This window comes from Orcinus orca, chromosome 18, assembly GCF_937001465.1.
Source record: "Orcinus orca chromosome 18, mOrcOrc1.1, whole genome shotgun sequence".
NCBI classification, from domain to species: Eukaryota; Metazoa; Chordata; class Mammalia; order Artiodactyla; family Delphinidae; genus Orcinus; species Orcinus orca.
In genome coordinates this window covers 25,536,666-25,680,844 of record NC_064576.1, presented here as the reverse complement: position 1 = coordinate 25,680,844, position 144,179 = coordinate 25,536,666, and the positions used below count along the sequence as shown (strand labels likewise).

Here is a 144,179-nt window from a genome sequence, read left to right as displayed (position 1 = left end):
AATCTAGACCTTTTAGGTGTGCATTAAATGAGGGCAAGAGGGTTTGGTTTTTTACTTTAGAATTCTAATTGCATTCATTTGTAATCCAGTAAAGGAAGTAAACAGCATGCTAGTAACATTCATCAATGAGAATAGGGTAAAAAGTGATTTCAATAGAGTCTGGCTACGTGAGCCTAATCAAATGAGGCCAACAGTGTTCATACTCTCTCCCATTCTCTCACTAATAACAGATCATTCATGAAAAACTTTATAATCATTTTATTAGCCATTCCCATCAGAGGTCTAGTAACTTTAATTTCAGGGTCTTTGACTGTGGAAGAAATGGAAGTATAAAAATATAAAGGGGGCACTAGTGGTCTGAATGTGGTCCATGCAGTTAGCATAGCCCCCTTTTCCTACTGGAGGACATCCAAAAGCAACAAGGGGAATGGGAAACAAAAATACAAACTTCATTTTCTGCAAAAGTAAGAGACAGCTCAAATCTCCAGAGCCCAAAATAGGTGTAAGGGCTGCCAAAAGCAGTGGAGACCGAGCAGGGCAGAGCAGGGGCCGTGTGGGAGGAAACCGAGAGAAAATGCCACAGAGTGAAGTCCCTGGCAGCAGGCAAGGGGTCAGCTTCTGCAGATATCAGAAAGAAGCAAAATGACAACCCTCAGATGTGGTGGGTGCAGTCTAGTTGTTAAAACTAGACTGCTCTTTGCAACACAGAATTGGGGTGCACCGGCTGGCAGAAGAAGCAATGTCAGACCTGCGTTGATTCTGAGACACAGAAAAGGGAGGTCTAAATAAAGAATCACTCATAAAACTGCCATATGTATAGGGAAGCAGTTTGTCTTGTGACAACCAGGTTCAAGATAGTCTTTGCACTGTCTCGCACATGCCTATATCCATGGACTGGTGAGAAGCAGTAGCTACATGAACCAATGCACAAAATGCCACAGCCTGGAACTGGATCCTCCTCCACATCTGAAACTCCTGCAGTAGTTGGTCCAGAAAAATGCACCTTTTTCAGTTATGATTACAAAAGCAAAAACAAAAATGAGATACTACAAGAAGAAAGAAAGAAGGAAAAAAAGAAAGAAAGAAGAAAGAAAGAAAGAAGAAAGAAAGAAAGAAAGAAAGAAAAAGAAAGAAAGAAAGAAAAATAAATAAATAACCAAGAATACTCATTTGGGGGCTTCCCTGGTGGCGCAGTGGTTGAGAGTCCGCCTGCCGATGCAGGGGACACAGGTTCGTGCCCCAGTCCGGGAAGATCCCACATGCCGTGGAGCGGCTGGGCCCGTGAGCCGTGGCCGCTGAGCCTGCGCGTCCAGAGCCTGTGCTCCGCAACGGGAGAGGCCACAACAGTGAGAGGCCTGCGTACCGCAAAAAAAAAAAAAAAAAAAAAAAGAGAATACTCATCTGGGAGGCAGCATAGCATAGTCATTAACACAGTGGAGTCTGGAAACAGACTGCATATTTACCAATACAAATCTCTGGAGTAAGTTAATTCATACCTTAGTGCCTCATTTTCCTCAGTTTGTAAAACAGAGTTTAAGTTAATACATACTGCACGGGGTTATTGTGATGATTAAATGAACTAACATTTATAAAATGCTTAGAAGAGTAATGATGACAGAATAAGTTGAATATAGATGTTAATTTTTAAAAAATGATACTATGAAATACATGTAAATTTACCTTGATTTAAAAAAATAATTTAATGGTGTAATTGCCACTCTGAAGCAAGACCACAAAGCAGAAATACAAAAATTAAGGGAAATAATGTTGAAATATGAGGAAGAAATAAAAAATGAGCTGGTATTGCTCAGGAAAAGGACAGGTAAAAAAAAACTCAAAAATAAAGGCAACATTAGACAGATTACCAGGGAAAATAGTGCCAAAAATACAGTAGACATACAAAGTGTAGAAATGATTAAAGTGACAAAATAAGATTAAAATGAGCAAAAACATTAAAAAGAAATGCAGTGTAGACACTGGAGTCCTTTAATCAAAGCATAAAACTAAAACAACACAACAGAATAAACATATCAAAATTTAATTTCTGAAATAAAAAGTGATTTGAATCTAACATAAGAAAACATGCAGTATATGCCAGGGAAAATTTACTTAGTGTTGTCAACAGTGAGACATATTCTCATATATTAATAAATTTTTAATATAAAGCCTTCCCTGGATAACAGGCAAACAAATAAGATTACTTACAAAGGGGAAAAATATAAGGCTGAGTACAGACTTCTCCACAATACCTAATTCAGTATCATAAGAGTAAGCCTAAGAAAAAATCTTTAAGGAAAAAAAGTTCAACATAAGGATTCTATACCCAGCTACATTGCTATTTATGTATGAAGCTAACAAATTGTTTTTCTCATACAATAACTCAGACAATATTATAGATCTGGTAGAATCTCCAGAAGACCAAAGAGGACTATGAAAAAAGAACTGATGGTGATAGTAAGAATTGACTATATTTACCTGTACAGCTAAGAATAAAACAAATGTAGACATTAGGGTGGGATGGAAGAGGGGTAAATTGTGTGTGTGTGTGTGTGTGTGTGTGTGCGTGTGTGTGTGTGTTGTATGACTAGTAAAAATACGGAGAGAAAGAGGGAAAGAAAGCAGACGGTGGAGAATGCTAATTTCTCATCTGTATCAATCAGGATTAAAAGAATATTATTTAAAGCTAACAAACCAAGTAACAACAGTATAATCCTATTAATAAAGAAAGGCAAACACTAAGAAAATACATGTAATGGATTAAAATTGAGTGGTGGAAGAGAAAGGGAGGAAGAGGAGGAAGATAAAATATATTATTTTCCTCACCATCTATAGTAGGAAAGTAATTAATATTGTCTACTGAAATAAAGGTCTAAGGGTATAATATATAGTAATAAATATAAAGTTAGCTACTGCAAAAAAATGTATAATGGCTAAAAATATGTGAGAAAATTATATACCCCAGAAAAGCAGGGAAAAGACAAAAACTCAAGTTTAAACAATTTTTAAAGCTGATAAAACAGAGAATATGGCATAAAATTATGCCAAATCAAATCCAAACACATTTCTATGGCATAAAGTAACATTAAAGTTTTTTCAAGGCTTTACTGTTGGATCATAAAACAAAACTCAAGAGATACACCTAAAAGGAAAACGTTTCCAGAAATGTTGAAAACAAACAAAATACAAATGTTGAGTAAATGAAATAAGTACAACGACGTTTGTAAGGAATTGAAGATGAATAAGATGCATTCTCAGGGTACCTGCCCTGGGGGTAAATTATAGAGAAAGGGAAGGGAATGATGATCAACAGTGAGGACAGTAGCTATCTCTGAGGAAGGAGAGGAGGTGAGGGCTGAGATGTCTCAAAAAACTGGCTTGTTCTGAATTATAATGTAAAAAGTATAATCATTTTGGAAGGAATTTTTTTCTCTGTAGAAAATTCTCTTTTCTAAATACAGACTTAGACTACAACATACTTTAAAAAATTAGTGTTTATCTTGGCAGAATGGGTGTGTGTATGTGGGGTGTGTGTGTGTGTGTGTGTGTGTGTGTGTGTGTGCGTGTGTGTAGTGTTCTCATTAAACTATTCCCTGCAAGAGGTTAGGGGCACAGACTCAGAAGATTATAAAAGTCAATATGGAGGGACTTCCCCCCGGTGGTCCAGTGGTTAAGAATCCACCTACCAATGCAGGGGACATGGGTTTGATCCCTGGTTGGGGAACTAAGATCCCACATGCCATGGGGCAACTAAGCCCACGCACCACAACTACTGAGCTTGCATGCCGCAATGAAGAACCCGCAAGCTGCAACGAAAGATCCCACGTGCCTCAACAAAGAACCCGTGTGCTGCAACTAAGACCCGAAGCAGCCAAAAAATAAAAATAAATAAATATATATTTTTTAAAAGTCAATATGGAGATGGTGTCTTCAACTCAAGCAGACACCTCTGGAGTTGAGATCCCAGTCCTAACTGAAAACCAGCCTGGATTGGACGTTTAATGCCCCATGTACAACATTACTGAAAACTAAATAAGCCAGACTTTTAAAAAATCATACACTCAGATTTTATATATATATATGTGTATATATACATATATACACATATATATTTATATATTTATATTTATATTTTATGAGCTAAAGTTCAGGTCCTGAAGGTGAATGTAGTTCCAGATTTAGGAAATTGGGCTAATAGGACCGGTGCAGTGGATATTCTCACTCCTGACAAAATGGATATCATCTTTGAGGGAAACATATTTTAAGTTTCTTGCCTATGATGGCAAATATGTAAAAATGTTATTTTATATGCAAATTATGTCATCTCTTCTTTTGAACTTAAAAAGATATTTACCGTTTTTATTAACAGAAGACAATGTTTGCCCCACTAAATAAATGGACACTTAAAAATATCAGTTGGAAGACTAGTCAAAATTTTAGCTTGCCAGGGGTCCTGCCTGGCTTCACTGAGCTTTGGAAGGCGTAAAGTTTTCCAGCCTGAAAGAAATTAAAATGTCCTCTGCCAATCATCCTGGAAAGACTGAATTCCTGAGGGGGAGGGGAACCCCTAAGAGTATGTGTTATTCTGGTGTGAGAGGAAAAACTTCCTCCCCTCTCCCATCGCTCTCAGGGAGCGGGCTTCTTGGCTACAGAGCCAGGTTCCTCAGGCAGTAAGCTGACCCTTCCACACAGTGGGAGATGGAGAAGAACACCAGAAGTACCTCTCTGGGGGCTGAGGATTGTGGATTCTAACAGCAACTGAAGCTGATATCAGTTTTAGGGTCCCTTTCAGTTTCTCATGCCTTTCATGGTCTTGTTAATATTATAGGAATGCCTCAGCTCTGCTACAGTGAATTCTGGAAGGACCCTCTGCCCATGCTTGGGGAATATGGTCCAGGCAAAAAGAGCAGGGACGTGAGGGACACTCAGTCTCAAGACAGTGAGATGTTACCTTCCAAAGAAGAGCCGTGGTCCTTCCATGTGGAGAGGAACAGAGCTGCCATTTGAAGCCAGGCAATAGGACTCCAAAGGCCTTCGTTTTCATCTCCATTCTCTGCTGCCTCTAAAATTGGCAATGGTTGGATTTCCTACAGTCAAATGGAAAGTCAGCCATACTAAGGAAATCTGATCAGTCAAGGGAAGTGTGACATTATAGGCATGTGTGAGAGGCCAATAGAAGAAAATGTGTCTCAGAGAAATGAAGTAACTGGCCCAGCATTGGGAGAATCTGAGGCTGGTCTGTTGGACTTCAGTGTCCAGGCTCTTAATGACTGTGATACATAATACCACCTCTGCCTCACTCACAGGCTTGTTGTAAAAATTGCTCAGACATGAGCAATTTTTCAAAAGCACTTGAATAACTATAAAATGGGATGAAGATATATAAGTTTATATTATATAGCTATGGCATACTTGGCTTCGCTGTAGAGAAAGACAAGACACCTTAATCAAAATAGGTACAAGCCAGTCAGAAGGCAATTAAGTTTCTCCTCTTCCTGTCTTCTCGAGGATAGAAACAATTTCAGTCCAAAACCACTCCTCGAAAGTCAGCAAATACATTCAAAGTCCGTGCTTTTGCTGGTCCCTGCCTGAACTGCTCTATGCCCCAAGCCTCCTGGTTTCTCAAAATCATATTCACCTTATGAAACCTACTTCAGATATCACTTCCCCTGGGAATCTTTTCTCAGCCAACCACCCCCCACACACACACACACACCAGATACTTAATGGCCTTGCCAGCAGTTGATCACATTCATACCTCTAACTTCATGTAACGTGATGTGCCTTCTCCCCCCTCCGCTGGCCTGTGCTGTCCTTTCAGCACAGCCACAAGCCTTTTATTCTTCACTGAACAGCGAGGCTAGAACAATGCTTAAAAACCTATTAGGCATTTAATAATGATTGGACATTATTGGTAGAACAATGACTTTGCCTGAACGATTGGAGCCTATGTCGTTCCCTGAAGGTTATTCAGATGGAAGAAACCATACACTGATCCTCTAAATTTTAAGATATAATAGCTAGTATTATACTGAGACTGAGATGGCCAAGCATGTGTTGTTTCTGTTTCATTCAGGTTTCTAATTTCATTTTTGTTCATGTCAACAATTATAAACCATAGAATGACAGATGTTTGCTTTTGTTGGGAGGGAGGGTTGAGTAAATTGTTGACAAATCAGAGGCTAGAATATGAGATAAGAGAAGGCAGGTAGAAGTAGAAGAATATTTCAGGCAGGATGTCAGTACTATGAGTTGGAGGAGGGCGAAAGTCAGGTAAGGGTGCCCTGGAGCAGGTCAGTGTTCCGGAAGTGATGTGCAGTGGTACCGGGCAGAAGGCCTGGCTGTGCAGTCAGTGATAAGGGCTCTCTTCTGTCTTGTCTTGCATTGTGCTGCCACTGATAAAGGGTAGGCTGATGTTAAATACAGATCTAATCCAATCACCACTGAAGACAGATTTACCAGAAGACAGATTAGAGTTTACAGGATATTTAAGAGACCAGTAATATGGTTTCTCAAGAAAAATACCATGAAATAGTTTAAAAGAAAAATTGAATATGCAGAATAATTCCAGGAATCGTGGAAGCTGAATGAAAGATGCCAAAAACTGAAATACATCATTTATCAGACTCCATTCTTTGATCTTTAAACCCCAAATTCTACATTCACTGAGATATTCCAGGAATATTTTAACCACAAATTCAAAATGTTTTGTCAATATTTTCCCATGATATTTCATAAAGGACCTTTTCGGGAAGGAGCAAGATTTGTAGTCATTCTCATTTTACAGTTGTGGAAATACCGAGTGCACAGTCACAAGGAGCTGGCCTGGGTCTCCGGGATCCACCAGTTTGGGTTGTATTTAGTTTAATTGTAACTGGCCAGTCTGAGAAGTTTCTGTCAAAGAGATACACTTTCTTTCCAGGCAGTATGCTGACTTTTCATAGGATCAGGATGAGGTCTGATGAACATACAGACTTGCATATAGAGTGTGGAGAACTTGTGATTAAAATAATTCTCTGAACTCTCTGTTACTTGTAACAGAAAAGACAGATGATAAGACCAAAAAAAAAAAAATCTAACCATCCTTGATGACCATGCCAAAGCCCTGTCACATTCCCTCAATCATTTATGGTCCTTCTTCCTTTTTTCTCCATAGCATTTCATTTTAATGGGTTTATGGCAACTTACTTAAACCTTTACATTTCTTTATATTATAGTCATTGTAATTCTTGCCTAAATAGAGTACATGCTTGCTGATGAATTTACTTATCTCTGTGCACCATGTGTTGCTTAATAGAATTTTTTTTTACATAGAAACTCCAAATATATTTTAATTATATCATGGAATAAGCATTAAAGGATTTGATCCATCAACCATAAAACAGTTCCCAATTATGTTAATTCATAACAATTATTTCCTTAAAGAGTTGAAAAATGAAAATATTCCATAACTAATTCTCTTTATTAATTTATTTATTCATTCAGCAGATTTGATTTGCCATTTATAGTGTACCGGCAGTGGAGATACAGTAGAGTACAAGGAATAAAATGTCCCTGCACTCCTAGCACATAAAGGGAAGGGAAAATAAACAAGTAAGTAAATAAGATAAATTCATATAATGATAAATGCTATGAAGATAAAAATATAACAGGATAATATCATTGAAGGTGATTAGGTGAGTGGCTACTTTAGATGAATTGATGAGGAAAGGCTTCCGTAATGAAGTGGCATTTGAGCTGAGATCTGAATGTGAGAGAGCCTTGCAAACATGGGTGAGAGAGTGCTGTATGCATAAGGATTAGCAACTGTAAAGGTCCTGAGGTAGAAAATGTTCGAAGTACAGAAAGAAAGTCAATGAGGATTGAGGTCATTGTGCTCAGAGAAGTGTAATGTAAAATGATGTTGAAGACAGAAGTACAACTGAAATCATGAAAGGTTTATAGGCCACGATTAAATTAGGTTTTCTAGTTGTAACAGAAACCATATGCTTTCTGCAAGACTTGAGTGCTATGCTCTATAGCATCTGGGTGGGTCCTGGTGACCAGTTCTCACAAGTGGCATGCGGACAGACATGCTGTGTGTCACTTCCAGGCCAAAGTAGTAAAAAAGCGTGCCTTCTCCACCCTCTGTCTTCCCTCTCATGCTGGAAATAAAGGACTCTGAAGCCCTAAGCATGTCAGATCTACAAGATGAAATTAGCCCAAAAGAAAGCTTCTCATCAACCAGGAACACAGGTGCTAGACATTTACATGAGCAAAAAATAAACGTCTTGCTTTAAACCATCAAAATCGTTGCATTTATTTGCTATAACAAATCACATAACCCAACTAATAGAGACATGACGTGACTTACATTTCTAAACAACGACTCTGGTACCATGGGCATAATAGAACATAGGGCTCAAGTATAGAAGCTGGGCGGCCAGCAAGGAGGTTGTTGAAGGTGTCTTGATAAGCAGTGATGCACACTGGTTTCCGGAGTAGACATGAAGATGGAGTGAAGTGGGCCAATTCAAGAGGTACATTTTGAAATTAGACCCGTCAGAAGCTACTGAAGGGAAAGAAGGAAAGTAAGGAGTGCTGGGTCAGCAGTATAATGTTTTACTTTTGCTTTATTTCTCAAAAGAGGACTACAATTTTCATTTATTTTTTACTGGTGTGACAGGGAACAGTTATGCCCTGAAAAGGTCTTACAAAACAGGGGTCCCCAACCCCTGGGCCATGGACTGGTAAAGGTCCATGGCCTATTAGGAACCGGGCAGTATAGCAGATGAGTAGCCGGCTAGCAGGCAAAGCTTCATCTGTATTTACAGTCACTCCCCATTGTTCGCATTACCTCCTGAGCTCTGCCTCCTGTCAGATCAGCGGCGGCATTAGTTTCTCATAGGTGTGCAAACCCTACAGTGAACTGCGTGCGAGGGATCTAGGCTGCGAGCTCCTTAGGAGAATCTAATGCCTGATGATCTGGGGTGGAGCTGAGGCAGTGATGCTAGCGCTGGGGAGCGGCTGCAAATACAGATTATCATTAGCAGAGAGGTTTGACTGCACAGAGACCATGATAAATCAATTGTTTGCAGACTCATATCAAAACCCTAACAGTGAGTGGCAAGTGAAAACAAACTCAGGGCTCCCACTGATTCTGCATTATGGTGAGTTGTATAATTATTTCACTATATAGTACAATGTAATAATAATAGAAATAAAGTGCACAATAAATGTAATGTGCTTGAATCATCCCAAAGCCATCACCCCCCCAACCCAGTCCGTGGAAAAATTGGCTTCCACAAAACCAGTCCCTGGTGCCAAAAAGGTTGGGGGCTGCTGCTATAAAACACTTCCTTATTTGTTTGATTCATATTTACTAATCTTGGATGATTTATTGATAATGAAATTGAAATTAATTTGAAAATTGTTAACATAATGTAATCTTTGCAATAATGACTTGTGCCTTGCCCTGAAGAAAGTACAATAGAAATTAGCCTCCTTTGGTTTGGAGAATATACTTCTGTTTGTGTATCCTAAATTTATATTTATTTTCTTCAGTAACCCCATTATATAGCTGTCTCATTTTGAGCCCATTATTAATGCAATTTCCCAAATCTTTTTTTTCCATTGAACTACTTAAGAATAGTTCATCTGGAAGTAAGAGAAATCCAACTACAAGTTTATTTGTTTGTGTTTCTTTTCCTTAAATGGTTAGAAATCCCAAGGTAGTCAATCCAGGATTGTTTTAAAAAGCAAAGCCTTGTCTAATTCAAATTTATGGATCAGTGTTTTAGTTAAGTGTGCGCCCATTTATTAGATTGATAACTTGAAAGTCCTAGGTAGGAAATGCAAAATCTAATAGTATTTTAGCCATTGTGAGAGGAGGGATATGAATTTTCAATAGGGAATTGGAAACAAAAACAGCATCATAAATGGTTCTGGGGCAAGAAAAAAATTACCGAAAAGAAAGGGGGGGAAATGACATATGCTAGTCTAGTCTATTTCTTCTTATCAGGAAAATAACATTTCCTGGAAGCTCCTCCCAGAAGTATTCCTGTCATATCTCATGTCCCAAAATGTATCTTATGGTCAATTTTAATTGCAGGGAAGTCTGAGGAGGTAATGAATTTTAATTGAGTACATGATCATCTTGAACAAAAATGACTATTTTTTAAGGAAAAAGGAGAATGTATTAGTTAGGGTACAGTCTAAGGTGCTATAATGTAACGCTCTTGAACTATAGTGGGGATTTTGGGGGTTTTTTTTTGCGGTATGCGGGCCTCTTACTGTTGTAGTCTCTCCCGTTGCGGAGCACAGGCTCCGGACACGCAGCCTCGGCGGCCATGGCTCACAGGCCCAGCCGCTCCGTGGGATGTGGGATCTTCCCAGACTGAGGCACGAACCCGTGTACCCTGCATCGGCAGGCGGACTCTCAACCACTGCGCCACCAGGGAAGCCCAAGCTATAGTGGTTTAACAGTCTAGAGTTAAGGGCTATTCTAAGGCTGGTCGATATGTCTGCTGTCTTCTATAAGCCCTCACCTGAAGACCTGAGATTGCATTCTAGCTGCACTATTTCCCAGGCACCCAGAAAGGGAGAAGAGCCTAGAGGAGCACACATTTATTTTAAGGGTAAATCCATGAAGGGTACCCATCCATTCTATTACCAAATTAGTGGCTAATACCAAGTCAGATGACCATTTGTAGCTGCAAGGGAGGCTGGAAATGTAGTGGTTAGCTTGGCATTCATGTGTCATGAAAGTGTATTCATTTGTAAGAAGGAGAAAATGGGGATTGGGCAGGGCTGGGGAAGGTGCCGCAGGAAGTTTTACCAGAGAAAGGACTGAAAGGTACGTTGAAACCAGATATCAGGAATTTATTTCTTTAAACAGTGCAAAGCTATGAAAATATTGTAAATAAGAGAACAGCATAATCTGAAACATGTTTTGGAAGATTACCCTGACAGCGGTGCAAGCGTTTGCTCCTTTGCGGAGCTGAAGTTGAGCAGGGTTCGTAACACTGCAAGAGTCCACATTGGAGGGGATGAGGGCTTCACTTGGGAGGAAGAGGGCAGATGTGGGAGAAGCATGTAGCCACTCATTGTATCTGAGAACAAGGGAGAGGATGGAGTGAATCAGATGAGCTAATCTCTGTGACGGGGGGTTTGGTGCTGAAATTAACTGGAAGGTGGAAACACAGAAAGAAGAACATGTGTGAGGAAAAATGACAAGTTTTGTTTTGAACTTAAGTTTGAGGTCTCTTTCAGCGAGGGAGGTGCAGTCACTATGGCATATGACGAATAAAAATGAGCATTTTGTGCTCTGCATCAGTTTGTACTACAGATATTCTCATATTGTTCTGGGAAACTCTCCCAACTCAACATTTGGCTGCAGTCATTGTAAGCCCTTGAGAGTCGTTCAGGAAATTCCATGCACGTATGACTCTGCTTTGAAAGTGCACACCTAGGAAAAGACAGGACGAGTTATGATGCACTTTGTAGAGTCAGAAATATGCTATGCTATGCTAACAATAGGCCTGAAGAAATCTGGAGTCCTCTAGGGACTTGCTGTAGGAAACCCCATATGTGAGGCTAGATTTCAGGGGCCATACAGATGTAAGGGCTGATGTGAAACTTGTACCCAGCAGTACAGGATAGAATAAGAGGCAGCTAAAAAGAGAAAGAAAGAGAGGCGGGCGGGGAAGGGAGAGAGACTGAGAAGAAGGAAGCAAGGAGGGAGGGAGGGAGGGAAGGAGGGAGGGAGGGAGGGAAGGAGGGAGGGAGGGAGAAACCAAGAAAGAAGAATCAAAAAAGCCAACTGAGTCTCTAGGAACAGTGGATAGTTCTGTAATAATACGGCATCAAATGTCATTAAGTTAAAGATTCACAAATCATCAATAATTCCATCATAAGATGCCAGCCATTTGAGACTCTCTAAAGGCAGGGCCACTTAACTCATACATAAAAGCACACCACAGTGGATGACTAACACTAGGGAAAACACATCTTCACTCCCATGTCTTCATACACCGTTTCTGACCACATCCCTCCTTACATGCCCTGATCTATCTTTTGGCCTCCCCTTTTCCCCTATTCCTTTCCAAAGTAACCATTTCTTGACTTCCGTTTCAGCTCATCCAGGTCTGCTTTTGTCTGGTTTGCTGCATTTGGAGGACCTTGCTGAAACTGACCAGTGGCTGTGCTCTGAAACTGGTCTCTTAAAAAGTGCTCCCAAGGGCACCTGAGGAGTGGTCCTGCCAGCCCAGGCAGTGCTGTCTTCCCACTTGTGCTTCAGTGCCAAGATGGAGACAGGTAGCACTGTGTACTTGGATGCCTGTGCACTTCAATTTTTAAGTTGTCACCTCTAAGTTTGGAAATAATTTTGTCAGTAAAATATTAGAGTCATATCATGTGGTTAGATTCATCACCAATAAGTCTGTGGGAGCATCCTTGGTCTATCTTATTCAACACATGTTTTAATAAACAGAGATCCAGGAATGGCATTGGGCAATGAGATTGCATTTATGAACAGACACAGCAGCTGCCCTCAAAGAGACCGTAATGCAGTAAGACAATAAAAACATCTATTACAATATACGATGTTAATTTCTATGATAGGAATTTGCACAGAGAGGTTTTCTCACCTCGTTGAACATATCTATCTATATCTATATCCAGATCTATAGCTATATCTATATCTCTATCCCTAGAGTCTCACTTACCCAGGTATCCAACAGTAGAGCCAATTAAAAATTCAGTCACCAATAAATTAGCTATATTAGTTATAATTGATTATAAAAACTTGATAAAGGAAAAAAGTCCAAATATGCCACTTTCCATTAATTATATTTATATTGGACATATGTATTTGCTAATAAAACATACATCATACTGCAGCAATGACTAAAACAGCAGTTTTCAAAGTTTATCCAGGAAACTCTCTGGGCAGGGGCGGGAATCTCTCAATATGTTTCAGGAGGTTTGCAGGGTCAAAACTATTTTCATAATTATAGTAAGACTTTTTTTATGTTTTCACTATCCTTCTCTCATTAACATTGAGAGAGGTTTCCCAGAGGCTACATGAGATGGGATAGTTCAGCAGACTGAATGCAGAAACACATACAAGACACTGACTATTAGCTTGACATTAAAGAGATTTTTCAAAAATGTAAAACAATACCACTACATTTTCTCACTGCATTTTTGCTTTAGAAAATATGATTATTTTCCTGGAAATTCATTATTGATTTGAATAGGTAATATATTTATTTTTTAATGAATTAACAAATGAATACTTTAAATTTTTTTCTCAGCTTCCATTTCTAATGGGTTAAATATTGGTAGCTATAACTCTAACATCAAAAGTGATTTGGGGCGCTCAATAATTTTTAAGCGTGTAAAGGGCCCCTAGGAACAAATAGTTTGAGAAAGGCTGCCCCAGAGCGGCTCTCAGAATCGTGAGGAAGTACTCTGCTTTTCTAACAAAGATGAGAGCCAGGAATTTGGGAATAGGAAATAAAAATACATACCAGAGAATTGCACATAACATTGTTGAGCAAGGAAAGCATTGTTTTCACATGAGGGAAGGAGAGAGACTGAAATTATACATTTCGAGGAAATCTGGAAGAGCTTCAAGGAGGAGGTGAGAACCAGGTTTCATTTGACCCTCGGAAAATCAATATATATTTCAGTTCATATCTACTTCCTGGGGAGCAAGAGTGCAACTTAACTTAAGAAGATGCCAAAATATAAAGTTAGAAACAAATGGATATTCCTTTAAGCTCAGTAGTCAAAGGGCAAATAGGATGTCAGTGCTGACCCAGAAGGCAAGGCCTCAGGGAGATGCTTTTTGATCTGAACAATAACTCTATTGTAATTAACACAATCCCTGCATATATTCTTTTCTCAATTTATGGGCACAGACTCCCTGAAGTCAAAGGGACTTCAGGGCATGCGTCAAGGGAGTATCATAGCCTGGAGTGTGAACATATATTAATCAAAACCTATTTTTCACGAAGGACTCTGCCATTTAAAAAAATACTGTATCTCTTTACAATTTTATATTTCAAATTAAAAGCTTCATTCTCACATGTCTATAATAAGTGTTGCAAATTCTTTTGAAACGAAGCTCTGGATTGACAGCATTCATAGAAATGCTACATGCTTCATCCCCATATCTGTTCTCAAGAAATCAATAAACAGAAACTGCTCTTACATGAGACAGACACTTCCTATAAAAGTCAAAATTATTTTAACATCTAAATAATTATAGTTTATATTAAATGCCATCTTGCAGTTCAAATAGCACTTTAAGTCCAGGAAGAACTTGTACATGAATATTCATAGCAAGTATTTTTACAATAGCAAACAGGAAATGATCTAAATGTCCATCAACAGGTGAATAGATAAAATGTACAATCATACAATGGAATACTACTCAGCAATAAAAAGAAAGGAATCACGTTACAAAACAATAAATGAATCTCAGAATTGTCACACTGCTGCATGAAAGGAGCCAGATGCAAATAGTACGGGCCATATGATTTCATTTCCCTAAATTACTAGAAAATACAAACTAATCTGTAGTCACAAGAAAGCAGATTGGTGGTTTCAGGGCAGGGTAGGGAATAGGGAAGGAGAAGCAGAAGGAGGATGGATTGCAAAGGGATAAGGGGGCTCTTTCAGAGTGATGAAAACATTGTATAATTTGATCGTGGCAATGATTTCACAGGTGTATATGTTGTCAAAACTGGTCAAACTGCACACCTTAAATGGATCCAGTTTATTGGACATAAATTGTACCTCAGTAAAGTTAATTTTTTAAATGCACTGCAACAAAAATAACCCCATTGGATCATCTCCATAATCCTGTGACATAGTGGAGAAAATTGTGATCTTATTTTGTGAATGAGGAGACTGGAGATCAAGAGATGCATTGACTTGCCGTGGCTAGTAACTCTGGGGGCTTGAGGAAGGCAGATGTGAAGAGTAGTAACTTTCAAACTTTTTCCTGTGACTTTTTGTTATTTTTGTCAAGTACAATATCACGCAGACCCCCACCGTATAAAACAGGAACCACTGGGATGCTGTGATTGGAATGGAGATGGGTGTGAGTGTGGGTTGGAGTGGGGAGGGGTGCGTGGCAGATACCTTCACAGGATCCTAGGACTTGGACCGCTTGAAAACCCTGAAGTGATGACACAAACATGGATGCTGAATCCAGAAGACCTTGCTTCGGACTTCTCTGTCATTTACTAGCTCGAAAGTCTATGTTTGCACATGAAGTTGAATATAGTCACAGAATCAGTCACCTAGAATTTTTCAGTGCTTATGCTATTTACTTACTTAATGTTTCCTAAACTTCATTTGTTGTATTTTAGCTTCCTGTTAATTTACTTCTTAACAATGTAACAATATCTAGGTGTCTCTCAAGAGTGCTAGGGGTGAAGATGTCATGCAATAACGTTCCATGAAACTACTTACTTAGGAGAATTCATGAACGCTTGGCCAATGGTGTTATATTAATGGCAGTAGGGAAATCACTAAGCAAAAACCCGAACCTTAACTTTGACTCCTATCTCTCCCACATCTAGTCAGTCACCCACTGATTCTCACTTGAGTAGTTCAACTTCTATTTATTTTCTTGGTCGCCACCATAATTCAGAACAACCAACATCCTTCTCCTTTATGATAGCAAAGGTCCAGCTTCAATCCCCATCCAATCTACTCCACACACTGCAGCCAAAATATTCGTTCCAAAGTGCAATCAACTCCTGCCATTCCTCTGTATAAAGTCCTCTAGTGGATCCCCATTTCCTTTGGGAAAATGTCTAAGTTCCCTCTTAGGGTTTACAAGGTCCTAATGAACTGGATTCTCCTTATCTCTCAGCAACATTTTTTACGACACGCAACCCTAAGCTCTACCCTTCAGCTGAATGAAACTTTTCCAGTTTCGCAAGCACGTGACTTCTGGGTTTTCACACATACTCCTCCTGTCTCTCCCAGCATTCTCTTGCTCCCTCCTATTCATCAGACACCCATTCCTGCCTCATCTTAACTCTCACTTCTTTTGGAAGCCTTACCTCACATCCTCCATCTTAGTCAGGCGATGAAGCCAAATTCTTGGTCATCTGGGGCCAAGTTCTCCTTTCAGCAATGTTTTTTTTACAGTATTACAATGAACTATTTGTGTACAGATTATCTCCCTCAGAGTGTAAACTCCTGGGCACACTTACATCTCGCTTTTTCACCCTTTTCTTTCCAGTTTCCTGCATAGTCCCTGGCACAGAGTAAGCACTCAATAAACATTTCTTGAATGAACTGACTGAATAAGCCATCCTAACAAATGGCCAAAGCAGATGGCTCTAGACTGCTGGATGGCAGCAGATTAAGGTAACATATTTGCTGCATGGCTTTCTTCCAGCACCATGGAAACAGAAAGTTAGTGTGGGTTCATGACTCAACATCTCTTCTGACTGAATATTACACGACATGGCTGATCCAGTTCCAAACCAAAAGTTTTAATCTCTGTGAGAAGAATGTATCGTTTTCCCCGATATTATTCTTTCCTGGGCAAGAAGGGTTTTCTAGCATTTTAATCCATAAAGCACTTCCATGATTAAATTTAGATTTGCTGTGCAATGAGACTAATGCACTAAGGTGGAAGAGGAAAAATACTGGTAAGTTTTAAACATGTTGGGATAATTGGGCCCAACGTGCGTAAATTGCTTTCAGATGAAAGGCTCTAAGCAATTGTTAAATTATAAACATTGGGAAAAAAAAAGTCCTCTGCATCCAATCTAGAGAAGAAAAGGTTTCCATTTGTACAGCAAATTAGAATCAGGTATTTCTGTAGGTCAGCAATTTCTGTTTTTTAAGGCCAGGGAAGCTCTTCTGGCGTTTGCTGCGTGTGATTCAGAGATGGAAGGGCTTTGGTGACTGCGGAAGCCATTTTCGCCTCGCACTTGTCCACAGCAATTACATTGGAAAGGGTCCTAGACTTGTGGGGTGTGGGATGTGGGATAAATTTGGAGAAAGACCACAATATGTAAACAAAACCTGCCAGTTTTCCAAAATACCCAACCACAAGACTTCACATTTTGGCAGCTGAGAAAGAGTCAAATGTGCTTTATTCTGACAACAAATTTTATTCTCAGCAGGGAGAATTATGAATCCCAGTTAAAGCAAGCAACTACCAATAACCAAAGTTAAAGAAATTTTAAAATATAGCCTATGTAGTGAAACGTAGCAAGCACATGTTCTGAGACAATGTTAATCAAGAAACTGATGGCAATAATAGAATCTTTGAAGTGTGTGTTTTCAAAATCCTTTAGATTAAGAAATCCTACAGAAGGAGAATTATTTTTGAAGATAGATCGTTAGCATTAAACTGCTTAGTTTATGTTGATAAAATCTTCTAACTTGCAGCGTCGTCAACTGAAGAATAGTGTTTGAGTCTTGGATAAGATTTTATGACTATTTTTATGTTTACAAAGTCCTAAACGGGTTATATTTTTTATATCATTGTCACATGACTTTAACTAGCTCACTCTTTTAAGGCAATCAGAGAGTCCAAAATAGATAATCCACGTCAAAACATTGTTGTATTTCCCCAGAATTTTAATATTTCTGTTGGTTCTGAGAAAACAACTAGTTTGAATCCCAAATGGTTTTAAATTTAAACCATATCCATTGTCAACTAGCATGTAAACAGGGCCAAGGGAGCTGTCCTTCTTCCCTGACTTCTGGGAGGAAAAGACCTGCAGGCTTTCTCCCCTAGCCAGAGGTCTCCAGAGCTGGGTCTTATCAAGTCTGGAGATCCAAGGAAAGGTAAACAGCTTAGCTGCCTTTAGGAATGCTGATAGCATCGCTTTGATCAGTTTCCAGCTGGCAAACAGGATAAGCATGGACTAAAGGTCCACAGTACCTTTGCTAAAGTCTGAGGTTCAGAAGTGGGGATGAGGTGGGCATGATAAACCCCATGAAACAAGCAGAGGGTGGGAGCAGTTCCAGTTACTGTCTCAGAAGGCAGTTAGAAGCTACCGATGAGGACCAAGTAGTAGAGATTTATTAAAATCCTGGAGTGATTAGAAGTAAAATGCCTTTTTTAAAAGGCATATTTATTCATCTATTCTTCCATTCATCTAAGAATTATGTGCTGAGTATTTACTATCTGCCCTTGTCTGCAATTAACTCTGCGGGGCACTGGGGATGCGACAGTCAATGAGAATGACACACTTTACCTTCATGAAACTTCCAGTCCAGCAGGTGTGTAAATGTGCATGTGTGTGTGTGTGTGTGTGTGTGTGTGTGTGTGTCTAGATATAGAGATAGGGAGATATACAACTCAGAATTCACCCTTTTGAGCAGGAAATCCTAGAGAGTTGTCGAGGGAAGAGTGCACCTCGCTTCCCACTTTCCCACTGTAGAAGTTAATAGGAAGCCGTCATTCCTTTCCCATCTCCCAGCAGCCAGGACCGGACATGCTCTCTCCTAGGAATTTCAGCTTTGAGGGCACATGACAATGGCTCAGAACAACTAGAAATTCTTCAAGAATGTAGTGCCAACAGAGTTCTGAGTCCAGCGGTGTAGCAGCAGGCTCAGTGGTGAGGTTCTAAACAGCCAGCTTGGTGTGATCCGGCTCACCTTTCAGCTGCCCAGACTTGGGCTCCCTGCCAATTTTCCTTCCCTGAGTTTTCAGTAATCTCGTCAACCTCTCTCCTATATCTTTTAGTGCCCAGTTGAACAGAGTTAGTGTCTGATGGTTGCCACCAAGAATAGATACTTGCAAGAGAGGAAACATTAAATAGTGTTGGCATTACTCATTAATTGCAAACACAATAAGTGTTATGAAGGAAAGGCGTATTTGTTTTTTGGGGGTTTTTTTTGGATAGCAATCAAAGAAGATATTTGAGAAGCCTGGGACCCTTACCACTTCTGGCCTAGAGGAAAAAGTACTCCAAAGAACCAACAGAATGCTAGAAGTTACTGAAGGAGGGGAAATCCCTCGACCCGAGGCACAGGAAGAAAGAGCTGCACTGGGATCCAACATTGGTCTAGGAAAACGAACAGCAGAAAGACCTCCGTAGGGTTTTGACATTCTGATTAGGGTAACCTTTGCTATTCATAAACAGCAATTCAAGAAGAGCCTCAGAGGGGCTTCCCTGGTGGCGCAGTGGTTGAGAGTCCGCCTGCCGATGCAGGGGACACGGGTTCATGCCCCGGTCCGGGAAGATCCCACATGCCGCGGAGCGGCTGGGCCCGTGAGCCATGGCCACTGACCCTGCACGTCCAGAGCCTGTGCTCCGCAATGGGAGAGGCCACAACAGTGAGAGGCTCGCATATCGCAACCAAAAAAGAAAAAGGAAAAGAAAAAAGCCTCAGAAAAGATTTGTAATCCTCCCTGCACTTCATACAATCCCTATATCCAAGTACTGACAGCGTTATGTCTCCTCCATTCACACCACAAGGGCCCAAGGCCCCGTCATCTCCACCCTTGACTGGTGTCCCAGGTTCTAGTGTTTCACCCTTCAGATCTTCTTTTTTAACATCCAGGTGATCACTCTAAAATGCTATGTGATTATGTTGATTCTCTTTCTTAGAATCCTTCTGGACCACTCCATCAGCCCATCACCTAAGGGATGAACTGCATGCTCTTTAAAAGCCCCCTCTAATGTGGCTATGTCCCCAGGCTCTTGCCTCTCACCACCTGCAACTTTGCCTTTTAGCAACATTGCACTGCGTGTAATTCTCCAAACATACCTGGTGGTTCCATTCCTTTGTGCCTTTGCTTATCTACTGGATTTTCTGGGCCTGAAATACCCTTTTCCCCATCCCTTACTCCTCTGCCTGCCCCTAATTAATTCTAATTCATGCTTAATGAATGAGCTCAGATGTTATCTTTTTCTTCAGAAACTTTCCTGGAACCCCTTGGTTGGATGAAGAGCTGCTGTAGCGACTTGTATACATCTCTATCACAACACGTATCGTGTTTTATTGACATTATCTTTTTATGTCTTGGTTTTACCCATTGTCTTAGCTTAGGCTGCTTTGACAAATTACCATAGACTGGGTGACTTAAAAAACAGAAATTTATTTCTCACAGTTCTGGAGGCTGGGAAGTCCAATGTCAAGGTGCCAGCCAATTAGGTTCCTGATGAAAGCTCTCTCTCTGGTTTGCAGATGGCCATCTTCTCCTTATATCCTCACATGTCAGAGGTAGACCATCTTTCTCATGCTGTTCTTGTAAGGGCACTAATCCCATTCATGAGGGCTTTACATCATGACCTAATTATTACCCAAAGGCCCCATCTCCAACATATGAATTTGGGAATGACACAAACATTCGGTCCGTAACACCCAAAAAGTTTTGTGTCTGATTTATTTTCATATTCCCAATACCTAGAATAGCTCCAGCCAAAAATTAGGCTCTTAAAGTAATATGTTGTACTAATTTATGTATATAATGTTCTCAGTAACATCAGTTACTAAGTTCTAACCTCTGGCTTTACTGAGGACCCTGACTTATTTAACATGAATTTTTAATGTTTCTCCAGGAACTGTCTCTTCTACCTTTCTCTTTGATAATTTTAAAAATCAATAGGATCTTCCTAGAAAAGTTAAAAGACAGGGTCGATGGAGAATATAGCAAGGCAAGAAAAAGAAATATGAGGGAGTAATGTTGCTGCAAAAAAAGATGAGTCACAGATGGAGACATTTGCAAAATGAAGAGCAGGAAATGAGAAGGCTTAATTATGGTGCATGATTCAACCACAGATTAGGCTGCTGTATCTTACTTCCAGTTTCCTTTACTTCTATTTAAACTGTATAAATCTGACTTCCTGAAGTAATCTATTTCTAGTAACATATATTCGGCCCAGACATGTATAATTCCTGTCATGGGCCACATCAACCTGTGAAAGACAAAAACCAGATTCCTAACAATGCTTGGCATGGGAGCCCGTCTTAATTCCCTGGGCCGCTCAGGAAATATGCATGATTCTCTGCTAGAGGAACGTGTCCCCAGCCAGCCTCAAGGTCCCAAGTGTATCAGCCTTTTTCCTCTCTGCACAAACTTCACCAGTAGTCCTTGATCTTTAACTGAGGATGAAGAAGGGTCAAAATGCTGAGAGCAGAAGTTTCGGGTGATAGATAATCCTTATTAACCCTCAATTCTGTCACTTCCCAGTTTGTATGCCCTTGAGTTCATTAACTTCTCCAAGCTCAGTTTCCTCATCTCAGAGATAGGGACATAATGGCTTCTAACTTACAGGATTTTGGTGACAAGTAAATACTAATGTGTTTGTGCTGCGCTTAGCACTGTGCCAGGAATGTGGTGAGTGGATCCAGTAGATGATACATGCTTAAATTCCTTCCAGCTGAAAGGAATCCATTTGGGCCCATTATGACTCATTAGGTCATGTAACGTGACCCCAGATACCAATCGCCTCCTTCAGTGTCACCTCTGCTGTGTCTTCCAGGTAACCAGATGTGCCTTAATGTTCTTCCTGGAGCCGAGGACTCTCAGTCTCTGTCCAGCAGCATCACTGCCTCTCTGCAGCACTGGGACAGTCCTGGAAAGTCCTTCTCTAAAGCATGCTGGACTCATGGTTACACTTTCAGCCTTTAAGAGTTTGGCTACATCTATGCACGCTGCCACGTGGCTCAAATGTAGAAGCAAGTGCTTAGCTGGTGAGTAAGACTGACTGATTATTCATCCTCTATATCTTAATTAGTATGTGTGAAGTTAGGGATTCTAGAACATCTCAAAATGTTTCCTTTACCGATGTCAAGGGTGTACCATATATGTGTAAGGAACGGCACCAAGGAACGGAGGAGAGCTTAAACAAACTTTATTTGGGAACGCTTCCGGGCGAGGTTCACTGGTCCGAGAGAAAGGGACCAGAGAAGCCGTGCCCGGGTGAGGGTTTGGGCTGAATTTATACGGGAAGAAGGGAAAGGGGTGTGGTGAATCCGGGAGGGCGCAGGGTATTCCTTATTTGGTGGTCTTTTCGGGTATCGTGGCAATATCTGGTGCCGGTCGCATCAGTCTTGGGACCGTTAATCCCGCCCCTCGAAAGGCGGGAAGGCTGGGCCGGGTGGAAAGTCCCCAGGTCAGTTCCTGGAACTGGGTGGTCCAGAAAGTCTCCAGGTCAGTTTCTGGAACTGGGTGGTCGGGAAAGTTTCGGTCTGATGCAACCTGTGAGTCTGATTGTGTTCCCCTGCCTCGGGCCAGTTGGCCTTACAATATGTAGATCCCAGGTCTCCAGGAAAAGCTCTGTGCATCAACTAGAGACAGATATGTCTTAACTGAATGCAGCTTGTAGGGTCCTATGTGAGATTTCCTCGAATGGGTTGTAGACCCACCCTTTGAGGCACAGCTCAAATGTCACCTCTTCTGTGAAGTCCTCTCTGATTTTTCTCAAATAGTGTTTGCTGTTTCTCCTTCTGTGCCTCCATAGCATTGTATGTATAACCTATTATAAGATTTATCACTTTAGACTTGGTCTCCTTGACTAGCCATAGTTACTTGACAACAGAGATTCTCTCTTTGTCTTTGTGTCCCTACTACTTACCTATTACAGTCTGGCATGCAGTTATCTCTCAATCATTTTTTCCCATAAGAATGTGTCAGTGAAAGCAGTACTCATTCTGTGCTGGCAGCTTTCCAAATCATATACCTATGGGTTTGGGTTATACCTGCTGATTCCACTGCTCTGAAGGTGGGTAGACTGCTCTGCCCCTGTTTTTGCTGTGGAGTGCTTCCCTGGGCTCCTCTACTACCCTACCGGAGATTCCATCTAGTCTATTTAATACTCCTTGGATTCACATCTCCCAAGGTCTTCTTTCCTCTGGCAAAGTTTGCCCTGAGTTGTGACCTCTCCATGCCTCTTATGTTTGGTAGATCCCACAGAAATCTAGCCAACAGCCAAGCAGATCTACCAAGACCGCCAGAGCAGGATTTATTACAGAGAAGTTCTCAGAGCTGGGAGCAATAGTAGATGGGCCCTTCTCCCACTGCCTGCTGCACCCTGGAGCATTACACGGGAACTCCAGAGGTCTGGGTGTCAGTCTCCGGGAGAGGAACCTCAGACCTTTGAACTGAGTGACTGGGAAATACCAGCTCCTCCTCTGGCAGTCATGGACTGAGATACACCAGCAATATGGTGGGTGGAATCTCAGCTCGGGCCCTGGCTCATCAGCCAAGCGCTCAACGGTTACGGAAGCAAACGTTTTGGGGTCCAAGCTGTGTGGCTGTAATATGGCTGGCTGGTTGCATGGCTTGTACATCTGCAGTCACGTCTGAGGTAGCACCAGCCCCTCTCCTGGCATAATCCATGGGATTGAGGTCACAGATTACATGATGTGCTGGATGGGTAACATTTGTCACCCCTTCAGCCCTCTATCAAGATCCATGGCCTGAATCACTCAGCTATAGCTGCTTTCATGTGGCTTTCCAGGAGGTAAGCCTGTAGGCAATTAGTACTGGATAAATTAAATTCTGATTTTTCAACGGACTTAATCCTTATGTGGTCCTAACTCATTAGCATCTACAGGGCCTAAGTAAGATTAATGGATCAACTTCAACCAGATTGAATTACTTCTTAGAGAGAAAGTCAGTAACTCCTCTCTCTAAAATAAAAGTGGTCATTAAACCCATGAGGGCAGGAGCTCCATCTAACACCCTAATGTATCCCTAGTGCCTGCACAACTGCTTTTGTTGAGTGCATAAAAGAATGAGTTTTGGGGCTTCCCTGGTGGCGCACTGGTTGAGAGTCCGCCTGCGAATGCAGGGGACACGGGTTCGTGCCCCGGCCCGGGAAGATCCCACATGCCACTGAGCGGCTGGGCCCGTGAGCCATGGCCTCTGAGCCTGCGCGTCCGGAGCCTGTGCTGCGCAACGGGAGAGGCCACAACAGTGACAGGCCCGCGTACCGCAAAAAAAAAAAAAAAAAAAAAAAGAATGAGTTTTCAGTTATGGGAATTAGACCTCATTCCTGTTTAACATCAAAGGAGATTCAAATGTGTTTATTATTTTCTGAAAGTGTGTGATCCGAACATAATAATAATAAAAGCTAGTTTTTAAAAGGGTCATCCTTTTCATAACATACCTCTCTATTTACCCTGCTGTCACACAATACCCTAATACCTACTTTCGATAAGTTCCTTTAGGAAAAAAAATGGTCGTAGGTTTGGTGAGAATTTAAGAAAGGAAAGGAGTAAGAAGACCCTGCTTCACCCCAAAATTTATCTCCAAACCCCGAAGGGCTTTTTTAAGTACAGGAGCCTATAAGGGCCACTTTTCAGATGACCCAACCTAGCAACGGCATTTCTTTTAAAAGCTGCACATTAGAATTATGTAGAAATCCCATTTAAAAAGAGACAGAGAGATTTAGACACTACTCCTAAAGAGTCTGATTTAATTGGTCTAGCAATGCTACCCAAAGCCAGTCTGTGGACTGATTTTGATTGTTGTTTGTTTGTACAATAAGGTAAATACAGAAGTCAGGACTAAGTGTTCAGAAATGTTTATAGCAAGTTCCCAGGGTAATTTATATCTGTTGAATCTAATAATAAACACATTGAGGATTGTATTTTCTATGTCTTATTTTTCGTGTTTCTTCATTTTTCTAGTAATGAAATTCAATTGCTTTATGTTTGAAACAATGCAATCCATAATGGAGTAGATGTTAAAAATACCAAAATACACTGGCCCTTTACCTCAGTTTGCTCTTTTTCTCCCTTTGTGCCTGTGTGTGTATCACTCTCTCTCTTTCACGCAAACACACACACACATGCACACACACGCACACACACACACAATAGGAGGAGCAACTGTGGGGACGCTAGGGGACAAGACTGAATTTTCAAAGGTGGTTGGTAACTCTGGCTCTGTCCCTGACTCCCAATAAAAGCAAAAAGGAATAATTATCCTGCCTATGACTAAACAAGTTACCTGATTATTTTCCGAGGGAAATTTGCCTCTAGTAATGGAAAAGACTGCACAGTTAAGTACCATCTCCCTATGGCACTCTTCCCAGTAGGATTATCTATTGCTTTTTAATAGTCAGCTCAATCCAGCAGCTCTTTGACCTCACAGAAGCATGAAGGACACTTTATTCTAACTTCTCCCAGCTCTAACCCTGATGTCAGATGTCCCAGATTTATAGGACATCAGAGAAAAGGAGAAGCAGGTAGGAGAGAAGGTAGGAGGGAAAAAAGAAAGAAGAAAGAAAAAAAAGAAAAAGAGAGAAGAAAAGAAAGCAAGGAAGGAGAGAAAAAAAGAAGAGGACGGAAGGGCTGAAGACAGTCGTCTCACAGAAACTGTCCCAAAGCATTAATTTAATGTTATAAGCTTTTTATTTCATGGCAGGCGAAAGTTGCATCAATCTGTATACAGCATTTTTAGGGTTTATATGTTCCCTTGCTCTGCATTTGATTTCTAGCAATGTTACCAGTTATACCCCAATATGGTGCTGCGATATTGTGATTTATACAAAAAATATATATTTGGTCATTCAGATGACCTAAATATATTTCATATATATTTGGTTTTGTCTACGATTCCTGGCTCACAGCTCCCAAAACTCTTGGAATCGTCAAGACGTTGAGACTAATAAAGGTGTCTTTTGTTATATTAATGAGGTGACTTTTGGCCTGCACCAAGAATGGGGGCTGGTTGTCAGTGGAGCCAGCCCTGTGATTAGAGAATTGGAGTTCTCAGTCTTACCCCCTGACCTTGGGAAAGGGAGAGGGACTGGAGATTGAGTTCAATAGCCAATGGCCAATAATTTGATCAATGGTGCCTATGTAATGAAGCCTCCCTAAAAAAACAGAGGGACTGGGTTCAGAGAGCTTTTGGGTTGGTGAACATGTGGAGATTTGGGGAGGGTGGTACCTGGAAAGGATATGGAAGCTCTGTACCCCTTCCCACGTACCTAGCCCATCTCTCTCACCTGGCTATTCCTGAGTTATATCCTCTTATAACAGACCAGTGATCTAGTACGTAACATGTTTTCTGGGTTCTGTGAGCCACTCTAGCAAATTAATCCAACCCAAGAAAGGAGGGGGTGGTGGGAACTTGGTTTATAGCTGGTTGGTCAGGAGTACAAGTAACAACCTGGACTTGTGATTGGGGTCTGAAGGCCAAGGAGGGGGTCATTGGGGCCCCAGTGTATGGCCAGTGGATGAGAAACACAGGTGACAATCTGGGCTTTGACTGGTATCTGAAGTGGGGAGGAGGTCCAATCTTGTAGAACAGAACTCTTACCTTGTGGAATCTGACACCTTCTCTGGATAGATCGGGCCAGAATTGGGTTGGATTGCAGGACACCCAGCAACTGTCCAGAGCATTGTTTGTCGGTCTGTGTCGGGGGGGCCACACACATATGTTGAAAGGATTAGAGGAAAGTTCATGGAACTGGGAACCAAAAGCCTTGAGCTGCAGTCTCACTTCTGCCATTAACGAGCTGGGTGGGAATGCTGCCAAGTCTTGTGAACTCTAGTTTCTTTATCAAAAGGTTAAAGAGTGTGACTTGACTCTTTCTAAGTTTTATGCTAGAATTGTACTTTGTTAAAAGCTTTCACTTGCTTATATTTTTTCTTAATTTACTTCTTTAAAAAGATTAAAACCTAATATTTACCTTTTGCCTTTGGGTATTTAGGATGAGGCAGAAGTGAGGAGATTCTTTTGTTGTTTGTTTTGTTTTCTGCACATGATTTTGGCTCTGGGCTCATAAATATATTGCATCTCAAATCCTACTTCTAGTGCACATATGAGAATATGGGTGTAAAGCAGCTAGCCAGTGAATAGTCTGCAGTAAGTGGGAGCGGTATTTATTACTTCAATAATTAAAATATGTATTCATCTAAGAAATATGGGTTTATAAATGAAAACCGTATATTAGATGTCTATTTTCCACATTTACTTTATTCTTTATTCCATTCAGTAACTGCAAGGCTGAATGATGGTAGAGATTGTAGTCGTTTGGAAGGTCCCTCTGTGGTTAGAGTTTTCAAGGGTTGCTTGTGGAAAAGAATATTTTCACAGTGATTTTCCCATTAATCTTTTTAAATTGTTCAAATACTAAATATTATTCCCATTTACTGTCTGATCAACCACACATTAGCACTCTGTCCACTGTTCAAAAAGAAACCAGTCCGTTAGCTGTCTTAAAAGCATTTGGGAGTAGAAAAAGCTTTTCTTTCCTGAGGAAAAAAAATCCTCCAAAGACAAAAGCACAATCTTTACAGTGTTATAATGAAGAATGTTTCTCTTTTTCTGGTTTCTAATACCATTCTCCAATAAAAGGAACCAGGACTCATTAGAAAATTGGTTCCGGGGCTGGGATAGGAAATAAACAAGATGAGCCCAGAGTATCTTGTGGTACCAGAAAGGAAGGAAGTACTCAAACAATGAAAATTAAGGACATTTCAAAGAACACAGAAGCCAACTTGGAAGGGCTCCCAATGGCCAAAACTATAACAATGAGAGCAACAAAAGACATAACATTAGATAACCCACCCAAAGTATATAGACTAGCATATATATAATCCATTTAAATAAATAAATGGGGCAGAAAAGATACATTTTTCTTACAGAAGGATTCCAGGAAAATATATGTAGATATTCCCTCCTCCAGGAGATGGAGTTTAATTTTCTTCCATCTCCACTCCCACCCTACCCTCAAGTGTTGGCTGCCTTTAATGACTCGCTAATTGAATAGAATATAGAAAGGGAAAAATAATAACTTTGCAATGGAGAAACCTGGCAAACGCTGCCTAACCAAGTGATCAAGGTTATCATCAGCAGTGATATGGCACTTTGATGTCATACATTCTCTGATAAAATGTTATGAGAAGGGTATTTCACTTCCATGATATTCTTCTCAAAACCTATAACCACAGTCTAACTATGACAAAACAACAGACAAACAAACCTTGAACATTCTACAAAACACCTACCCAGTACTGCTCAAAAATGTCAAGGTCATTAAAAACAAGGAAAGTCTGAGCAACTGTCACAGCCAAGAGGAGCCTGAGGAGACATGAGGACTAAATGTAATGTATCCTGGATGAGATCCTAAAATAGTCAAAAGGACATTAGGGAAAAACAAGTGAAATCAAATCAAGTGTGGAGTTTAGTTAATAGTTACATATGAATATTGGGTCCTTAATTGTAATAAATGTGCCACAGTAATGTAAGACGATAACAATGGAGACCTTCAAGATGGCAGAGGAGTAAGAAGTGGAGATCACCTTCCTCCCCACAAATACATCAAAACTACATCTACATGTGGAACAACTCCTACAGAACACCTACTGAATGCTGGCAGAAGACCTCAGACTTACCAAAAGCAAGAAAATCCCCACATACATGGCTGTGTGGCTGACAGGGTCTTGGTACTCCAACCGGGTGTCAAGCCTGAGCTTCTAACATACAACAGCCGAGTTCAGGACATTGCTCCACCAGAGACCTCCTATCCCCACATAATATCGAACAGTGAAAGCTCTCCAAGAGATCTCCATCGCAATGCTGAGACACAGCTCCACTCAATGATCAGCAAGCTACAGTGCTGGACACCCTATGCCAAACAACTAGCAAGACAGGAAAACGACCCTACCCATTAGCAGAGATGCTGCCTAAAACCATAATAAGTTCATAGACACCCCAAAACACAACACCGGACGTGATCCTGCCCACCAGAAAGACAAGATCGAGACTTATCTACCAGAACACAGGCACCAGTCCCCTCCACCAGGAAACCTACATAACCCACTGAATCAACCTTACCCACTGGGGGCAGACACCAAAAACAACAGGAACTACAAACCAGCAGCCTGGAAAAGGAGACCTCAAACACAGTAAGTTAAGCAAAATGAGATGAAAGAGAAATACACAGCAAATGAAGCAGCAAGGTAAAAACCCAACAGACCAAACAAATGAAGAGGAAATAGGCAGTCTACCTGAAAAAGAATTCAGAGGAATGATACTAAAGAGGATCCAAAATCTTGGAAATAGAAGAGAGATAATACAAGAAAAGTTTAACAAGGACCTAGAAGAACTAAAGAGCAAACAAACAATGATAAACAACACAATAAATGAAATTTAAAATCCTCTAGAAGGAATCAATAGCAGAATAACTGAGGCAGAAAAACAGATAAGTGACCTGAAAGATAAAATAGTGGAAATAACTACTACAGAGCAGAATAAAGAAAAAAGAATGAAAAGAATTGTAGATGGTCTCAGAGACTTCTGGGACAATATTAAACCCACCAATATTCGAATTATAGGGGTTCCAGAAGAAGAAGAGAAAAAAAAGGGACTGAGAAAGTATTTGAAGAGATTATAGTTGAAAACTTCCCTAATAAGGGAAAGGAAATAAGCAATCAAGTCCAGGAAGTGCAGAGAGTCCCATACAGGATAAATCCAAGAAGAAACATGCCAAGACACATATTAATCAAACTATCAAAAAGTAAATACAAATATTACAAGCAGCAAGGGAAAAGCAACAAATAACATACAAGGGAATCCCCATAAGGATAACAGCTGATCTTTCAGCAGAAACTCTGTAAACCAGAAGGATGTGGCAGGACATATTTAAAGTGATGGAAGGGAAACACCTAAAACCAAGATTACTCTACCCAGCAAGGATTTCATTCAGATTCAATGGAGAAATTAAAACCTTTACAGAAAAGCAAAAGCTAAGAGAATTCAGCACCACCAAACCAGCTTTACAACAAATGCTAACGGAAATTCTCTAGGCAGGAAACACAAGAGTAGGAAAAGACCTACAATAACAAACCCAAAACAATTAAGAAAATGGTAATAGGAACTTACATATCGATAATTACCTTACATGTAAATGGATTAAATGCTCCAACCAAAAGACATAGACTGGCTGAATGGATATAAAAACAAGATCCAGATATATGCTGTCTACAAGAGACCCACTTCAGACCTACAGATACATACAGACTGAAAATGAGGAGATGGAAAAAGATATTCCAGGCAAATAAAAATCAAAAGAAAGCTGGAATAGCAATTCTCATAACAGACAAAATAGACTTTAAAGTAAAGACTATTACAAGAGACAAAGAAGGACACTACATAATGATCAAGGGATCAATCCAAGAAGAAGATATAACAATTGTAAACATTTATGCACCCAACATAGGAGCACCTCAATACATAAGGCAAATACTAACAGCCATAAAAGGGGAAATCGACAGTAACACAATCATAATAGGGGACTTTAACACCCCACTTTCACCAATGGACAGATCATCCAAAATGAAAACAAATAAGGAAACCCAACCATTAAGTGATACATTAAACAAGATGGACTTAATTGATATTTACAGGACATTCCATCCCAAAACAACAGAATACACTTTCTTCTCAAGTGCTCATGGAACATTCTCCAGGATAGATCATATCTTGGGTCACAAATCAAGCCTTGGTAAATTTAAGAAAATTGAAATCATATCAAGTATCTTTTCTGACCACAACGCTATGAGACTAGATATCAATTACAGGAAAACATCTGTAAAAAATACAAGCATGTGGAGACTAAAAAATACACTGCTTAATAACCAAGAGATCACTGAAGAAACCAAAGAGGAAATAAAAAAATACCTAGAAACAAATGACAATGAAAACACGATGACCCAAAACTTATGGATGCAGCCAAAGCAGTTCTAAGTGGGAAGTATATAGCAATACAATCCTACCTCAAGAAAAAAGAAACATCTCAAATAAACAACCTAACCTTACACCTAAAGCAATTAGAGAAAGAAGAACAAAAAAACCTCAAAATTAGCAAAGGAAAGAAATCATAAAGATCAGATCAGAAATAAATGAAAAAGAAATGAAGGAAATGATAGCAAAGATCAATAAAACTAAAAGCTGGTTCTTTGAGAAGATAAACAAAATTGATAAACCATTAGCCAGACTCATCAAGAAAAGAAGGGAGAAGACTCAAATCAATAGAATTAGAAATGAAAAAGGAGAAGTAATAACTGACACTGCAGAAATACAAAGGATCAGGAGAGATTACTACAAGCAACTCTATGCCAATAAAGAAGAAATGGACAAATTCTTAGAAATGCACAACCTGCCCAGAATGAATCAGGAAGAAAGAGAAAATATGAACGGACCAATCACAAGCACTGAAATTGAAACTGTGATTAAAAATCTTCCAACAAACAAAAGCCCAGGACCAGATGGCTTCACAGGCGAATTCTATCAAATGTTTAGAGAAGAGCTAACACCTATCCTTCTCAAACTCTTCCAAAATATAGCAGAGGGAGGAACACTCCCTAAATCATTCTACGAGCCCACCATCACCCTGATACCAAAACCAGACAAAGATGTCACAAAGAAAGAAAACTACAGGGCAATGTCACTGATGAACATAGATGCAAAAATCCTAAACAAACTACTAGCAAACAGAATCCAACAGCACGTTAAAAGGATCGTACACCATGATCAAGTGGGGTTTATCTCAAGAATGCAAGGATTCTTCAATATATGCAAATCAATCAATGTGATATACCATAGTAACAAATTGAAGGAGAAAAACCATATGATCATCTCAATAGATGCAGAGAAAGCTTTCAACAAAATTCACCACCCATTTATGAAAAAAACCCTCCAGAAAGTAGGCATAGAGGGAACTTTCCTCAACATAATCAAGGCCATATATGACAAGCCCACAGCCAACATCATCCTCAATGGTGAAAAACTGAAACCATTTCCACTAAGATCAGGAACAAGACAAGGTTGCCCACTCTCACCACTATTATTCAACATAGTTTTGGAAGTTTTAGCCACAGCAATCAGAGAAGAAAAAGAAATAAAAGGAATCCAAATTGGAAAAGGAGATGTAAATATGTCACTGTTTGCAGATGACATGTTACTATACATAGAGAATCCTAAAGATGCTACCAGAAAACTAGTAGAGCTAATCAATGAATTTGGTAAAGTAGCAGGATACAAAATTAATGCACAGAAATCTCTTGCATTCCTATACACTAATGATGAAAAATCTGAAAGTGAAATTAAGAAAACACTCCCATTTACCACTGCAACAAAAAGAATAAAATATCTAGGAATAAACTTACCTAATGAGACAAAAGACCTGTATGCAGAAAATTATAAGACACTGAAGAAAGAAATTAAAGATGATACAAATAGATGGAGAGATATACCATGTTCTTGGATTGGAAGAATCAACATTGTGAAAATCACTATACTACCCAAAGCAATTTACAGCTTCAGTGCAATCCCTATCAAACTACCACTGGCATTTTTCACAGAACAAGAACAAAAACTTTCACAATTTGTATGGAAACACAAAAGACCCCAAATAACCAAAGCAATCTTGAAAAAGAAAAACAGAGCTGGAGGAATCAGGCTCCCTGACTTCAGACTACACTACAAAGCTACAGTAACCAAGACAGTATGGTACTGGCACAAAAACAGAAATATAGATCAATGGAACAGGATACAAAGCCCAGAGATAAACCCACACACATATGGTCACCTTATCTTTGATAAAGGAGGCAACAATATACAATGGAGAAAAGACAGCCTCTTCAATAAGTGGTGCTGGGAAAACTGGACAGCTACATGTAAAAGATTGAAATTAGAATACTCCCTAACACCATACACAAAAATAAACTCAAAATGGATTAAAGACTTAAATGTAAGGCCAGACTCTATCAAACTCTTAGAGGAAAACATATTCAGAACACTCTATGACATAAATCACAGCAAGATCCTTTTTGACCCACCTCCTAGAGAAATGGAAACAAACAAACAAAAATAAACAAATGGGACTTGATGAAACTTAAAAGCTTTTGCACAGCAAAGGAAGCCATAAACAAGACGAAAAGACAACCCTCAGAATGTGAGAAAATATTTGTAAATGAAGCAACTGACAAAGGATTAATCTCCAAAATTTACAAGCAGCTCATGCAGCTCAATGTCAAAAAAACAAACAACCCAATCCAAAAATGGGCAGAAGACCTAAATAGACATTTCTCCAAAGAAGATATACAGATTGCCAACTAACACATGAAAGAATGCTCAACATCATTAATCATTAGGGAATTGCAAATCAAAACTACAATGAGATACCATCTCACACTGGTCAGAATGGCCATCATCAAAAAATCTACAAACAATAAATGCTGGAGAGGGTGTGGAGAAAAGGGAACCCTCTTGCACTGTTGGTGGGAATGTAAATTGATACAGCCACTATGGAGAACAGTATGGAGGTTCCTTAAAAAACTAAAAATAGAACTACCATATGACCCAGAAATCCCACTACTGGGCATATACCCTGGGAAAACCATAATTCAAAAAGAGTCATGTACCACAATGTTCATTGCAGCTCTATTTACAATAACCAGGATATGGAAGCAACCTAAGTGTCCATCGACAGATGAATGGATAAAGAAGATGTGGCACATATATGCAATGGAATATTATTCAGCCATACAAGGAAACGAAATTGAGTTATTTGTAGTGAGGTGGATAGACCTAGAGTCTGTCATACAGAGTGAAGTAAGTCAGAAAGAGAAAAACAAATACCGTATGCTAACACATATATGTGGAATCTAAAAAAAAAAAAATGGTTCTGAAGAACGTAGGGACAGGACAGGAATAAAGACACAGTCGTAGAGAATGGACTTGAGGACACAGGGAGGGGGAAGGGTAAGCTGGGACGAAGTGAGAGTGGCATGGACATAAATACACTACCAAATGTAAAATAGATAGCTAGTGGAAAGCAGCTGCATAGCACAGGGAGATCAGCTCGGTGCTTTGTGACCACCTAGAGGGGTGGTATAGGGAGGGTGGGAGGGAGATGCAAGAGGGAGGAGATATGGGGATATATGTATACATATAGCTGATTCACTTTGTTATACAGCAGAAACTAACACACCATTGTAAAGCAATTATACTCCAATTAAGATGTTAAAAAAAAAAGATGATAACAGGGGAAACTTAGTGAAGGATATACGGGCATTGCCTTTTTAACATTTCTGTAGATCTAAAACTATTGTAAAGTAGAGTATATTTACATGTTTCTCAAAAAGTGAATGCTCCTTGATAGTTTTTTTTTTAAAGATTTTTTTTTGATGTAGACCATTTTTAAAGTCTTTATTGAGTTTGTTACAATATTGCTTCTGTTTTGGTTTTTTGGCCGCAAAGCATGTGGGATCTTAGCTCCCCAACCAGGGATCGAACCCGCACCCCCTGTATTGGAAGGTGAAGTCTTAACCACTGGACCTCCAGGGAAGTCCCTCCTTGATAGTTTATGTAGAGGTGTTTACAACCATTTGACTGAAAGCAGACGAGAACACAGCACCTAAAACAGGGCCTGGCCAACACTATGCAGTCGACAATCTCTGTTGAATAAATTTCATGGCTGTAAAATACTTATAGATCATATAGGCTATTTATTAGCAATTAAAAAGAGTTTTGAAAAAATCTTTAAATTTCAAGGTTGTGGGAGAAGTTACTCTAAAGGAGGGAAAACAATGTTTTCATTTACTTAAAATTTCCAAAAGATATTCAAACCAGAGACAATTTTTTAAAAGTTGCAGAGGAGGTGGCCTATGTAATCAATCAGTGAGCGGCCCAGCCAAACAGCAACATCGCTGTGCAGGAAAAGGGAGAGGGTCTGATTAAAGGTCTCACATGTTTCTTATGTGAACTTTAAAAATTGATACCATTTCCCCTTCTGCATTTTGTTTGTTGCTGTGATCTCTCTCTCTATATATTTTTTTCTTCATTTTCTTTTTCTGTGACCTTTCTCACATTTCATTTTTCTTCTTTCTTACTCCTTTGATTATCTTCTTTCTTTTCTCCCTTAACCTGGCAGCCCCAGGCTGATGATTGATTCACTTTAATGTGAACAGCTCAGCCCCTTTCTCCTGTTCTTGGCACCTGGCTTCCTGCTTTTCCATTACTTCCATTTTGTTTTAGGGACCCTTACATGCACTTATAAACTACCCTGTGATTCATTCTTCCTTCTGTCATCTACATCTGAAAACAGACACATCTCATCAGGTTTGTTAATTTACAAATCTGGAAAACACTGTTGACTTAGGTAGCAGAACTTATTTTCCCACGAATGTAATGACGTAACACCAGTGTTGTCCTCATTTAGAATATACTCAAAGCAGAATTATGTAGGAAAAAAATACTCAGCCAAACATTTTTATTCTTTGCTTTGAAATATATTTTTCAAACCTTCATCAATTTCGATATCATTTTTATTGCCCAAGGAATCAGAAAACTTGATTTCTGGTCTCCTACCTGGGGGACTCGACAAGTCATTTAATCCTTCAAGTCTCCATGTGTCTAGCTGTAAAATGGAAATAATCTATAACACTTTACATAACCAGAGAGACAGCCAAACCCAGTCATGGCTAGATGACCCTTCCAGATATAAAATCTATGATTCTAAGTTTGAATCAGTATTTGAGGGGCAACTTCTATGCACACTTCACTTTGCAAAGCAGTGAAATTGGAGATGTCATTGAGAGTAGTAGAGTCTGAGAGAAGGATTTGACAGGCAGGGAGTGGTAACCAGGAGAAAGGAGAGAGATGCCCTGGGTTTTACCTGTGCTTTCCTCTCTAAGATCAAGCACACCAATAACATGCTAGTTCAAGTAGGGATGAGGCTGACCTGCCAGTTACTCTATAGACAAATGTAATCATTACCCTCTGAGTCTACTAATGAGAATCCCCAATCGTACCTCCATGTTGGTTAGTAATTTATATGTTTGGGTCCGATTTTTAAAGAAGTCCAAAGTGTGTAATCAGATGACAAGTACAAATTCACTTTTGGTCATGCAGTTCATATTACTACTAAGATATAAGTCTAAACAAAATATTCGGAGAACCATTTACTGATTACATTGCTATTTGTACAATAAAGTGATATCTCCTCTCTCTTATTCTCCCTCCCTGCCTCCCACCCCAAGCAGCTCTGAGACTGCATGGATGGTAGTTAAAATTTCCCAATCTGTGGTTATCCGTTTTTTTGTGTGTGTTTTTTTTGTAAACCAACTATATAGTCAGCCAGTGTTCTTGGTGATCTGTCTTATTCTCAAATAAAATGATAATTTCTTACGTACCTTTATCTTGGATAGTAAAGCATAGAGCTCACAGTTGATAAAGTAGAACAGTAGGGAATTTTCACAAGGTCACGATTTCATTTGTGTGCACAAAGTGACCATTTCATTTTCCTACTGCCTAGACATATTTCTTTCCTCAAAGGAGAAATGATAATACTTTGCTTTCCCTTATTGGACTTACTCTTAACTATTATTTGATTCAGTCCTCATACTAACCCTATGATGGGTAGAACAATGCTATTAAGATGAAGGAATAGAATAAGAATTTTATATAGAAGTACGTGATTGGTGAAAAATTGAAACCAATATGAATATTTAAAATTAAGGTAGTCCACAAATCAAGATAATCCATTCACTGGAATACTACACAGTCATTAAATAGCATTTCCTTAGAAATATACTTGTGACTAATGTATATATTGATATAGGAATTTTCAATATATTGTTATAAAAGTATGTGTTCAGTATGATCTATTTTTAAAATATACATTGACTTGTAGATATTTATGCCTAGAAATAAATATTTAGAAAAGTATAATGCGAGATGAGTCAATATGGCAAATTGATTAAGACCATGAATCTGCAGTGAAATAAACTGAATTATAATTTTCTGAATTTACCACATAATCATTGACTATATAATTTTGAATCAGTTACTTGTTCACCCTAAGCCTGTGTCCTATTCTATAAAGTAGGGATAAAAGTTAGATACTTCCCTAGGTTAATACCATGGGGATCAAGTGAGATGATGCTTGTGAAACCTTAAGTCTCATTTTCTGCACATAGAAGTTATTCAATAAACTTCGCGATGTTAATGTATATCCCTGGGTCACCAATTATGGATGATTTTGATATCATTTTCCTTCTATGAATTTTCTGATTCCTTAAAATGATTTTAAAGCTTTTATTTTATCTTGTTTTTATTTTGAAGAACCCAACCAGAATGAGAAATGTGTCTCTTGGATCTGAGTATGGTCTTATTTCCATGTCATTCTGTATCATTTGACTGCAAATGTGATCAGGGATCTGGGCAGTGATTAAGAGCTTGGACTCTGGAGACAGCCTAACTAGGCTTTAATCATGGCTCTATCATTCTATGTGAGCAACCTTGGGCATATTATTTAACCCCTCTAAGCCTCAGTTTGCTTATCTTTAAGATGGGGATACTAGTAACTGTATCAGATAATTATTTTGAGGATTGAATGAGATAAGGCATATAAAGTGTTCAGCTGAGTGCTTGGCATGTAATACAAATTCGGTCAATGTTACCATTTTTACAGTATTTATCTGGGTCCGTGGATAGACCATGGTAATCTGTGAGCCTTCTGAAATTCTAGGTAGAATTTTGTGTGTGATTACATTTATATATATTGCATATTTAGAGGTCAAAGGTCAAGATTCAATGATTTCTCAAAATGTTCCATGCACTCAAAATAGACAAAGAACAATTGATCTAAACGGTAATATCCACAGAGCAACGGGGATGATTCTCCCTTCATCTGGGGATATTCAAGTGTCACTACATTAGATAGTGCTCAAAAAAACTTTCCAGCGGAAATTTAATCAAAAGGACATAGAAACAAAAAAGAAAAACCCCAACTCATTATTTAATCTTTGCATCATCCCAGATACTCATAGGACCTGGGCAGATGTGTCTGTGCAGACTTGCACGCCTCCCTCCAGGGCTCTTCATTTCCTGTTCCTCATGGTCTGCCTCTCCCTATTCAGGGGGTTTCTTTTGGCAGCAATCTCTGCAGTGTGCACAGAGGTCTTAAGGGTTTCCAGAACCCCTGACTGGGGAAGATTCGTGTAATTTCAAATATTATGTAATTCAGGGTTAAAACAGCTTACATGACGATTCCAAACTATTTCTCAAATCTGCTGAGTCTACATTTGAGTACTGTAACCTTATTTTAGCCATTGGTAAGAAAAAAACAAATAATAATCTGTGGCTGATATAGCTCTTCATCTATGAACTAGATGCTTCCTTAGGTCCCTGCTGCTGAGCTAGTCTTGATTTTCACAAGGATGTGCTTAAAAGCAGAGGTTAGGAAGCATTCTAGATATTTAGGTAATCTGGACTTGATTGAATATTTGTACTCATGAGCATTTCTGTTTACTTTTCTTAAAGTCCAAACTCCAAAACATTTATTAGGAAACCTCTCCACCTTATCCCTTACCACTGAGCCACATTCCGGTCCCCACTGACCACACCTCCCACCTGCAAACCCCCAACTCTGCGAGTCTTTAATATTCTTCAGGCTCTTTCTTGCTTCTGAGTTTTTATGAATATTTAGTCTGCTTAGAATACGTTTTTTCCCTTTCACCCTCCCTCATTCCAAAACAAAGCAGTGACTCCTGTTTATTCACACGTCTCCACTAAGATGCCACTTCCTCGAGAAAGCTTTGTCACCCCCAAGCACAGATTCTGTGACTGTCCTATGTTTCCCGGTAACACATCATGTCTCTTGGGCCTCTGCATGTCCTCTCTCCCTTTCTGGATCCACGCTAGCCTGTGAACAATGACAGTGGGGTCAGTGTCTAGGACATAGTTGTATCTGCACCTAACACAGCACCTTGCACCATATCAGGCATCCAAGAACTAGTTGTCATTATTTTTAGCTGTTTGTTCTCCATTGTTTCTGTGCTGGATAATAACATTTCTAGTGGAGAAAGGAAAAAAGAGAGAGAAAGAGAGAGAGAGAGGCAAGGAGAGGAGAGGAGAGGAAGGGAGGGTGGGAGGGAGAGAGGGAGGGAGGGAGGGGGTGAAGTTGGTTATGTATAGGATGATTTTGCCAGCAGGATAATTCCTTTTTTGAAATATTAGGTATTAGTTCCATTAAACTGCACTGAAATTGTTTCAAATGGAAGAACTAGGTATCGTTATTCATCTTTCGTTCTTATATATAGGAACATGTTTCTATAACTAGATATACTGGTTATATTGAATATAATAGACTCTCAAAATACAAATGATCAGATAAATTATGTGGATGAATTATTATATATATATAGATGCCAAACTATTGTATGATATCTTTGAAGAATAGATTGATATTTCTTCTCCATTGAGAATTCTTTTGAAGAGTCTGTACTGTACATAAATGTGTATATACATATAATTTTTTACAGCTGTCTCATATTTGAAAGTGAAGCCATTTCCTTTCAATATTAGACATTTATTCAAGACAGGCAACTGTTTTTAATGGTAACAGATTTGGGAGTTATTTTGAAGCTCTATTAATTCATTATTGATGCATGACTTGTGAGAAACTAAACAAGATTGTTGAAAACATCAAATGTCTATTTCCAAGCATAGGCTTCAGAGAACAGAGCACCACTGTTATTACTGACGGCACTTCCATTCATCACTGAGACTTTTAAGGTGTCTTTTGAGAAAATCTATGGGTCTTGGGAGTGTACTCTTTTATTAGAGAATTAAAAATGGGGGATGTAATAAGCCAGTTAACAGTTCTAGAATTGGAGAAATTGTGAAGAAGTGTAATTTTCATCCTTCTTTGGCAGACTTTTAGCATCTCTCCCAAGTCAATAGTTTGCACCTGCTAATCCCAAACTCCCAATCCATCCCTTCCCTACCCCCTTTCCCACTTGGTAACCACAAGTCTGTTCTCTATGTGTGTGAATATGTTTCTGTTTCGTGGATAAGTTCATTTGTGTCATATTTTAGATTCCACATATAAGTGATATCATATGATATTTGTATTCCTCTGTCTGACTTACTTCACTTAGTGTGATGATCTTTAGGTCCATCCATGTTGCTGCAAATGGCATTATGTCATTCTTTTTTATGGCTGAGTAATATTTAATTTTATATATATATATATATATATACACACACACACACACACACCCCACATCATCTTTATCCATTCATCTGTTGATGAACATTTAGGTTTTCTATGTCTTGGCTATTGTGAATAGTGCTGCAATGAACATTGGGGTGCATGTATCTTTTTGAATTTTAGTTTTGTCTGGATATATGGCCAGGAGTGGGATTGCTGGATCATATTGCAGCTCTATTTTTAGTTTTTTGAGTAACCTCCATACTGTTTTCCGTAGTTGCTACAGGCCACTCTTGACTTCTGCAGTGAAATGTACTGACGACACTGATAGAGAGTGTCCAGGAGGGTCACAATCTCATTGGTTCCTGCCACAGCAGTAAAGCTTAGAGAGATTACAGGAATGAGACAGAAACGGGCCTTACTTATTGGGAGCTAGGCCCTGGCACCCCAGATTTGTTCTCTGTGTGTTTTCCTTCTTCTTTTTACTCCTGTATTTTCTCTAGGTTTCTACTGTTCCCTTGAACTTCGGGCCACTAGTGTTTGTGTCCTCTGTTTCCTGTCTGTCCTCTTTCCTTATCTCTGGCCACATTGGATATTTTCATTTGTCTCTTCTTTTCTTGTCTTTTGGTTCCTGTTCCACGGCCTTAAGCCAACATCTGGACTTGACATCTCAGCCCTGGAGTTACACCTTGGCTATCAGTATCTGAGCCTTGTCTCAGGCTTGACAACTTCCATTTCTATTCCATTTTCCCTGTTACTAGCACTATTAGGGTTGACTCCTTGCCCTCTAATCCACACAGTTCACATTAGGCCAGCTAAATCAATGACCTGATATTTTTAATATTTTCATGTGATAATGCTTCAGTGCTGACCTCCAACACAGTATCATGCTTATTTCCAGGAAATCAATGGTGTTTCGCCATAAACAAATGATGGGTATGAAAAAATTTTTTGTCTCTTTCTATACTGCATGTAGGTACAAAGAGCCATTGCTAGAAAGGAAATGGTTTACAGTGGAGAAAAATGTGATTCAGAGGCAAGACAAAGACTTGATCCCTGATTCTCTTTTTCAGAGCAGGGCAACAATTTATGGAAATGGGAGCAGCATTATTCCACTTTCCCCACATCCCTGTGAGAGTATTACAGATCACTATTACAGAGAGTATTACAGATCACTATTTGTACATTATTGCTGATGGCCAGAATTGGAACACTTTTGCCCTCATCTGTAGCTTGTTTTGTTTTATCTCTATAAAAATGTATAAACTGAATTTTGGTAAGTAGAAATACGTCTATATTGAAACTGTATTTCTATTAGCCATGCGAATATTGTTTTAGCCACAGTCCTAACAAGTTTGGCTATTTGAATCCTCATTAATAGTTTAGAAGTAACAAATAGGAAGTGGAAACAGTATAACAAATAAGCATGTTGAAATGTGGAAGCAGGCAGCTAAAACAGCCTGGCCTGGGGGAAGGGATGCAGAAAAAAGTGGATAGAAGTTGGGGGTCATTTTATATGAAGATGAAATAATCTATTATGTTTCTCAAAAGACAATGAAGGCATCAAAGCATTGCAGGGCAATTCAATAACTGAGATTAAATTAGGTTCATTCTCTCTTTGAAGACACAGATGAGTTTGCAATGTGTTTGAGACTGTTTCCAGCCCAAATCCCTCCTCCACCCTGCAACCAGAGCCCCATTTCTAAGACACAAATGTCATCCTGTCATTTCCCTGATTAGAACCCTTCAAAGGTTCCCTTTGCCTGAAGGATAATAATCTAAACCTCTTAGCCTGATGTTCAAAGCTCTTCACAGTCGGACTGTAATTTATATTTCTTAGCTGGGCCTTTACCACTTCTCCACAAGGCATAGCTTACTATGTGCTGCATTTAAGACATAGAGAAGGCCATGGAAATAATAATCATAATACTTAACATTCGTTATTACTTACTGTTTGCTATTTCCAAGCATAAGGTTAAGAACTTTTGAACACTATCTTACTTATATATATATAAAAAAAGAATATTGGTTGCTTTATAGATTTGGAAACTGAAGCTCAACTAAAGGTTAACTAATACATACAAGATTTTACAGATAGTAAGTAGCCAAGGTCAATGTTAAACCAGGGAGTCTGATTCCTAGTAGGTAGTAGCCTCAGGCTTTTGCCTAAGAACCCCATGGACACCTGTGGTTATCCTCTTATGAAAGGATGGCTTCTACTTTGCCATCCGTGTAAGTCAGGATTTCCAAAAAAACCCCAAAATATTTCAATAGGAGAGATTAAGATTATTTCTGCATGTTGCTCAGTAAAATTTAAAATTCAAAGATACACTGGGTAAGTGTGTAACAAAGTGTGTTGTCTTTTTGATGGGATAGACAGAAAACAGAGGTCCAGATCCACTTCGGGTAATTAAAGGGTCTGTGACACATCTTGAAAGTGAAGAGGTATGAATTCCAGTGCCCTGGCCAAATTCCAAACCACATAATTATACCCTCCCTTTTCTACCTAAAAATTCTCCACAGAGTTTCAACTGAAAAATAAATTCTTCCCTTCCCCTACTAAATGTTGCTATTGCAGCTTGTGAGACATCATTATGCTTCTTCAAGCAGATCCTTCCTATATTTCACTGAAGAATCAAGTTTCTCTTGCGAGATGGCCCAGAATGAAAGATACTGTTCTCTATACCTTTCCACACTTTCTTGGATAAATATGAGAAACATGGCCAACTTAATCCTAGGAAGAAGCTAGCTAGATCGATAATTGAGAGACAGATAAACAGACATTAAAAACCTACTGAAGTCAAGGTAATAGAAAATTATAAATATAGTTGGCCCTCCTTTTGGGTGGCTTCCACATCTGTGGATTCAATCAACCACAGATCGAAAATATTTGGGAAAAAAATTCCAGAAATTTCCAAAAAGCAAAACTTGAATTTGCCACATGCTGGCAACTATTTACATAGCATTTACGTTCTGTTGAGTAATATAAGTAATCTAGAGATGATGTGAAGTACACAGGAGGATGTGTGTAGGTTATGTGCAAATACTACACCAGATCATATAAGGGATCTGAGCATAGAGTTTGGTATTTTCAGGGCTCCTGGAACCAATCCTCCATGGACACCAAGGGACAACTTTATTAGATTTGTTTGAATTTTTGTATGAATGTTTCATTTAAACTACAACTCACCTCTTGCATAACTGGTGGTTCTGACCCTTTGGTCAACATGATAAAATAAAATGAATTATTTAAACTGTAACTGGTTGAAATAAAGATCAAGTGTCACTTGCAAGTGTCTCTAAACTGGTTTATGCTTTGGCTTTCTAGTATAATTGAAATTTGTCCCAATGGATTATACTGGAAGTGTTGTAACAAACAGTAATTAAAGTAGATGTCTCTTTGTTAAAACTTATAGTATCCTTTTTACCATTCTATAAACATGAGTAGAAATCCTTGCTAAATATTCATAGAGATGAAGTACCGAAACAGAAAAAAAAAAAAAGAAATCAGTTTTGATTGTACTTTCATTTGAAGTGAACCACTAATCAAATTTATTAAAATTACATACTTTATTAAATTAGTGAACTGCTAACATTTGTTGAATAAAGTCTTCGGCACTATGCTAAGTGCTTTACATATATCATTTGCAGGAGAGGACTCTGGGCTTCCCTGAACTACCAAACAGGGAAATGGGGCTAAGTCATCCACCCCATTTTACAAGGAATTCTAGCATTACGTTTTATACTAAAATAAACACAATGTATAATGGAATGACTGTAAATTTTAAATTAATTTTTGGATAAAACAACATTTCAAAGGAGTGTTGAGCTTTCAGTGAGGCCGCTTAGTAGATGAAGAAGGGAAACAGCTGGTCAGAATCACCATAAGTTAAATGATTCTTCTGTGAGCAATACTTGCTTTAATACTATGAAGCCATATCTCATTCTGGGTCAAGAAATCTCTAGGCGTTCATTTTTTCTTCGTCTAAAATTTTAAAGTGTGTGTTCTAATCCACTTTCAGCAGAATTTTTCCTCTCAACCAAAGCAAGACTCCTAGTTGGTAATAATAGCTTTGTCTCTATAAACTAGAGTAAATGATTATGCCAGGAATTAAACTCCTAATCTGACCATTATTATGTGTGTGCTTATACAGTAAACCATGCAAAACAATTTATAGAGGTTTGGGTACAGAATATGTGCCATGCATGTTTCACCTGGCTTGTCTGTATGTGTGTCCATACATTCAAACACTACTCTCTTTTCTGAAGAACCAAAAACAAACAAAAACCAATATTAAGCAGTGTCCATTTGTAAACTGAAATTTTGACTTATAAAACTCAATCTTAGGATTTCATCATTTTGTTTCATTTCTTTCAGTTCACAATTATCTTTATGTGATGCACCTTGTTAATTGTCATTTTCTTCTTAAGGTAAATTACAGCCTTGTGAAATGGTTGAGGCTGCTCAGAAAATGCTGTCAGACTGAATTACGAGAGCCTTTGATGGAGATAGTAAAGATCAAATAACATTGACTTCCTTTTCCAGACTGCATTTCTTTCCAAGATTTAGTTTCAGTCAATACCATTGTTGCTACCCATGAATGTTTGTCATTCCTACAACAAAAAATTTTTCTTTGTCTTTCTAACTTGTTAGATAACTGTTTTAGCCATTAGTATAATTTTTAATTTATTCTTTTTAGTAGAAAGATATTAATTTTATAAATGCTATGTTCTGCCCAACAGAGTCCTTGCTCTTGGGTAAAAGAATGGTGGGTCGTACAGCTATTTTGCAGCATCACTGAGGTAGGACTAAATCACTAACACTTTGAGAGAGAATTAGTTGTTCCAATTCTTCAGGACATTCTTCTTGCTATACAGCATCCCAGTAGCATGAACCATTTTATAAATACTCTGTGATTAACTGTTAGCCCTAAATCATGTCCAAGGCCAAACTTAGACAATCCTGGGGAGACCTGTAGGCTCAGCTTACATTTCTTCAGGAATCTCCCATGATGCCCCACCAGGTTGGATCACCATATTCACAGTCCCCAAGCACTTGCCATTTCTCCAACTTAATATTAACCATGTTTATCATTATTCACATGATGTCTGTCCTTCCCTTTAGATTGTAAGCCCCATGAGAGCAAGGACTACAACTTATTCTAGTCTATCTCTCTAGGACCTGGCAGAGTCCCTGGCGTACCCTAGTTGTTTAATTAATATATGTTGAGTGGATACAAGATCAAAGACAGGGTTTGCCTTCACAGCTTGGGTCACTAGCTTCCTTTCTGTCATTCTAGCCTAGAACAAGCATACTTGCCAAGGTGGGGAGGAGAGAGGCATGGAGCAAATTGAAATCTCTATAAGGGTCAGGCAGCGCTGGTCAGAGGGGTGCCTGGTGAGCCCTAAGAAAAGATGGCTACTCGGTCTGGCTCATTGTAGCCCTGTGGTAATGCCGGATCTGAATTTATTTATTTATTGCGGTTCGCGGGCCTCTCACTGCTGTGGCCTCTCCTGTTGCAGAGCACAGGCTCCGGACGCGCAGGCTCAGCGGCCATGGCTCACGGGCCCAGCCGCTCCACGGCATGTGGGATCTTCCCGGACCGGGGCACGAACCCGTGTCCCCTGCATCAGCAGGCAGACTCTCAACCACTGCGCCACCAGGGAAGCCCTGAATTTATTTTTTTATGGGAAGATTTATCTTACATTTTTACACGAAATTACTGGATTGGCAACATTTTCTGACTTTGTAAAACACATTTTAGGCCATCAGAATATGTCTGCTGCCTATCTTCAGCACACGATAGCACATTTGCAATCTCTGGTCTACGTCTCCTGTTCTTCAGTGTGTGGATTTGTAAAGAAATGTTTCTTGGTAGTTACTGCTTCACTTGCTAACATATCTAGGATCCATATTAAAAATCAAGGTTAGGGCCAAACTTTGCTACGTTCCTTTCAATGTTTTCTAGTTCTTTGGTTCAATTTTAACTTCTGTCTCTCCTCCACCAGTGGAGTTCTTCTGATGATAAAATGGTGCTACGAGACAGTCCCATGAGGGCTGTCTCTGTTCTTATGTTCTGGTCCTGAGGAGAAAAATAGCCTCTTGCAGTGAGTCATGTGTTCCTATTGACTGCAGGTAAGATAGTTACTGTCAGCTTTATTCACTCACTTGTCCCTTCAAACTTGGGCTTCACTCACTTGTCCCTTGAAACTTGGGCTAAGTCTTATCTCCCTTTCCCCAGCTGTCTTGAAATGACTTTTTTTCTCTCTTCTGGAACAAGTCACGTGCTACATTTTTTTGTCATTCATATCCCAAGCTTCATTCATTCTATTGTAAATCAGTTAGCTTTGCTTTTAATTGCCTGAGAATTATTTGTATTCTTTGATACCCAAAGATACTCATGATGGTAATGTTGATAAAGTGTATTCTAATCTACTTGTTTTCCTCTTATATCTGCTCTGATTTTCCTTACCATCTATTCTATTCTCCAAATATTTTAGCTACAGACTCTGCCCCACCCACTTGCGGTTTTAGAAACAAGAACTTCTGTGCAAAGAAATCTGAAATTGGACAAAATATTTTACATTTTGTCAAATTAGAGGAGCACTGATCTGAAATCAGAAACTTCAGTGCAGCCACTTAGAAGCTACTTGGTCTTTGGCAAATTAATCTCTCCATAGTTTAGTTTCCTTATTCATGACTTGGGTTTGCCAGCTGTATAATTTTTATGGTGTTGCTATGAAGATTAAATGAGATAATATTTGTGAAAGTACTTTCAGCTTCAAAAGTACTACACAAATATACAATATTATTAAATAAAGCAACTTGATATTCTACATTTATTACTGCCTTGAAGGATAAGGTCATATACTGCTGTGAGTGTCTTGATACAGATGGTACATATTTAGTGCCGCATTTTCCCAGTTAAACACCATCTCCTCAAGGAAGCAATGATATATGTTGCTTTTGGCTATAATGTGGAACATGAGTTGTGGTCTAGAGGGTAGATTGTGAGAGGAATGAAGAAAGCAAGGAGATTTACTTCTCTTGGCTTCTTGTTTTAGATTTGCCCTTTTCTTGTAGTAGCTGCTCTTCCGCATTTAATGATTTCTCTTGTTTTACATCAATGAATTGTTCTTGCTGTTTGGTTCATGCATGGTGCCTGGTTTCTGCCCATCAGGCATACTTATTTGCCTGGACTTGGGCTCCAGTCCTGCCCTTACTCTAACTGTACCTGTGTCCTAATCGAGGACCCCTAGCCTCATAAGATATTGTTACACTCCCCGTGGTGCATGATTCCTATGCCTCATATGCAATTCCTTGGATATCAAGGCTCACCTACACAGCCTGGTACATGGACACTCTGAGACATCCTGGATCTCAGCTCATATTCCTGTCCCCAGGGACTCTGATTCAATCTGCTTACTGGACCTCAGTCGCACCAGGTACTATTTAATTTGGTGGCTTCGCCCTTTATAATTTTGCTGTGTTATCGAAATGACAACAAAAGGTTTAGAATATTACATAAACTTAGTGATAAAGCAGTGGCAGCTTTTGAGAGGATTGACTCCAATTTTGAACGGAGTTCTACTGCAGGTAAAATGCTATCAAACAGCATCACATGCCACAGAGAAATTGTTTGTTACAGGAAGAGTCAATCAATGCAGCAGACTTCATTGTTGCCTTATTTTAGGAAATTCCCACGGCCACCCCAGCTTTCAGAAACCACCACCCCGATCAGTCAGCAGCCGTCAACACTGAGGCATGACCGTCCAGCAGCAAAACGATTACAACTCAGTGAAGGCTCAGATGACGAGCATCACTTTTTTAACAATAAAGTGTTAATTAAGCTGTGTACAATTTTTAGACATAATGCTATGGCGCACTTAACAGACTACGGTATAGTGCAAGCATAACCTTTTTTTTTTTTTTTTTTTTTTTTTGCGTTACGCGAGCCTCTCACTGCTGTGGCCTCTCCCATTGCGGAGCACAGGCTCCGGACGCACAGGCCCAGCGGCCATGGCCCACGAGCCTAGCCACTCCGCGGCACGCGGGATCCTTCCAGACCGGGACACGAACCCATGTCCCCTGCATCGGCAGGCGGACTCCCAACCACTGTGCCACCAGGGAAGCCCAAGCATAACTTTTATAGGTACTGGGAAACTAAAAAGGTCATGACTCGCTTTATTGCAATGTTTGCTTTATCATGGTGGTCTGGAACAAAACCCACAGTATCTCCAAGATGTGCCTATATTAGGCTTTGACCGTCCTGACTCTCAGGGTCCTAGAACCTTTGCTTTATATCTGTCCTGTATGTAACTGGAGCATTGACTAGCTTGTTTAGCTTCCTTCTTGCTGACTTGTCCCATATCCCAACCCAACTTGGCTGACCCTATTTCTCTACTCTTCAAACCTGGCGGTAGCTCAGACATGGAGGTTAAATTTCGTGCAGATGAGGATAATTAGAAAACCAAGTATGATCTCACGAAAAGCTTCACAGCATAAGCATCTCCTGAGAGCTGGTTAGAAATGCAGAATCTCAGGCCCCACTCCGGAGCTACTGAATCAGAATCTGTATTTTAATAAGATCTCAGATGAAGTGATTCATATGCAGAATAAAGTGGGAGAGGCCCTGACTTAAAGCACTCTTGCACACACACAGTATATGATATGTATAATATATAATAAAGTACCTCTAATGTAGTTTAAGATATATTACATATAAACTATATAAATAACATATTTAATTAAATTAAAATAGAGCTTAAAAATACTATACTACCAATTGGCTTATTTAATTTTCCTTACAAAACTGATAAATTACACAAAATAGAATAATGTCTGAAAAGTAGCAACAACAAACTTTAAAGGCAGTCTGAAATAGTAAAATATCGAGGAATTCAGCTATATAAGACCTGGTTTCTAGTATAACTTTGCTGTAGCTGAAGCAAATCAACCCTTCTGGACCTCATTTTTTCATGTGGAAAAAAGCTATAATTTAAAATTAGGTGAACTGGAAAATGTGGTGTTCCTCTAACTTTTGTGGTTTTTATAACGAATTATTCTCTAAGAATTTTTTCAAACTCACAAATTTGTAGCTATATCATTGCAAGTCTTGTCTTTTAATTTATATCAATCTATTTATTGCCTTTATCTTTCTTCTATAAGTGAGATTTGTTCTAGTCAGGATTGTTTTGGTTGCAAGAAATAGAGACTCTGACAAGGTGACCAACTGTCCTAGTTTACTGGGAATCGAGATGTTTTCTGCTAAGACCAGGAAGGTTCCATGAAAACTGGGATGGTTGGTCACCCTATCCACCCAGATCATGCCAGAAAAAGGACTTTATTGAGAGAACACACTAGCATTGAATGCAGGGAAAGCTTAATAAAGCCTCAAAGGAACCACCACCAGTCAGTTTTTTGTTTTTGTTTTTTATTGAGGTATAACTGATATGTAACATTATATCATTTCAGGTGTACAACATAATGACTCGATATTTGTATGTATTGCAAAGTGATCTTCATAATCATTCTAGTTAACATCCAGCCAGCCACCAGATACTTCCCGTGTCTCTTTAATGGTGTCTTTCCTTTTTCCTTACATGAACTCCGTTCCCCTCTGTCTACTAGCTTCCTTCACTTAATATTTGTTTCTGTTCCTGCACAACTTCAATCTATACAAAACTCTAAACTTTGTGATTATATCCTGCCTTTAGAGCCAGGACATAGATTTTAATTCCAGATAAACCGTAGGCTGGCTATTCCTAGATCCAGATTGATTATAACCAGAGGTGGACGAAGAAGTGAGGTCATGTGTGACCAAATGCTGGAATTTTGGAGATCAGAGCCTGTGAGTTTGGACCTATCCCTCAGAGGGAAGCATGAGTAGGGCAAGCTTTCCAACCTATGTCTAGAATAGCACTCTCATTGCTACTCACTCTTGGCTCCCTCAGTTCAAGTTTGTTCTCAGATGCAAGTTCACATGCAAGTGTGAAATACAAACATAGGACTTCTCACTCTGTAGCCAAATGGCCTTAAATGATCTTAAATTTTAACAGCACAGAATACTCTTCCAGTTTGAAGCCCAGTTCCAAGCCTTCCTTGAGTCTCCAGCCATCTGGTTCCAAACTTCATGATCTGCTCCTACAGACTTTTCAACTGTTCTTTTAGAGGAAAAAGGTAATATCATAGGTTATCCCAAGTTTTCCTAATTCAGTCACAAGACTTACTCCTTCACCCATAGGGTGAGATCATCTGACTTGTTTGTGTATTTTAATGTTCTGATTTTATAAAGTACAAGGACTTTTCCCCCAAATTCTTTGTAAAAAATGCAACATGGCTTTCAACAGATAAAACCTCACATTCCTCAAGTTATCTATAATTACTTTGTAAAATGTATGATTCATAACATAAATGTCCATGGGTAAGTGGTTAAAAAAAAAAATTAACCACAATTGAAACTTCTGATTTGATAGCCCCTTCTGTATCTGAACGATACAACGAAACCAGACAACAGCTTCTCTTCCTGCTGGAGAACTCTCTCTTTTGCTTCTTTTCATAATGTGATTGCTGATCCATTTCTGCCTCTCATCTCAGGGCTTTAGTTTGCTTTGAATATTATTGAGATTAATAGAGTAAAATCAAGTTATAGGAAATACTATTTCAATAAAGATGTATTTCTATCACATATTGGAAACTATCCAGAAAAAGAAAAGCATTTTCTGTAATTATTATTGACATATTTTATCCTTTATAAAAGTCAATAAAAAAACAATAAAAAAATCAATAACATTTGTCTTCCCAAGAAATCTTTCAGATAAATTTTCAATTTATCAAGAAAATCTACTTTTATAGAATAAGCTGAGTCCTCATACATTAGGTATAAGTGATAATAAGTTCATTTCTACTGCTAAAGTAATCATCATCTAAAGTAACCATCAAAACCTTAATAAAAGGTATGACTTAACACTCTGGAATCCAGTTAGAATTTATTAAGCTAAAAGAGTTGAGGTGACTCATTAATTCACAGAATATACCCTCTGAAATACTTATTTTATAATCAGCTAGGTAGATTCAACCTTCAAATATACATGTCATCAATCACTCAAAAGGTATAAATAAATAAGGACTTTTTACTTATTGGGTTAATATAAACTTTCATCTGCACGTTCGTGATGCAATTTTGTAAGCTCAAGTCCACAATCCATGGGCAATTTAGAAGTTTCCCTGAGGTGGTAAATGAAAATCTCCAACCAGTTATATTGATTTACCATATATCTATTTTATTTAGTTAAAAATTGGTTTGCTTTATAATCAATATCTACATGTATGTTTCTCATATTTTTCTCTTCTTCATCTGTCCTACAATTACCCTTGTATAGACCTTCATCATTCTCAACTAGATTATTTTCCTTCTAAGTAGTAAAATTCTCTACAGCTTCTTCCCTTCATCATCCACACAGCATATTCTGCCATATCGATCTTCTTAAAACCCTGATTTTAAAATGTAACTCCTCTACCAATGGCCTTTAATTTTATGTCAAAAAAATCATCTTAAAACACTGAAATTATGAAATCATAAACACTTTGGTCGGAAGGAATCTGGGCTATCTAGTCCATCCATCCAAATCATCTCTAGTACATGCTTTATCTATTCCACAAATATTTACTGTATACCTACTATGTTTCAGACATGGGTGTGGGCCTAAAGATACTGTGGTGAACAGAACAGATTATAGTTGCTTCATTGGAATGTACATTCCAGGAGAGAGAGAAAATAATAATCAAGGAAACAGGAAAAATAATCAAGTAGTAATAAGTGCCACGAAGACAAGAAGAAACACGATTGCTTCAAATAAAGAGTGCCATGGTAATTATGTGAAGAGTTTACATCCTTATTGCAAGAGTGACAGATGGCTCTTAAGGTTTCGTAATGACTAAGAGGTATGCACATAAACAAGCCTGGAAAAACTCAGTGCAAATTATGTGTTCCGTTACATTGTCCCTCAACTGCAACTCATTTTGCCCAACCTAACGATTCAGAAACCAGTTGAAAGTTCCATTCCAAGCAGCAGTGCTGTAGCTCTTACAGAATCAGTGTGCTAAAGCCCTTCCCTTTTACTCTCCCAGGTGAAGAGCAGTCAGCCTCAGGCCAGTACCCATTGACTTAATGTTGAGAATAAAATTCGGTTTAGTAATTAAGCAGCCTCATCTATCTGATTTGGTCTGGGACTCTTCAGTTTTCCTTCTGTCTCAGGAACCATGAGGCAAGATTGTTTCCAGGATGGGCAAACTGACAACATAAAATGCACAAAAAGCTATGAAGTATCAATGTGGGGAACACTTCGTTACAGAAACAAACAGCCCTGTATAACTTAGCTGTCCCCAGGGTCATCACTGTAGGAGGGCAACTGCAGTCTTCAAATCTGCTTCTTCTCTCTGAGAAACCCAAAATACCTGGGTTTTGAATCTGGCTCTACTCCCTAGTAGCGTGTGAATTTATAAAATTTGCTTAATTTCCCTGAATCTTAACTTTGTTTTCATCTGTAAAATTTTAGTAACATCACTTACTTCACAGGGAGATGGCATAGTGAGTTGAAATATGTTTGTATTGATTTCTGTCAATTATCATCAATATTAAAATCCACTTTTGCAGATTCTCAGAGAATTTGAGTGCACTGACATCAGTTTTAGGAGCAGTGGTTAAAAATAAAATCTGGGGGGGGGCTTCCCTGGTGGCGCAGTGGTTGAGAGTCCGCTTGCCGATGCAGGGGACACGGGTTTGTGCCCCGGTCCGGGAGGACCCCACATGCCGCAGAGCGACTGGTCCCGTGAGCCATGGCCACTGAGCCTGTGCGTCTGGAGCCTGTGCTCCGCAGTGGGAGAGGCCACAGCAGTGAGAGGCCCGCATACCGCAAAAAATAAAAATAAAATATAATAAATAAAATAAAATAAAATCTGGGGCGAATGATCCAGGGAAAGGTGTTGCATTACAAAAGAAGGTCATAAATCACCACCCCTGCCCCCGTCCCACCCTGTCACACACACCCCCGCCGAGGGAAGAAGAGGTGGAAAATGCATGGAACCTTCAGAAGAGGGAAAGAGTGCAGATGTTGAGAGGAGATAGAAAAACTTAACAGTGTCTTACTGAGGGTGGCTGGGCTAAAGGGAATTGGGCCACTAGAGAGACAGTACATTGAGAAGTGATGAAATACAACTGTAGAAGTCTGGAGGAAGGTTGTCTGCTTAGGATTCAAAGAATATCTGTCCACAAAATTAGCTTAGCCTTAGTCTGTATATGGACAAAAAAACAAAAAGCAGTAATATCAAGGTCAGCTTGAAAAATGGTAAAATGTAGACCTCTCTAGATTAATCAATATTTCTGGCATCATCAGTCTATTTGAGTAAGTTGAGATGCATACTTTAAACTTACCTCAAGTATATCTGATATGGGCCACAACATTTTTCCACAACAAATATAGGCGAGTTATGAATTTTTCAGTAGCGAACTGTGTAATCTATAATAAGATAAGAACACCATGGGCCAAAGGTACTTCGGAAAAAATAAACAAGAAAAAGGTGCAAATTAAAGATGTTTACGGAGGCAACATTGCCCTGATCTTTCACGAGCCAGGAATCAACCAACCAAACATAGCACCGAACTTGAGAGTCTCCTCTTTGGAAGACTATCCAAAGAAGAGTGAGAGAGACATGTATTCTCAGGAAGGAAAATAAAGAAAGTGTTTGGAGAAGGCATCACATTTTTTTGCGCCCAGATCTTTTTGTGGTCTGCTATTGTGTTATCTAGCATTATGCCATTAGCTAAATTCTGAGCTAAAGGAGAAAATGGTATTACGTATACTTACAATTTTAGTGCCCCAGAGATCCAAATCTACTAAATGAAGTGGAACCAGTCCTGTCTCAGAGACAGTTCAGTAATTTGAGAAAGGCCAGAAGTTCCAAGTGAAATAATGATCACAGAGGAAGGAGGATGAAACAGATTGTGGCCCACAGACATATGGATAGGTTGATTTGTTTTTAACATCACCAATGAATTCAGGATGTATATATATATATCTGAATTGGGAATCATCTGCCTCCTTTCCAGATAATACTCTGTAGATTCTTAAATAATGAAAGTAATAAAATTAATTTTTCATGTATTGGCCCAAGATCAAATAAATTCTATAAAATGACCATAGGAAATCAGCCTAATTGTATTAGCGCTCGGGTTATGCCTTTGGTACCAGGGGCTGCAGTCTTGATACTCCCAAGGCCACAGCTGCTTAACATGCCTTTGTCCCATTCAGTGTAAACTTGGATGCCTTCCCAAGAATGATGTCTGAGAACTTCATTTTCTTCTCCCCTGAGTCCCTCTCCTCTTGAGTAAAACCCAGGACATAGGCAGCATTCCTCTCTTCCTGCGGCATTGTTCAGCATCGTGCTTTACCCCTGAGCTCTCGCCCTGGTCCCACATTTCCATTGTAACTTGAACCCTAACCCTAACTGGATGGTAGGTTTCCATTAATTATCACTTAACTTTGATTTTTTGGAAAGAACCTGGGCTATAGAGTAATTTCTAACTGGACTGGAACACTATATCTATCCTTTCCTGGCTATGAGGTTTGGGTTAAACCATTTCCCTTTCTCCAGGTCTAAGTGGACCTTCGGTATTTGGGCTCTATTTTGCTTATCCCAAAGGTACTCTGTTAGTGATTCTGGTTTCCTGTATGGCTACCAATGGAACAAACTGGAAAGAAGATGAACATTGTCTCTGAGGGGAAATAATGAGTTCAAGTTTGGACATGCTGAACTTGAATAGACATGAATGGGACAGCCAGGTGAACCCATTATTGTTTGCAGTCATACCTGAAGCTTAGTTGTGGATGTAAAATTGAATATCCCCGGAGTGGTACGTCCATTACCTGAACTTGTTCTATGCTTTAAAACCTTCCATGGCTCCTTGCTTTCTTCAGGCTCAAGTCTAAATATGGCATGAAACTTAAAGCTATCTGTGTGCCTTACCTCCTCTCTCCAGGTGTGGTTATGCAGGGTTTGACCTGGACCTTCCCTTCCTGGAGGTTACAGCATAAAGCAGATACCCACCTGGGTACACACACACACAAACCAGAGAAGAAAGGTCCTTGGGAATCAAGGAAAGCAACCCAAGGGGTCACCCAATCCTTAATTTTGAAAAGAAGAAAAATCTCTTATGTTATTCCTTTAAAACAATGATCTATGTATCCTCTGTATTCAACATCTTTGGAGAAGAGTCTTCCATTTGCCATGTATAAAGTTCATTATTTATAATCCTTCTGGGGTACAATGCTTTTACTAATGTCTAATTTAAACTTCTTGCTGTAAGTCTCCTCCCTGCTATACTTAGTGAAATGAGAAATCTGCTTAAATAACATTCCTTCATATGTGTTTATATTATATGAAATAGTCTTCTTGAGTCTTCCACAGGTAAAATCTACAAACCCTATTTCTTTAGCTCAGTAATATAGCTTTTAAAAACTTTTTAGTGGAAGTGTTTCTTTTTATCTGAAGCCTCTATCAAAACCAAGTTATATTTTATTAAAAGTAGATATCACATATTACAGGTAATAAAAAAAGACATGAAAATATGCCTTTGTTTTCAACAAACAAACAATATTCTGGGGAAGCATGATTTCTCATATTTCTTGTCTATGTGGAACCCTGTGGCCATCCTATGTCTACTTCATCCTGCCTTTTGGTAAAAATGCTAAACTTCCATATTTGTCTTTTCTTAGCCTAATTGTTACACATTTCAAGAAAGCGTTAGTCACTTTATCTTAAAATCTTGGTCTTTGCATCATTCAAATGTTGGTACAGATGACGTAGGTTCTAAAATAAGCTCGTAATGGTTATCTTTATTATTTAAAGTAAAATTATTTTAAAATCCATTCTGTAATCCTTAATTACAGGCTGGGAAAAGGAAAGTAATCTTGTCTCAGAGGGATCATTTTGATTTCCTCTGCTAATAATGGAAACCTTAATGATTTGTCCAGGTCATTTAGGGGCGTGTGTGTGTGTGCGTGTGTGTGTGTGTGTGTGTGTGTGTGTGTGTGTGTGTTTCATACTTCTACTTGACATTACAGGAGTCCTCATTTGCTCTTTTAAAATATTGTCCCTAAATTTATTTTGAACTGCCTTAAATTCACAACACACCCATCAATATTTTTGACCTACCCTAGTGTTTCAGATAAATTCTTTATCCTGACACAAATCAATAATGAAATGCAGTTTAGTTAAGGCTTCCATTAGGCCTGATTTTCTTAGGGATAATATATGATAAGGTAGTCAACATCTTGCTTTTGCTTATGTGATACTTCTGGGAGCTGAACAGTCTGCCCTCAGGCAAATGTATCTCAAGCCAAGGAGGGATGCACCCTCATATTCTGTTAATTGATTGAAAGGGCAAATGATCTATAGGAAAAGTTGCATCATTAAGTTAATTGAGGGCAAAGCCTAATTAGAGGGGAAATAGAGTAGACAGAGCCAGAGACACAGCAGGCCTTCATCTGTGATGTCAACAAACAGAGCTTGTAACTAGAACCAGACAGAGACTGCAGGCCTTCATTTACATCTTCAGTTTCAATGTGAAAAAAATCCACTCTGTGTGCATGTGTATGTGTGAGTGCATGTGCGCATGTTTGGCCAGGGGAAAAGCAAAAGTTTACATACTTAGATAGAAATCAGTTCCTCCCAGGTGGAGCTGCCTACTGGGAATCAATATGTTTTAAACAAGTTAACTGAATCATATATATTTGAGAGGGTAATCTGAAACACATTTGAACTTTAAATTTGGAGGAGAGATTGATGCTATTCTCACTTGTAGAGTGGCCTTAGAAATCAACAGAATATAAAGATCCTTTTTTCCAACTTGAATGCAGGCAGGTTACAGTGGGGATTTATTTGGGGCCTGATCATACTACTGTCAGAACAAATGTGAAGTATTTGAACACATTTTGATCAACATCAATTTACCCTATAATGAATAACCTTCCTGAAATAGGTTCAAAATTATACTGCATTACAAAAGATGAGATATTAATTCCCCTGCAATGCAAGTTGAAAGTAAAGATATCCACCTTCTATATTCTGTAACTGAACTGCTTTTTAGCAACCCCTGGTTCTTTGGGGATCTTCTTAGATTCAGAAGCTACAGTAGCATAAGTGGCAGTATTAAATTTTAGATGCTTCTTAAGTGTTTCAAATTTGGGGTTCAGATCTGAGCTGAGAGAGGTGATGATGGTCAGAACATGTGCTTTTTATTCTTTCAGAAAACTTTCCATGTCCAACTTGCCATTGAGTGTACTTTTCTCTGACTGTAGCAATGCAAACAAAATCTTTCATAAGAAATACCACTTAAGAGAAATAAAGAATGCAAGCAGACACGTTTAGGCACTAGTTGTTAAAATACATGGGTATTATTTCTCAATTCAACTGTAGTCCTTGACTTTGCAAAAAACTGGGCCCCATTTCTTATTTCTCATGCATACACAGATTTCTATAGTTAAATATGTTAATAAACACAAAAGGATGGCTAATAAAATATTTTAGCTAGGAAAGAGAAAAGGTACACATTAACTGATAATTTGCTGAGCATACCAGCTAGGTGCAATAAAATCACATCTTTTGTACGTAAAGAAGAATCCTTATGACATTGGACAGGAAACTTACAACAATTTGCACCAGTAGAAACTTAAAATTGTATTGATACATTGTGTTATTAGATCAAGAATGATATTTTCAGACTTGGTTAAGAAATTCTCTTTTTCTTCCCTTATTTATTGCTCTATTTATTGCTTTTCTGAATATATTGCTTTTCAAGTCAGATTCAGGTGCAAACCACTAAAGATTTTCAAATTGTCAAAACCAGATCAAGAGAAAGAACTAATCACAAAGTTTGTTCTTAGAGGTCATGTGGTCAAAAAGAACAAATCTAGTTGCAGCCACTGATCATCGGAAGAAACACGCTCGCTTTTCTTCCAGAATCTTTTCTTCGCAAATGCTAAAACCACAAATTTCATCCAAAAAGTAACAAAGGAATCCGTGGCCTATGTTTTGATGATTTCCTCAACCATAGGTATCATAGGTCTGTGGGCAACTGGACTCAACAGTTGAATACAGTACTTTTTTTTAATACAGAGATAATTTCCTTTTCCTCTCAGATTGCATTTACTGAGAGATTGTTGAGAGGCAATACAATGAATAATTTTTATAATAATAATAACAGCATATTCATTTTCTCAAACTTAACCCAAGGAGTATTGGCTTGTTATGGTTACTAGTAGTGTTTTCGCTACAAATCTATAAAAATCTTGACAGACTTTTAACATTTTTCTCATCATGCCTTTGAAAGTGAAAATGTAGATCTGAGATAATATTTGAGACTTCTGCTAGAGTGGTGGTTTTCTTTGGTTCTAAATCATACTGCATTTGCTTCTGGAGAAATACAGCCGTGGGCTTTTGCCACCTAAAGGGCCTTGGAAAGGAATGGAAAGTCTGGATCTCCTTGTGGCTTTGATTCTATTGCCTGAGCTGGTAATAAACACTGGATGGAATTGGGTAACAAAGAATACATGACATAGGCCTTCCAAATCGCAGGACTCAAAATCCTCCCAGAGTCTTGGGTTCCAAATTATAGAATTCAAACACCATCACCAGCACTATGGAAAAATGTCCATAGCTTAAAAGTTTTTTTAAGTTTTTAAATAACTGGTCTACATATTGTCAAAATCTATAGGATTTATATTTTTATTTTCTTCTAACTTCTTGATATTAAGTAGTCATAATGCTTATCCTCATATTGGGTCCCCATTCTTGGATTTTAGAGGAAGGGGTTGAGATTTTTTTATTGGGAAGACCTGGACTTGAATCTGAGTGCTGTCACTCTCAAGTCATGTGTTCTGATCCTTTTAAAATTTTCATATGTAAAACTGAAATAATAATATATACACCTCATTATAAAATTGTAAGACTTAAAGAAAAAGAAATGAGCGGGGGTGGGGGGACTTGGGAGTCAACATTTTATTCTAATCACAAATTCTGTGTCTCCTGAGTCAAGACCCTTGCCCCCAGACCGCACTGAAGAGACTTGAGGAAGTGGAAAAGAGAGTAAACTGATAACAATAAAGGGGAAGGCGGGGAGTGGGTGCAGTCATTAGCAGATAAGAGATTTCAACAAATTCCGGGAGGTTAGGGGCAGCTGAAAGCTGCTGACCAGAAAAACCAGAGGAACAAAGGCGGGTCTACATTCTAGACAGAGCCCAGGTGGGAGCTTGGTGGACGCCAGTCTTCTCGGCAATGGCACCGTGGGCTCAGAGTTGACAGCACGGAGAGTGGGAGTGAGGAATGAAGCTAAAACGGGGGGAATTAAAAGGACTTCCGCCTGCAGCTCGTTGCACCTCTCTAACCCCACTCCCTCATCCTCACTGCAGGCAGAAAAACTGGAATTGCAGCCCAGCATTTACCTCCAGGTGAAAACAGTGTAAAGCTTTATCCGGAAAAAAGTGAGCAAGTTTTCCGTGTAAAGCTCAGACTTCCAGTGTGGATGAGGGTAAAACTCTCCTCACTGGCCTTGCAAGGCCAGGTGAACCTCTGGCTTTCTCCCTGCACGCTGCCCTGTAGTAAAGTGAAGTCTGTCCAGTGAGCTGAAGTACCTTATTTGCATCCTGAGTAGTTTTCCTATTTGGGAGAGAAGCCCTTGTGGAAGCTGACCTAGCTGCATTATAGCTCCCTATATCCACACTGGCTGCCTAAAATAAAGTAGACCTTCATTTTTCAGTTAGAAGGGAAAACTGCAGATCACCAGACCAATGTGGATAACCAATAGTTTCAAATGAGTAATTACTATATAACAGATACCATTCAATGTCTTTACATTCTTCATTTATTTAATCTTCTTAGAAATAAAATCTCTGTCAGGCAGGCACTATTACAATCCGTATTTTACAACTGAGGAAACTCAGTCATATTAAAAGTTGAATCACTTGTCCAAAGCCACAGAGTTAATAAGTGCTAGAGCTGAGGTTGAAAGCCAGAAGTCTGGCTTCCAGAACCTACGTTCTTTACGGGGGCCTCTCACTGTTGTGGCCTCTCCCGTTGCGGAGCACAGGCTCCGGACGCGCAGGCCCAGCGGCCATGGCTCACGGGCCCAGCCGCTTCGCGGCATGTGGGATCCTCCCAGACCAGGGATCGAACCCGTGTCCCCTGCATCGGCAGGCGGACTCTCAACCACTGCGCCACCAGGGAAGCCCAGAACCTATGTTCTTAAAAGCTATGAGACACTACCTAACATTTAAAAAAAAAAAATTCTTTTAATTTTTATTTTTATGGAGCAAAATAAATATAAATCAGAGAACAGGAAAAAAAGATTCCATCTTTATTCTGTTCAAAGAGATTTGAGAGCTTAATTCATGAAAATAGAAACAGCCAGAGGGGGGGGAAAATGAGTTTTTAGAAATTAAAAATATGATTGCCAAATTTAAAAACTGAGAAATAAAACATCAGAAAAAAAGGAAATCAACACAGAGAATCATTTCAGAAAATCCAAAATTCAATTAACAGTAGTTCCAAAAAGATAAGTTATGGGACTTCCCTGGTGGCGCAGTGGTTAAGAATCCGCCTGCCAATGCAGGGGATGCGGGTTTGAGCCCTGGTCTGGGAAGATCCCATATGTCGTGGAGCAACTAAGCCCAAGCACCACAACTACTGAGCCTGCACTCTAGAGCCCACAAGCCACAACTACTGTGAGCCCACTAAGCCCACATGCCTAGAGCCTGTGCTCCCCAACAAGAGAAGCCACTGCAATGAGAAGCCCACGTACCGCAATGAAGAGTAGCCCCCGCTCGCTGCAACTAGAGAAAGCCCGCGCACAGCAGCAGACCCAATGCAGCCAAAAAGTAATTAATTAATTAACTGATTTTTTTAAAAAGCTATGGAAGATGGATGGGAGGGAAATTATTTAAGATTTATTAGAACAAAATTTCCCAGTAGTAAATATGCAAAATCACAGCATTTACTTTATAACTTTCCTAAAGATTAGCTTATAGAATGCGACTATTTCAAATATTAGAGTTGACACACTGTGGTTTTTGTATTGGTTCATAGGTACTTGTCAATCTTGGAAGAATATGTTATCATGGGAAACATATCTAATTTGGGTCTGCTATTCACTGCTCTAAAGATGGTGGTTTAAATATAATGCAGAAGACATCCACGGTCTGGAAGAGTTACAAACCACTAGTCTGCAACAAAGTATTGGCAATTAGAAAAGTTGGATGCTGTTAATGTTTCTATTTGAAATATGACTCTAAAAAATTATCAAGGTCATTCCTACACACATCATTTTTTCAGAGATGACCACATACTAGCTACCATATCTTAGTGAAATACCCCTCAATTCAATTTGATTGTAAGAGGATATGATGAACGTATTAGCTTCCTTTTATTGCTATAACAAATTACCACAAACTTAGTGGTTTAAAACAACACTAATTTATCATTTTATAGTTCTGGAGGTTAGAAATCTGTAACGCGTTTCTCTGGGCCAAAATCAAGTTGTTGGCAGGGCCACGCTTCCTCTGAGGCTCTGGGAGAGAGTCATTTTCCTTGCTTTTCCAGCTTCTAGAGGTCTTCTGCATTCTTAGGCTCATGGCCCTTCCTTCCATCTGCAGAGTTGATCACTTCAACTTCTGCTTCCACTATCATGTCTCCTCTCTGACTTTTGTCCTCCCACTTCCCTCTTACAAGGACTTTTTTGATTACATTGGGCCCATAAGGATAATCTAGGGTAGTCTCCCCATCTCAAGAGCCTTAATTTAATCACATCTGCAAAGTCTTTTTTGCCATATAAGGGTAAGATATTTGCAGGTTCTAAGATGTGGATGTCTTTGGGAAACCTTTATTCTGTCTCCCACACTGAAGTATGAAATTAATGTCAATAATAGAACCTAAAGAAAACACTCATCTTGAAAGACACCAATAAATTTAGTCAAAATGAATAAGCCAATGATACACACAGAACCAACCTTATTCTATGACTAACACCGAGAAAAGAAAACATTACGTGACATATAATTATTATATTTGATTGGCATAGTGACTCAGGAGTTCATATTTTTAAAAAATACTTTACCTTTATGGATGCAATGTATTAATGAATATGTGGGATGGAAGAGGAGGATGGAGAAGTTAGGGAGAGAGGGAGTAAAGCATGACTCATTTATCATTTTACATCAAAGTGGCTCATGAAAGTCATAAAATGGGAACTTTCTTATCCACTGAAATAACCGAATTTGATAAAGCAATCCGAAGTAAAGGTCAAGAAAGCAGACCTTTAATAGCATATAGTGGAAAGAGGAGCTTTGGATCCAAGTCCTATGTCTTATATGTGACCTTGAATAAATAACCTAACCTCTGTGAGCTTTATATCTGTTTCTTTAAAATGGGTTCAGTAATATCTGCCTGATGGATAGGTTGTAAGAGTCTGATGTAATTCTGTCAGTCTCATAGGGAACATGAGTTATACGTGGTCTTCACAATCTCTACCAATACATTAACCCTCAATATAATATATAACCATCCAAGTTTACCTCTCATAAATTATCTGTCTTCAGGAAACTACATCTGACTACTCTAGTTTAGGAGTCACTAAACTGGAGAGTCATCTTTATTATTTTTTATGGTGTCATTGATTTTCAACACATATTTCTGAGGTTAATTCTAATCAATCACCCCAAATTAATGTAAAAGCCTGCTGTCTGATTCAGACACATATGAAACTTTACTATATTTGTTTTCACTGGCTGCATGAAAATTTAGGGCTAGGTGATTTTAAATCAGTAAATGACATGATCTTTTCTTCTTGAAGCACTGTTCACCACCATTTCTAGGATTCCCTTCAATTCTCTAACTTACGCCCATATTTACTTCAATATAATACAAGACACATTATACCTAATGTAGTCCGAAGTATACAATCTCTACATTTTTTTCTTTAAATTTTTTAGACAAATGAGTATTATTCTTTCTATATGCATAATTGGAAATTATTTGACCTATATCATTGGTTTGGACCTTAAGATCTCAAGTAGATATTCAGGGAAAATACATTCAAATGAAATCGTAAAATTTCAGCATTTAGTCCTATCTCTTAGAAATCTCTAAATTCTCCATATGCTGATGGTACAAATGAGTATCCATTTCTTAATGAAATGTGTGATAATTAAGGGCTATTGAAGACAAAGCCTTCTGACATTGTCCATCTAACACACTTTTATAAAATACCACAATTGTGTGGTATTTTAGATATTTCTCAAGTCATACCCAATGTATGACATACTATCTACATGCATATTTTAAAGCTCATTGTAATTTGAAATAAGGAACAAACATTTGCAAATAGGATTTGACTCATCCATCTCACAATATCTGAAATGATTTACCATTTCATAAACCTGTAGTGTGGAAAGCAAATATATAAAGTTTGGTAAATAGCCTTAACTGGGTGTGAGAACTTTGCGAGTGTCTGCCCAGGCCCAGCGGAAGCTGATGAGTTATCAAGTTCGAAGGAATTTGCCATTTCGTCTTGATATTTTAAAAAATTGTTTTCGTTACTCACTGATAATTACATTCATTTCATCCCATAACATTTATATACCCTCTGCTCAGAAGGTAACTAATTCACATATTAAGGTGGATTTTTCAATATCAAAAAAACAACTAAGGCACTCCAATTTTTGTCTTGAGAATTAATTAAAGTACAGTTAAGGAGAAAAATTATCAGAGAGGTTTTTAAAAAATTAAAAACACAGCAGTTTTTCTAATGAATGGGCTGAGGACTGCCAGCAACAGATGACCAAGGGTACTTGTTACAAATGCAGCTCTGGGGCTTCCCTGGTGGCACAGTGGTTGAGAGTCTGCCTGCCGATGCAGGGGACGCGGGTTCGTGCCCCGGTCCGGGAAGATCCCACATGCCGCGGAGCGTCTGGGCCCGTGAGCCATGGCTGCTGAGCCTGCACGTCCAGAGCCTGTGCTCCGCAACAGGAGAGGCCATAACAGTGAGAGGCCCGCGTACCGCAAAAGAAAACAAAAGAAAAAATGCAGCTCTGTGGACTGCTAAACCCACTAAATCGAATTATGAAGGTTAATATTAGGAATTCCTGTTTTAATAATTGAATATGATTCACAAGTACACTATAATTTGCAAACTATCCATTAAATCACAAATATTTGGATTGAATACTTACTATATACCAGGCACTATTAGGCTGAAGATTGGCAAACTGCGTATGGCCTGAAGACCAAATCCAACCTGCCAGCTGTTTTTATACAGCCTGTGAAGCAAGAATAGGTTTTACGTTTTTAAATGGTTTTAAAAAATTTTAAAAAAACCCAAAACATTTTGTGACAGATAAAAATTTTATGAAAGTCAAATTTTAATGTCTATAAATGCAGTTTTATTGGCACACAGCTACTCTCATTAATTTCCATATTGTCTGGCTGCTTTCTTGTTACAACGACACAGTCGAATAGTTGCAACAGGGTCTATATGGGGTGCACTCATTGTTTTCACACTGCTGCTAAGCACAGTACAAACAACAGTGACACAGTTATAACTCAATAGCGTTTCAAGTGTCATGCGTGTCACTGTACTGCATTTTATTTTAATTTTATTACCAGTGTAACATCACATCATAACAAGCAAATAAAAAAGTGGATTTTGAATGTCACACTTTCAAGGCACAATTAAATTTGGATTATTTTGTTATGAAATTGGATGACAAAGCATTGTGTTTATTATGCAAAGACAACATGGCTGTGCTAACAGAATACAATGTGCTTCAACACTACCAGACCAAGCACTCATCCCAATATTTCCAACTGGCAGGAGAGCAGAGGTTGGGACAATTAGAAAAGTTAAAACAAAACATCTCATCTTAGCACAATTTCTCCACAAGAATAAGGAATTAAAATGAGCTGCAATGTAGAGAATGGACTTGAGAACATGGTGTGGGGGAGGGTAAGCTCTGACAAAGTGAGAGAGTGGCATGGACTTATATACACTACCAAATGTAAAATAGATAGCTAGTGGAAAGCAGCTGCATAGCACAGGGAGATCAGCTCGGTGCTTTATGTCCACCTAGAGGGGTGGGATAGGGAGGGTGGGAGAGAGATGCAAGAGGGAGGAGATATGGGGATGTATGTATATGTATAGCTGATTCACTTTGTTATAAAGCAGAAACTAACACACCATTGTAAAGCAATTATACTCCAATAAAGATGTTTAAAAAATTAAAAATTAAATGAGCTGCAACCAAAAACATTACATTTGTTAGCTATTCCAAGAAATCTGTTTACTGATGGTGATGTAATTAAATCATGTTTGACACACTAACCAAACAAACATGTCCAGAGAAAATAAATTTTCTTAAGATTAGTAGCCTATTGGTGAGAATTCTTGGGTAAAGAATTGAGGACATTGAGAGGAGCATTAATAGCCAATTAAAATACAAGGCAAATGACTTTGAATAGTTTTATCCAGCTCTTGATGAATTGACGATGTTAAAGTTGATGCTCAGCTGTTGTTTACTTGAGCAGGCAATGCCCAGTTTGAAGTGACTGAAGAATTAGCCACTATGGATAGTCTTCATTTAAAAACTATAGGCACTCAACACTAACACTCAAAGGTGTTAACAAAATACTAATTCTGTACAACCTGAAGTGGAATCTGCTAAGATGTGTTATAACTAATAGTAGTGAAAATATGAACAGAGCAGAGAAAGGTGTAGTTGGAAAAATTTAGAAAGTTTGTGACAATGCAAAGTGTTTAAAGCCCATGATTTTTCATCAGCAGGGCTTTGCAGAAAATGCATTAATCTACTGTGTGGTTTTGAACCAGTAATGTTGACAGAAAACTCCATTTGCTTTTGTGGGCTAACCAACATCAGTTCCGTGAGTTTTTGTCAGAAATAGAAGCTGAATATTCTGATTTGCCCTACTGCACAGTAGTTTGATGGTTCAGCAGTGACAAAGTTTTATTGTGATTTTATTTTTTAGCTCAGGGCGAAGATTAAAATTTTTCTGAATGAGAATTACCCTCAACCACTATTTTCAAATACTGAATGGTCTTGGAAATTAGCTTTTGCTGAAGAATTGATGTTGTTTCTTTATGAACTCAAGCTAAACTTACAAAGTCAAACAACACTATAGGAGAAACTTGTACTGCAATAAAGACATTTTGACAAAAACTAACATTGTTTGAATCACAAGTAATGTCAAGCTACTTTATACGCTTCCCATTCTGCCGAATGTTAAAAGTAAGGAGTGAGATCTCCATTTCCACACAAATGTGTCATGGATATATCTTCTGACCTCCAGTAACATTTTCCAAACATGATGTAAGTGTGAAGGAAATTTCCACATTTCAAAATTCATTTAAATGTGTAACTGAGGAGCTTCTATGTAACGTTCTCCTGGAAGTTAATAATCTGTAATGTAATCACATGCTAAAATGCAATATCAAGAGATGACTCTAATAGAATTCTATAAATGCCTTCTAAATGATGAATACACTCAATGGAGGTCAGATGCTAATGGATACCTATCTGTCTGAAAGGGCATTTTCAAAGATGACATATATAAAATCTCATACACATTTTACAAATCAGCATTTGTAAATCAGATAAACATTTACAATCAATTTTGATGATAGATAACTAATTTTGAACCCTAATTATGTGAATGTTATCAACCCCTCCAAAAAAGAATTGTGTTCTCCTTGTTTGTAGACTTGTATTACAAAAAATTTACTTTATTATTATTACTATCTTAAATTTTATCGATGCAGAATTTGTAGAAATTTTTACTCTCTTACATAATATCCTTGATTTTGCCACTGCTCACAACATCTAAAATATTTACTATTCTGACCCTCTCTTTTCCCTTTCAGTTTCTAGGTAGTACTTTATCTTCAAAGGTCTTGTCCTCTAGATATCTTTTCCTTAGTCTATGCTTTCTGCCCCAAAATTATGTGCTTGCCCATAGTCTTATCACACTGATGCATAAATATGTGTTTATTCATCTGGTTCCCCTACCAGACCATAAGCTCCTAGAATATATTCAGGAGGAATATGTATCACTCCTTTACACATCCATTTATAAGTATTGTGTTCTCATACTTATTATAATTTCTGGAATATAATTGGTTCCCTGGTACCTATCTTCTCAATCAAAGCTAGGCCATTGTAGGTAGCAAGGCACTGAGCTCAATGGAACAACAAAAGTAATTAATATTTATCAAATGCTTTCTGTGGTTAAAAAAAGAAAAGCCTTTCACAGTTTATTCTCACAGTAACACTATTACGTAGGTATCATTGCTCTTTCTTTTTTTTTTTTTTTTTTTTTTGCGGTATGCAGGCCTCTCACTGCCGTGGCCCCTCCCGCTGCGGAGCACAGGCCCCGGACGCGCAGGCTCGTCGGCCATGGCTCTCGGGCCCAGCCGCTCTGCGGCATGTGGGATCTTCCCGGACCGGGGCACGAACCCGTGTCCCCTGCATGGGCAGGCGGACTCTCAATCACTGCGCCACCAGGTAAGACCTCCTTTCTTTTTTTTTTTTTTTTTTTTTTTGCGGTATGCGGGCCTCTCACTGTTGTGGCCTGTCGCGTTGCGGAGCACAGGACCCGGACGCGCAGGCTCGGTGGCCATGGCTCTCGGGCCCAGCCGCTCTGCGGCATGTGGGATCTTCCCGGACTGGGGCACGAGCCCATGTCCCGTGCATCGGTAGGCGGACTCTCAACCACTGCGCCACCAGGTAAGCCCCATTGCTCTTTTTTCACAAGAGAAGGAACTGAGATTAAATTAGGGACTCAAGGTCATATTTCAGGGAAATGTTACAGGTAGCTTCTAAGCTACGTCTGTCAGTTACACCTCTGTGCTGTACAAATCCACCTACAAAGCAATGGACTTCCACCAGAACCTGTTACTTTTTTCCTTGGTTTCCAACTTCCTAAATCTAGCTAATCTCATGAACTAACTCCTACTGTGATGTTAATGGGTTCACATGCTGCCACTCATTCTCACTCCCCAGAGAAAATATTTTGTCAACAAGGAAGTATTCTAGGGAAGATATTTTCCACCAAACGTATTTGGGGATTATTATGATCTTTCCAAGGTTTAAGGCATTAGGAATGAAGCTACCTGGTTTAGTTGGTGGGATTCAGGTATGTGACTTTACACAAAAATTCACCCTAGGAGCATATATTGACATTGTTACTTATAAATAGTAATAGAGGTACAGTAATGCTCCCCTTATCTGCGGTTTTGCTTCCCACAGTTTGTTACCCTAGGTCAACCACAGTCTGAAAATATTAAATAAAAAATTCCAGAAGTAAATAATTTGTATGTTTTAATTAGGCACCATTCTGAGTAGAGTGATGAATCTTGTGCTGTTCTGCTCTGTCCCACTGAGACTCACCTCTTTGTCCCATGGCCCCCCACCCCATATCCTCTTGCCCCTTTAGTCACTTAGTATCTAGCTCAGTTATCAGATCGACTGTCAACTGTCTTGTGTTCAAGTAACCATTCTTTTACTTAATAATGACCCCAAAGGGCAAGAGTAGTGACAGTGGCAATTTGGATATGCCAAAGGGAAGCCATAAAGTGCTTCCTTTAAGTGAAAAGGTGAAAGTTCTTGACTTATTAAGGAAAGAAAAAGAATTGTATGCTGAGGTTGCTAAGATCTGTGGTAAGAACAAATCTATTCATGAATTATGAGGAAGGAAAAAGAAATTTGTGCTTGTTTTGCAGCTTGCTCCTCTAACTGCATAAGTTACAGCCACAGTGCATGATGAGTGCTTAATTAAGATGGAAAAGGCGTTAACTTTGTGCAGTAAGATATTTTGAGAGAGAAAGAAAGACTATATTTATACAGCTTTTATTAGTTTACTGTTATAATTGTTCTGTTTTATTATTAGCTATTATTGTTAATCTTTTACTGTGCCTATTTTTATAAATTAAGTTTTATCATATGTATGTATAGGGAAAAACATAATATACATAGAATTTGGTACTATCCACAGTTTTAGGCATCCACTGAGGGTCTTGGAAGATATCCTCTGTGGATGAGGGGGCACTACTGTAATATGCAAACCTCAGGCATAGTATTTTTTTTTTTATAGTTTTAGCTATTTATTTATTTATTTATTTATTTATTTATGGCTGTGTTGGGTCTTCGTTTCTGTGCGAGGGCTTTTCTCTAGTTGCGGCAAGTGGGGGCCACTCTTCATCGCGGTGCGCGGGCCTCTCACTATCGCAGCCTCTCTTGCTGCGGAGCACAGGCTCCAGACGCACAGGCTCAGTAGTTGTGGCTCACGGGCCCAGTTGCTTCGCGGCATGTGGGATATTCCCAGACCAGGGCTGGAACCCGTGTCCCCTGCATTGGCAGGCAGACTCTCAACCACTGCGCCACCAGGGAAGCCCAAGCATAGTATTGATATATAATCGATACCGTTGGCCCCTGAAACAGAATAAACAAAATTCCTGATCCTCAGACCTGTTTGCTAAGAACCCAGGGAAACTTGTATAACTATATTAGAGCAAAAAAACTAATCATAGCTGCCATTTATATAAATTTTGTAAAAATAAATGAATAATATTTATTTCATTCTTTGCTTATTGAGCTCCATGTGCTAGGTAACGTGGTGGGCGTTTATTTTTCACACAAACGTATATGAGAGGTACTACTACACAAATTACTTTGAACAAGTATAGGCAAGTTTAGGTATAGGCAAGTTTCCGTTTTAAAATGTGTAAAATTTGTATAAAGAAGAAAATGCCAAGATTCAGAGTCAATGCCTGAGTCCTTTCCACAATTCATGCTATAGGGTCCTAGACTTCTTACAAAATGATGCCCCATCCTCTCCAGACATACTTGACACAGGGATCAGGTCAGGGATTTTGCATCTTTGGAAGAGGAAGGAGGGGGAATTTCATTTGTGTTTGTGTGCTTGTGTGTGTGTATATGTGTGTGTGTGGAGGTGGAGGGTTGAGGACACAATAAAGAAGCTCTGAAGTAATGGAGTGTGATTGAGGGCAGTGAGGTGATGAGATTTTTTTTTATCCAAACTTCTTCCAGATCCCCATTCTGAGTATGGAGGAGACACTCACACGCTCTCAGAAGTTCAGGGTTATTTGCTGCTGTGGAATGCAGCCAGTACTCTCAGTGTCCTTTTCCACTTTTTATTAGAGGGGAAGATGGAGTGAAGGAAGACTTAGGCCATTGTTGGCAGGTTTCTACAGACTGCCTCAGAGAGAGGATGTGCCCCAGAAAGCACCCCCTTACAGATTTCTCATAAAGCAGAATTAAAATATTATTGAAGATATAAAAGATTTGCTGACACAGACACACATCAAAGATGCAAAGGCCTAGATCACATTTAATAATTATTATTATTTTTAAAAATGTCTAAATGAGCAGTGCTTTTTGAAAACGAGCAAATTCTCCCAAGTTATACAAGGCAAATAGTGAAAAAGGTCTCCCCACCTCCTTTCCTGTGTCCCCAGGAACAACCTGTTCATATGCTGATGCATAACCCTCTGGGACTCTTCTGTGTTTACATATGCTTATACAGTTGTATTTTTTTAATGATATTATTCTATACATAGTATTTGCTACTTACTCTTTTCATTCAAAAATGATCATGGACATCTTGCCATGCATCCATCTTCCATGCAGGATCAACCCCTTTCTTTCTCTCTCTTCCTTTTTTTTTTTTTAAATGGGTATGTAGAATCCCATCGCTTGGATATGGTATAATTTGTTTAACTCTCCCTACTGATTATCTGTTTTGGTTGCCTAAAGTACTTTATAATTTTTTAAAAGTCTGGACAGAAAATATTCGAGGATATAACCAAGTACCTGTAGATGAAATTTTCTAACAAGATTAATTCCTAAAAACAAAGAGTATTTGCAATTAAGATAATATTTTCGAAGTTGTTAATATCAACTGTCTACATGAACATTAGAAAAAGATCTGTGAGAACAATTTAAAGTCCACAAGGATTATTCCTGTGAATATTTGGGGATACAATTTTGATTAAAAAATTTTAAAGAGTGCATAATAAAGATATGTATACAACAATTAAAAACTGAAAAAATGGAGTAAATAACTTAAAAATCAAGTCCTTGTTACCATTCCAATTTTTTTCATTCTCATAATCTACTTTGCTCTTAAAAACCTATAGCTTTCATGAATCTTTAAGATTTGATTTCTAAATGTAAGAATAGCTTTTAAATACAGAATATATTCTTGAATATAGTAGTACCACAAATCAAAAATACTATATTTGTATTTTGGAGATTTAGAATAGTACAAACTATATTTGAAAAGATCTCTTTGAGATGATTCACAATATTTATATTAATTTTACCCGAAGAAAAACATTATATAGAAGTTGTTACCAAATCTGCTTAAAATGAGCAAAATATCAAGTATTCTAGAAAATATTTTGTTGGAGGTCTACAGCAAGTATCTAGTTTTTACTGTAGCTACTATGATATTTTGCACATTATTTAAAATTATATCCTTGCTGAAATGTAAATTATTTTCTTATTGTTTTCTTAAATTTTTTTACCACTCCCAGTTTCAACCACTGAACTAAATCAAGTCATCAAAAATTGCTTTCATTTTTTTTAAAGCAAGAACTGTAGAAGCTGTGTATGATGAAAAGATTTTAACGACTGTTAATGAGAAAAAAGACATTGCGTGGTTTATTTTTAAAGTGTGCGCATGCATGGGCGTGCACACACACATACACACACAGTAGAGGAGTTGAAAGGAGAGAAAAAAGAGTAAAAGTTCATTGGAACCTGGTGATTTATAGGGAAAGGCCCAGCGAGCTCACATAAAAACCAGAGGGGGGAAGTGGTCGGACATTGGGTCAAATCTCCATTCACAGGTTGTGTAATAAAAGGCCGACTGTAGCCTTTCAGGCTTGCTTCTAGTCATAGACAATGGCAATTGCAGAGCAAGACTAATAACAGGATTTAGCATAAATCCACCACAGGAAGTGAACAGTTGTACTGGCAAATAATTAGACAGGAAACATTTTATAGCAGCATCAGGATGCGTCCGTGAGCTTTCAAACTCTCAAAGCATTTGTGATCATGAAAACATAATTAGTTCTCAGTGATTGTAATTTTTGTGTGTGTTTGTTATAGGATAGTTCTTTCCCCACTCCTTTCTTTTCTCAAGCAAGCCTTCTTTTTCCTGTCCTAATTTAGCAGCCCCAGTGAGGGTTTTGAAGTCTCAAGGGAGGGGTTTAGAATGTTCTCTTTTTTTCTCCTGCTGATGCTTTTTTACTGCAAGGTGGATGGTGTTTATTTTGCACGGCTAACAAGTGAGTTCAAAGCAACGCGTTGCTCTTGAACTCCTGCCAGACTCCCAAGGCTGAAAGCCCCCCTGCTTGGTAGAGCCGACCTGTACTATCAAAGCCTGACTAATTTGCAAAGGAATGTCAAAATGACTGGTGCACCGCATTTTCCACCACCCGCTTCATTTGACACTTAAAGGAAAGCTAAGTGGGAGTGTAAAAGGAAGGAAATTCATTCAAGGCAGCACACCCAATAATGTGAATTAATTTCACAAGAAAATGGGAGCTCTTTGCTGAGGACTTCCCGTTTTCATCTTCTTTGCTCTTTCTTTGAGCTACTGTTTTAGTAAGGGCTGCTAATAAACATTATGTTTCTGTTCTCACACCATCCATATTAAGAGTAAATGCTGTCATTAGACGTGGCTTGGAAATTCTTTGTGTCAAAGTGTCTGCATGGGGCTGCTTCATCTGATTTAGTCACACCAGTTAAAGAGCAGCCCCATGAAGACAAACACTTGGTCCAGGCCAGAATTTTTCTCCTTTCAGCACTCTAAAAAAATCATTTCAATCAGAACCAAGAGATCTATACTTATGAATAAATACAAGTTGTTGCTGGAGGAAGGAACACTCATAAAACAAAGTCCTGGACTGGATTTTTGAAAGTGTAATTCAGAGATGATGTGTGGAAATTCGACTCAGCTCGCATAAGATACATCCATGCTAGAACAAAGGGCACAGAGTCAGAAAACCCAAATACAAGACTTTGACTTGATTTAGTCTGATTTTAATCTCTGTGTCCTGCTTGCATTTTATAATCTCGAACTTTATTTAAAACTTATATTGAAAATATGACATTGGCATATTCTCCCCAAGTAAGATCATCTACAAATTATTTCCCTAGGCACCCACCCTAGAACTTCATTAACATTCTTGATTGTTTTTCCAGTGAGTTTGCATGATTTGTATGAATTGCCATCATCACCTAGGTGAACAGTAATCTCACTTTCAAAATGTTCTTCTTGCTTGAGTTTTGACCACACATTTCTTTACGGTTACTCTTTACCTAACACTGAACTCCATATCCAAACATGCTATTGGCCATTAAAAATGGACCTCATCTCTGTTATCAGAATGTGAGGTAATCTAGACGGAAAGCTTCTGGCAGTGCCTCGGTTGCTTGGAAGTGAGTTACTGAGGTACAGTCATGCAGTAGTTGTCCAAAAAGTGAGTTCATGGCAAACTGAGTGCCATGCTGCTAGAGGATGAGGGTGGAATCAGACGAACTTAGGTTTGGACTACAATCAAAGTACTTATGAGTGACGTGAGCAATACTAATTAATGAAGCTTTCAAAGCCTTAGCTTTCTCGTGTACAATGAGGCTAATAATAGCACCTACCCTGTGGCTTATGGCACTCAGTGCTGTAAATGTCAAATAGTAAGCGCTCAAGAAATGTTAGCTATTGCAAAATCATAGCAGCTTGGAAATGAAATGCTGCAAGAATCAGGAATCTCCTCAAGTGGGCATATAAAATAGGAATCACCTTATAGGAACAGGAATCTAGAAATAAGCCAGGTTCCAGGTTCGGTAGTATCAAGTCTTCAGTTTTATCTTGGCAGTGCTCTTGGTCCTCTTCTCTGGGTTAGCTTTATCTTCACGCTGGCTCCCTTCATGGGTGCAAAACAGCTGCCAGCACACCTGGGATAACCATCTTCTTTGCTCAAGTCAAGCAGAAGAGATAGAGGAAAGTGCTTCCTCAACCATGAAATAAAACTTCTCCCTGCAGTATGACTGGGGACACCCTCAGCTCTGTGCCCATCACATGTGACATGAGGGCAGTCACCAGGTAGCCTAATTATCTTAAGCCTAGTTTTGGTTCAGCCTAGTTTCTAGCAAGGGGGAAGAGAAGTCAATCAAAGATGTTCTGCTAGAAAGAAATGCATTAATTCAGTCAGCAAATATTTTTAAGTACTGACTGTGAAAGGCAATATGGGGGGTACTTAAAACCTAGAATTTGGAGCCAGTTTCTCTGATTTCAAAGTCTGAAGGCACCATTTACTAATTGTGTCTCTTTTTCTTCATCTGTTTTTTTTTTTAAATAAATTTATTTATTTTATTTATTTATTTTTGACTGTGTTGGGTCTTCGTTGCTGCACGGGGGCTTTCTCTAGTTGTGGTGAGCAGGGGCTACTCTTCGTTGCGGTGCACGGGCTTCTCATTGCGGTGGCTTCTCTTTGTTGCGGAGCACGGGCTCTAGGCTCGTGGGCTCAGTAATTGTGGCTCACGGGCTCCAGAGTGCAGGCTCAGTAGTTGTGGCACACTTGCTTAGTTGCTCCGCGGCATGTGGGATCTTCCCAGACCAGGGCTCGAACCCATGTCCCCTTGCACTGGCAGGTGGATTCTTAACCACTGCACCACCAGGGAAACCCTTTCTCCATCTGTTAATGCTACCTTTCTGATAGGACTGTTTGAAAGTTAGATGAGCTAAAACACGTAAAGCACTTCAAACTGCCTGATATTTACTAAGAGTAGAATAGATGTTAGCTTTTCTTATTACCTCGTATTGGGCAATGTGCTGTGTGTTCTTTTAAATCTTATCATCATGGAACTTACTTTCTAGTAGAGGGACATAAAACCTATAAATAAATAAGCACAATAAAATGTTGCAGTGGTATAGTTAAGTTTTGGCCATGCACAGATGGGTCAGAGGGAGAAGTAGTCAATTGGTTTAGACCAGAGGTTTATACAGGGGGTAACCTTTGATTTGAGTCTTGAATGAAGATTAGGAATTTGCTGGGCATTTTGGGGTATGGAAAAAAATCATTCCAAGCAGAGGATGTTACATGAAAAACAAAGATGTGAAATCAAAAGGGATCTTAGTGTGACTGAGTCCTAAACATGGGGGAAGAGGAAGGAAAAGGGGGGAAAGGGTTGTAAAAGCTGTAACTGGAAGGACACACTGAGGGAAGATGTCTTAGATGTTTTGCTAAAGAGATTGTCATCCACTACCACCCCTTTTTTATCCTTAAAGCACCAGGAAGCCAGGGGAATTTTTAAAGCAGGAATGTGACCCAATCATATTTGTACACAGAAAAATTCACTATGGATGGATGATGGAGTTTTGTGAACACTCTTAGGGGATGGAGTGAACAGGGAGCTACTAAAATTTCAAGTAAGCTATGGCGGTAGTCTGGACCAGGGTGCTGGTGGGGAAACATATGTGGATTCAAACAATACTCAGGAGGTAAAATCAATGCATTGATGACTGATTGGATGAGGATGGGGGAGAAGGGGTTAAGAATGATGCCCAGGTGATACTGAAAGAGGAATAGGATTGGGAAGATTTTGTTTTGGAGCCGTGTTGAATTTTTGGTGCCTTTGGGAACTAAAGAGGAGATATCAAATAGACAGTCAAATGATGGCAAGTACACCCATATGGGATGAAAATTTGAAACTCAGAGGAGAGGTCTGGGCTAGAAATACATGTTTGTGAATCAATTTTGCGTAGCTGGTAGTTGAATTCTTAACGCATGGAGAAAATAGCAGGGGAGAGAGAGGAGTGTCGGGCAAGAAAGGTGTCGACACTGAGGAGCTACAATGTTTAATTCATGGTGAGTAGAAGAGGGTGAGTTTGTTAAAGGTCAGTAAAGGAGCAGCTAGAGAGGTATGAGAAATACGAGGAGAGTCATCCAAGGGCCGTAAGTAGAATGGAGTTAGAAAATTAACAGAAGAACCTTGAGGACTCTGGACAGAAAGAAGTGGAGGAAGTACTATTAGACAGTTACAGAAGCTGAGAGAGGAGAGAATTTAGACAAGAATTAACGGGTAAAGAGTTTTAAAACATCTTACGTAGCACTTATTTTGTGCTTACCGCACGGCAGACGTTTCCTCAAGCACTTGAGATGGATAGCTCAAGGAATTCTCCAGCAATCCTGGGAAAATCACATTTGTAAAAATGGGCTCCATTCTACAGATAAGAAAACTGATCCACAGAGAATTAAATCACTTTCCCACAATCACATAGCTTCTAAGTGGTGAAGACAGAATTTAGACTCAGTTGCACCTAATTCTAGAGTCTGTAGTCATTGTGCCTCTGTTGCTGCAAAGAATCCTATAATTTGGGCTATTGGAAGGTTTGGGTGACCTTTGCCATAATGTCTTCTTTGGTGACTTACGAACAGAAGTATAGGGTATAATGTGTTAAAAAAAAAAAATAGCGCAGGCAGTGAAGAAATGAAGATTGTGACTAATTTTAATAACTAGCAAATGGAAACATCACAAATGCTTGGAATAGGGGAATTATTAAAGTAAGAAATGACAGTGTGATGAAATATGGCAAACCTGTTAAATTTAGATTTTTTGAAGGATATTTACTGACTCACAGACTTACTTTGCAATACCAAAGTGAAAAACTAGAATAAAAATGACATATATGATGTGACCCCAATTATTAAAAAACATTTTCATATAAAAGAAATTCCGTGATATGTTAAAAATGATTGTTTACTCTGGATGGAAAAATTTTGAGTGATTTTCATTTTCTTTAAATGTGCATATAACTTCTAATTTTTCTACAGTGAATATGTGCAATTTTTATAAACAGAGAAAGTAATAAAAGTTACTTTGTAAAGATTGTTTCTTTTTATTGAAATTCTGTGTTAATTTTCTATAAATTATATGTGTGCATATGTACACATATACAAACTTATTCTAAACTATATTTGATCCTTATAACAATGTTCCTGAGATAATTAGGAAGAAATGTTTTTCTATTCAGTTTATGAAGGGTAAAAAGTGCCTAATTTTTTTCTAAGAGGCATTTATTTCAGGAAATAGTTAATATTATTTAAACTCACCAGTTACAACTTAAGCTTCAGTTATGTCTAAAGTTCACATAGGTGCAATAGCTCATCTTTACTATGCAGGATAAAGTGTGATTAACTGTGGATAACAGGTAAAGTCTACTTTCACAGTCTCACATCAGTTAATTTCCCTTGGCCCAAGTTCACTCAGTGATTAAGATTGTCTCTATTAGTTGTTGTTTTCCCAGCCCTCTTCCAAGTTTACCATACTTCTTCCTTTAAACCACTGCAGGAGCTGTTTCTCTCAAGATTTAGGTTCTTGGGAAAGGATGAACATCTCTACATATACTTCTAATAATCAAGCCCTGGTCTAAATTGGTCTCTTCACAGCAATCAAATACCTAATTTAGTCATTGTTTTCATATGTTTATCCACAGAATTTATTGAATTCATTTCTGCCATATTCAATTCAGTAAGCAATTATTAGATGCCTTTTATGTACCAGCAATGGGATAACAAGATGAAAAAGACAATGCATTATCTTTAAAAAGCTCACACGCATGTAAACAAACGTGAACACATATGTAGTAGTGCACATACAGACAGCTGAATTGGGAATGGGATGAGAATTCAGGAATCAAGGAAAAGTTCAGAACATAGAATGGCATCCAAGTGATTCTTGAAGCCCGAATAGTAGCTCATCGTGCAAACAAGGTAGAGAGGGATATTTTAGTGGGTACCAAGCGCGTGAGCAAAGATGTTAGACACATAGAAATACATGATGTGTGCAGGAGATGGTGGTGACTTTGGTGAGATCTTGGGCACAATGGGAAGGTGTAGTATGAGGTAAGCACCCCTTGTATTTTCACATTACAAAGTGGGATTTATACACTGTGAGCAGTGAAGACCCATTACCAGTCTTTAATCACCAAATCAGATGATTACAGATTAGATTTTTATTACAGAAAGAAAATTCTGGTGGCACTAGAGGAGAAAACTGGGAAAAGGGAGAGTTTTCCGGAGGCTCTCTGAGAAACAGATAGTAAGGGCCTGAATCAGGATCCTGGCATGGAATAATGTAATAAAAGGGACCCATATGCAAGATGTTTCTTTTGATGAACAAGGGCAAGGAAGAAGTTAAGGGTGGCACAGCTCTCACTCAACCCATTGCTTCTAAGAGATATCCCCCAATTATGGGGTCAGCTGTCACGTGCCTGTTTGTGTCTCCCAGACTTACATATACAGGACAGATGAACGTTATCCAGCATCTACCTGTATAACCACCTGGATGTCCCATGCGCACTTCAAAGTCAACAGGTTGGATTAAAGTAGAAATTGTAAACTCCTCTAAATGCATTTCTCAGCTATGTTCTGTTGCTCAAAAGGTGACCCCTCCCAGGGATCATTTGTGAGTCCTTTCACTCACTTCCACCCATCCACTTAATCACCAAGTCCAGTTGATTTTTACCTTTGAAATATATATATATTTTTCCAAATCTGTCCTTGCCTTTCCGTCAATATTGTCACTACCTCCCAGTAATCCATTTCCTTAAACACGACTACCTTTGCTCCATTCAACTCATCAAAAAACCCCTGCCAATGAAATCTCCTAAAGATTTATTTTAATTTCATCTGGCTCAGGCCATCACCATTTCTCAGTCTGATTATTTTATTGCTTTGTAATCTCCTGACCAGTTCAGTTCCTCAGCAATTTTCACCCAGTCTAGTAAGGGACTCATAGCTGACTCCTCACTCAATCCATCTTCCACTCCTTCCCCCAAGCAAGCCATCGAAAACAGATCGGCCCACATATAACACCTCTGCTTACATTTCACTGTCTCTCTGTCACCCACACCACGTAGAGCTTTAGCAGGGCTGCCAGTGTCCTCTAAGATTCCACCTCCTCCTTCCCACCAACTCCCACCACCCCTGGTTTCACTAAGTAGTTCCTAATTACATACATTAGCATAACCATAAATACAGGTTACCAAAATCAAGGCTATTTAGTCATTTCCCAGTCTTTTATGCACAACCTGTGGTTCTTCAACACCTCTAATTATTGAATTAGAATATATTACAACATTCTCTAAAGCTCACACAGTAGTCAAGTATTCTTGGATAATGATAATTGCAAATGTAATTCTTGGGCTCTGTATTAAGATATTTAAACTTTGATAACATTTCCACAACTGAATTACAGAAAAATTCTTATGGTTCAAGCTAAATCTGATTTATTTTCAACCCTGGCAAATAATAATTAACAATAATAATGATGATGATGATAGTTACCATGTATTGAAGACCCACAATGCCCCAACTGCTGGTAGATACTTCATCTCGTTATCTCAACAGCTCTCAAAGTATACATCACTGTCCCCATTTTACAGATGAATAGACTAAATCTCAATGAGGTTCAGCTTATTCCCCAAACCAGTAATGTTAAAGTGAAGACTGACCCCAAATCTCTGATTCTAAGGTTCATTCTCTTGCCACCATGAGACACTATTTAATAGAAGTTTATTAAATGTATGAATAAACACTTTAATTATAATGATGAATTATATAAAGTTATCATTAACTTTATGCTTAAATGTATGCTTTATTTTCACCTATTTTGCATAAAACAGTTGGCCAATACTTAAGCATTTACAATAACATTCAGGGGATAGCAGTATAACATCTGTAACTTTGCACTTGGCAATTCAGAAATTCCCACTAAATTAATTGGATATTAAAGAACAGTCTTGAACCTACCTAAGCATCTGCCTGTGTCGAGCCTCATGTAAGTCTCCGACTATTAAAAACTCCCTCAGCGAGAACTTTGTCAACTTCCCTCCCCCACCATACACATTAGGTTAGACCCCCTCCTGCGCAGTACTGCAACACTTGGTTCTCCCTTTTTATACCATTTTTACAATTATAATTTGATAAGTTTATCTATAATCATTTATTCAGGAATATCTCCCACAGAGAGGTTAAGAGGAGGGAAGTGGCCTGCCTTCTTCACATTTTCTCCTGTCATCTAACCCTATGCCTGGCACAGTCATGTGCTTTTGCATTTATCAGGTAAATGAATGCCTGCACAAAGGTGGCAAGAAATACAGATATGGGAAAATACTTTCAATGTCAGGAATCATCAAATACAAATCACAGGAACTGAGGAATGGAAGCTGTTGAGAGAGGTAAAAATCCAATTCCAGAGGACCACGGGTGCCACGCTGCGAAGTTATAAACAATAATTAGCAGAAAGTACGATGACTAACACCGCGTGTTGGGCGTAACAGTCTTGTGATGGAAAATAGTAGATCATCAATTTGATTACTGTAAATTTCTGGTTATATGCGCTTTTTTCAATAGTGTGACTGAACAATGTAGAAAATTCTCCTGGTAATTACCACATATTTTGTCACTTACTGCTTTCTAGATAAAAACCTTAACCATGCTTAAGTTCTGAGACACCATTCACATTGCTTTCCCATACAGCTTTTCCAAATCTCTGCACTCAGGGTGTAAAGGGCCTTTGTAGTCACAGCTGTCCATTCTTACAGTTCCTGGTTTGGCTGATGAAACTAGGGAAGAGAGTGTGATCAAAAATCATACGGGAGGTATTACATTCTCTACTTGAGTGGTGCCCTAGTTCAATGCACAAATGATGGGAATGGTAGACGTGCAGCAGGCCTCATTTTCTGTGCTTAAAAAACTAGCTAGTCGTGGATTGAAAAATATTTCATAGAATCCAGTAACAATTTTTTTAACTTGTAAATTTTTATCATAAGGTAGGAAACCATGATTATGGGGGGAGAAAACTTGTGAAGAGCATGAGATCCTCATGTGGAAAATTTACTGCCACATTCAAAGCCACAAAATCATGTATATGGTCTACAGCAAGTCAGTTGTTTCCCAAAGCCTCAGTTGACTTAGCCTTGTAATGTCTGATTGCCTATTGTGGTAGCCAGCCTCCCAGATGACCCCCCCAGTGATGTGTTCATATTCATGTGTAGTCCCCTCATACTGTACCAGGGGAGGTCTGTGAACAACAGCATACAGCAGAAGTAATGGATATCACTTCTGAGATTAGGTTATATGAAAGACTGCGGCTTCTGGGCTTCTGTCTTGCATGATTTCTTCTTCTCCTTCTCCTTCTCCTCCTTCTCCTTCTCCTTCTCCTTCTCCTTCTCCTTCTTCTTCTTCTTCTTCTTCCCCTCCTCCTCCTTCTTCTTCTCCTTCTTCTTCTTCTTCTTGCATCTTCCTCTCTCTCTCTCTCATTCTCTTTCTTTCTTCTGGAATAAGACAGTTTCCATTAACATTGATTCTGCCCATGGGGAGGCACACATGGCAAGAAACTGAAGTCTCTGGCCAACACATAGTAAGGAATTGAAGCCTCCTGATAACCATGTGAGTGAACTTGAAACTACATCCTTCAACCAGTCAAGTCTTGAGGTGACTACAACCCTAGCTGATATCTTGACTATAACCTCTAGAGAGACCCTAGAGCCAGAACCAACCAGGTAAGCTGCTTCCAGATGCTAGACCCTCAGAAATTGTGAGCTAATAAATGGTTTAAGCTGCTAAGGTTGAATATAATTTCTTACATAGCACCTACTTCGGAAAACTGTTACAAGGGTAAAATAAAAGAAAACGCTCCCAAAAAACGATAATAAAAGTACTATCCAAAGGCCAACATATCATCATGGGTAATTCCATCTCCCAAAAACTCTTAATACCAGACAGAATGCCTCAAGTGTCTAAAGAGAAATTTCAGCATAACAAATTCAGCTATGAAATCCTCAAATCTCAGTAAAATAAAAGATATCTGAAGTATCACAAGCTGTGTTCACCACTGTGGACAATCCATAGTTCACTTTGTCCTGCTTTCACAATGAAAATTGAACTATAGTCATTTGTTTTCTTAAGAAATAAAAAAAAAGAAATGTTTACTATTCCTCACTAAAGAGTTATTGCTCTTTAGCACTAAGAAGATAATAATCCTGCTAGGATTAAAAAAACATCAAGGGCTTCCCTGGTGGCGCAGTGGTTAAGAATCCACCTGCCAATGCAGGGGACACGGGTTCGAGCTCTGGTCCAGGAAGATCCCACATGCCGTGGAGCAACTAAGTCCGTGCACCACATCTACTGAGCCTGAGCTCTAGAGCCCATGAGCCACAACTACTGAAGCCCACATGCCATAACTACTGAAGCCCGTGCATCTAGAGCCCGTGCTCTGCAACAAGAGAAGCCACCGCAATGAGAAGTCTGCACACCGCGATGAAGAGTAGCCCCCGCTCGCCACAACTAGAGAAAGCCCGCACGCAGCAACCAAGACCCAACACAGCCAAAAATAAACAAAATAAATTTAAAACAAACAAACAAAAAAAAATCAAAATTACATTCATAATTTCAGCACTCACTTTAAAATAGATCCGATGTGTGACAATGACATATGCATAGCCAGAAATATTCCCCAAGAAATACTTATCTTTTAAGACACTAACATCTTGGCATGGTTCTTCCAAACTGAAGCTGGTAATATCTTTAATAGTCTGTAGAAAATAATAATAATAATAAAGAAATCATACCATTATCTAAAGTAACTTTAGGATGAGAAATTATGATAATGGCCTTTAGTGCTTTGTAGCTTTAAATTCAGGATTGATATATTTCAGAAACGATATAAACTCCAGGATTAATATAATTCTGAAAGTAGTGAAAAGAAAACTATTTCTGACAATAGATGGTCTAAAACAATATATGCCTCATTCATGACTCATTTTCCACATGAAAAAAGTTTTGACAAATACATTTGGAAGAAGCAAAATGTAATAAATAAACCAAAGAAATAAAGGTGCTTTATAAAGCTGTAAAACACCATATAAATAACAGGTATTATAACACTGGCAATGTTACTCCAAAAGCAAACCGTAAAATGGCATTTGGGGAAAAATGTGGACAGTGAGAAAATAAAAGCTACATAAAAGAATGAGGGAGGAAATTTAGACTCAATCATGTCAAGAGCAATGTCCTTCTTAACTACTGAAAAAAAGCATTTCCATTAGAAGGACAGATTTAAGTGGTTTAACTTTGGAAGACCATAATCTTCTGAAGGGCAGAAATCTATGGAAAGATCTGTGAATAATAAAGGAATTGAAAATAGAATAAAGGGTGGGGGGAGGATGAGGAAGAAAAAAGTAAGTAAAAGGATGCTTCTTAACAATATGATTTGAATTTAAAACTCAGAACATCTGCTTTTTATAAAAATCTAAGTGTATTAACTCATAATAAAGGAACATGTTGACTTGCATCTTCAATTGCAAGAAAGAAATAAAAAGGCTAAAAAAGAAAAAAAAAAAACCACCATCTCGAAGACAATAAAGTTTTCTCTGATTCAAAAGGGGAGTTTCTAACAGACCAGTGGCAGCTGTATGTACAACTTCTGAAAGGCACTCTTCTGAAAAAATTTAAATCAGCCAATCCATTCATTTATGGTAATAAAAAATTGTGTGTATCTATAAAAAGACGTTTGTTCTATATTTGATCTTCTTTTCCAATCCTAACATCATTTAAGAACTTTGCACAATAAAAAGAAAGATCTCTTTTGCAAAAACTTTAATTGTTTAAATTTGATAGGCTTTCCAAATGTTGTTAAAAATACTTAATCTTTTTTAGCTGAAAAAGAAAAATCTGGATTCCAAAGCTTTTTGAACTTCCAGTTTTATTTTTCTCTCAAGGCAATAAATTCTTCTTTTGGTAACAATTGCTAATAGAGTATTTCCTTTTCTGTAAAAGCAACTTTTAAACTGTATTTTCTGGGAATTGTGTGACTTATTTTTATTAATTTCTGGGAATGAAATACATTACTATAAAATTCTTTAGGTTCTGGGAAAAAATGTCTAATATAATGTTTACTTCCTGAGAATATGGCTTTGCCCCTCTCGATGCAGCTACATTCCATTACTCTCAGATTCTTACTAGTTTTCTACATCTGGTTATATTTATCTTTGGTTTTACATCTAGTAAAATTATTATTTTCTAATTTGGTTTTACAAATCACTATGTTTATAATATATCTGAATCCCCTTCCATATTTCATACAGTTTAGAAAAAACAATAAGCTTTTCTAGGATTTGAATATTTTGTGACCACATTATTTCTCATGTGCCTCAGGTTAGCCTAACCTGGGAAAAAAAGATCTGAGTAGAAGGAGATTGCAGAAGAGGGTCCAGACGGAGCCATTGAACCCATCAATTGCAGGGGGGGAAGGGTTTTACAGTTCTCCCCTGTCATCATTTCAGCCAGGCCTACAAATTTCCATCCCTATCCCAAGTATTGCACTGGCTTGAACTGTCTACTTTACTGTCCAAATCATTGGCTACCTGCCAAACCACAACTTTTCTTTAGAAAGAGCTCCTCAAGTGAAGTGGAGAGCTAAGACAATTATTGAGATAATTCAGTCCAAAAGAAATGCATTGAGAAAAAATCTGCCTTTTTGGACTTTATCAAGATTGGTATCCTCGGACTTCCCTGGTGGTGCAGGGGCTAAGAATCCGCCTGCCAATGCAGAGGACATGGGTTCGAGCCCTGGTCCAGGAAGATCCCACATGCCGCAGAACAACTAAGCCCATGCGCCACAACTACTGAGCCCGCGTGCTTAGAACCCGTGCTCCACAACAAGAGAAGCCACTGCGAGGAGAAGCCCATGCCCCGCAACAAAGAGTAGCACCCGCTCACTGCAAGTAGAGAAAGCCCACGCACAGCAACGAAGACCTAACGCAGCCAAAAATAAATAAAATTTTTAAAAATTGGTATTGTCTACATGGATGAAACTCATTGCATAATTGTCGTATTTTGCATCCACAGACACTCCCTTTGTGTAGACAAGACCTGACTTCAGCTTGCTATCTAATCCTGAGCAGTTCTGAGTTCAGTTGCCTCCTACCAAAGTTTTTCAGAGGCATGTCTATGTTAACACGCAACAGAGATGGCTTTTCTGTTATCTGTATAACTCTTTGTGAAGTATTCGATGGAATGGTTTTTGAAAGCTTGGTTGACCATAACAAAGATCACTTATTTTATTTATATTATGTAAAGATCATGTACAGTTCTTTGTGAGAGGATTTAACATTCCATGGAAACAATATCTGATAAGAATATATTCTGAATTCGTGTGTGTGTGTGTGTGTGTGTGTGTGTGTGTTTTCGGAGTGATAAAATTGATGTTTCTCCTCCAGCCTCTATTTTCATCAATGAAAGTAAGTCAATAATTATTTAAACATGAAAATTGTCTAGATATATCAATGATTTTGTAAACATGGAAATGAGCTGGAGATAGAATGACATAAATAAAACATAAGAATTCCACATAAGTCCCCTAGAGAATATATTAGCCAATCATGGTCCCCATACAAATTGTTAGTTTTCTAAAAATATTTATTGTATAAGTTAAGTATTTTTAAAAATGTAATTCATATAATAGAGCTTACTCTATGCTTACGTGTGATATAGATCCTCACAATAATCTATGAGATAAGAGCTATTATTATCACCCCACTCCTTCATCAAATACGGTAGTGGTAGTCACTAGGGATGCCCACAGATATTCTAATGCTCCTCCTTCTGGGCACATGGTAAGTTGGGAACAGATGAATGACTCGTTTGGTTAAAGAAATGTCTGCACAAGTAGTCTCTTGTCATTTCCATGAAAAAAATGTAATTGCTCGTGTGTGATTCTCAATGTCCCTTTCCTATTGCCTTGATGATCATGGAAGGTCTTATCAAGATGATGATTTCATCAACCTGAGTCCCAGAGTGACTACCATAAGTAAAGCCCACCCCCCAGCCCAGAAGAACAACTTGAATATGTAGAATAATTATAAAAAAAATTTTTGTTGTTGAGTTACTAAGATTTTGGACTTGTTTGTTGCTGCAGCATAATCTAGCTCTTCCTGAATGATAGCCAATTGCTTCTTGCAACTTACTATTGTTAGTCTGGAACACATAAAGCTAATTTCTTTGGAAGGAATAAAAAGGGAGAAGAAATGCCTTTATGCTGCTGCTGCTTTCTCTCACCTTTACTTCTTTCATTTCTCATCTTCCTATGGTAAATCTTGAGCCCTAAAATGATATTTTATAGACTCTGGGGCAGAAGTGGAGGGAGATGTTTACAGATACAGAAGGTAAACATGGAAGCTTTCCATTTAGGACTCGATAGAAATATCCTTTTTTGCTATATTGGGAATATGATAGAAAAAAACCTGCTGACTTCAGAATATCAACTATCTTCTCTTTTTTACTGTCAACTCTGAAGAATTAGCTGGAACCATGTGAAATTATCATTTATATGGGTCAAAATGCTTTCGTAAAGGTAAAATACCTTCAAGATATTGAAGGTATTTTACCTTTACTCTGAGCCTTTCATATAATGGTGGAAAGAATGCTAATTTCATAAGATACACTTATGAATCATATAGACTGAGAAGCTGACTCAAGGAGATCCTTTTAATAGTGTTATTTCCAGAAATATTTCTCTTTCTATAATATTGATGTCTCCATAGAGGCCTGTTATTTCATTTCATTGTCACAACAACTTTGTGACCTAGGTAGGATAGGAATTTCTCCTACTATTAGTAAGGAAACTGAGGCAGGTGATGAGATGAAGATCACACAAAAGAGATCTGAGGTGACCAGTACTAACTCACCATATGATAACCCAGTAATAAAAGGCTAGATATTTCCTGATGAGGCACATATGTTTTATTTTTAAGTTATGCATGATGCCAAAATAACATTAATGTAAACAGTCTCTTTAAGAAGAAGAAAAGAACTCAAACCAATGAATTACTAAAGTCTAGTTGTTTCAGTGATTTGACTAATTCAGTACAAAATATATAGCTACTTAGATACTATGTCAGCTCTGTCCCTCATTTCTAAACTCTCTCTGAAACAGCTTCATGGCTCAAAATTTCAATTTAAAATGCTCCGAATTAAATTTAAATTTATGGAGCCATCCTAGATCTGAACCTGATGATGTGGTATTTGTTAATTTCATTGTTGTCTTGTTGATTTCACTTTCTTCACTGTTTTCCAGGACACAAACTATCTCGGTTTTCCTCATCTTCTCAGTTTCCTTTGTTAGTTTATCTTCATCTTTCTAATCCCTAAATGTTGGATGGTCCCAAGGCTCAGTCCTAGAATCTCTTTTTATTTCTATCTGCACTGATTCTCTAACTGACCTCCATTCTCATGGCATTAAATACTATATATAGACTCATAAATTTCAGCTGCAATCTCAACCACTCCCCTGAACTTCAGACTCATGTATCCAATCACCAACTCATCTTCATCGTTTGCCTGCTTAATAAATATCTCAAGATTAAGTTGTCAGAAATCATATTTCTGACTTCCTGACAAAACTTGCTTCTCCTACAGGCTTCCCCATTCCTCTAGTTGTCTCAAGGCAAAAACTTTGGAAGGAGCTTTGACTTGTTTTCTTCCATACCTTATATCCAAGCCATCAAGGAATCTTCTCAGTTACATTTTTTAAATAAATCCAGCATCCCAGTATTTCCCTCAATACCATTCCTTTCCACCTCTACCACTTTGAGCCACATTATCTATCACCTGGATGTCTGCAATAATCTCTTAACTCCTTGCTAAACAAGGTTTGGTTTGCACACCACGGGCATGGACACTACCTGGGAGCTTGTTAGAAATGCAGAATCTCTGTCCTTTATCTACTGAAACAGAATCTACATTTTTTATTTTTTAATACTGTTCAAACTACTCTTTTTTTTTTGTGGTACACGGGCCTCTCACTGCTGTGGCCTCTCCCGTTGTGGAGCACAGGCTCCGGACGCGCAGGCTCAGCGGCCATGGCTCACGGGCCCAGCCGCTCTGCGGCATGTGGGATCTTCCCGGACCGGGGCACGAACCCGTGTCCCCTGCATCGGCAGGCGGACTCTCAACCACTGCGCCACCAGGGAAGCCCTGGAAATTTAAATTACATGCCTTCGGTGGAAATGCAGGAGCTTTATCTGAGCTCTCTAGACTTTCAATCTAATCACCTTCCCTATTTTTTCTACCTAAAACTTAAGGGATTGAAGCTTTACATGAGGGGCAATAGACAAAAATGTAAAGGAAAAATCTCTTTTTCAGTGCCTCTCTTCTCTGTTGAGTAACTTTTCTCCCTTTTCAGCACAACTTTCCCTTACTACTCTGTAGGCTCTGGTATTTTCACAATGACTCACCGCTAGGAAGTGAGCCTGGAAAACACATTCACTCTAAATAAGAAGGGACCTCAACCCGAAGGTATAAGAATCCAAAGGAGTAAACTTAAAACAATGAAGTTTGACACTGGGTTAACTGTGTAGTTTTTCGAGGGTTGGACGCTCTCCAAGCCTGCCTATAAATTATGACACAAGAGACGATCTAAACCTAGTCTACAGTTGAGGAATTATTGGTCTCTTGTAATTCCTATAATGTTCTCAGGTTTTGAGAGCTCCCACCACTGTTCTGATAGCCCTGGCTTTATAACCCGGATATCCATAAGTAGCAGGATGAAACAGATTCTCTACTCAAGTGTCCTCAGTCTTTTCCTAAAGAACTGCTTTTGACTTCTACTTGTGAAAATTATGCGGACAGTGCCAAATACTGAATTGCTAATGAGAAGGGTAGTGGGCATAGGCAAGAAGAAAAGTGTGGCATCATGACCCGACTTCTAAAAGTGGCAAATCAAAGAGGGAAGGCTCCTAGATCAGCAGGTAATATCTCAATATGCCCATCTGAGCTCTGCTCTAGATCCTTAACAAGCTAGCCACAGCTTCTCCTGACATCGATCGGGTCCCTAGGAAAGAAAAATCCGTTCAAATCCTTTCCAAGAAAAGGAAAATATTCCCTTGACTATATTCCTTAAAGGATATAATTTATCCTATCCTTGATGACTGTCTCATGCCTTAAAAGCTACTGCCATTCTTCACACTTTAATGTTAAAGGTTATTACTTATTCAAGATTACGGCATAGTTTCCCCAGACTATGGGGAAACTATTATCAGAAAGTCCCAAATAACCCAGAGTAATTTAAACTCCTCACGACTTCTGAATTTTACAAGATATAACTGTAATCAGTATAATTACTTAGGACTCTTGTCAAAAAATGTTTAAACTTAAAGCTCATTTTAGTGAAGGCAATATTTTCCCCACATAATTTAACTATAATTACTCAACATTTTATTTGATTTAAAAATTTTCATTTCCTCTAAAATTTATATGTAAAAGAATAATAATCATATGAAGTTTTAGTCTTTTAATAAATGAGTTTTAAAACTGCACTTAGGGGGCTTCCCTGGTGGCGCAGCGGTTGAGAGTCTGCCTGCCGATGCAGGGGACACAGGTTCGTGCCCCAGTCCGGGAAGATCCCACATGCCGTGGAGCGGCTAGGCCTGTGAGCCATGGCCACTGAGCTTGTGTGTCCGGAGCCTGTGCTCCGCTACGGGAGGAAAAAAAAAAAAAAACTGCACTTAAAAATTAAGAATTATGCTCGGGGAAAAAAAATTGTCCCTCCCTAATAGTATTTGCTGCCGGGTATAGATTTCTACTAACTGCCTTCTTGTGGCAATCCCAAAGCTATAGTGTTTTGGAGAAACTTCAAACTTTGAAGGAAGCTGTCCATAATTTATTTTTTTTAATAATTTATAAACAGATATGTCAGAGACAAAATTTATTATTTTAATTCAGTAATTCTTAGCTTTCATTAAGTTTTCTTTCTCACCTGGTTACTTATTTTAATTGGTGGCATTTTTTCCTCAGGAGAATCTTAATATTGTATATTGTATAATATTGCATATTAGGATGATGCAATATTTTTCTAAGTAGTTCTTCATACATTCTATTATTATACTAACCTTGTGACATAAGCAAAATAAGGTCATTATCCTTATTCTATTAATTAAAAAGGAAAAGAAAACTGCAGAGAAGTTTATGACAGAGAAGAATGTGCAAAGAAGATAAATGACTTGTCCAAAGACAAGGTTAGAGACACATTAAACACTATAATTCAGAAAGAGTGACACATCTCAAAATTTATTAGTGATAGAAAATGTTTACTTCTTCCTGTTTTCACAACACATCCATAGAGAAAGCCCAATATATAGCTAGTCCACTTCCAAAATCTATACATTCTCATCACTCTGACTCTCCTTTCACTTTGCTATAAGGAAATGGGTACCTGAGAGTGAGCGTGTAAAGTTGCCATCAGGCTGAATCAAAAATAAGTGAAGACCATAAAGAGCCAGTTTTCAGCCATCCCTGCCCCCTTCCCCAGTGACCACCACTGGGCAAAAAAAAAAAAAATACTAGACAGGCTTGTAAGCACCCAGCTATGGCCACAGAGCTGTTTGATTGCTTAAGCTGGGTGGCCAGACAATAGGACCAGAAAGAATGGCCGCTTCCTTCCTTCCTGTTGAGTGTTCTGCCTGAGTGGGCAAATTCAATAGCACTTTGCTTCACAGCAACACTAGGCTCTAGCACGAGGGAAAATCAACAAAGAGCCATTCTAGGGCATTTCCAACCCCACCTAAGCCAAGCCTCTGAGCTATAGAACCATGGGGGAGGGGGCGGCCAGATTCAGGCCCTCCTGGGGCTCTGTGCATGAAAGCACGTAAATGCAGGTTATTGTTTATGTTAAGGGCCACCGTTTATGCTACTCCATGCATCTGTAATTGCCCAGTGTCGTTTTTGTCATGTTCCACTTTCTAATCTACCATTCTCTGAAATGTTTCAAAACTTTCTTCATTGTGGCAACAAAAACAAAATTGGTATGGACAACTGTGGTGATGGTAACTCTAGAATCATCTTAAATGCTCTTCCAGTAAGCCATCCTTCTTCCTCCACACACCCCCCCCAACCCCGGCGACAGAGATTCAAAGTGTGAAAACACCTATGTAGATGATAATTTGGCCAGTTTGGCCATTAAGAATGGGAGCCAGAGAAGGTGTGGAACACAGTGAATGTTTAATACTGTATAGTTCTGTTTTAACTAAACCTAAATTTCTAAGTCAAAATTGAAATAATTTTGTTTTCTCTGTAGAAGCATGTGTATATATATGTAGAGTGTATAATTTAAAATGTCTTTTAAATTACCTATGTTGCATTTATAAACAAGGGAAATAACATTGAGGATGATTCTCTTCACACTCTTTTGGTGCTATATGTGCTAAGAACTAGATTCTGCCAACAACCTGAATGAGCTTACAAGATGATTCTCCCCCAGAGCCTCCAAAAAAGGGTCCAGCCCAGGAGATAACCTTGACTTTGCCTTGTAAGACCCCAATCAAAGACCAAGCCAAGCCCACCCAGATCTGTATCTACATAACTGTGAGATAATAAATGGATTCTGTTTTAAGCCAAGTTTATGATTATTTGTCAGGGTAACAATAAAAAACTAATATATCAGTAAAATACCTTGTAGATCCACCCATGTTGTCACAAATGGCAGATTTCATTCTTTTTTATGGCCGAGTAATATTCCACTGTATGTATACACCACATATTCTTTATCCATTCGTCTGTCAGTGGACACTTAGGTTGCTTCCTTATCTTGGCCATTGTAAATAATGCTGCAGTGAACATAGGGGTGCATATATCTTTGGGTGTGTGGTTGGGAGAAATAGGTGAAAAGACTTAAGAGGTACAAAATTCCAGTTATAAAATAAAGAAGTCACTGGAATGTAATATACAGTATAAGGAATATAATCTGTAATACTATAATAACTTTGTATGGTGACAGATGGTCACTAGACTTATCATAGTAATACTTTTGTAATGTATTTAAATGTCAAATCACTATGTTATACACCTGAAACTAACATAATGTTGTATGTCAATTATACTTCAATAATTTTTTAAAAAAACGAATACATCTTTCCTCTTCTTCACTATACTGAATTTTCTCAATTGCAACTGTAATCTTTTGAATATGAAAATTTATTTTGTCATCTTTTGTTGTTGATTTAGAAATAGTTTCTGCCACTGTGATGTCTATAATATTTGAATATTTCTGGCAGTAAAAGTGTCTGTGTATTTATACATGGATGTTTTCACAGCTGGAACTTGGTGGCATCTAACATTGTTATTACAGAGGAATTTAGAGTACATGAAACCACAATATGGTTGAACTAAATTATATTATTCAAGTAATGGACTTGAACTGAAACCTATCTTGTATTCAAAACTGAAGATGAAAGATAAGATTCTTTTTTAAGTGACTAAAACATATAATGCTTCATCTTCCAGTATGAAAAAATCGAACTGTACATGAATGCTAGCTAATTTGTAGTCATTTACACTGAGCTGATTAAGCCCTTTATTTTATTCCATAAAAATGAGTAAGAAAAATAACCTCTAATGAAGAATAATAAAATTTCCTATGAGCCAGAAGCTATGTGAAGTCTCTTTTCATTTAAAGTTTAAAACGACCCCTTTAAGAAGTTACTATTATTATAGTTCTTTCATAGAGGAAGTAACAGCAGCTCAGAGAGATTACAGGATTTACCCAAGCTCACACAGTTGGAGCTGGAATTTGAGCTAAGGCAACTTGACAACAGAGCCCTAGTTCTTTTTATTTTTAGCAGTGTAAAATATGATTTTATTTTGAGAGAATTTCAAACATAGATAAGAGCTGCAAGTACAGAACAAAGGACTTTTTTCCTGACCCATTTGAGACTAAGTAGCTGATCTGAAGCCCCATCACCACCAAGTACGTAGGTGTATATTTCATACAAATAAGGACATTTGTATAAGCACAAAATGATCATCAACATTAGGAGTTAACCTTGATATGTTACCATCTAATCCTCAGACCCAGTTGATCCAATAATATTCTTTATGAGAAATGGATCCAGTTCAGAATCACACATTTCATTTTGATGCCACATCTCTTTAATCTTTTTCATTCTGGAACCGTTCCACAGTCTTTGCTTAATTTTCAAGACTTTTGAAAATTATAGGCCACTTACTTTGTAAAATATCCCTCAATTTCTGTTTTTCTATTGTTTCCTCTTGATTAGTTAGGCGTCTTTGACAGCCATATCACAAAAGTAATTCTGTGCTCTCCTCATTGCACCGTATTGAGAGCACATAGTGATGTTCACTTTAATCTCTTGATTAATTAAGGTGATGCCTGACAGATTTTCCTGCTGTGAAGCTATTTTTGTTCGTTTATAATTAAAAGTATATTGTGGGGGAGGTTTTTTGGAGATAAGAATTATCCTATTCCTCAATAAACTTTCAGTTTATTCATTTATTAATTTATATCAGTATCATCTCATAGATTTCTACTTTATTCAGTGATTTATAATCCATTCATATCATTATTTATTTGTATTTTTATTTTGGCCAGTGGGAGCCACTTAAGCTGGTTGGTGTGTCCATTTGACACATTAACAAAGGCCCTAGAATCAGCCATTTCTTCATGAACGAGCCATTTCTGGTTCCTTTGTATAAAGAATGATATTTAGCAGCCCAGTTTTGGGTGTTAGGTGTTCTCATTGCTATTAGAGCGCTGTTCCCAGGCCCTTTCACAGCACTAAGGAATATATGGTGTGTGTATTCATACACATTAACATCTACTTTTATTTCTATTTATATCTCTCTACATTGAAATCCATGAGTTCACACCAATATCCTGTATTCCAATCCAACATCAGAATTCACTGTAATTTTCTCCCTTTCCTTATCTGTAACTTCCTTGTTAGAAGTAAGAGCCTGTCTCACATTATCCATATATTTATACATTTGATCAATCTCACAGTGGATTGATCCAAACTCCCATCACCACTACAACCCCCCTCTCACTATTATTGGGATATAACACCTCTATCTGGGCCATCCCCACATCTAGAAGCCCTCCTCATATGCTTCAGCTCCAAAAACTCCATCAGTTTGTCCACATGGACAATTTCATAACCTTGCTTAGACTCTGCATTTCACCAAGCTGGCCAGCCCTGCATGAATACCCTTCCTAGTCACTGACACCCACCAGACCACCCCACATGTGAAACTGTGTCACCATACTTGAGCTCCCATAGCGTCATTAGGCCTTTCTCTTGCAGGAAGCTGTCCACACACTAGAGCCTCGTTCTTATGCACTGTCATGGGCAAGGAGAAGAATGAACCTATTACACCTTTACCACATAATGATTTCATTTATAAGTATTTGTACCTGTCCTGATGGGTAACAGCTGCTGCTGAACCTACATGCTCAGGAAAAGAGAGAGAGAATTAGGTAATTCATTTCCCCCTGATTTCTGAGATACCCTAATCAAAATAAACCAAACTGGATAATTCTGTTCCCAGTGATTCCATCCTGCCCAGTCATCTCTCTTTTCCAGGACATGAGCCCCTTCTTTTTGAGTAGCTTCTACAAGGCATTAGGAGATTCATGCTTAATGAGCAGGACAACTTCTATTTTATTCTTTACAGGAAATGGTGAAGCATTCACCACTTTAGTCTCTTATAAATAGCCTAGGCTCTGCCTACATAAAGGATAAATTCCCTTGGTGTTAGCTCAGCTCCATATGTAGAAAGGCACCACTTCTAAGTCAGCCTTCAGTACTATCATATTAGCTAATTGTTTCACTTAACACCACTTTGTGTTGCCAACTAATTTAGAAGTTTCAAGGCCCACATTGTATTTATCTTTGTATCCCTAGTGCCTGAAGCACAATAGGCTCCTAAAAAATTTTTAATGGATGATTGAATGATTGAGTAAATGAGAGAACTTCAGGAGCTATAAAGTGAAGTTTCTTTTGATCCTTCTCGTAACACAAAGCAAATAATAAAGTTTTCATTACCAAACTGTTGGTTTACATGTAAATATATATATCCATGTATGTATGTATTTATATTCTATTTTTTTTAATTTATTTAATTTATTTTATTTTTGGCTGCGTTGAGTCTTCGTTGCTGCACGCGGGCTCTCTCTAGTTGCAGAGAGCGGGGGCTCTTTGTTGCGGTGCACAGGCTTCTCATTACAGTGGCTTCTCTTGTTGCGGAGCACGGGCTCTAGGCCCATGGGCTTCAGTAGTTGTGGTGCACGAGGGCTTAGTTGCTCCGCAGCATGTGGGATCTTCCCAGACCAGGGCTCGAATCCATGTCCCCTGCATTGGTGGGCGGATTCTCAACCACTGCGCCACCAGGGAAGCCCATATGCTATTTTTGTCCTCCAGCACATGCTGCTATGGGGGACAAGAGTTCTCATATTCTTTATGAAGAAACAAGGGGTGACGTGGATCATTATAATTTCAAAGTCACTTTCTTCTCATTCACTGAAACACCTGAGACCAATCCTACCTGTGGTTATAAGATAGTTTCCCTTCATATCTGCCTCTGTTCCTTCCACATCACACATCTGAGCATATAAGATCATCCCCAAAGTATGAGGGTACAAATAAGCTGAACATTGTCATATTTTTCTTTAACAGACATACACAAACAGTACTGAATATAGATCTGTTAACTCTGGTCCCTAATCTATCAAAATCTGTCATATGCTTTCAATACCCATATACAGTTCTAAACCAAAATATCTTTTAATAGCTATCTATAATTTAGTAAACCTAGTACTCACTACCAAATTTCCACTGATATCTGACATGATTTGCATAGTTAGTGAGTGCTAAACTGGAAATCTTTTAACCTGCAGACTCAGGAATATTGAAATGTAGTTTAAGCTCATTAACATTTTGACTGATTCAAACCACAGTATAACCAAACAAAAATGATGACAAAGCTCACTGTTTCTATTTATGAGGAAAGATTTATAAAGGAAACATATTTATATTATTCAGTTAAAATACCACTTTCAATAATGGTTAGGAAAATTAATGACACTTAAGGTTTACGAGAAGAATTTACTTTAAATTTTATTAAAACTTAGCAAAATTGAATATTCTCAGATGAATTAGTCTATGAAAAGTGTCAGAAATTTAGAGGGTCAGTTATTTGGGGAAATACACACACACAATGTAAACAATTAAGATACTATACATCAAGTGATGCCATGGAAAATGGCAGAACAGGAAGCTCCAGGGATCAGTCTCTTCACCAAAAGAACAATTAAGTTGGGGAAAAAACCTATCAGAATCATCTAATTTGGAACTTGGGAACATGGTCAGACATTTACAACAACCAGAGAAGCACTTGGTAAAGGAAGAGGCTGCTGAACTTTGGTAAGAATGTGACCTGCATGAACCAGCTATGAACCCTTATTCCTCAGCCCACTTTGGCCTTGGAGATGGCAGCCCATACTCCTAGAGCAAAGGGCAAGTGCTAGGGTAGACAGGAAGGACCTTGTTCTCCACAAATTTAAGGTTGTATGTTTTGGATGGTTTGGCTCTTCCCTGAGAAACAGGTGCAGACTCTTGCCTTTGTTTTGGCCCCCTCAGACTGCAGTGGAGTCCCCAGAAACAGCTTCTACTGAAAGATTTAAAGACATACATAGTTTTTAAAAATTCAGATATTTAAGGAAATAGCTCACAGGCTGACTGAAGAGATAATGGAACTGCAAAAAATGGAATTGCAAAAAAAGAATAAATACCCTAGGAATAAACCTACCTAAGGAGACAAAGACATATAGGCAGAAAACTATGACACTGATGAAAGAAATTAAAGATGATACAAACAGATGGAGAGAGATACCATGTTCTTGGACTGAAAAAATCAACTTTGTGAAAATGACTATACTACCCAAAGTAATCTACAGATTCAATGCAATCCCTATCAAACTACCAATGGCAATTTCCACAGAACTAGAACAAAAAATTGCATAATTTGTATGGGAATACAAAAGACCCTGAATAGCCAAAGCAATCTTGAGAAAGAAAAACAGAGCTGGAGGAATCAGGCTCCCTGACTTCAGACTATACTACGAAGCTACAGTAGTCAAGACAGTATGGTACTAGCACTAAAACAGAAATATAAATCAATGGAACAGGATAGAAAGCCCAGATATAAACCCACGCACATATGGTCATCTTATCTTTGATAAAGTAGGCAAGAATATACAACGGAGAAAAGATAGCCTCTTCAATAAATGGTGCTGGGAAAACTGGACAGCTACATGTAAAAGAATGAAATTAGAACAATTCCTAACACCGTACACAAAAATAAACTCAAAATGGATTAAAGACCTACGTGTAAGGCCAGACACTATAAAGCTCTTAGAGGAAAACATAGGCAGAACACCCTGTGACGTAAATCACAGCAAGATCTTTTTTGACCCACCTCCTAGAGAAAGGGAAATGAAAACTAAAATAAAAAAATGGGACCTAATGAAACTTAAAAGGTTTTGCACAGCAAAGGAAACCATAAACAAGATGAAACGACAACCCTCAGAATGGGAGAAAATATTTGCAAATGAAGCAACTGACAAAGGATTAATCTCCAAAATATACAAGCAGTTCATGCAGGTCAATATCAAAAAAACAAACAACCCAATCCAAAAATGGGCAGAAGACCTGAATAGACATTTGTCCAAAGAAGATACACAGATTGCCAACTAACACATGAAAGAATGCTCAACATCATTAATCATTAATCAATGAGGTATCACCTGACACCAGTCAGCATAGCCATCAACAAAAAGTCTACAAACAATAAATGCTGGAGAGGGTATGGAGAAAAGGGAACCCTCTTGCACTGTTGGTGGGAATGTAAATTGATAGGGTCACTATGGAGAACAGCATGGAGGTTCCTTAAAAAACTAAAAATAGAACTACCATGTAACCCAGCAATCCCACTACTGGGTATATACCCTGAGAAAACCATAATTCAAAAAGAGTCATGTAACACAATCTTCATTGCAGCACTATTTACAATAGTAGGACATGGAAGCAACCTAAGTGTCCATCGACAGATGAATGGATAAAGAAGATGTGGCACATATATACAATGGAATATTACTCAGCCATAAAAAGAAATGAAATTGAGTTACTTGTAGTGAGGTGGATGGACCTAGAGTCTGTCATACAGAGTGAAGTAAGTCAGAAAGAGAAAAACAAATACCATATGCTAACACATATATATGGAATCTAAAAAAAAAAAAAAAGGTTCTGAAGAACCTAGGGGCAAGACAGGAATAAAGATGCAGACATAGAGAATAGGCCTGAGGACAATGGGGAGGGGGAAGGGTAAACTGGGAGGAAGTGAGAGAGTTGCATGGACATACATACACTACCAGATGTAAAATAGATAGCTAGTGGGAAGCAGCCGCATAACACAGGGAGATCAGCTTGGTGATTTGTGACCACCTAGAGGGGTGGGATGGGGAGGGTCGGAGGGAGATGCAAGAGGGAGGGGATATGGGGATATATGTATACGTATAGCTGATTCACCTTGTTATAAAGCAGAAACTTAACACACCATTGTAAAGCAATTATACTCCAATAAAGATGTTAAAAAAAAAAGAGAAAAATGTTGTACTTAGTATTGTGACAGATAGAATGTAGTAGACTTATCATGGTGATTATTTTGTAATATGTAAAGATACTTAATCACTATGTTCTATATCTGAAACTAATATAATATTGTAAATTAATACCAAAAAATAAAGAAAAAGGAAAAACCAGCACAAAGTCAGAAGTGGCACTCTGTCTGTCTCTGCCAGCTCTCAGGAGAGTTTGTCATAAGGGGTCTCAATCCATAAGGGGCTTTTGTTGTCTCGACTTTTGTTGTTTTGTTAGTGCTGGAAAAGTCCCATTAGGGACCTGCAGGGTGTCACAGATTAGCGAGTTTGTGACTGGAGGTATCTCACATTCTAATGGGAAACCAGAGACAGCATTGTCACTACACCATTCTTACCTCCTATGACAACAAAGGGCTTTACTTTCTTAGATTATACTTAGCAATAAATTCTCTGGTTCTTTCAAGGGCTGCATTTTTTCAGCCCTCTTTTGGGACACCTCTTATGTTCATGGTTAAGCCATAAGAAGGCTTATCTGTTTGAGTAGCTATTGAGATCTGTATAAGATCCTACTCATCAATGTCCAGATAATGGATACTTTGAATTGGCTATATTTGAAAGAAAAAAGAAAAAAATAGAGAGCTCTCATCCTAAACAACTGTCTTGTTGATACCTATGGAAAGATCAAGTTAAAAATTAGACACAAAAACCACTTCTCTGGTGGTTCAGTGGTTAAGACTCCATGCTTCCAATGTAGGGGGCGCAGGTTCGATCCCTGGTTGGGAAACTAAGATCCCACATGCCACATGGCAAAAAAAAAAAAAATTATACACAAAGGAATGTAACAGAGAGCCTTAGAGACTCCCTTAACAAGATGAAAGAACCTAGAAGGGTAAAGGAAAAATTTTCTTCCCCTACACATATGTAAGCAAGTAGTTGAAACACTTAAAATTTTTGATAGAATTGTGTTCAAAGTATGTGGGGACATGAGGAAACCACAACCAACTATGGTGAGAGGGTTGGAGAAAGTCTCATAGAAGTGATGATGCAATGGAGGGAAAAATATGGGGAGCTTCATTTTCAGTGAGGAAAAGCACCTGTTCAGAGTCATGGATCCTGAAAGAAATGGTGTCATAAGTGAGAACAGACCTTGAACTTCAAGGAGGTAGTGAGGTTCTGGAGATGAGGCTGAGGGATGGGTGAGTTGAGGCTGGGACGTCCTTATCAGTGCAAAAAGATTGGGAATTGACTTTATAAGCAGCAGAGATGCCATGACATTTGTGAAGAGGGGAGCATGGTTGTATTTGTTGTTTTTAAGGATAATGTGGGCAGCTTTGAGAAGGGTGGACTTCACTGGGAAAGAGAAAGGAAGTGAGAGTGTGTTTGAAAGGCTATTATAATTTGTATAAACAAAAGTTAATGTGAAACTGAACCTTGTAAGGGGAAGGAAAGCATTGGACGTGGTTGTTTATTAAACTCCCTGAAATTATAATTATAATTAAATAATTATATATAATTAATTATATATTTAATTAAATGATTATAATATAATTATCATTAAAATATTCACATAAAAATATAAATAAAATAAATTACTGAAATAAATAAAAGTCAAAACTACTCACCTAAATGTTATTCTCCTTGTTAAAGGACAGTAACTTCAGCATGTAGTTGGACCACACCATTTACCGTAAACTCTCTCTGAGTCCTGGAGGTGCATGTCCTGGAGGTGCATGGAAACAACCTTGGTTGTGGTGGTCCAACCCTGACCAAGAGATGTGTTAGAAAAGTGAAATAGCTCATTTTCATGAAAGCACCTCAAATAATGTAAAACTGATGGTCATTGACAAATTAAATCTAACACATTTTTTTTTTATATCTAACACATTTTAACGAAACAGTTATTCCCTATCCTTGCTAGCTTTTCTAATATCTTTATTCTTGGGGTGAGATCGCATGTTTCCAGGAATCATAATTTGCATACTAAAATGTCTGGGCTATTAGTTTCAGTGTTCGTTGTGAAACTTTCTCTGTCATCTCCAGTGTTTTATTTGGTTTTGTTTTATTTTTGCTCTTTCCTTACGTATTCTCTAACCTCCCGCAGTTTTTTGTGCACACACCGCCGGTTTGGCTTACTACTTACTCTAATAATGTTGTGTGTGTGCCTTCTCTCCTTGGTCACAGTGCCACAGAGGTATAGATCTTCCTTATATAGTACCTAGCGCAAAATGTGTTAACAAGTATTTATTCAGTGAATATTGGAATAAATAATAAATGAATAGAATGGCCAGTTTTCAGGTCTTTCAATGGAGGAAAGGTCAAATGCCAGACCCTTGCCTTGATCTGACAGGGAAAATCCATTTCAGAGTATTACCTAGACTCCAATCCCAAAACAGACTAGGATGATGAGATAAGAAGCACATTTCTTTCTTGAAGACTATGTTTGTCAAGTTAACCAGAGACTTTAGACCTCAGCATTATTTTCCCTTGTTGTGAATTCCTGTATTTGTCATGTACAGTTCATTGGCATCGCAAGATGAGTGCATTAAGCGTGTTCATAGGATGAAAATAAACACAGCACGGGAGGGCAGAGATTACTGTGTAAACTGGGTAAAACTGCAGAGGAAAAGGGAGTAAATCAGCCAATAAATATTTGCACTATTAGTAGGAAGACAAGAATCCCCTTTTTGATATTTTTAAGACTATTTAAATCTTTTTTTTTTTTTTTAGCATTTTTGTTATTCTCTCTTTTAGAATTAGCCTAAATTTAGAAATAAAAGAACGGAGCTATAGAGAAGTCAAAGACATACCAAGTCATACAGTTTGTCTGAGGGGCTTATACTCGATGCAAAGTTTGAATGTTGATTGATCTCTGATTTCTGCTCATTTACTTCAGAACTCTGTTCACTAGTTGGTGATATCCTGAATGAATGCCTTTTTTCCCCTCAAGATCCTTTTGCAATCTCCCTCAGAAAATGTTATAAGGATTACATCTCACAAGTTTTTTGTTGTTGTTGAATAATATGATTTACTCTTACTTTCAAAAAGGACCACACAACAACCTCTAATAATTACTGATAAGGCAAAGCCAGTGATATTCTACACCTTCATTAGAATTTTGAATTTGGGCATTAGCTGGTAGAGAAATGAAATTTTCCCCTTGTTAGCTGGTGAATTAATACACCTCCATAGTGGGTCAAAGCTGTCCCTTCTGGTGGGTGTTTTGGCACCCCTTATAAGTTAATTAAAAGATATGAGTGCACTATTATTTTGTTTTACAAATAGCAGATATACTCATGACATATATACACTAATATGTATAAAATAGATAACTAATAAGAACCTGCTGTATAAAAAATAAATAAAATAAAAAGAAGTATTTCATTCATTTAGTCTGACTGAATTGTGCCCTCAGAAGTAGAATGAAACACTGGTCTAACTAAATCAGGGTCTTAATACTTTGAAAATATCTGAAATGATTATTTCAGATTTTGTTTCCCATAGTCTATTAACAATGGAGTCTATTAACAATCTATTTAGTAAAATACTTGACTTTTTTTCTTTCCCTTTTTCCCTCCCCAGAAGCAGTAAATCCATCTTTCTTGATTTATAAGAGCTCTCCTGAGCCATTCATATGCCTTGAAGGTTTTGCACATTATTATTCTTTAGTTATCCTTATAATAACAAAATAACTTCCCAAAATGCACATTTCACTTTTGGCTAAACTGTTTGGTTCAAATAGGTATACATGGGAGTTTGAACAGGGTTTCTCCAAACCAGGAAGGCTTTGTTAGAAGCTCTGTTAAGAGGCAATTCAAGGTTAAAATTCAGCTTGACTCTCTGAGCAAACCCAGCACCTTCACTCCCACCCCCAGTCCAGCCCTGTGGCTTCCTCCTCTCCCCTCCCCCAGAGAAGGAGGCTCATCAACATTAGCACACAAATGCAAAATCACCAGCCAAGCCTCTCCCTAGGAATACAAATTAGGGGCAGGTAGTTGAAGAGCTTAGAAAGCCGAAATCGGTCACAATGAGAAGGGTGAATGGATGAGAGACTGAAAGTGGGGTAAAGTGTTTCGCTTTTGTCATTTAAAGTGACGTCTTTAACTCTTTGCCTTCTAGAGACTACCCCTCATCAAATAATAGAGCTTTGCAATCAAGAGTTTCAGGGTAAAAAAAAGGTATCGTGTTTCCTTTCATAAGGTATAATGATAAAATTAGATATTCACTGGGGCCTATGTCTGACAAAAATACCATAGATAGTCTGGGACACTGAATAATTTCCTAGTAGACTTTTTATTAAAAAGAAAAAAAAAGAGGTCCACATTAGCTGACTAGTGAGTTTCCCTTTTTCCTTTTGGTCACTGCTTTTAGCTCAATGCAAGTAGTGTTTCACTGCATTTACATTTGGCTGAATTTTGATTTGGGAGGTGAGTTTGGCTGGAAGCTTGAATCTTATTTTTTAATTAGCTCTGCCTTATCTAGTAATCAATGGCAGAGCCTCGCCACGGCTTTCTGTAACAATTATGAGATCAGTGACTAAGTTTTTTCCTAGATTGCCGAAGCTTTGGATATCCTGAGACTTGGATGTCCCAAAAGAAATACTGGAGGCAAAGCAACCAGCAATGTGCATACACATTCTCAAACTCAAATCTAGATGTTTAAGCATGATGCTATCTCAGTGATTAGAAACAGAACTAGAGACTAGCAAGATGCCTTAGTCATTTTTTAAGGCAACCAAGGGACACAGAAGTAAGTATACAGCTTAATTAAAACTCAGGGCTTCTACTACAACAGTATATTTGACTTAGAACTAAAAGTTTTTATTTTAATTAAGAGTTCATTTCCAGACCACAGGCGCATGAGAAGATGCTCGAAATTGCTAATTATTAGAGAAATGCAAATCAAAACTACAATGAAGAATTACCTAACACCAGTAAGAATGGCCATCATTAAAAAGTCTACAAATAATAAATGCTGGAGAGGGTGTGGAGAAAAAGGAACTCCCCTACTCTGTTGGTGGGAATGCAAATTGGTATAGACACTATGGAGAACAGTATGGAGGTTCCATAAAAAACTAAAAATAGAACTACCATATGACCCAGCAATCCCACTCCTGGGCATATATCTGGAGAAAACTCTAATTCGAAAAGATACATGCACCCCAGTGTTCACTGTAGCACCATTTACACTAGCCAAGACATGGAAGCAACCTATATGTCCTTCGACAGATGAATGGCTAAAGGAGATATTGTCGACTTAAAAAAATGTACAACGTGAGAGTTGCGAGTTAAGTTTTATTTGGGGCAAAATGAGGACTGCAGCCCAGGAGACAGCATTTCAGATAGCTCTGAGGAACTGTTCCAGAGAGGTAGGGGGAATATCAGTACATATGTGATTTTGGTGAAGGGGGAGTACATAAAATCAAGCACATATTTTTTTGCAGAAGGTTTCTGCCAGTCACGTGGAGCAGTCGTCACTATGAAGGATTTTAGTGCTTTTCTAGATACGAGGAGATGCAAGAATTGCGCTCATAAAATCGGCTCCCGAAAATATCTAACTATCTGAAGACCGGTTCTGCCAGTTTTTCCCAGAGCACAGAGTGCCTCATTTCTGCTCTCCACCCTGAACTCCTTTCAGGAGGTGTTGAAAATCAGCAGCTGCAGCAAAACATGATTTAATCCTTGTAGAGTTATTTGGCAAGTGCCAATTTGTTGTTGACCATATATGTATATATATGGTGGAATATTACCCAGCCATAAAAAAGAATGAAATGATGCCATTTGCAGCAACATGGATGGACCTAGATATTATCATACTAAGTGAAGCAAGTCAGGAAGAGAAAGAATAATATCATATCACTTATATATGGAATCTAAAATCTGATACAAATGAACTTATTTACAAAACAGAAACAGACTCACAGACATAGAAAACAAACTTATGGTTACCAAACAGGAAAAGGGATGGGCTGGTTGGGATAAATTAGGAGTTTGGGATTAACATATACACACTGCTATATATAAAATGGATAAGCAACAAGGACCTACTGTATAGCACAGGAAACTGTATTCAATGCCTTATAATAACTTATAATGGAAAAGAATCTGAAAATGAATATATACATATAATATATTACATATATAATATATGTATATATATAACTGAATCACTATGCTGTACACCTAAGACTGGCACAGCATGTGAATTAACTATACTTCAATAAAAATGGTTATTAAAAAAAAGAGTGCATAATTTGGAGAGACCAGTTCTTGTTCTAATGATAGAGATCAGAAATCATTACTATAATTATTTATTAAATACCTTCTGTGTTCCCTTCAGATTCATGTTTATCTCTGAGCCTTAAGTTTATGGTAAGACTAATTTGGACAAACGTCGTAATTGCTGAAGAAGATATGTCATTGAAGCAGAGAGAGTTTGTAAAAAATAAATCCTAAGATATCCAAAATAGTCATTTATATGATAATATTGAAAGGGAGAGGGCTGGGAGACAGAGCACATGTTGGGCATGCCTGTAATGGGTTTTTACAGTCTATTATGTCATAGTCACAATGTTTCCATTGCAAAGGAGGGGAAGCAGGGCCACAGAAAGCTTTGGTTTTTATTTTGTTTTATTTTACAATGACATTCTTAACTAACCCTATTCCTCTTATTTCTCCAGATACATACAATTTTTTTGAGAACAAATATGGTCTTTCTTTCTCAGTGTCTTGAATAGTACTGTTTATAATATTAGTGCTTAAAAATTTAGCAGTTTAAGAGCACCACACCAGACACCTGAATTCTCCATAGATAACACAGAGGTATTTATTCATCATTTTTAATTTCACGCCCAGGTAACGCTGGTAAGTTTCTGCTCTGAAATTTACCAACGGTAAAATCCACATATAAAATCCAGGAGACAATCATTAGTATCAGATAAACAGTTCTAAGAAAGGCATTCTCTGAAAATTATCATTTTGTCAAGGAATTTTCCTCGAAAGCTCCAAGGAACTGTCCTTCTCTTTAGGTTGACATTGCGATTGGAGAGTAGATACTTCCTCCCACTGTCTTGTTTTATTTCTTGTTTGTTTGGTTAGTTTTGTACATCTTTAAAGAAACGCTGTAAATCACAGTGAATACAGAGGCAATAGGGTGGAAGTTAGTTGATAAAGATGCAAACTTTAGAATGAGATAAAAGTCTGAATGGAGGCATCTCTGCCATTTTTATCAGTTTGACATCTGCGGGCTTTAGTATCTTATCTACAAGCGTAGGATAATATCTACCTCACCGCAGGTTGTGGGGATTAAATGGAATCATGTTTGTAAGAAGCCTCACCTAGGTGCCTGTATCTGGGAGCTACTCAACCCATGCTGAACTACTCTCTTCAGAGAATAAGAACTTGCTTATTTTGTAGCTGGGTTATTCACCCAGAGGATGGCTTTAGGAAGAATTGGTTGAGGAACTTAGTCTAATATCAATGTGAAGCTCAGCTGGGTTCTGAGAAGGGATCTGATGGAAGATGAACAACAAGGGGTAAAACTCGGGAAAGTGCAGAGTAGATTGGTTTGAATTAGAGGCTCTCTGCTGTCACCACATATCCCTTTTGCCAACCCCTCCTTTTCAGTAGGTAACAAGCTCCACCTCAGAGGGCTCCACCTCAGGCCTGGAGCCTGAACCTGTATACAGAGGAGCTCCTGGACTCTACCTGCATGTTCCACATTCATCTCAAACCTCTCATGTCAAAACCAAAATGCTCGAACTTCTCCATTCAGTCGGCTCTGCACCTTGGGTTCTCTAGCTTTATGATTGATGTTATTATCTAGCCTGGAAAACCGGATTGCATCGTTAACTTTGTCTATGTCAAGGACATTCAATTAGTCACCAGGTTCTGTAGGAACTTTTACCCAATGTCATTTCTTCTTGATCTTTATCACTACTGATTTTTCTTAAACCCAGGCTTTGATCCACCCCTTAGCCTCAATACACCCAATTCTTCTCACTTGAAATGCTGTTGCCCTCCCTTCTCCACCTCAGGAATAACTGCTCCTATTTCAAGAAACAACTGCACTGCCCCCTCTATTCAGTTCTTCTCAACCCCTTCAGTGGATGTTTGCTCCCACTCCGATCCAGTAGTGTCCATCTAAAACAGGGGTCCCCAACCCCCGGGCCAGAGGTGGTCCACGGCCTGTTAGGAACCAGGCCGCACAGCAGGAGGTGAGCTGCGAGCAAGCCAGCATCACACACATCACTACTGCCTGAACCATTCTCCCACCTCGTCTGTGGAAAAATTGTTTTCCACGAAACCGGTCCCTGGTGCCAAAAAAAGGTTGGGGACCGCTGATCTAAAAGATGAAATCAAGAACGTAGCCCCATTCATTGTTTATTCTTAAGTTTTCCATTTTATTAAATGTCTGCATTTTAAAATTATAAAACTAAGAGAAAAACTTGAAAGTGTTCCAGTAAATGATTCAGCAATGTATAAAATGTAAGTCCTGGGCTTCCCTGGTGGCGCAGTGGTTGAGAGTCCGCCTGCCGATGCAGGGGACACGGGTTCATGCCCCGGTCTGGGAAGATCCCACATGCCGCGGAGCGGCTGGGCCCGTGAGCCATGGCCGCTGAGCCTGCGCGTCTGGAGCCTGTGCTCCACAATGGGAGAGGCCACAACACTGAGAGGCCCACGTACCGAATTAAAAAAAAAAAAAAAAAAAAAAAATGTAAGTCCTGTATCCCCAGACAAAATCACCACCGTTAACAATTTGGTGTATGTCCCACTCTAAATAAACAGAAACACACACACACACACACACACACACACACACAAGCACCAACACACACATATTTCCAAGAATGAGATTTTAAATACAGACCACTCTCTGGTCTGCTTTTTGGTTACTTTTCCTGTCTGACCATTAATATAGACATATGGCATCCTTTTTAACTGCCACATGCAATGAAACACTTTTCATTACATAAGTGTGTCACAATTTATTTAACAATCATATCAATAACAATTTAGTTTGCTTGATCGTAGCTATTATAAACATGTGCATTAGACATCTTTAGATACAAAGCTCATAACATTTGTCTAATAATTCCCGAAGAAAGTTTTCTTAAACTCTATTTACAGTATCAGAGTATGCATATTTTTGATATTATTAGTACTTCACATTAGTTCTCTAGAAAGTTGGTACCCATTTTCATTTCCTCAGTTATGGACTTTCCTCCCTTTCACCAACAATGGATATCATCTTATTTTTAATCTTTGTCTGTTTTTTAAGGAATAAATAACATCTCATTTTTCTTTCTTTTCCTAAATTTAAACATCTTTCAATATTTCACTTGCACAATTTTTTTTTTACTTATCTCTTTATACTGTTTGCCATTTTGTATCATTTGGCTCATCTTTTTCCCATAGGTAGGTAAGTATAGGTAGATACATAAGTAGGCAGGTAGAGATGGATAGATAGATAGATAGATAAACTGTCTTTCAACTTTGTTTAGGCCTTTACCATTTAGACATTCAAAAAAATCTATGTAGCCACCTGCCACTATTTTACATTAAAGTTCCTGGTTTTGGTGTTTAAAAAAAGGTCTCTCTTTAATTAAAAGAAAAAACTCATGTATCTTTTAGTTTTTGTTTCCTGTTTTTTATTTTTTTTTAATTTACACATTTGACTATTCATTCCTTTTTAATGTATTTGTACTTTTAAGGGAGCAAACTTATATTTTCCCCAAAACACTTGTCAATAAACTCCAAATCATTTATTAAACAATCAATCATTTCCTCTTTGATTTTTATTTATTTATTTATTTTAATTTTTTTTCTATTTCTTTATTTATTTTTGGCTGCATTGGGTCTTTGCTGACACGTGCAAGCTTTCTCTAGTTGCAGCGAGCGGGTGCCACTCTTCGCTGTGGTGCGTGGGCCTCTCACTGCGGTGGCTTCTCTTGCTGTGGAGCACGGGCTGTAGGTGCGCGGGCTTCAGTAGTTGCAGCACACAGGCTCAGTAGTTGTGGCTCGCGGGCCCTAAAGCGCAGGCTCAGCAGCTGTGGTGCATGGGCCCAGTTGCTCCGTGGCATGTGGGATCTTCCTGGACCAAGGCATGAACTCATGTCCTCTGTATTGGTAGGTGGATTCTTGACCACTGTGCCACCAGGGTAGCCCTCTTCTTTGATTTTTAAACGTCACTTTTGTTATATTAAGGGGATCAGAATATGCCATCCTCAAATATGCCATTTTAGCATAAAACTTGTTTTAAGCTGAGGGCAATTAAAAAAACAGGAGACATAGAAAGGGGTCTCTGCCCTCCACCTATCTGCCTAAAAGCAGTGCATAAATTCCCCTTTGTGAAGGTTTACCTCCTTTCCTTTTCCGTACCCAGAAGAGAAATCACAACAATTATCACTGGAGACAGAAGGTAGGCACTGACATGAGCCTGCACAAACAAACCTTACTAAATTCCCTTTCTTCCATTAGTTTACCCCATATATTTACCTTCCCATAATTCACCATCCCTAGAATTTCAAACTTCTTTTTCTTTGTCTCCTCATCTCTCCCCAAATTTATCACCCTTTGTTGATATATAACCCCTTGGGTTTAATGCCTCTTTGAGTCCGTCTTCATTTCTTTTCTAAGAAAGCCTTTGTGCATGTAATAATTAAAATATTAACATCGAATAAAATTTATATATCTTTTCTCATGTTAATCTTTTGTCAGTTTATGCTCCTACTCTGGTCAAAATGCTGTAATACGCCCTCTGAGAAATATAAAGAAGAATGAAACATGATGTTTTCCATCCAGGAGACAATCTAGTTGGGAAAACTTGTTTGGAAGTAGCTCCAATAAAAGTCAGTATACAAAAGGGGTACTAAACATCAGTATAATATCATTCTGTGCAGCAAAGATCCAGTCAGTATCTGTATTCCAGGTGCTGTACCAGACATTATTTGTACAAGTACTCATGATCCTTAAGAAGCTGACAATCTAACCAAGAGATTCAGATCTATAAAGTTAACTACACAACAATGAGATCTGTTCATCTACATGATGAATAAAATGCTGTGTGGACTCCAAAAGAAAGTGAATGGGTAGGGAAATCAGTCATGGGAATGGTTTTACTGTAGGACTAACGTTTAGGATAGACCTAGAAGAAGACAACGTGTTACTAGGCAGAGCCAGAGAAGAGGATTCTGGACCCATAAGGAAAGACATTAAGAAAACATGATCTTACAAGAAAAGTGTGTTTGCATTGAGTAGGGGAATTGAAGTAGTGGAGAGAGATAAACCCAGAAATGTACATTTAAGCCAGATCATTTAAGCCAGAGTGTCAAATTTTTGAACAGGGTAATAAAGAACCTTAATTTTAAAAACAATAGAGTCTTTAATATACATTAAATCCTCTGAGTGCCCTTTACCTCATCATAGCAAGAGTTGAATTTATTTCATCAAATTTGGAATTTATATTTGAGTTGATGAGCCCTAAAACACAAAGTTCTTGACATATGTTAAGTTTACTTTGGGGGCCATAGGAGCAGCTATCCTCCAGACAGCAAAAAGAGGCTTGTGTGACAGCTGATGGGAGAGAACTAACAACAAAGTCAAATACCATGAACAAAGTGGTTTATAAGCCCTAAGAGCCAATGTTCCAAACTGCAGGCATTGATTTGCAATCAACCTGCTTTTCGTTAGAGTTTATTTACTTAATAAAGACCATTTTTATTGAATGATGATTAATAATTACCCTTTCAACACTGAGGTGTCTAGCCAGTGTGATGGTGAAAATGATAATGATAATAATAAAATAGGAGCTCATATTCGAAGCTTTTTGATAGGGAATTTTTGTAGAGTGCATTTTGTCCTGAAAGCTTTACATGCACTATACTCTTTAGTTGTCACAAAAAATCCTCTGAGGTAGATACTATTTTTATTCCATTGGCCCTTGAAGAAATTGAAGCTGAAAAAGACAGTGTATCTTTCCTAAGGTCGTACACTTAGTTGCAAATCTAGCCTCAATATCTATCTGACTTTGGAAATGACATTCTTAATATTGTTCCTATTGTTGTCTTAGAAAGATAATTCTAACAATAAGTGAAAGCCAGTGCTTCCCTGGTGGCGCAGTGGTTGAGAGTCCACCTGCCGATGCAGGGGACGCGGGTTCGTGCCCCAGTCTGGGAAGATCCCACATGCTGCGGAGCGGCTGGGCCCGTGAGCCATGGCCGCTGAGCCTGCGCGTCCGGAGCCTGTGCTCCGCAACGGGAGAGGCCACAACAGTGAGAGGCCCGCGTACCACAAAAAAAAAAAAAAAAAAAAAAAAAGAAGGTGATTCAGGAATATAGCTTAAGTGACCTGGCAGATGATGATATATCATCCAACACAGGGCATGCAGGCCAATGAGCAGGTTCTGGTGGGACACTCAGAGGAGTGGTTGGAACTGAAAATACACATTCTGGAATCAGTTTCATTTCAATAATAGCTAATCCCTAAAGATGACTTTAACCAAGGCAAGAATCTGTAGTAAGACGAGATGAAGAAACAGGCTAGAATACTGGAAAAATCCAAGGTATACCAGTGGTCAACACAGATGCTGTAAGAGTGTAAAGATGGCAGAGTTTAATTCTGACTGCGGACATCAAGAAAGGCATCTTGGAGGAGGTGGGACTCATGGTGGAATTTAAAGGTGCAGATGGAGAGAGTAGTGGAAGATGGGAATTCCGGGCTGAGAAAACAGTTTGAATAATAGTTGACGAAAGTCATTTCAGGAACTTAAGAGTGTACATGGGAAGGGTAAAGTTGGGTTGGGTAGGAGAGAAACTGGGTAGTGGTTGGTAGAGCTGGATAGATGATGGGGCAACTTGTAGAGGATGTGAATTGGTATGGTAGAGTTTTGAGCAGGAGAGTTATGTGATCAGTTCTGAGTTTCAGGAAGAAAGCTTGTAGGAGACTCTCCATAGGATATAAGAGGCTCTGACCTTTTCAAGGCCAGATCTCCAAATGACCCCTGTGTTAGGGAACCATGGAAGGGTGTCTTAGGCTTTCTTAAGCAGAAAAGGATGTGAATGAATGTATTTCTTTTTAATAAACCCTAAGAAATCTTTAACTCAGACCCCTAACTGACCCATGAACTAAAGAAAGAAACTCATTAATCATCTAATTATGAAATATCTGGCTTTTAACTTGAGCAAATTTACAAACTAGTTATGACAGCATTTCAGAAGAAAAATATCTTTCATCATCCTGTAACTTAAAGAACAGAACCTTAAATTATATATTATTTACAGTGTTGAAAATTTGGAAACTGTTCAAAAGTTTGTCACTCTGAAGAATAAATTACTTGTAACTTTATAATTATTTATACTTCAGATATGATATATTTATCCTTATAAATAGATAAAATAAATTTAAAAATATTTTTTCCCTGATTTAGGAAGTTACATAGCTTCCTTTATTTCCATATCTCAGTGATTTATGAAGCTTAGATTTTATGCTGTATTTTATTTTGAAATAAAAAGGAGAAAAAATGCTCTAAGAACTGTTGTTATTCCTGGAAATAGTTCTGTTTATTCAAGGCTATTAAGTTTTCTTAAAGCAGTCTAAAGAGGTTATTCCATTATATCCTGCTTTTCATTTCATATATTACACATATTTTTTTCAGAAACACTAATATTGAAATACTTTTGAATGTGAATTTCCAGGGGAATATAGGAATAGTATTACTGAAAAAGCACAAAAAATGAATGAAGAGAACCAGGAAAGATTCCAATGACATTTTAAATAAGAATTTTCAAAAGCTTCTCCTTGTCCTTTGTTATTTGCTGGAAGGGTTAGAAGTTTTGCTAGCTAATGTTGACAGTTGTTCAGAAAAGTTTTTATAGGAGATTGGAAGGAAATGTGACTTTCCCAGGAGGGAAGGGGAACAGGGATTCTGCTGGTCTGACTTTAACCTTAAACACCAGAGACGGAAATGGAAACTCATTCTTCTGAGAGAGTTAACAGCGGTGTACTGGACTTTGCAAACTCTCCCCTGAAAACTTGCTGTGAAATTTGTGTTCAGCAATATTCATACTTGGTTTATGCTCTATATCAGAAGGTCAAGGGATGTTCAAGTGCATTTATCTTAGCCTAAAGATTTCAGTGAGATTAGAATCCCCCTTCACCTCCCTAATGGAGCCATTGTGCTAGTATTATTATTAATAGCAGTAGCAGTATTTTCTTTATCCTTTTCTTTATGTTTTTTGGGTTTTTTTGCGGTACGCGGGCCTCTCACTGTTGTGGCCTCTCCCGTTGCGGAGCACAGGCTCCGGACGCGCAGGCTCAGCGGCCATGGCTCACGGGCCCAGCAGCTCCGCGGCATGTGGGATCTTCCCAGAACTGGGCACCAACCCGCGTCCCATGCATCGGCAGGCGGACTCTCAACCACTGCGCCACCAGGGAAGCCCTCTTTTTGTTTTTAAATTGAGGTATCCCCTGTGTTATTATGATTTGAGTGGGTTGTCCTGGTATCTTTCTGATTTCTGGGAAGCACTGAAATAAAAGGAGGTGCTATGATTAGAATTAGAACTCACGTAAGGGTGAGTTTTCTCTGGACATGGACCTAACACTGAGGGTTTGTATCAACCAACCTGACCTTTAACATTCAGGACATCTAAGGTAGCAGAACAATATTAAGACAAGACACAAATAATCAGGAAGGCAGTTTTTCCAAACCATGTTTTGAGAGATATTCATATGTGTTCCTTAAAAACAAAATGGCTTCTGGGCTCAAATACATCTGAGCAATGAAGAATTAAATAAAATTAAACAGATTCCTTTACTTTAGGAAGTCTCAGAACTATTAACATAGTAATGTGTTTTGCAAATCTCCAAGAAAAGATGAGTATGCAGCATTGCTAACATTTATACAGACACTTTTCCGGAAAAGTATGTTGGAACACAGTTCGGGAAATTCTGCAGTAACATGAATGAATGAGTGAATATCTAACATGTCAACATCATGCACTTTTAAAAAATACACATACTCATACATATACACACACTTAATCCCCACAAATATCATATATATTAGGTACTATTAATATTCACATTGTACAGGTGAGAAACCTAAAACACTTTCCCAAAGTCACATAGACAATAAAGAAGTCCTCCTCCAAGTCACTTTCTAAATTTTTCTCTAACTCAGTGATAACCAAACATTTGTTCATGTACCCATCAGTAACAGTTTACAGTGTACTACGTCATAACTTACAAATATACAAATATTACTATATTAATGTATTGTGTCTATAATAAAATAGAGCAAAAAATTAAAAAGGTTATGATAAAAATAGAATAATGAATGCTTTAAAGTAATCCTTTATCTTCTTATTAAGAGCACAAAAATAAATTTGCCCTTACTACAAATAATAAAACCACCATCATTGAATATTTTAAATTTAATGTTTTGTGACACAGTGGTTTAAAAATCTGATTCTAGGGCTTCCCTGGTGGCGCAGTGGTTGGGAGTCCGCCTGCCGATGCAGGGGACACAGGTTCGTGCCCCGGTCCGGGAGGATCCCACATGCCGCGGAGCGGCTGGGCCCGTGAGCCATGGCCGCTGAGCCTGTGTGTCCGGAGCCTGTGCTCCACAGCGGGAGAGGCCGCAACAGTGAGAGGCCTGCGTACTGCAAAAAAAAAAAAAAAAAAAAATCTGATTCTAGGTTAGGCTCAGTTAATATTGATAATTCGTTTGGCTGTTGGGAAAGACATGTTACAAAGTGCTGTTATATAAAATAAACACTTAAGGTATGTTTATTGCTCATGCTAGTGAATATGTCCATAGTTTACATACTCTTGTTTTCTTTCCATTTCTGTTCAGACTATCATTCTTTTTTTCTTGTATCTTGACCAATGAAGAACTAGGATTTGGAGTAGAAATATCAGCTATTTCATTTTCTTACTGTTTATTTGTGCTTGCACTAGTTGAACTAAATTTTTAAGCATTTGTTTAGGCTTTGAGTGTTAGGTTAAACTGGATAATATAATGGGCAAATGCAGTTAACCCAGAACACATAGCTGTCAAATGTTAGTATGTGCTGAAAGCAAGGTGCTAGTGAGAGCTGTGTTAATTCCTCCACTCTCCCTTAGTGTCCTTCTCCCCACACCTGGGATGAACGTCGCACACTTGCATGAGAACTTTGAAGTCATTAGTATGTAACCCTAAATTAAAAATTAAGAAAGATTAACTTTTATTACTTCGAAAATAAAAAATATATATATAATCTTTCTACAGTCCAGTAGTTCATTATACATGTCTCTGGGGAGTCCCCATCCCACTTTGGAGACTACTCCTCTAAACCGTTCACGCTAAAAGATGAAACCTGATCAGAAATATTATATTAGTTTCAATACAAGCAAAAAACAAACACAAAAAAACCTCTTACTGGTTAGAAAAAACAATTTTGTTACCTCTTGAAAATGAACACTTTTTAGCAGTAGAGTAGCATTTGATTCAAAATAAATTTATTCTCTAAGCAAAAGCTATTCCCTTGAGCAAATGTTCTTTAAATCGTCAATCAGCCTACCTTTATCTTTTTTTTAATGGCATATATAAATGCAGTGTAATGGACTCCATAGGATATCTGTTTATTCTGTGTTGAAAATTTAGTTCACGGACAACAAGGAGGGTTGAGAGTGCACTTTGGAGAAGGTAGGGGTGCTTAAAGACATCAAAGGAGAATTGCTTCTTGGTGACTAGATAGGGAAACGATGTAAGAGCTTAGCTATTGCCAAGTTCTATTTTTCTTTTTCCAAAAAGTAGGACCCATTATTTCTGTAAAAGATTTTAAGGATCATTTAGTATTAATCCACTTCTCCTACTTTATAGGAGGCAAAAATGGACTAAGTGACTTGCCTGCTGCTAAACAGTTAGCGAGAGAATCAGGATCAGAAGCCAGTTCACCTCACTGTAGCTCCACTTGCTCCGTATTTTCTCGCTTAAGAAGCATATCCGAGGGGCCTTTTGTAGAGCAATAACCTCGAAACCAAGGTGCAAAGCGCTTGTGCAGCTTATTTACTGCCCATAATTTACCGTATTAAGCAGATGAGCAGAGCATTTCTTTGAGCAATCAAGCAATTAAAAAGAGTTCTGTTTTATAAGGCACCCTTTTCTGATGTGGCATCTGTTGTCCTGGAATTTTATCTGTAAGATATATTTCTGCCGAACTACTTCAAAAAAACTCCAAGTTTCCCCGACGTATAACATCCTTATCATTGTCTTTCTTTCCTTTTTTCTTATTTGAAGTATAGTTGATTTACAATATTATATTAGTTTCAGGTGTACAGCATAGTGATTCAGTATTTTTACGGTTTATACTCCATTAAAAATTATTATAAGATAAGGGCCATAATTCCCTGTGCTTTAAATATATCTTGGTTGCTTCTCTGTTTTATACATAGTAGTTTGTTAATCCCATATTCCTAATATGTCCCTCTCTTCCCTCTCCTCACTGGTATGGGTTGTTTTCTATATCTGTAAGTCTGTTTCTGTTTTGCTACATATGTTCGTTTGTATTATTTTTTAGATTCCACATATAGTGATATCATGCAGTATTTATGTTTCTTTGTCTGACTTATTTCACTAAGCATAATATTCTCTAGGTCCGTCCACATTGCTGCGAACGGCAGAATTTCATTCTTTTTTATGGCTGAGTAATATTCCATTGTGTGTTTTTGTGTGTGTGTGTGTGTGTATCAATCGTCTTTATCCATCTGATTGTTGATGGATACTTGGGTAGCTTCCATATCTTAGCTACTGTAAATAGTGCTTCTATGAACATTGGGGTGCATGTATATTTTCTAATAAGGTTTTCGTATTTTCTTGATATATACCCAGGAGTGGAATTGCTATATCATATGGTAGTTCTATTTTTAGTTTCTTGATGAAACTTGTACTGTTTCCATAGAGGCTGCACCAATTTACATTCCCACCAACAGTGTACAAGAGTTCCCTTTTCTCCATACCCGCTCCAGCATTTATTATTTGTAGCCTTTTTAAAGATGGCCATCCTGATCTGTGTGAGGTGGTACCTCATTGTTGTTTTGATTTGCATTTCTCTAATAATTAGTGATGTTGAGCATCTTTTCATGTGCCTGTCATGTATCTGTATGCCTTCTTCAGAAAAATATTCGGGTCTTCTGCCCATTTATTGAGTTGTATGAGCTGTTTATATATTTTGGATATTAATCCCTTGTCGGTCATATCATTAGCAAATATTTTCTCCCATTCAGTAGGTTTTATTTTTTCCCCCAACGGTTTCCTTTGCTATGCAAAACCTTTTAAGTTGAAATAGGTCCCATTTGTTTATTTTTGCTTTTATTCTTCTGCCTTAGGAGACAAATCCAAAAAAATATTGCTGTGATTTATGTCAAGGAGTGTTCTGCCTATGTTCTTTTCTAGGCGTTTTATATTTTCAGGTCTTACATTTAGTTCTTTAATCCATTTTGAGTTTATTTTTCTATATGGTGTGAGAAAATGTTCTAATCTCATCATTTTACATATAGCTCTCCAGTTTTTCCCAGCACTATATACAATGGAGAAAAGAGACTGTCTTATCTCCATTGTATATTCTTGCCTCCTTTGTTGTAGATTAATTGACCGTAGGTGAATGGGTTCATTTCTGGACTCTCTATTCTGTTCCATTGACCTATGTGTCTGTTTTGGTGCCAGTACTATGCTTTGTACTGTACTCATTACTGTAGCTTAGTAGTGTAGTCTGAAGTCTGGGAGGGTGATACCTGCCGCTTTGTTCTTTTTTTTCAAGGTTGCTGTGGCAATTCTGGGTCTTTTGTAGTTCCATATAAATTTTAGGATTATTTATCCTAGTTCTGTGAAAAAGTCATGGGTATTTTGATAGGGATTGCATTAAATCTGTAGATTGCTTTGGGTAGTATGGCCATGTTAATAATATTGATTATTCTAATCCAAGAGCATGGGATATCTTTCCATTTCTTCATATCCTCTTCAATTTCCTTCATCGATGTTTTATAGTTTTCAAAGTATAGGTCTCTCACTTTCTTGGTTAAGTTTATTCCTAGGTACTTTATTATTATTTTTTTAATTTTTATTTATTTTTTTTGCAGTACGCGGGCCTCTCACTGTTGTGGCCTCTCCCGTTGCGGAGCACAGGCTCCGGACGCGCAGGCTCAGCGGCCATGGCTCACGGGCCCAGCCGCTCCGCGGCATGTGGGATCTTCCCGGACCGGGGCACGAACCCGTGTCCTCTGCATCGGCAGGTGGACTCCCAACCACTGTGCCACCAGGGAAGCCCACTTTATTATTTTTGATATGATTTTAAAGGGGATTTTTTTTTTCTCTTTTTAAATTTTTTCAGGGGTTTTCCCTTCCTCTTTCAATTGAGAGTAGTTCCTCTGCTTCTATGAATTTAGGTAAAACAGTCATCTCTTGTGGTCTTGAAGTGGTGATGTTATGTGGGAGCATCCCTATACAGGCGGCATGGGCCTGGTGCCTTCAGTGCAAGGGCTGGATTTGACATGGATGCAAGTCCCCCGCAGACGGACATCTGATGTGCTGCCTCTGTAGGCTCCCATGTGTCCACTCAGACACAGCCTCAGGTGCAAGTCCCCTTTGTTCCTCACAGCCAGTCACTGCCCCCAGCCTCTGCCAGCCCCACCCCGCTGTGAAACCACTCAGCAGGGCAGACGGGGCCCACGTGGACTCTTGGAGTGTATCGGGAGGTGTACTGTGGTGGAGTGGCTGCCAGCAGAGACCTGGGCCGCTTCTGGGGCACTGCTTGAGTAAGCACCACCAATGGCTATCACTGCCCCACCCAGGCTCCTTCCCAGGACCAGGTCGCCTTTGTGTCCCATGTCTTTTCCCTGGTCATGGCCGCCCCAGATGCAGTGCCATGTTGCAATGTGAAGTGAACAGGGCAGGAAAATTTGCTCAGCTTGGACTGGGGCTCTCAGGGAGGCAGTTGCAAGAAACTGGCAGCCACTAGATTTCCAGGGCGAAACCTAGCACCTGGGACATAGGGGGCGCTCAATAAGTATTTGAGGAATAAATGAATGAATGAATTTAATAGAGCAAAGATATACTGATGGTGTCTAAGAAAGAAAAAGTATGAAGGAGTAGACATTTTGGAAAATTCGGCTGATCATTTCATGTGGAGTGAATGAGAAGAGAAATCGAACTCTTAAAGGTGAGAGAGAGAGAGAGAAGCAAATCTGGGATCACATAAGCAAAGTAATGACCTTGGGATAGGACACTCTCTAGAAAGTGTTATCTAGTTACTCCCTTTGCCCACGTTATTTCCATAGACTGCACTAATGGCAGCAGGAACAAAGTATGTGGGAGGGTGTAAAGAAACAGTGAAAGCTGGTGCAGTTATTGTAGCTTCATTTTAGGTTGATTGTGGCATAAATATATGCCCACCTGTGGTTAAGGACCCCACGACGCCATTGCTTTGCATGCATGGCAGGTCTGGTTGTGCTAGATCCCCAGCATCCTCTTGACAGTCCAAAGCAAGGTCCTGTCCCCTGGTGTAGGAGGACATGCTATCAGAAAGGCTGAATTTGTACTCTAAGGACATAACGGTGTAATTACCTCACAGAAAGGGAGGGCTCCCATCATTCGATTTTGCAGAGACTATGCAGGACATTAGGGTTGCTTGAACTTGGTGAGCATTTACCACCTGATTCTGCCTCAGGTAATGCCAACATCCTAGCATCTCAAAACCAGGGCTGGCTCCCTGATACTGAGCAGTTCAGGGAAATGCTGGTCACCCTGAGAGAAAAAGTATAATTCCTTAAAAGGGATATTGACTTTCATTGCAATCCTTCCTCAAGAGAAGGATGAGAGGGGCACTATAGTAGAAAGAGAATTAAAAGATACTTATTCAGTGTGTCTTAATTACAAATCTAAAGCTAAAACATCAAAACCATGGGTATCAGGAGAGACTAGACTGTCACATCAGGGATTGATATGATTGGGAGATGTAAAGAGAATTGGAGATAAAAAGGAACTAATACTTGTGAACCACCCTGCATGAGCCAGATGCTGTGCTTGAAAATGCACATACCGTATCTTATCATGAATTCTTATAAAATTTGAGAAATAAGCATTACTTTTCCTTTCAATAAGGATGAAGAAACCCAGAGAGGTTAAGACACTCACCCAAGGTCACATGGTTTCTTCTGGCAGAGCAGGGGGCCAAATTAGGGTATTGCAGACTTCGTCTCATGTTCTTTCTGGGACACTGCACAATGAATCAGTAAAACAAATAAATAAATTGGCCTACTTATTTTTTGCAGGAAATTACTCCCTTAGTAAAATAAGCAAATAAACTAATAAATAAAATGACTCATAAGAGTCTTAGTTATAGGTGTGCTCCCTACCAGCACGTATATTCCAAGCAAAGGATCAGCCTACCTTGATGATGTTGACATAATCTATGACAACAGCGCAGCATAATTTGTTCTGGTTCCACAGGGAGAGACAGGAGTGGGGAGTAACTGAGTGAAGGAGAGAGGGGACAGAACTAGGCACCTGGCCCTTCCTTCTGGCTAAGTTACCTGGTAGGTTCATTACCTCATGCTTAGAGCAGTAAGTGCCATTTGCTAGGGAGGGGAGTGTGGGCGGTTCCTATGTTTTCCATTCTCAGAGAGATCCCCTAGAAATTTACTTCCAAAATTTGAAAGTGATTTTTTGTCTATTTCAACGTCTAAGCTTTTTTTTTTAAACTATCATGATTATACAACAATAAAAAATGAATAAACTACAGTCTCTCCTGTATTAAATGCTCTCATGTTTTTAATACCTGCAGAGCAAACACGAGTCAAAGATTCAAGGCAAAGGCTGTAAGAACTAGTGCTAACTCGCTTATGTTCATAGAGAAAGGAACGAAACAAATACACGATTTTCTTTTATAAATGCTCATAGTGTCGCTTACCAGTCACCTTTTTTTAAGTTAATCAATTGTGCAATTAAACTTTGAATTGATAAGACTATCAGGCAGACCCAATTAGTTACTTAGCGATCTACCCTCATTTTCTTCTGCACTTCTGTTTATGAATTATACCTACGGGGCTGCAAGATGTGTGAGGTCTGGGTCCAGAAAGCAGGTGAGGTGGAGAAGGTTAAGTGAGGCGACACCCACTCCTCCAAGGCCTATCTAAGAACCACTGGGAAGCCACAGTCTGTGAAGTCTTACCTTCTGCTACAGAGGCTGAAGTCAGCCTTTCTATGTGTCTAAATGGGAGATACATTGTTGTCAACAGACATGGTGATTTCGATGTGTCTAAACGGGAGATACATTGTTGTCAACAGACATGGTGATTTAGCATAGTTTCTGTTGGATTTGGGCAAAAAAAAAAATACCCTTCACTACTGAAAAAGGAATGCAAAATTTGAAAATGAAGCTTATACAACTTCGTTATTGCCCAAGAGCAGTCTTTTGAAAGGTTGTCTTTCTTACAGCGGAAGCTGATTTTATATTCCTAATGAGGCATGGGAGACAAAATCTGCTCTTGAAACGTTTCAACTCTCTTCAGTGTCCTCTATTTAATTAGAATTACTCCCTATGCTAATCTCCCCAGCTAGCAATCTAATAGCCATTAGCAGGATTTATTTACTGTTTAAATTGCTACTTAAAGTTTAGGCTTCGTTCCAAGGATTTAGGCAGGTAACTGAGAGGGTTTGGCCTTTTAAGTCAAATCCTGCCTCATCTCTCCCTTCAAAGTATGTATAAGACCTTTGCTTGTAAAAAAATAAACTCGGAGTCTTAGGAAAGGAGGCTCTTTGTGGAGGGGAGGGGGGAGAGGGATGATGGGATAGCAGATAATTATATGTATCTGAATGCACCTGCAAATCTGTTGAACTTGGGAAAAGTTTAAGTAAATTCTTCTTTTCTTCCCCCTTTGGTAAGTGCATTTGCAGATGTGAATCCTAGGGTTTAATGATATATGAGACAGACAACAGATTAAAACAATAAATAATAAAACAATAATAAATTAAATACATTTAAAACAATTAAATAAATTAACAATGAATTAAAGCAATAAATAAAAATGGATCTGCCACACTCAATAAATCAGCATCATTTCATTTTCTATAGGGAAGAAAAGAAAGCTACAATAGTAACCAACCCAGAATTTGGAAGGTTCACAATTATGACCCCAGTATAGTCCTTGGGCAACCTTTATTTATCAGTTCAATCAAATTCAAATAGAATATGAAATTTAGTGTTTCAGTTTTAAAATTCATAACTCTTTCCATTTTTAGATTAGTATGATTAGAATAATTATAAACTAATTGCATTTTATAGTTATTAGGAAAATCAATTAAACTAAAATGGTATGTTTCCTAATAATAACTGACCAGAGGATTGAATGGCAAATTTTGAGTAAACTATTATATAAATTGTTCTTAAATTCAAGGTCCATGAGGGAACTCCTGTTATTCAACTACTTTCTCAATTCTGGTTCATTAAAATGCAACACAGTAGAGGATAGAAAATATATTTTCATGGCTTTCTCTTTAGATATGTTTTCAAATTAAGTACTTTTCATATAAAAAATATGAAAGTCTGTGTATTCTTTCATTATCTTATAGGATTAGAATTGCTGAGAAGTACTGGATGAGATCTATTACTAATCCCTGATTTGAAGGAATAGTAACAATGGCAATGATAATTACAACAATAAAAATTGTGTTAGACCTCATGTAAGAAGATAGTTTGGAATAGCCTCATTTTAAATAATAATTTGTTGCCCATGTATGAAGACGCCAGAATGAAAAATGTCATCAACGCAGAATGCATTTAAGCTGTTTCTCTGCAAGCATTAATAGAAAGATTCAACTATGATATGATCAAAACATGGGACTTGGAATCAAAAGTCTGGGCTTGAAGATATTTTTACTTGCTTCCTACATGATTTGGAGCAATCCTCTCATCTACGGAAACTCCAGCGTCCTGTTATGTAAAATAGAAATATTAATTTCTGTCCTTACAAGCATCTCAGGGCCACCATCAAAAGTCAAAATGAGATTCTGTATGTGAAAGCAACAAGTCAACAGTAGGGTACTGTAATAAATTACTATGATTTGCACAGATGTGGCCCCAATTTGCATATTAAAAACTAGGGGGCAAAAACAGAGACAGGGTACATTTGGTACATAATGATATTTAGTCTAAAATGGTCTTATTTCTATTTTGCTTCACCCTATAAAGAAAGTGAAGTGTCTGCCTAACAACCAAAGCTGCCATTTATTAAGTACTTTGTTTATTGCCATGTAATCATGCCACAAATATTGCAAATGCAAAGGACATGCCAGACACTGGGGATAAAATATCCTCTGCCCCGTCAAGGAGTATACAAACCAACTTAAAGAAGACTGCGAAGATACATCATAGTTTTAATCACAAAACAGTTCACGAAAAGAATAGTTTAAAATCTCTCTTTCATATGTGAGTAAACTGATGCTCAGAGATGTTAAGTAACCACCCTAAGGCCAGTCGGTCAGCAAGCGATGACACCAACATGAGATACCGTCTATCAATTTCTAAAGTAAGTGATTTGGACTGCTTATGTTTGTATGGCATCAAAATCAATTTTTTGGTGCTTTCTTAGAGACGCACTGAAGCTCTAATAGGTAGTTTAGACATTAAATTGTTCTCTTATACAGTTATTTACACACAGTGATATTTTAAATATATCCTTTTTCAGAAGAGAAATATATTTTATATTATTTAATACTAGAGGCTTAGTGTCCCATTTTTAAAAGTCCCATTCTTTTGTCACCATGTAGTGAATTTTTGATGTACTGATGAAGGCCTATAGGCAAAGCAAATCAGACATAACTATTCTGATTAAGAATCAAGTGTTTCCCTAGATCCTTGTTGCTTGTGATAATTTTATGTGTCAACTTGGCTGGGCCATGGTACCCGGATATTTGGTCAAACATTATTCTGGGTATTTCTGTAAGGGTGTTTTTTGGATGAGATTAACATTTAAATTGGTGGATTTTGAGTAAAGTAGATTGCCCTCCATAACGCGAGTGAGCCTCATCCAATCAGTTGAAGGCTTTAATAGAACCAAGACCGATCTCCTCCAAGAAAGGAATTCTACCAGCAGATGCCTTTGGACTTGAACTGCAACACTAGCTCTTACCTAGGTCTCCATCCTACAGTCCATCCTGCAGATTTTGGACGTGTCAGCCTCCACAACCACCTGAGTAAATTCCTTGAAATAAGTCTCTTTTTCTGCGTGCAAGCGCACATGCGCACTCACATACCCTATTGGTTCTATTTCTCTGGAGAACCCTGACTAATACACTGCTGGAGAGTGATCAGCAGACATGCAGGGAATTTGTTAGAAATGCAGAATCTCAGACCCCTCCCTCAAGCTATTATTCAGAATCTGCATCTTAACAGGGTCCCCAGGTGTTTCATGCACACAGTTAAGTTAAAGAAGTCCTACCCAGGATGATCAGAAATTCAAGGTGTTTTTTTCTCTTTTTCCTTTTCCTTTTATGTTTGTAAGTGTATTTCTGCTAGATTGCTGTCTGTCTTCGGGGCATTTGAGGGTCCTTTAATTTCAGGCTAGTTGAAGACTCTGGGGCAGTGAGGGATAAGTGAGGGAAATTTTTGCTGGTTCTAGTCGACTACTGCAAAAGTTCAAAAAATTTGATAAAACTCTCTCCAGTTCTGTGATCTAATTCATTGCCACTAGGAAAGCTAGTCCATATTTCTGTTTGGACTGATGGAGTAAATGCAGAGGCTCCGAAAAAAATCTCAAAGAGTCATGTGTATCTAAGATAAGAGATATATACATATAAAATCATAATAGACTCATCTCAGTAATGGTTGGATTGTGGTTAGTAAAAACCCATTCATCTGAAATGACATTCAGAGAACATCTACTTTGTGCCAGGCATTGTGATAAGTGCTGGAGACAGGAAGATTTCATTCCAGTCTTTAAAAACCTTACAGTCAGTTCCGAAGGATAGGTATGTAAGTAAGTTAGAGCAGTAGCAAGTTACAGCTGCCCTCCGACAAATGGCTATGCGAGGCAAGTTTTTCTTTAACTAAATTCTCTCTCTTCTTATTCATTCCATATGAAATGATCAGCCGAATTTCCCCAAATGGCTACTTCTTCATATCTTCTCTTTCTCAGACACCATCAGTATATCTGAAGTCTATTAAATTCATCTATTCATTTATTCCTGAAATATTTATTGAGCATCTCCTATGCACCAGGTATGGGACTTAGCCCTGGAAATCCAGCTGTAAACTAAATAAAAAAGGTCTAACAGAGAGAAAAACTAAATAATCACACAGATGATTATGTAGCTACATTGATAATACAGACTATGAAAGAAAAAGACTGGATAATATGAGAGAGAATCACCAGGGGACATTATCTAGACTAGGGGTGAGAAGGAACTTGCTTCCCTGGGAGGTGACATTTTCACTGAATCTTAAAGGAGGAGTAAGAATTTCTCAGATGAACCGATGTGGGATGAGGGCTAAGGAAGACGATTCCATGTAGAGGCAATAGTATTTGTGAAGGATGTGTGGAGGGAAGGAAAGAAACTGACGTCAGAAAAAGAGAGAAGGCGGACCCTTGGGGTTAGGGTGGAAAGGGACAGAAGCATAGGTATTGGAGTGGGGAGGAACCAGATCATTCAGGATCCTGGAAGAACTGGAACTCTGTTCCAAGAGCAAAAGGAAGTCATCAAATCTGTTTAAAAAGGGATCAAAATGTTTATAATACACTTTTGAAGGATTATGCTTACTGTTAACTGGAAAATGTTATTGAATGGCCAAAAATGGATTTGGGGACATGTTCGGAATAAATCCAGGTTCTTTAGTTTAACATTCAGATTCCTCAGAGTTGAGGCCAAATCTGTCTCTCCAGTCTTCATTTTCACTTCTCCCTTACATAAACATGCATTTCAGCCAGACTGGTCTATTCACTCTGCCCTGAATGAAACTTTGCTCAATCCTGATTTTTGACTTTCCAGAACACCTCCTCACTACCTGTTTTCAACAGCCAGACAAAATTTTATCTGTCCTCCGTACCCTGGTTGAACATTGCCAATTTCTCTAAATGTCCCAAATGACTACCCTGTTTCTGAAAATTTAAGACACCACAGATTGTAAGAGACACCAGTGTTTTTGAACCATGAAGAAAATGAAAGTACTGTTGATAAATTCATAACAAAATCTTAACGTCAGCCTGTTGAGTTACATAAATTGGTCATACCAGCTTAGCATGGCTTTGAAATTTATCTCATCTATTCATTGACTTGTGAGTCTCTCTGTTTCTTATGTCCTATAGGCGTTTATTTGTTTTTTTGCAAGAAAAATCAGATTGGAATCATTTCTCAAATAGCACATTTTTCCTTAGTATTAAATTTAAGCCCAATAACACAATATTTAATAGTTTTGTTTTTGGCGCACATGGTAACTTCATTTTCATGCTGTTTCATGAAGACATTTTAAACACGATTAAACTTAAAATGTGTAGAACTAACAATGCATATTAACTCAGTAGAAGTGGATGAATAGCTACAGTCAAGTTCAACCACTGCCAACAATGACAGGTATGTCATGACCGCCGCCTAGCCAATGGCAATTGTAAAACACGTTTGATTGTCAGATGCTCTTAATTTCAGAGATGCATAAACGAGAATAGAAATGTTCATCTTAGAATTGAAGAACTATATCTATACCAATCAACTAATTTTAGATTTTGCCATGTATTATTATTCATATCTTTTCTTTCTTAGGCTCCTTCAGTATACCTTTACTTTCGATTGAATTCATTCATCTATTCATTCATTCATCACATTCTCATGGAGTACCTCCTACATGCCAGTACTGGGCTCTGCCCAAATGCACAACTACCGTTAACCTCCACCTCCCCTCACCAAAAAAGCAAAAACAAAAACCAGCCTAAATTTGTAACACTGTGACAAATCCAACTGGGAAGTTATCAATGTAAAGCTGTAGTACTTGGGACTATGCATGAGTTCCTAAATATCCTCTTTCTGATAGTGTTCTCAAAGTACATTAACATCGGATGAAATGAATATAGCTATTTGTTTTAGTAGAAATATTGCAAAAATCTACATGTGCACACCAACACACACATATGCATATATAGATGCACGCAGTCTCTCTGGAGAAATTGTAGTAAAATGAACACACAACTATATTATTAACAATGTCCATTTAACAGTGTTCTGTTAACAGGTACTTTATTTAAAGAGTAGTATCTCATTTAATTGTCAGACTAGTTTTGAAGTATGTATTATTACCCCTTATTTGAAGGAAGAAACTAAGAGGTTAACCACAGAGAGGTATGTAACTTGCCCACAAAGATGCATGTCCTATGATTCTATAGCCAATGTTCCTCATATTAAGCCACACAAATTTGAAACCTTTAATATCTTAGAAGTAGTTAATATCTAGCAATAAGAGTTTTACATAGTTCCTTTTCAGACTTCTATCTTAATTATGGATAGTCTGATTTGGAGTTATTTGTCATATGAAAATTTTCATTGCTTTACAAAGGGATTTACCTGTGTCTTTTTTTCAACAGAAGTTTATTTTTAAAGTATACTTCAATGTGTCAACTACTTAGGTAAGTGGGAAGAAAATAGCACCTATCAACAAGCAAAAATCAGTCTAGAAAGAAAAAATGGGGTTTCTGAACGGATCTTCGATTTTAACAACCCCAATTTTTTTTTTAACTAGAGTATTATTTACAATGATTTGTACTTTTACCTTTTCTCCAAGAACTTTAAAATAGCTTAATATGAAAGATAGTATACATACCACAAATTGATTCAAACTAGAGTAAAGCTGATAATTTCACTTACAGAATCATCCTGGAGTAGGGGCTTCATTTGGTGTGGTTTTTTTCAGCCGGCAAAGGGATGGCACAGTTGACTAAGTTTTGCTACTTGAAACAAATTTATGTCCATTAAGAAATGTCAGAAACACTTACATCAATAAATTCTAAAGATGCACATCTCTTGAGTGCATATATATATACACACACATACACACACACAGATTTATTAGAACCCAATTTTCAGAAACTAAAATCTCATAAATCTCTTATAAAGAAACACTTATTTGAAATTTATCAGTCCTTTGGCATCGTGTCAATTCTGTTTTCTTCTTTCACAGTCAAGAATGGAATTCTTTCTCTTTTACACCTGGCTGTCTGTGGGCTCCTATCCACCACCTCAGTTTAAAGAATCACTCAAGTTGCTTTGCAGACATCATCCTCTCTGGGAAACTTTCCTAATCCCACGTACTACACCCAAGATAGAGTTAATCATTTCCTCTTTATGTGTATTTTAAGTCTGTAATCACATGTATTATACTCTATAGTAAATATTTGGTTTTCCTACAAACAAGTTCTAAGAGGGCGGGAGATACTGTCTTTAGTCTCCAGCATTTAACACTGTGCCTGAGGGAATTAGGAGAAAGAGAAGGAGAAGAAGAAGAAAAATCACCCGAATACAAAATAGTAGTAAATACTTTTTTTAGTACTTATTTTGTACCCATCGCAAGGGTTAATATTTCACACATAGCTCTTCAATCTTCACAACTTTTGAGTCAAGAATTATTATCTCTCAGATGAAGACATCAGGCTTAGAGACGTTAAGTAACTTGCATGTGGCTACACAGCTAACAGGTAACAGACAAGGGAATCTGCACAGCGCTTGTCTCCAGAGCACATGAACTTCAAGTACTACGGAAAAGTAGGTGTGTGGACATATATAGATACTTACAAATGTAGGGTGTTTTCCATTAGAAGAATTTCAGAGGTTTAGCACTCAGATTTGAAATTCCAAAATTATGGTCACAGCAGTTCCCCCAGGTCCTTTGACCTCTCTGTCCCTCAACACAGCTGATGGCTGTCCTTGCCCTGCCTCAGAAGGATAAATATATCCTTACTTTCGATTGAATTCATTCATCTATTCATTCATTCATCAAATTCTCATTGAGTACCCCACTACTCAATTCTCATTGAGTCTCCCCACTACTCTCCTAGCTTCCTCTTAGCAGGGTTTCTCAGACTTAGCATTGTTGGCATTTGGGGCTGAATAATTCTTTGTTGTTGGGAATGCTGGCCAGTGGAGGATGTTTAGCAATTTGTCTCTACCTGCAAATGCCAATAACTCCTCCTTTCCACCCCTAGTAGTGAAACCCAGAAATGTCTCCAGACCTTGGCAAATGTCCCCTTGGGGGATCAAATTGCCCAGGGCAGGAAGTGGGTAATGCTACCAATCATTTCCTATGACTAAAAACCTAAGTCCTAGATTATTAGCTTCCAAAGGGCTGTGGGCATCATACTTATTTTGCTAATCCACAATCACAGATCTAATGCTTTCTCCCCACTTACTGTAACATCTCTTACACTGAAGATACACCATAAATATGACATCAGTGACAAGAAATTGCACTCTGAGCCTGTAGTTTTTATTGTTTCCATGGCAGGGCAAAGGCTCAGAAGACACACTGTTGGGTTCGTATCTTGTGATACGATGATTAGAATCAGATCAATGATTATTAGAATCAGATCAATAGTCTGTAAAAGAACCACTGCCAAAGTTTAAGCTCAAAGGTACAGTATAGTGTTAATGAATGTTTGGAATGAAACCAAATTAGGCTGTATCCTAATTGTGTGACATCAAGACCTGAATGCGAATGTTGATCTTGAGATCACTGGTCCTGGAGTTAGTTCCTCATTAGCAGAGGGACGGGTTAAAGACAAACATCTCCCGACACATCCTAGCCATTAGTTTGCCAACATAACAGCTACTAAATGTTGATCCCAAGGCTCTGTTGTGCTGCTGTTCGATGTATGCTGGGCTGCTTTGTCACTAGGCTTTATAATGTTCACAGTGACCCTCAGATATGCATCCTGGAACACAGTTCCGAACTTACAAAGATGACCTTGTAACAGAAATCTCAGGAACAACTTCTGCTATGACTAGCAGCAGATATTAGGGCTACTTTGTGCCTACTTTGGAGCAGGAAAGCTGGGTCTAGGAAGGATGCACTTGAGACTATTAAGAACTTGGAGAAATGAGAGGCGATACAAATATATTTACCAGAGCCTGCTTGACTGTGAGCCCTATTGATGCAAGTCAATAAACCAGATGTTATTTGGAGCACAAAACCATTTCAAAAATGTTAGTTGTGTTAACGTAGTTGCCAGAGGTGGTCATCTGGGCTTTGTGAGCCGTGTGGACCTGGGAAGTCAGGTCTCAGACATTGTTTTTTGGCAAGGGTGGAATTGCTCCAAAGCTCAACTACTTTCTTTCATACTATCATGAATGCGTTTTTTTCTGTTTCATTATCCCCAATTTGTTCTTCACAAGTATTCATTTTTCTAGGTACAGAAGCAAGCTAAAATTATGGGTTAGTGACAAGAGGGAAACTCTAGTAAAAACTGGAAAAACAAGAATAAACAGATCTTTCCAACTTATGTCTTAGTTATATATCTTAAAAATGTATTTTTTAATCCACATTTTTTAGGGAAAAGTTTTAATCAATCATGAATCATAAAATTAAGAATAAATACAGCAAATTATAGGTGTCCAAATATTAAACATGTCTACATTTATTTATTTAAAATATTTTTTTTGGCCACACCTCACGCTTGTGGGATCTTAGTTCCCCAACCAGGGATTGAACCCCGGCCCTCTGCGGTGAGAGCTTGCAGTCCTAACCACTGGACCACCAGGGATTCCTCTCTACATTTCATTTAGAATTTAAGATATGAGCATGGTGAACACAGTTTTATTTAATGAGTAGTGGGAATTCTGTTGCCTCTGACTCAGCAAAAAACTCTGTGCCTATTTAACTATCTGTAACCATTGCAAAGCCTTGGAGATCAAACCCATCGTGAACGCATCAGTGCTTTACCCATTTTCTGTCTCTCATAGCACCTTGCTTGTGCCTTTGCTGTGGAAAGTCCTGGCTTGCATTAGAGTCGCTAACCCTTTCCTTTTGTACTTCAGCCACTAGCCCTGTGATGGTTAAGGAGTAGGCATTCAAAAAAAATGTGTTCAATTGAAATGCCTAATTTTGGGGACCCAAATTCCATTCCAGGGGTGGGGAGTGTGGTTCTTGCATTCAGCCGAATTTTTCATGTCTTCTGTGTGCATTAGAACTGTTTTGAGAAATTGACTCCTTCAAGGTGTGCTGAAGCCTTACATGCCCCATGTAGCCAAGCCAGAGGCCAAGGCAACAAACAGGCTTCGTTCTAACCTCCTTTAATAGTTTATTAAAAAAATATTAGTTGCCAAGTAAGACTGGCTTTTAAAATTTCTTTAGGTCAATCAAAATGCAGTTTTAAATAAAAATGTGAAACATTTGGTAAAGGTTTAAGTGCTAATCTTTTTTAATTTGCTCTATTTCTATATATTTTTACATTCTCTCTATATAGAGAATATATAATGTGTATTATATTCTATATAACATATATTCTAGATATTTTTCTCTCTTTTTTCAACTACAAGTTAAATGAGTATCTTAAATTTAATTTTGACCAGAGGTGCACTATTAGTGGAATTCACATTTTATCTCTCATTATTCAAATGGTTGTCTCTCATGATGTAAGGAAGGTGGTGTATGATATCCAAATAAAATGCAACTATAGAATACAGTCTGACAGCTTTATCCTCCCATGAATGGCTAAACCAGTGGTTAAACATTCCAGATGTAAAGCTTCACTCTAACGATCAGTTCAGGCAAATCAGACAGACCTGATTTTAAAATTCTGCTCTAGTCTTCAATCATTGGAGACCCACCCTTGGTATCTTGCAGAGAAATGAGGCAACTGGCCTAATTAAAGTAGAAATTAACATAACTTGTGTCTTAATGAATATTGAAAACCAAAGAATGGATACTGATACAGTATTGATGTAACTAGTTAATGCCTATTTTTATTGTTCTTTACTAAAGTAGTGTAAAAGATTGCGCACAAGATGACAAACTTAATGTTTTCGATCTACACAGTTTAACCCATTTTCAAAGTTGAGACTTTTGCACGTACATCCTGGTCCTTCTGCATATTTAAGAGAGGAAGGCAAACGGCCAGATTTGGATATAACTACAAGTGAAACTCGAAACCCGTTAAACCCTTGAAAGTTCTGACATATACGTTCAAAAGCATTAAACCCATCAACTGTCTATCCAATACCTCACTGCACTGTGCAAAGAGCAAACTCATTTATCTGACATTATCACTATCTTATATATCCTGGAGGCAAGCAGTCCTTGAGACAAAGGTGTATTGGAGAAAAAAGTCATGCAGAGTTTGGTTGAGAGTACCTGTATTTGGTTTTGGCTTTCTTCCTTCACAGACAATGCCCAGAGCATGCTCCAACATGGAGAAACCTGGCAGGGCCTTAGTCTCCTCCTCAACACACATAAATGACTGTTTTCAGTAACAGCAATCAAGTTGTCATCCTTAAATGAATCTCAATATAGAGAATGCACAGGTTTCTAAAAAAATAAAAAGGTAAGAAACCAGAAAAATATATAGTTAAGAGGCCCCTAAATGGTAAGGGGTCAACTAATGTTGGCTGTATCATTATACTTTTAATCTATCGCAATATCCGAATAATGGCCATTGCATTATCAACTGGTATTTATAAGAAGAATTTTCACGAACTTGAGATTAAGAATTTGAGGTGAGGGGCTTCCCTGGTGGCGCAGTGGTTGAGAGTCCGCCTGCCGATGCAGGGGACGCGGGTTCATGCCCCGGTCCGGGAAGATCCCACATGCCGCGGAGCGGCTGGACCCGTGAGCCGTGGCCGCTGGGCCTGTGCGTCCGGAGCCTGTGCTCCGCAACGGGAGAGGCCACAACAGTGAGAGGCCCGCGTACCGCAAAAAAAAAAAAAAAGAAAAGAACTTGAGGTGATTATTCCTTTACCTCAGTGAGATGACCTGGAATATTTAAAAACTCTTTTAACACACTGAAGAGTGAGCACCATCTGTTTTCAATCTGTTTAGATAGAAACATTCTTTATATTCTGAAAATGAATTCTATACTGGTTTATAGACAAATTCAACATTTAATAGTTAGAAGCTTCTTGAGGAATCCAATTTTCCTTATTTATCTTTAAATAATTTTGATCAAGACTTCATATATACTTACACCAAGTCCTCTTCTAACTTCAGCTGGTTTATCACTATGTTCTACATTCAAACTCGTGAATTATGCTTTACAATGGAATCCATTAAAAAAAAAAAGCTAAATTAGAAAGCAATATCTAGGTCAGTAGTTCTCAAACTGTACATAATCACTAGTGGAATGATTAAAAATGCAAATCCCTAGGCCACACGATCAGAGATTGAGTCCATAACCATGGAAAGAGGTCTTTATTCTACATCTTCAATAAACACCGAATTGCATCTGATTCAATTTGTCTATGTAACACTTTGAAAGCTGCTCATGTGGTTTTAAAAAAAAAAAAAGGCCTCTCACAGTTTCTACACAAAACAGTTCTCAGTGCGTATGGCAGCTTCTGATACAGTCAGAAACCGGGAGTCAAAATTTTTGTGCTTTACAAATCCTGAAAACTATGTGATGAATAAGAAACCCTGTCCTATTTTTTTTCAATATTTTAATTCCTCTTAGACCATAATGGTTAGATATGAGTATTAGAATTGCAACATTCAGTATCCCAGAGTTGAAACTTAAGAGTAATTTCTAAATTGATTTACCCTTGTGTTTTTTGGGGGGTTTTTTTTGGAGAAAGCTTAGAGGAAACTGAAGGTCCTTATAGCAATGTCTTGGTTTAGGAGGCTATATAGTTTCTTGAAAGCCAATTTCAAAAAACAAAACAGAAGACAGCCTGTACTAAGAGCTCTTAACCTAAGAGAAGGAGCCTTAGAACAGGAAACGAGAGATTAAACAATAATGTCAGGTAAATCATTTCCTAGACTTCCGGTGATTCTTGGCAGCAAAAGGTTGTGCTTTGGGAAAAAAAAAAATCAGCCATAAAGTGACTAATTAATCAAGTGACTTATTACAAGTAAGAAAACCCAATATTTGTCAAGATGGGCTTTTAGCAGCTTGCTGTGTTTGCGTCCAAAAGATAACCGCAAACACTGACTTTTTTGCCATTCTGCATCTTTTTCCCAGTGTAAAATTTAACAATTTTCTGGATAATTTGATAAAATAAATACAACAGGGCCTCTCAAGTTGGCCTGCTTGTGCTTGAATTATTAGACCAATACAGGATGAAATTTCATGATACCCAGTGCCTGAACCAAAACAAGTTATGTTTTCCATGTCTTTCCTAACATAAGGAACTTGGTATCATGGTGATAAACTTAAGAGTCTAAAACCAAAGAGACTGGAAAAAACAGAGCCATGATCTGCTAAGTCAAGAAAACATTTTTGCCTCAATTATAAGCATTGATCTGTGTATACTGCGTGCCTGACACACAGAGGACAGTCAATAAATATTTGTTGAAATGAACTCATTTCTCTGGTCCTGAATTAGCCTTATGACATTCATTCTTAATATTGTATATAAAGAAAAAGTCTAATGGTTCATCTTTTAGGGAAGTCTCCTGAATGAATAAGACTTTTTTTTTTTTTTAAACCTGCAAAACAAAGGCTAGTCTGCAAATCAGTAAAACAACAGGAGCTGAAAATGAGCCCTCATACGATTTATACTATTGAGTCAGGCGCTCAGCTATTTCTCTCCTGATGGCTAGAGTTATCTCTGAAAATCACCAAATCTCCACTCTACTTTAAAGCAGCAACCGTAAGATAATCTCATAGATAAGTGAAACAATTTCACTGAAGTGCTATCCTTGACATAAAATGGTTTTTCACTTCAAAAAACAAAAGAAAAGGTAAAATAAGACAATCCAGCTCAGTTTAATTTCAAACGTTAATATATTTTCTATTTTATATTGAACATATGCATCTGTAACCCCTCATTTGCAGCAACTATCCCATCCTCATAAAAGGGGCAAAATTTGTAAGATGCCTCTTAAAATAAATATTCTTCTTTATAAAATAATAAAACTTCAAATAAATATTCTTTACACTAAACAATATGTTGAAAAAATTAGAAAATAAAGGTAGAATTTTACTGTAACTGTACAATATACATGAAGTCCAAAGGGAAATCAGAGTCTTACAATAAAGGCTTTCTGTAAGGCAAAATACAATCTAAAAACATACTGATTGATTCACATTCTTCCGAATGTACAACATATTAGTATAATATTTTGTGACTGTGCCATATAGTATGGCACAACTTGTTTTTCACAGTTGCAAATATTATTGTATATACAAAAATATAGCACATTATCTCTGGAGAAAACAACGGGGAAAAAAAGTCATTTGCTAATTTACAAATTTTGCAAGTACTATTCACAAACAAAAACTTTGCCTAGGAGTGTCTGTTGCTTTAGCTTATGCAACATGTAGGTTGCCAAGATCTGCATCACATACTCTGAGCTCCATTAGCTGAATTCTAACACGCGTAAAATGGCACATGGACAAAAAGCATTTCACTGCAAATAGCAAAGGATATCCCAACCCTCTATCAACAGTGCCAAGATTTCTAACTGTTTAGTTGGTTGCATATGTGTGTGTTAAAAAAAAAAAAAAAAAGAAAGAAAAAAAAAGGGAACAATCCTTATCACAGCAATATTCCTGATTAATGATGCTATGTTGGTTTTTCAAAGTTCCTGGGTGGGACAGTGGGAACTTTGCAGCAGACTGTGTTTGAATTTTTACAACGGCATCCAGGCCTGTTCACCCGGTCATAACACCCCTGGCACAATTTAAGGCAACCCTTGGCTGGAAGGTAACACCATAAACAAGGCAAAAAGAGGGACATGACGCCCATGGCCGACCACCGTGTACAACAGTGAGACTGGCTGCAGGAACACGGGTTGTCAGCACAGTTGTCCTCGTCATCATTAGAACAGTGATAGAAGAGGCCTTTCACACAGCACACGCAGGTCCCGTAGTCGATCACGTTCTGGGCCGAGCAAAGGCACTGCTCGTGGCAGATCCAATCCGATGGCAGAGGCCTTGGGTAGGTGCACTCCTTACATTTGCACTTGCCGCAGTCCTCACACCTGTAGGCGTGCAGCCCCAAATCCTCCTTGCTCAGCGGCTTAAGCTCACCTGGCTGGAGCTCTGATTTGGGCTGCACCCGGATTATCCCATCAGCAACAGGCCCCGAGGAGAAGGATGATCCCAAGAGCCTCTGTTCAGAGGAAATGCTGCTGGTACTTGTCCTAGTACTGCTGCGAGACCCCGAGCTGACTGTGCTGACGGACCTGGACAGAGTGGCCCTCGCAGAAGCGTGGGCCTGTGAGTGCTGGGGCCTGGGGGGCTGGCGGTGCTCAGGCAGACCGTGGAGTCTCTCGTGCTTGTGCTGAGCGGAGGGGCGAGGTGCAGGCTTGAGCCCAGGTCTGGGGACCACAGTAGGCCCCTCTGTGTACTCATTGGTGTTTCGGATGGCTCTGATCTGATCCAGAGACAGCACGTGTACCTGCTGGGCGAGGGCGTCTCTGGGGTCGGGCTCCCCACGCTGCCTGCCACCGTCACGGGCTGCCTGCAGCAAGGGCTGCGATCCGCTGCCACTCTGAGCTCTGGCCTCCATCAGGTCTTGGAAGTATGCTCACCCCAGCAGGCTTAGAACACATCTGAATTCCTGCGGAAACCAAGAGGAAGGAGACGGTTTACACTCCAGGATACTTCCCACTCTCCACCCCCTTGAGTTAACTCTTCACTCCCCACCTCCCCCAGAGAAACAGGCTTTCAAGCGGAGTTGCTGTGGAGGGTATTCGGACAGCCATCTGAGCCACGCCTGTACCAAAAAGTAAAAATTACGGCTGTGCATCAGCAATTCTTCAATCCTGTGATGTGTGGTGACACCAGGCTGATCTTTGTTTCAATCGCGTAACAATTCCTTACTCAAATAAGCATAAAATCTGCAAGGTTCAGGTTCCATGTAAAACACTGTGGGAAAGTAGTGTTGGAATATAACATTGATACTGACATTTTCAAAAGTTGAATACCTTTTCAGATTCTGAAACAGGTTTAAACTTATTATGGTCATTTTTGCCTTAAACATCAATAAATACAGCCTAGAAATTCTTGGTTCTTAATTAAGTCTGCTTTTGCATTAAATACCTTGAACTATTCTGTAACTTTATAAAACCTCATAGGATGAATCTGACATGCAAAAAACTAAATATCCCCCCCCAGGAATAGTCATACATTTTATACAACAATCATGAATTATCATTAACTACACAGTAGCACAAAGTAATAGAATTAAAAACACACCAATTCAAATCCTGTCAGGTGCCAGGACTACAATAAAGCAAACTTACAACCAGGAGCAACAAAAAGACAGGAACTTATTTTCAACTTCCCAACAACTTGAGAATCACATATTGTACAACCCGAGAGCCTGGGAGAACATTTTAAATTCTGCCAAAATCTTAACTACTTTGCGCATTTCCAAGAACCTAATAAACTGATTGGCGGTAACAGGAAGTGTTTTAAAAATTCAAGTGTCACATCTCAAATCTATCATCCTGACAAGTAACCGCTTAAATCGCCACCTCTCTGTAAAATTTCAAAACTACCACCCCCTTTGCCAACCAAGTCTACAATGACTAAAAACGCGCAAAAGTGGACCTTCATCCAGTCTGGCTTTTTAGAAAAGAGACACAGGCAGGTGACACACGCCTTCCAACTCGGAAAAAGGCAGAGCTGGAGACCGGATCTCAGTTCCAACAGAGAGGCTAGACGAGATCGCGCTGCTCTTTGCTTTCACTCCGTTTATCGGCTCTATCTGCGCCCCGACACGGTCCCCAGCAGGTGGGACACACAGTCGGAGCCCCAAGGGACTTTTTTCCGGGAGGACTGACGCAGCCCAGAAGCCAAGCTGGCCCCCCTGCGCACAATTCCCAGACGGACAGACAGGCGGGGGACGCGGGCGCCTCGGAAGGGGACGTGCCCTGAAACGCTAGAGCGCGCTTCCCCCTCTCTTCATTCGCAGATAGAATCTCCCCCACCCCAGAGAACTGCCTCCCAGCTCCAAGAGGGAGCCACTCCACCCTTAGGCGGAGGTCACACCGCCCATTGCAACACGTTGCGGCCAAGGCCCTCGAACACGGGGCACTGGCCCTGCCTTGGACATAGAGCCGGTACTTCGAGGTCTAACCCATGCACACCGGGCGACTCCACCCTGCGCTGACCGAAGGGGCATTGCCTGCAATCTGCAAACGCCTATATATTGAAAAAATATATATCTATATACATGTATATACTTCTTAAAGTCAAATAAAAAATGCTTTTAAAAGAAAGAACATTTTCCAGGGTCCCACGCCGGGCGTGCAAGACCCAGATCCCCAAACTGGAAAGTTTCCGCGCAGATTTGCTTGCAGTGCAAAGTAGCATCTTTGCGGGTAAGGAGGTTTGCTAGAGAGATTTCTGCTTATCCCTGGCCTCCTTCGCAGCACCCCTCCTTCCCCCGCTCCCTCGCCCCCGCCCCCCCGCCCCCCGCTTTGAAACCCCCATTAAGGACAGTGTGTGATCAGACTAAGGATTAGGGGGAAAGGACTTCAGCACAAGCAAGGGTGGGGCAAACCGACACAGAAACCGCTTTGTAAAAACGCACAAGATTCCGAATTAAGAAACAGCAGCAGCAACAAAAAAGTGGATCAGCCCATCAAAGGAAAAGGGAGGGGGAAAAAAAAAAAAAAAACCTTAGCCACTTTTGCCACCTACTTTCAGGTAATGGAAAACGATCGCGACCGCTTGATGACTTTCTTCCTGTGCTGGGTCGGCCCAATCTTCCAAAAATAAAAAAAAGCATGACCCAAGCCGACCACGGCGAACGGAAAAAAGAGAAAGCTGCACTTCCGAACCGCAGAGACGCGGCGCCAGGCAGGGCGACGCTCCCACCCGGCTCCGTGCTCGCCTGTGTTCACACCGAGCAGAGGCGGAGGCTCCCTCCACCCGGCACCCTGTCCTTTTTTCACCCGCGAGGTCTAGCTGCCCCCGCGAGGCGAGCTACCCACGCTCCCTCGGTAACCCCGGCGCCCCTGCCTCGGGACAGCCTCTCTCAGGACGTGCCTTCCCCGGAGAGGAACAGGTTAGCAATGCGGGCGCCTGCAACGGCGACCTGGAAAACACAAAGTGTTTTTCCCTCCCTCTCCCGCTCTCAGCGCCTAATTCGCGGCCAGTGCACCGCCGGGACCCGACTCGCCGCGAGCCGTCCGCCACCCCAACCCCCCAGAGCGCGGGCGCGTGGGGTCGGGGACACTGCACCCGGCGCGCACTGCAGCCCCCGCCGAGGCAGACAGAGCCCGAGGCGAGGCAGACCCGCGGGCAGCTCCCGGGTTCCCCACGGAAAACCTGCGGGGTTAGAGAAAGGGAGGCCGGAGGAAAGACAGACCCCACTCCCGGTCCGGCTGCACCTACTCCATGTTGCCCACAACGCGCCGGCCACGGAGCCAGGACGGGGAAGAGCCAGCCAAACGCGCCTCACCGTGATCGCGGCTTTGCACCAACCCCTCTCCGTTGGATTCTCTTCTTCCTGCGATGTGCAAATAAATCCAGCCCCGATGCAAACTTTTTCCCCTCTTGCTTCTAAACTCTGCTTCAGCCTAACTTCCGAGCAATCGGCTGGACGAGAAAAGGAGAGGAAAATCCGGAGCGAAGTCCCCAGGCGATGAACACTCTGGAGTTCGGGGCTGGAGGCGACCCCCTTTCTAAACGCGCACGCGGAGTATTTCCTCTTTTTTCTCAATGAACTGGAGGCCAAAGCGCCAACGGCGAGTCTCCTTTCTTGGCAGATGAGCGAATGAGAAAAGAAAACGGCCTTACAGGGAACCTAAAGCCAGATGGCCAAGTCGCGCGGCCGCGGCCGCGTCCGAGCGGAGGCGGCGCGGGGGTGCGGGGCGGCAGGGCTGCGGGCCGGGCGGGCGCGGGGGCCTGGGCGCTGCGCGCTCCGCCGGCCCCTCTCCTCCGCTCGCGCTGCGGCGCGCAGCTCTCGGCGGTGCAGACTGGGCGTTGTGGAGGCGCGGCGGCGAGGCCGAGGCGGGGGCGGTGGGTGCGAAGGAGGAGGAGAAGGGGGAGGGTCTGGGGCCCGGACGGGGGGGCCCGCCGTTGGCTTGCGCCCTCGCCTTTCCGGAGGAGGCAGGGAGCAGCTCTGCGGCGGCCGCGGCAGCAGTAAATGGCGTCATGTGGATCCGAGGCGGAACAGAGCAGTTGTTGTCCCAGAGGATATATCGCATCCGGTCCCAGCTTATTGGCTCCGCGGGGCTACATTCACTCACACTCCAGCGCCCGCCAGCGCTCCGAGCCGCAGGAGGCATTCAAAAGGGCAACTGCGCCGCCCCGCGCGTCCCTAGGCTGGTCCTGCCGCCCGGGCGCCGTCACGCGGGGTGCCCGCGGGGCCGGGCTGGGCACGGCGGGGTCAGTTTATCTAGTTTCAAGGAAACACTGACCTTAAGGTTTCCCCAGGGGCCATGAGGACGAGCCTTAGTTCGGCTGGCCTTAGGGAACTTTCTCCCCGCCACTAGGAAAAGGGAATGAACATTTCAAACTAATCCGGGCCACGCAGCGTTAGCATTAAAAGCAAGTTGCAGGTTTTGAGACTTTATTCGGAATCCACTGCAAGCCAACCTCTCCCCTTTTCTGTTCCCCCTCGAGGGGGCGACGGGGAGAGAAGAAGGGGGAGGGGAAGGGGAGCGGGAAGTGAGGTGGGAGGGCTATTGGTTTATTCTTTGTCTACTGGATTAACCCGATTATACACCAGGCACCAGCACAAACCGCCACTCCCACCTCAGAGCTGCGTACGAGAGGAACGGAATGCAGATTCGAGTTTCAAGTGCCTTCTGCTCTTGCCGGGATTTGCTTTTGATTGTGTCGTTTTTCTGTTTAATATTAGATTTTAATTTTAAAGGGGCAGTTAGCTACAGATGGAGGCTTTCTGAAGATCTTTCTTACTGTTTTGTTTGACGCAACAGCGGAAGGAAACTGTACAATACAGGCCTTCTTAAAATTAGTTAATTCAGTCATACACACATAAACGATTACTAAGGGCGACATCACGGGCTTCTGAAATGGGAGGGGGCACGCTGTTTCACTGCAGATGTCCTCCTCCACTTAAAGAGTCACCCTTCATTTCCGACTCTCCTTGTCACGTAGAACATTTCCCAAGAAGATTCTATTGTCCATTTTGAAGGTGGTCTGTGTTTTCCCACTTTAAGAAAATATGTATACGTATATAAAGATAGAAAATGCATACATATGCACTGCTCTAACTGCCGTTCATTTACTAAGCAAACGTGCTTGCACGTGAGAGCACCGGTGGGAAATTAACACCCCTCCCAACACACTCCTAATGTTGGATTCTAATGATTTACAGAACGGTTTTACTTTACAGAGAAGCACGGTCAAAACTCCCGAAGAGCACCTGCGATCTCGCCGTGCTGGGGTTAGAGTTCTTGAAACAGTGCTAGGAAAACGTGGTTGGTGCTAGATTTCCCGGGTCCGGCTCCAGCCCACATCCGTTCACAGCTACCCTGGCACTCGTTGCCTTCTCCCGAGCTCTCGTGCTGGAACGTCCCCGGACCGTTCCCGGCCGCGCTGCGCTCTCGCCCTGCCTTCTCCATGTTCTCTAGGGCTCTCTCTCCTCGCCCGAGGTTTGGACCCAGAGGTGGCAGGGGAAGTGGCATGCGTTATTTCCGGGCGCTGGCCTACGTCCCCCCACCCCTCGGGTGAGGGTGGACCGGGCTACGTCCGCTTGCTCCACGGCGTCCCCGGGCCTGAGGACACGGAACGACTGCCCCCCACCCCCACCCCAGCTCTGGCCGCTCGCCCGACGCCCGAGTCTTTTGAGCCTCCGGGTGAACTCAAGCGCCGCGGCGCTCACGGCCCGTCGGGCCACCAGGGGGCGCCCGCCCTCCCGGCGCGGGGCTGAGGTGCTTTCTTACCCGGGACTCAACGAAGGCAGGCGGAGGTGCCTTCCAGAATGTACCTTGGGCCGACTGGTTCACAATGAATAAAAAGACATTTATTATGTAAGTGCAACAGCAGGTGGCTTTCCCTACCCTCTTTTCGGACACATTCCTTTTGAATGTGAGATGAGGTACCAGGTGCAGAAGAACCCCGGCTTTTACCGAGGGGACGGACTTGGGGGCCAAAACCAGGGTGTGCAAGGCTGGTGGGAATGCGCTGCCTGAATATGGCCAAGTCTCCGGCAGAACAGGTGAAAGAAACGCCTTCTCTTCGCTTCCTCAAACCCCTGCACCCGATGGCTGCTTCTTAGGAGACACTTGTGCCCAGGCTGTGCTCCCAGCGCTGCAGGAACTCTGTGAAAACACGTTGTTCTGGTTCAAAGTATAAAATGGAATTTAAATTAGAAGCCTCCGGCTGCTGAGAGTACCTTCCATTTTTACTGAATCAATAGAGAAGAATCTAGGAATTTATACTTATCTTTCATGAGCTAGAAGGAATCCCATGTAATCTAGCTCTTCCTTCTTCCCCAGCAGCCTCCTGTTTGCAAGCTGGGAAAACATTTACCCTTTAACTTAAGCACAAGGTAAAAACGAGAATCTATTGGAGTCTTTCTAATTTACTCCTTACTATTTAATTTATTATTTATTATTACTACCTTTCAGAAGTGGTGTATAAAGCACTATATTCTGCCTGCAAAGTTTACTTAGTTGTCATCCCAAAGAGGAATTATGCTTCCAGGTATGCGTGTGCATGCACACACAATGAAGTGTTTGGTGCAGCTATTGTAATGTGTCCCAAAATTGATTCTCATGTTACATGCCAAAATTATAACTGGGGTTAATTTTGGAAGATACTTTAAATTTTGAAAGGATGTTATGTAAAACTTCACAATGAAGCCCATTTTCAAACGTGCTGTGGAGGGTTCTAGAGAGGCAGCCCTGATGTTTGAACACGTGTTCCTGTTCCCTGATGTTGAAAAATGTCCAATCCTTGGAAACGCCTGCTACACTGGTACTCACCTCTAAGTTCTCTGGAGGGACCAGGTAACATGCCTTCTTACTCTTACTCTAAACTGACATGAATTTTGCCTCCCCCAGTCTTTGGTAGACACTGTGGACATGCTTCTTTACCAGTAGGTCTGTTGGCCAAGTTAAGTCAGATATTTTCAAGGTTGCACGTAATCATCTGAGCTTCTGATTTATGTCTTAGTAATGGGAGAATGTAGTTTTAAACAACTCTATTTCCAGTTTCTTTGTGAGATTGACCAAACCACTTGGGCTTACTTGGTTCAGGCCCAGGTTTGATAACCAGAGAGATATCTTGCAGTGATATGGTGTGTTTTTAAGACAAAGAAGAATATTGATTATTTGGTTATTTTATTTTATTTTTTTTTAGTTTTATAACCAAGGTGAATTATATATGTATTCGTATTTAAAGATGGCCCAGAATACAACAGCGTATACTGCTTCCACGAGTAACAATTTAGTATCCCAATTGCCTTAGTAAACAATTTATGCATGGACTCTTCTGGGAGGGACCTTCCTAAGTTAAAGAAATGGTTTTGCAATAATGACCTTTTGATTTGACAGCCAGGACTGTAGTCATTTTACTTTTTTGAATTGCTTTGAATCTCCAAATCTATAGCTGCTACCTTTTGGAGGGAACTGGAAGTGGCTGCAATAGGAATTCAAAATAGAACACTTGAGTTCTTATCTACATCCCTAGGAGGACTGGGGACAGCTTATCTCTGCATCTGACCTTCTTTGGTGATGTCCTTTTATCTAAACTGGGGGAAAGATCTGGAGTTATCCCTGGGTAAGAGAAGTGGTTTGATGAGTTGATCTTAAACCAGAGGCTCTGGTTGGTCGGGTCTTTTTTCAGAGATCTTATATTCAACCTGAATCCACCTGGTGGTTTCTACTGGTTAATCAGTCTTCCTGCTGGCTCCATGCACTTTATTACTACAAGTTATGCAAAGTCAGAAGTGGACTGAATTTCTGTAACAAGGCAAAATTTCTCTGCAGTCCAACATGATTTTTCTCATTATATTTCCAATATATTTATCCCTTGACCTTACAGTCAAGCTTCTTTCTTTGTAGCACTGATGTGTGCAGAGAAAGTCTAATCAGTGAGACCACAGCATTGTTGCTTTGCCTGTCCCCAAATAGCCCTAGGTTTATTAGTTTTATTCTGTTTGTTTTTAACATTTGATCCCTTTATTTTGGAATCTTTTTAACCCAGATGCTAAAGTGAAAATCATAAATTGAAATGAGTATTTGGATATTACTGGCCAAGCTTAGTAGCAGTAGGAAGATTTTAGCCTCTGAATAAATAGGAACTTTGGGTTTTATACTTCCCATTATGTGGACCCGTGATCAAAAGGGCATAGGAAGTTCATCCTGTTCTCTAAGGAAGATTTCATCAAACAGATTCCACGACAGCCATTCTTATGATCCAGAAGACATAAAATCCAGGCTTCCAGCCAGCCCTGAATTAATAATCTCAGTTAACAGGTCAGGTCTAAAAATCTTCAATATGGTAA

The 144,179-nt window shown here is 39.1% G+C and overlaps 1 protein-coding gene and 1 long non-coding RNA gene across 3 annotated transcripts; both read right to left on the bottom strand.

The window, feature by feature from the left end:
- Positions 1-79,637: 79,637 nt before the first annotated feature.
- On the bottom strand, positions 79,638-120,481 carry LOC117195464 (uncharacterized). Its single transcript, XR_007473127.1, has 4 exons — positions 120,009-120,481; positions 119,754-119,835; positions 100,211-100,350; positions 79,638-81,417 (listed from the first exon to the last, which is right to left on the bottom strand). It is a non-coding gene; the product is annotated as an uncharacterized LOC117195464 (long non-coding RNA).
- Positions 120,482-134,508: 14,027 nt separating this feature from the next.
- Positions 134,509-139,299, bottom strand: SPRY2 (sprouty RTK signaling antagonist 2). 2 transcript variants are annotated; one of them, XM_033400086.2, is made up of 2 exons: positions 139,161-139,299; positions 134,509-136,307 (listed from the first exon to the last, which is right to left on the bottom strand). In XM_033400086.2, the coding sequence occupies exon 2, from the start codon at positions 136,254-136,256 to the stop codon at positions 135,309-135,311; it is 948 nt and encodes a 315-aa protein (XP_033255977.1). In that variant the 5' UTR covers positions 136,257-136,307; positions 139,161-139,299; the 3' UTR covers positions 134,509-135,308. The 2 variants fall into 2 exon arrangements, with proteins under 2 accessions (XP_033255977.1, XP_004276881.1); XM_004276833.3 differs by lacking the exon at positions 139,161-139,299 and adding an exon at positions 138,398-138,534.
- Positions 139,300-144,179: the final 4,880 nt, after the last annotated feature.

Bases quoted from the DNA above. Each gene is read 5' to 3' on its own strand.
- SPRY2 (XM_033400086.2), bottom strand. From the start codon at position 136,256: ATGGAGGCCAGAGCTCAGAGTGGCAGCGGATCGCAGCCCTTGCTGCAG.